Source organism: Ambystoma mexicanum, chromosome 6p (assembly GCF_040938575.1).
Source record: "Ambystoma mexicanum isolate Mex_15411 chromosome 6p, UKY_AmexF1_1, whole genome shotgun sequence".
Lineage (NCBI taxonomy): Eukaryota > Metazoa > Chordata > Amphibia > Caudata > Ambystomatidae > Ambystoma > Ambystoma mexicanum.
Window position 1 is genome coordinate 1,187,621,877 of NC_090935.1, and position 144,179 is coordinate 1,187,766,055.

The window sequence follows — 144,179 nt, forward strand, 5'->3', positions numbered from 1 at the left end:
CAATCGAGCCCTGTGCGGTTGACGCAGAGAAGTGCATGGCACTTGACCATGGCACCCCCCGGATCCAAAAATTGCCAAGAAATAACTGGACAGGCAATGACATTTTGAAAATGTACATTGGTGAAGGGACCACTGTTTGTTGGACATATGGGGACGTTTAGGTTCTTTGGGGTGGGAGAGGGAGTTTACTGGGGTATTTCTGGGGTTTGTGGGGTGGGTGAGGGAGTTTACTGGGGGTTGTGAGGGGATTATGTTCACCATATCACGTCTGCCGAAAATACACCATTGTGTGCAAGCAAATCATTGGCTGGACGTTGTTCTTTTTGTACATGTACATTTATTGTGTGATGGTGTACAGTGAGGCAATTCGAACAAAAAAAGTGTGCATGTCCAGATTCAGTGTGTCGCAGACACATTACTTACATTATCCATGCGTTTCAAAAGTATTCGTCAATTAGTGCTTGGCATAGAGCATAGCCATCCCGTGCATCACATACTGGCAGGGGGGCTCCTTTGCCTCCGTCTCCATCCCCTTCATCCTCACCCAGCCCATGCATGTCAATGTCAGGTGACAGTGGTACATTCCTTCGGACGCACATGTTGTGCAGCATGACACAGGCCATGGTGATCTTTGCCACCTTCTCAGGCCTATATCGGAGTGCCCCACCAGACCTGCTTAGGCAGCGGAACCGCGCCTTCAGCAGGCCAAAGGCTTGCTCAATCACAACACGGGTACGAGTGTGCACACGATTGTACTCCTCTTCATGGCTGTTCTGCGGGTTCCGCACAGGGGTAAGTAGCCACGGCCTCAAGGGATATCCTCCATCACCTGCAAGCAGATACAAATAGGTGTGGGTCACACAGAACTGCCAACTTCAGGGAGCACAGTCATGGCAGCAGCTACTTGGTGTGGGCATGCACATGTCCCTGTACATGTACAAAATAGTCACCTAGATGCAATGTATACTGTAATGAGGTGTGGTACACTGGATGGGGTTCAATAGATGATGCTGGGTGTAATCATGCATGCACTGGCAGATGTGCTTTGGTAGTGCGCAAATGTTTGGGCTCCAAATTATGCTGTATATTCTTTAATATCCATGGTCACACTCGCCTCTTTGCCATAGTTGCTATCCTATTCATTCATGCATTGCTTGCCATCACGATGGTGCCCTGGTTGTGCTTCTTACTTGTTGTCATCCATCTGCAATATTTGTGATAAGTGGCCCAGTGATGTGTTGTGTTCTGTTTTGCTGGTTTAGGGGAGGAGTGTTTAGCTCTGCATTCATTCTCCACTCACTGGCTAGTGCAACCCAGGTGCACTATCCCCCCCCTTTCCCACCCAGGTGCAGTAGCCCCCACCCTTCTGCATCCGCACACATCAGTACCCCACAGCATGGCCATGGGCTTGTTGTGCAACTCACAGAGCAGCCAGGCACGTGGTCCAGCATGTCGCTCCATATGACGGGGTAGCGTTGAGTTGCGCAGTACCATGGCTTCATGTGTGGATCCAGGAAATCGGGCGCAGCAATGGGTGATGATCTTGCTGGAGTCACATACCATTTGCACATTGATGGAGTGGTATTGCTTGCGATTGCGGTACACCGCCTCTATGGCGTGGGGGACTACCAATTCCATATGGGTGCAGTCGATGGCATCCACCACAATTGGGCATGCCTGCCAGTGCATGGAAGCCTACTTTGGTTTCGGCTATCTCCTGGGCAGTCTATGGTAGGGATATATGGGTGCTTGCGTGCTTCAGGAGGGCATCCAGCACTTGGTTCAGCATGCGTGAGAATAGTGGTTGTGAAATGCCATGCAGCTGGCCCACTGTGTGTTGGTAGGTGCCTGTGGCCAGGAAGTGTAGCACAGACACCACCTTTAGTAGTGGGGGGATGGCAGTGCGTATTTCTATGTGGCTGGCAATGTCATTCTGTATCATGTCCACTATGGTGGTGATGGTGTCACGGTCCAACCGGTACAGGGTGTGGATCTGCTCAGGGGTTATGTTGAATGGGCTGGGTCTGGTGCGAGGGATTGGTGGCTGCCTACGAGGCACTGGTGGCTGCGCTGGTGGTAATTGCTGGGCCTGTCTCACCCTCCTTCTCCTCCTGCGTCTCCTATGTGCTGCCTGTTCTTGATGCTGTAGTTGTTGTTGTTGCTGTTGTTGCTGTAGTTATAGCAGTATAGGCATGTCCTCCAACGCCATGATTGCAACTGCTAGTGGTAGCATTTTGGTGTAGGAAGGGGTGTGGTGTGTAGGTGTGCTCCTTTTGTACTGGGACACTCTAAATTGCATACACCTTCGGGGGGGTTGTGGTGTGTGGGTGTGCTCAGTTTATTCTGGCACAGCCTCCATTGGCTCCACCTGTGGGGATTGTGTGCACCTGCGGCAACTGCCTTGTATCCTGCTTGCTGTTTGCGGGTGGCCCGCGATGCCTGTATGGCCGGCATTGTGCAGCCCGTGATTACCGGCTTCGCGATGCCGGTATTTGAATGTATGCATGGGTTGGAATTACCCCCTATTACCGGCATGCCGGTATTTGCTCCCTGAAGGGGCGCGTGTATGCACCTATGCCGCTATTAGCGGCACCGTTGTTTAGTGTGCTGCTAGTACCGGGTTTACGGGTCGGAATGCAACGGGACGATAAACAATGCCGGTATTACCATACCGGCATCGTTTTTGCCTTACCGGCATACATCGTAATGAGGCCCTATATGTTGTTTCAGTGGTGGCTGCGGTTTCTGGATCGCTGCCCAGAAGACTGTGAAGGGCAAAATGAATACACAGAAAAAGAGTTTGATCCAGACGTACTGCGCGCTCACACATGCAGAAAAAAAAGAGAAATCTGAGTCTTTTGTTCTTGTGTTGCTGATGCCGTCAAAGTCGAAAATAATGATTCTGCCTCCTTGTTACTTTCAGTATAGTTTTTAAGCATGGTTGGCTCGCTCTTAGTGGTTCTTTAAGAGTGTTTTTTCTTTGATATTGTCGAGTATGCAGCGTGAGACAGTATGATAAAATATTACAAAATGGTTTTCATACAGTCTTATGTACTGTTGCACGCGCTTCTCCAAAATTAGACTATATGTTGTTTCAGTGGTGGCTGCGGTTTCTAGATCGCTGCCCAGAAGACTGTGAAGGGCAAAATGAATACACAGAAAAAGAGTTTGATCCAGAAGTACTGCGCGCTCACACATGCAGGAAAAAAAGAGAAATCTGAGCAAATTCGGTTTTGTCCAAGTTTTATATTTTGAGATCACAATCGGGTTGACTTTATTGAATTAATTTCATTCAATTATTGTTTGTGATCAAATGGTATGCAAATTCTTTTGTACAGCGGCTAGCCTGATCTCGACACATGTTTCCCCGTTAGTTCAATTTAATGGTTCTTCAGGGGTGTGACGGCTAGATTTTTCAACATGAAAATTAATTGAAAATAATCTTTTGTGTCGTAGCTACTTTCTTTAGAGTTTCTCAAATTCCCAGCTTATTTCACCTATACATTAAGAGAATAATATTTGTTTGGTTAAAACCTTCGGGTCTCTTGAGCAAACACAGCGGATTAATGATGTTGTAAAGAAGTGTACTTACAGCATCTAGATTTTCTACGTTGTTCGTTTCCTAAATCCTGATGTATATAGCGTTTGTATGGAACAAATTTCATATGCTGTAATGATATGAGGACAGTGTGTGAGGCATCGAACGTATTTTAGTCGTTCGAAATTAATCAAAACAATGTGGATAAATTTGGATTTCTATCTACTTAACATAATCCATAATTCTTACCTCGTTATTTCTTGACAAAGAAGAAAGTGGTGCGATTGCCGTTCTCGGTGTTGTGCAGCTCGATTCTCACGTAAGTTTGTGTTTTTAAATAAAGTTAATTGAAATGCTTGATGCTACACGTGATCTAATCATGTGGCTTCTGTGTGTCGTCCGTCTGCTGGAACGTTTGAATATGTTCCCAAATTGTGCGAGTGGCCTACTAAATGCGCCATCTTGGATTTGATAATTAAAATGAAACACGCTGTGTTTAGCCTACGAAAGCCAACGTTTAGTATTATATTGTTACATACATTTTTTTGGTGTTATCAGTTGTTACTTATAAATATAGTCTATTTGAATGGAGGCAGAGATCGAAATCGTAATGTTTTCACTTGGGGTTACTTCAATAGATAGGTTCCCTTGGATACACTGTACAGTATACTACGCCAATTTTGGGCAGTTTCAAATAATACAGCAAATGATGAGTCATATGTAGGTATACTTTCGACATAATGCATTGAAATAAATGATGTCAGAACATACGTTTCATGTTACCACATTAATTACATTAATTCAATTCCCTTTGCACAGCCCCTAGGCTATTGTTCTGTGATAGAATTTATAGGAAATGGTGTAGTTCTTGGTCCATGTTTAAACCAGTATATATTGCGTCCATATTACAGATCCAGAATGCTTCTTTCTTACGCAGCATGCCTTCTAAGTTGCCTCCTCTTTTGGGGAGTGTTAGTTTTTCAATGCCATGGCATCTGATTTGTGATACATCTGCTCCTGGATGTTCTCCATGAAAATGCAGGGCCAGCGGTGATTTTGGGTCTTTATTTTTGATTGATCTTAGATGTTTTCCAATTCTGGTTTTCAATTTCCTGATCGTGCTGCCGATATATATCTTCTTGCATATGCAAATTATCACATAGATCACATTTTTGCTGTTGCAGTTTATTAGTTGGTTAATTATAGGCTTGTTTCCATCTGGTTTAACACAATCTTTTTTCGCATTGCACATGTATGGACATATTGTACAGTTGTTACATTGAAAGTTCCCTTTTGTTGATTTTTTTAACCATGTTTCACTATTGCATGTTATCAGACTAGTATGTTTTTCATACTTTTGGCTATCAAAATGTGAGGGACTGATAATTTTTTTTAAATTGTTCCTGAAAACCATGTTCGGTCTTTTGTCCAGGATGTGACTCATTACTGTATCCGTTAGCAGGATATTCCAATTTTTCTGTAGGATTTGTTTTTATCATCTTATTTGTACTGTACGTAGTAATGAATCTGACTTTGTTGTGTTCTGGTATTTGGTGAGGTTTTTCTTTTAGTAACTCATCTCTTGTTCTTAGTTTGGTTTTCTTCACAGCTTGTTGCAGGTGTTTATGGCTGTATCCACGATTCTTAAATATTTTGACTGTTGCGTCTTGGTGTTTGATGCATTCCGATTCTAAAGAACAGTTTCTTTTGATTCGAAGTAATTCCCCATAGGGTATATTCTGTATTATATTTCTTGGATGATTGCTGGTTGCATCTAATACACTGTTGCATGCAGTGCTTTTGCTATATAATGTTGCTTTGATCATGTGATCCTGAATATATAGATGGAGATCTAGGAAGTCAATGGCTTGTTGAATAGATGTAATGGTAAATTTGAGATTGTAGTTGTTGTTATTCAGAAATGTATAGTATTCATTGAACCGTTGTTCTGTGCCATTCCAGATCATAAAAATGTCATCAATATATCTTCCCCAGAAAATAATTCTGTTGTTGCCAGTGAAATCCAGATGTTGCCATGCAAATTGTATTTCAAAATGCCCCATATATAGGTTCGCGTATGTGGTGCAAATTTAGTCCCCATTGCTGTTCCTTGGGTTTGTTTGAAAAGTTTGTCTCCAAAACGGAATATATTGTTGGTTCGGGTAAACTGAATCATTTCCAATATCATATGGTTCTGTTCTTGTAGTGAGATAGACCGGGTTTTGAGAAAGTAATTTGCTGTGGAAATGCCTTTCTCATGAATAATGCTGGTGTACAGTGACGTCACATCCAAGGTTACCAACCAAAAGTTCTCTTCCCAAAATATATTTTCCAGTTGTTTGATGGCATGAGTTGTATCTTTGATGTATGAACTGAGACTTGCAGCAAGCGGTTGTAAAAAGTGATCTATATATTCCGAGATTTTTTCTGTGAGGGACCCAATGCTGTTAATGATGGGTCTGCATTGCGGGAGATCTGTAAACGGTTTATGGATTTTCGGCAAGAAATATATTGTTGGAAGGATTGGATGAGTTGTTTTCATATATATGTATTCTTCATTTGTAATCAGATCTTGTTCTTTCCAATAGTTACTCATGATTTCCCAATCTTTTTGTAGGGTCTTAATTGGATTAGTTGTTAGTCTTTGGTAGCATTCCGTGTTATTTAAATGGTTTATCGCAATCTGAATGTAATCTTTAGTTTTCAAGAGTACTATATTGCCGCCTTTGTCAGCTGATTTCACTGTGATATCAAGATCTTCTTTGAGTTTTTTAATTGATAATAGTTGTTGATGACTGAGATTGTTTATTGCTTTGTGTTTTGATCCTTTGAGATACAGTTGTCTTAGTTCGCCCTGTACTGCTTTTTGAAAAAGATCTATTGCATTGTCTGTTGGTAGAATTGGAATAAATTTAGAGCGTGGTTTTAATTTCGAGTATTTAGATAGACCCAAGGTGATATTTTGGTCTTCTGCAAAGCTTGATAATGTATAGACGTTTTCTTCTTCCGCTAGGATTAGTAGATCGATAGTATTTTCTACATGGGTTGTTGATAGATCAGAGCAGATCTCTTCTGTATGTTTTAGTTTAGTTTCGGTTAGATTTGAGAAGAATATTTTTGGTTTTAATTTTCTGCAGAAACGGTAAAGGTCTGTGATAGTTTCAAAATAGCCATAGGTATTTGTTGGACAGAAAGATAGGCCTTTATTTAATGCCTGGATGAGATCTTTAGGTATTTCTTGGTGGGTTAAATTGATTACTAGGTTGTTCTCTTCCGTTGTTGATTCATTGATCTTGTTTTGACTCCATCGTTTTTGTCTCCTTCTTCTTTGTTGATGTCCTTTGCCTCGGTTTCCCCTCTTTGTTTTTGTATGAATTGTGTTGTAGTATTTCCCCATTTTTGATTTTGTCTTAAATTGGATCTGTTTTTTTTTAAATATCTGTATTCTTCTAAAAAAGATGAGGAAGTGGATGGTGTGAGGATTTCATTTTCCTGACACTCATCTTGTGTTGGTTCTATTGTTATCTGTTCTGTTTCACTTTGTGATTCTGGTTCAGAGGAAGATAGAGTTGCACTCTGAGGACGATTGTATTTGGCCTCATTGGAAGTTTGTGAGTATTGTTGTCGTTTTACAGGTTTATTAAAGGTGTAGACTATTTTCAACTTGTAATCCAATTTGTCTTGTAGGAATTGTCTTTGTTTCTAGCCGCTGTACACAGTAATTTGCATACCATTTGATCACAAACAATAATTGAATGAAATTAATTCAATTAAGTCAACCCGATTGTGATCTCAAAATATAAAACTTGAAACCGAATTTGCTCAGATTTCTCTTTTTTTCCTGCATGTGTGAGCGCGCAGTACGTCTGGATCAAACTCTTTTTCTGTGTACTATATTTGTAGACTTATCCTTCAAGTATTTTCTTACAATAATTCCCTTATGGTCCAGTCATATCATATGAAACATATACATAGGGGAAGACACACCCTTGAAAGACAGCAATCCTTTTTGTGCATTAAAATTATCAGTAGAGTTATCAGCACTTTCTGATAGTTTTGATGTTTTTTTATTACTGTACTTTCCCTGTATATGCTCATATTTTTATATGTTGTACTCAAACTATTTTCCTTAGGGTCCAGACACATCATGTGATATATATAGATAGGGTAAGTAACAGCTTTGAAACAGAGCAATCATTTCTCTGCATAAAGGTAATCACTTAGGTTATGAACACTTTCTGCTACTATTGCTGTTTTTTTTTTCTTACTTCGATTCCCTTGTATATATTCCCCCCCCCACCCCCCGTATATATAAGGGGTGGGGGGTAACAGGAGAGAGACACGGGGCATAAGCAGGGTGTGGGGGGCAACAGCAGGGAGACGTGCGGGGCATGAGCGGAGGTTGGGGGGCAACAGCAGGGAGACACGGGGCATGAACGAGGGGTGGGGGGAATACGAGGGAGACACGGGGCATGAGAGGGGGGTGGGGGTAACAGGAAAGAGACACGGGGCATGAGCAGTGGGGCAACAGGAGAAAGACACGGGACATGAGCGGGGGTTGGGGGTAACAGGAGAGACATGAGGCATAAACGGGGTGGGGGAACAGGAGAGAGACACGGGGCATGAGCGGGGGGTGAGGGGCAACAGCAGGGAGACACGGGGCATGACCGGGGGGCGGTTAGTAACAGGAGAGAGACACGGGGCATGAGCGGGGGGTGGGGGCTACAGCAGAGAGACACGGGGCATGAGCAGGGGGTGGGGGGCAACAGCAGGGAGACATGGGACATGACCGGGGGTGGGGGGCAACAGGAGAGAGACATGGGGCATGAGCGGGGGGTGGGGGGCAACAGCAGGGAGACAAAGGGCATGAGCGGGGAGTAACAGGAGAGAGACACGGGCATGAGCGGGGAGTGGGGGGCAACAGCAGGGAGACACAGTGAATGAGCGGGGGGTGGGGGGCAACAGCAGGGAGACACGGGGCCTGAGCGGGGAGGGGGGTAACAGGAGAGAGACATGGGGCATGAGTGGAGGGTGGGGGGCAACAGGAGGGAGACAAGGCATGAGCGGGGGGTGGGGGGAACAGGATGGAGACACAGGGCATGAGTGGGGGGTGGGGGTAACAGGAGAGAGACCAGGGCATGAACGGTGGGTGGGGAGCAACAGCAGGGAGACACGGGGCATGAGCCTGGGGTGGGGGAACATGAGAGAGACACGGGACATGAGAGGGGGGTGGGGCGTAACAGGAGAGAGACACGGGGCATGAGCGGGGGATGGGGGGCAACAGCAGGGAGACACGGGGCATGACCAGGGAGTGGGGGGCAACAGAAGGGAGATACGGGGCATGAGAGGGGGGTGGGAGGAACGGGATATCCGCACCTCGGTCCATTGCAGGCCACCGTGTACCAATGGCGTGTCTCCTGCAAGTCTGCAGCAGCCTGGGATTTTCAGCAAGTGTAATCAACATGAGCCTCACACAGCCCCATTGGAGGCCCTGCTGTCCTCTGATCTTATCGCATCAGAATTTTCGCTTGTTACATTGTGATAATCACTTGTGAAGTCTGAAGTCACCGCAGAGCTTTCCACAGATGCCAATAAACGGATAATAAACTAAGATGTTGGGCGTCTCTGAAAATAAGACACACTGCATGCTTCACTACAGCCAATGGGAGAGCACGTCAGCGGAGCGAACAGGGAAGTGTGTCCGCAAAGCGGACACAGATATCACTAATTTTTTTCACTTACATTTTTGTCTTTTTTTAAAAAACTACTGGACGGATTTACACCAAATAAAAAAAGCACGCTTTTGGGACCAAGCCGCCGCTCCTGCTGGAAATTTGGTGTAAATCCATCCAGCCGTTTGGGCTGTAGGCGTGAGCAAAGTTTTTTCCCATTATGTCTATGGGAAAAAAAAAGTTTTGGGACCCCCTATAACTTTGCCCCCCCTGGACTAAACCTCACCAAACTTTGCAAACTGGAAGGCCTCACGTGACGCACGGATCTCCTCACGGGTTGCCTGGAGCTTGTGCGTGTTAGCAGCTCCAGCTGCTGTTCTGACCGTGTACTCCGGGACACCTCAAGTGCACCCAGAGTAGCTCTGAGGGAGGTGTTATCTTGCATCTGGGCATCCCTGTGGGCCCGTGCCTCTGCAGATATTGCTGTGCACAGGGCCCCTAGTTCAGCCCGTCGGTCCCTGTTGGCGGCAAACATGTCCTGCCTGTGTGAGCGGCACGTGGACCGCATTGCCTGCCGCTGGAGCTCCACCTGCCTTTCGGGGGGAGAATGGAAGTGGCCACCCTATCCACGGCCTAAGCCATCATCTCACATGATGCCCCCTGTTGTTGTGCAAGTGCACACATGGAGTTCTCCCACACAACACCTGTCGGCCCCAAGGTGATGTGCACCTTGCTGTGCTGGCGCTGCCTGAGGCTGCAGGACTGCATTCTTCTTTTGATCTGCTACCCCAGGAACAGGAGCAAATATTGCAGAGTGTGAGCCAGCATTCGTAATCGCCACAGGCAGACATCCCAACACTGAATGGACCATTGAGGGGTCTACCCCCAGTGCAGGTGCGTTGGACAGAACAGCATCCCTGCTAGCAAAACTCACCTACGATGGGACATTTGTGTCAATGTCTGATTCAGCACCTGGGCCATAAAGATCCTCGGAGTTGTACCCAGAGACACCCGTGGATAGGATGGTCTGTACGACCAATGGATTTTCATGCGGCACCATCCCACGTCCTCCACTGGTGCTTGGTTGGGGCGCTGAGTAGTCCTGCCCCTGTGCCATCTCCTCCTCGTCCATAGCATCTAGTGCCTCATCAACTGCACACAATGAAAAGAGAAGTCATGAAGACACGCATGAACAGCATAGTCAACACACATAGGCATCACAATGTACACATCCAATACATTAATAAGACATGTCACACATGACACAAACTCAGCCATGCATGCTGTGGCAATGAATTGGAAGGGCACCCTGAAAGCAGACACTGATGACTCCAAAATGGAAAAGCAACACATGTGGTGCATGGTACATAGCACCCGCATCACACATAAGCCTGTGAGTGGCATGGACCATCCACAAACATGACACATGCCAGCACACAGATGGCACGTAGCATAGCCATGGCAGAACTGGCAAGGACACCCAGATGGGAGTTAATCACTACTGTCCCCCATCCATGTAAAATGCATATCATCAAACAGAACATGCAAAAGAGTGGGACAAAACACACATGTGTCACACGCTGCAACAACGCCAGTGTGTTCAAATACCATGATGGGAGGCACATAGATACATCGATGGTAGGTCACTTGGACATGACACAAGTCAATTGTCATGTTGAAGGTTCAAACAGGGCTCAGAAGTGAGCGGGTGCAGTACGTGTGTAGGTGCTCAGCAGTCAATCAGCCTGATTGATGGAATCATTTGTGTGTCAAGCACACATTTGTGCACCTTTCTGGGCAAAAATCCCTGTCTGAAGTATGGTTATTTTTGGGCACAAAGGCACACAAATCTGCGTTTTTCATGCAAATGATTCCATCAATCAGGCAAAATAAAGAGAAAAAACTGTAGTAACAATGTTGTGGCATGATGGCAGTTTAAGGGCAAGTGCAGTCATCATGTGCAAAGTATTTGCAGTGGTCAGTAGGGACACAGTGAACCCCAAACCCAAGGGTGGGGGATGGCTTGGAGGCACTACATGGGTCACAAATGGCAATTATGACTACACAGCCTGACTTGGCCCTCAATCACAACACATCACCCAAGCAACATACACATGGTCTTGACACACACGCATGGGCACTCACTGGACATTGGGGGTCATTACGAGTCGGCGGTAGGGGATACAGGGCATTGGTAAGGAGACGGGTGCTGGTAATCCCCTACTGCCTGATTATGAGGTCCCCTAACGGGAACCACAAGGGACGTGTGGTCGGACCACATTTCCCTTACGGGTCCCGTTAGGGACCAGGCCGCTAATTATGGGCCTGCCATTCGCAGGCCCGTACACAGCGCCTTCCCCATTCCCATTGAGCCCTATGGGGGCTCAAATGGGAATGGGGAATGGTTGGTGCAATGGGGACTTACCGGTCCTGCCAGGGTCGGACTAGACCGGTAAGTCCCCATTGCACCACACCGGACTCGGTCCCGTTATTGGAGGCAGTCATGGCGCAAATAGCACCATGACTACCTCCAATGTCGTAATGACCCCCATTGTCTCAAGATCTGGTAGGTCGCCCACACCTTGGATCTGATCCTCTGCGATGAACCATCCAGCGATTGCCTCATGTTCTTTGAGTTCATCCTCCTCTGGTGGTGACCCACTGCCAGTCACCAGAGTAGAGGCGTAATTAGAAGCCAGCTTGTTTTTGCTTGGCCTTTTGAGGTTATTCCAACTCTTTGAGCAATCATCAGCTTCACAAATCCCAAGGAACTAATGTGGTCCGCGAGGCACTGCCCGTGGGCCCTATGCTGAGCAGGAGTAGTCTTGCACCCTGCTGTCACCAGCATGTCGCGGCCATGTTCCGACATGTAGCCCACAAGTGTGTCTAGTTCAGCATTATTGAAACTCCACTTCCTTGACGTGCCAGAGGGGCGAGCCATGTCTGGGGTCCCAGCCTGTTGGGGTGTGACACATGGATGCTGGTCCCACCTTCATATACATGCATGGTGTACGTGTGCGTGTGTCTGTTTGGCATGTGTGTGATTGTGAGACGCCATGGATGCATGTGACCCAGACATCTGGGTACTTGGCAGATGTGACATTGTTGCCGATGATTGCACTGTGACAGGTGGTGGAGATGTACAGATGCATGTCTGTCTGGTGGCGTGTGTGCATGTGATCGGCACTCTCCATGTTGCTTGTGATGTCATGCCAACCTTTGGATGTTCATGCAGTTACGTGTGTATGGATGCTGATGCCTGTTGCACGATCCCAGTTTATTTGTGCATGTGCGTGGGTTCAAATGACATGTGTGTTGGGGAGTGTGATGGCATCTGTGATGTCTGACACTGACACTCACATGCAACTGTTATGTGTGCAGCAGACCATTGTACGGTGCCCTGATGTCTGTGTTCTGTCTCACCCTGTCTGCAGCGTCTACTGATGAAGAGGGCGAGACGGTGCTGTGGAGCACAGTGGCAGGGATGCCACCGCCAGCCGGAGACGCAGGGCCCAGCTCCCCTCCCAGGTTATGATATCTTCTGGGAGTGACGAGTCTGGTGCTGCCTCCATGGTCGCAGCTGCTGAGGGGAGGTCCAAGAGGCCAAGGTTGGAGGTGGACTCGTCGGTAGCAGAATGGGCAGCTGACCCCCACAGGGGCGTACTGAGGAAGACGGCACAGAGTCATCCAGATTGGTGGGGGATGCGGTTGAGGAGGAGGCCATATCAGCTCCACGTATGGGGCCTGAAGGGGGTGGTTCCACTGGTGCGAGTGGTGCACTCCAGGGGCAAGGGCAGGAGGAAGCACAGGTCGCCACGGAGGTGCCTGTGTGTAATCCTGTCCCTGATCCTGTGACTGCATCATCCCGCACCAGCAGGGATGCCTCTGTCCAGGCCTGTTCGCAGGTAGGGGATGCGTCTACAACAAATGGATGTCCTCTCCCTGTGGACGTGGCAATCCGTGACCATGTGCAGCCTGTCCTAGTCGGTATGGCATTTCGCACGTGTGGTATTTGGGATGACGTGCATGGTTCTAGGCAGGACAGTGCACGTCATTTCGAATACCTGTGTGGCCACCTCGACTTGCTAGGACAGGTCACTGGTGCAGGGTTCCACCGTGTGCTTGTCGCTCTTGCGACCCCTATGTGCCAGTCGTCCTCTGTACTGTCTTCCCACCCATGTATCACCTGGGCCCCCTGTGGAGTTGCCCCTGAGCCCGCGGCCAGGCTGGTGGAGCACACATCCCTGCCACAGTCGGGAGTCAGAGGTCCAGCAGGGGTGGTCACACCACCAACTGGACCCCAGCAATTGGAGGATCATCATCGAGCAGGGCACGGCCACGATGGCGCCGGGTGATACCATCATCCCAGAGGCCGTTGTGGTGGCAGAGCAATTTGGCATTGAGGAAGCAGCAGGCTCGGCCTGGGAGGCATCATCACTCAGGTCCAACAACATCCCGGGGGCAGGCATCGGCCGACGGGCAGGAGGACCCAGGACTGGAAGTGTCTTCCGTGTGGCAGCGGTTGGGCCAGCAAATTGATGAAGAGTGGTGGCGGGCAGAGAGGGCACGGCTCACGATGATCAGGGCGGAGAACTCCATGCACCGGGCATTCAGGTAGGCTGAGAGCCTCGTGGCAACTCGCAGGGACTTGGAGGAGTCCATGGCAACATCCCTGCGAGCCCTCGAGGCCAGGGAACAGGCCTGCCTCCGGGACATCGACGTGGAGTTCGATGATCACCTGGCCCGGAGCATCAAGAAGTGAGCCGTTGTACTAGCCCGCCGCCTTTGTACATAGTTATTTAGGCATATATTTCCTTTCTTTTTATTTATGATTTGGAGTCCACAGACTTTGCTCCTCCTTTTTGTATATAGTTCTGTTTTTGATAGAATTTTAGATGTGTTTCCCTTATTTTTGGGATCATAGACCCTTGTGACTTACTTTGTGAATAGTAAGTCATAAAGTACATACTTTATTTTTATTTTTATCCCATGGAGTAATGGTTTTTTATGGTTTTCAATTGCAGATTTATTTTTATGGATTTTGGCGATGGATGACTTTACAGTTTTCATTTCTTGGATTTTTCTTTTTCCTTGGATTCTCTTTTCTTTTTGGTATTACTTTGATCATTTGTTCATTTGCATGTCTGCTTTTCTGACATGGGACTCTAATCTGACAGCACGTTGGGTGGGGGGACATGAGTCGGGGCCTGCTGGCAGGTTGCGGTAAATGGGGGTGTGGTGGGGGGAGTCGGGGCCTGCTGGCAGGTTGCCATCAATGGGGGTGAGGTGGGGGACATGAATCAGGGCCTGCAGGCAGGTGCCCGTCACTGGTGGGGGGGACATGAGTTGGGGCTCACAAGTGCATGGTGCCATGTGGGCTGCCTGCGGGGCATGGTCAGGGGTGTAGGGTGGTCCCCTGTGGTGTGGGCCGCCTGTGGGGCATGGTCAGGGGGGCACACCCGGGAGGGCCCACACTGCCAAATTGTGTGTAATGCTCACTTGCGTACCCCAAAATACACATCCCCAGCTCGCGCCTGCAAAATAGCGTGTAAATCTCACTTGCATACCCCGGAATACATGTAACCCGCTCGTGCCAGCAAAATCACGTAGACAGCTGACTCGCGTACACTGGAATATATGTACCCCACTCCCACCAGGGAAATCGCATGAAAAGCTCACTCGCGTACCCCGGAATACATGTACCGCGCTCCGGCCAGTGAAATCGCATGAAAAGCTCTCTCGCATACCCTGGAATACACGTACCCCACACCATGCCAGCTAGATTGCGTGGACAGCTCACTCGCGTGCCCCGGAATACATGTACCCCACTCCCGCAAGCGAAATCGCATGAAAAGGTCACTCGTGTACCCCAGAATACACATATCCCGCCAGAAAAATCGTGTGAAAAGCTCACTCGCGTACCCCGGAATACACGTACCCTGCTCCCGCCAGTGAAATCGGGTGGACAGCTCACTTGCGTACCCCGGAATACACGTGCCCTGCTCCCGCCAGTGAAATAGCATGAAAAGCTCACTTGCGTACCCCGGAATACACGTACTCCGCTCCTGCAAGCAAAACCGCATGGACAGCTCACTCACGTACCCCCAGATTCGCGCACCAGTGTGGTGAGGAGCCACATGCACCCCCTGCAGGCAGCCCGCACCACAGGCCCCCCTACACCCCTGACCATGCCCCGCAGGCAGCCCACACTAGAGGGGACCACCCTACACCCCTGGGCATGCCCCGCAGGCAGCCCATCACCCCTGACCATGGCCCGCAGGCAGCCCACACCACAGGGGAGACTTTTTCCACGCAATTCGCCTGGCGCAGGTGGAGTACACCTATTCAAGGGTGTGCGCAAGTTGATTTTCACACGTTTTGGCTCCCGCAAGTGGAGTATGCATATTGAAGGGGGTGCGCGGGTAGATTTTCACATGTTTTGGCTGCCGCGAGCGGGGTACGCGTACTCAAGGGGGTGCACAAGTACATTTTAATGTGTTTTGGCTGCCTCGAGAGGGGTACACGTAATTTTTCACACACGATTACAGTGTAGGGGGCCTGTAAACTGGTCCAGGGTTAGCGCGGCCCTTTGCGCCGTATTGGGGATTTCTATGGCTTTTTCTTGCGCAAGGGGCATTCTTTGGGGCATAACTGGAGCTGCTGGATATTTGCAGCGCCACGGCTGCAAATGGCTTGGGAATCCATGAATACGCAGTGCACCACAATGCTGTTTGGCGCACATGGCTGGCGCACATGGCTGGCGCACGCATGCGCTACTTCTGTGCTGAATTCTATGAATTACCCCCTGTGTCATTCCCTCAAGCTGGGGTATTGTGTCTACCCCATTGAATGATCTGCGTGGAAAATAGGGTACTTGCGCGTGCAACTGCGCACAAATCTGCCTTTGTTGATTCATGGAATCGAATGTGCATTAAGTTTCCTGGACTTGCATGAAGTTTGCACTGGCTCAGCATATCTGTGCGAGCCGTCGAGGGCCTTGCGCAAGACTCCAAACTGAGCGTGGGCGTGGCTTGCACAAAGGGCTGGGAAGGTGGCGCAACCCCAAAAAAGGGGAAGAACTTGCAAAAAAGTGGGATTCCGAGGGACAGCCTGCAAGCAGTCCTGCACACTCCCAGTATTGCGAGCAGGAGACATATTCATGGATTCAATCACACAACGTCTCGGCTGGGAAATGACCATGCAAGTCCTTAATACGATCCCCCACACAAAGGCAGGCGTTAGTACACTTGTGCTCAGGATTTTCAGCATTCAGGTGTGGTTGCAAGTTGGATATCGGGATGCATGTACTCAATTGGGGTTCCGATGTAACTTAGGGGTGCGCGTAAGCAGTCTATCAGGGTGCATGAACATTTTACTGGGGTTTGCACACAGATTTCCTGAGTTATTGGCGAGTTACGATTTTTCATATGCATGTTGTCAGGGTGCCGGATACAGTTACGGTGGACCCCACACACTGTTTGAAGGGTGCGTGTATTCACACCCGGGGGAGCGCTCAAGGATAGCTGTTCTGACTGTTCATGCTTTGCATGTTGGTATGGGTGGTGGGTGTTCCGGGCGCGATATGCGTATATGGTTACTTTGCACTGTGAATTCCATGAATATGTGGTGCACGCATTTTTCTTTCTGCACAAAGGCGTGTGCAGTGTCCTTCTCGGCAGGCGGCCCTTGCGAAATTTCTGTGCGAGTTTCCATGGATCGGGCACTAAGTCATCTGGATCATCCTCTGCCCTTCTGCTGTGCCATATGCCGTAACTTCCTTGACTTTTCTGGATAGTGATGGACCTTTAGTGCAAAGAAGATCTTCAGCTGTCATCAATGAAGCGGTCACACTGACATTTGTTAAGGATTCCAATCGGGCGTCACACAATGGACCTGGACACTTGGTCTTAGCCTGGGATGTGGTGCTCAATAGGAATGCTTTTTCTTTAATTTCAATGAATTCAAATTGAGCTGGTACCCGACTCGTCTCACACCCCCTTTTTCAAATACCCATGGTCACCATGGACCATGAACTAGGCCGGTTGGCGAAAATACAATATTTATTTATTTTTAAAATTCACAAAAATCACACAAATTTTAATATTGGGCAGCAATCATCAGAGGGGTGATAATGACAATGGAAATTGAAGCAATGCACTTGGTTAACCTCCTAGTAGAACATATCCAAAGCACAAGTGAATTGGAGCACTTTTTGAGTTAGGATAGATAGCACCCAAGTTAAGGTTTCCAGCTGCAATGTTCCCTCAAACCCACCAATAATCGAATTCTGAGTGGATAGAAAGAAGCAGGAGGTAGTGAGGGATAAGAGGCAGCTAACTGACTCAAAATCCTCACAAAATAAGAGGCAAAAACAGATTTTAAACCCTTTGCAAAGGCCTAAATTGACACTCTGACTTTGTAAAATAATTAATTATATGTGTGTTTAAATACTGATATCAATATGTTTTATCACAGTATTAGGGATGTTATCTCACTATCAACCATCAGGCAAGGTATCACAAAAGCATACAGTTTACAAACAAATTGAAAACCCAGTGCAGGCTAATTCACACATGGAAAAGTTGCATTTTTTCTAGTTTGCAGTTTTAAATGTAAAAAGTTTTTTTTTTTTAAACGGGTGAACAACACTGAATCGGAATGTGATTTTGTGGGCAGGGTAAAAGATGCACAGCACAGGGACAATATAGAAGTGAAAGGACGACTCTAGGTGAAGAATTGAGGGGGATTTGAAAGGTTGAATGAGGTTCTTTTTTAGGAAAATAGAGCAGTTCAAAATAGAAAATCGGTTTTAAAAATGAAAGGCAAAGTTTACTTAAACGGAATTATTTAGATACTATTGTTTAAGAAAGCCATAGTCCATTCAAAGATTGGTTCACAATGCCAACCGTTTCCCGCAGTGTTCGGATCTATGTGGGAATTAATTTAAATTACTACAAATATTACTAATGAGTTACAAAATGAGATGAAGGAAAGAATTGCGCTAACGCTATGAAAAAAGAACAGAGTGCACAGAGAATCAGAACAGTCTATACAGGATATCAAGATATGGATAGGGTTGCTTAGAGAGTGGAACAAAGACAAAGTCAAGATGAGGTAGACTATGTGTTATGAGATGTGGGATACTCAGAGTCCGCTCTTAAATTTGGGATAAGGAACAGTCAACCGGGTTCTGGACTCCAGGGCTCGGGTCACCAGGTAACGGCGGACTCTCTTAGCAGAACAACAGCTGGGCCTGTCCGGTCACCGGATAATCAGGACAGCTGGATGGCAGGGTGGCAGCGGGCATGCAGTTAGTGGGCAAAAAGCCAGGCTGGTCTCAGGATGCTTACCAAAAGAATACCACAGCTTTTCCCTTTGGTTATTGGGATTTTTTAGGGGGATTTCTGGATTGAGGCCTACCTGGGATGGTCAGCAATGCTTTGACCTTGCAGTAGAATCTGGAATCAGCTATGCTTTGGCTTTGCAGTGGGATCTGGAATCAGCTATGCTTTGGCTTTGCAGTGGGATCTGGAATCTGGCAAGATGAATGTAGAAGATGAGGAACTCAGGCGCAGAAATTCAGGAAAGCGTCTGTCTCGAGTTTTGTCACCACCCTTTTTATAGAGCATGGTGACATCATAGAATTATATGGAAGGGCAGGCTTAGCTAAGCACACCTCTAAACAACTGGATTGGTCAGGGTTGATGGCTACCGCCTTCATCTCAGCAGGATGGTTTCAAGGGCATGATGTCAGATTTATGATGTGAGTTTTACTATGTCCAGAACCTCCCACAGTTACTTTAGCTAAAATCCAGTTTTGCCATAAATTGCACATGTGTTCAGTTGGGGCCTTCTAACAAATTAGATAAGCAGGTTACATATTTTATGCAGAACATGCCAGTCCAACTCTACAATTTGTAAGACACTGTTTTCCCCTTCTAATAATTTGTTGGCATTTTTAGTGTGAAATATTCGGCCTAAAATTCTATAACTTTACACGTGTGTATGTTTTATCATCAGGCATATCAGTATTGATTTTTACATTGGCATCATGTACACTTTCCATGGAATACCCAATTCTCTGCCATTACTGTCCCCTGCATGGCAGTGAAGGCTACAACGTCTTAAATTAAAACCCACAACATTACATTAAAACTGTGAACTTTTTACATTCCTGCGAATTTCTGTTGCAAAAATAACCATCATCAAATGTTCTTAATAAAATAGTCTTTTGAAACAAATGGGCATCCTTTGTCCTTGACTGGGACCATTTCTACAACAGTGAAGACAGATACAAGTGATCACGGTTCAAGGGTGTTAAGTGAACTTCAATGGGTTGGTTCAACACCTATCTAACCCTAAATCTAAGGATGGGAGCAAGCTACAACCATCAAATAATAATAAAGCAGTCATAGTGGAGTCTCTGTCAAAATAAAAGGACCTATACTAATAAACCTATTGCCAATCCTTACTTCTAAATACAAATGGTGTGGGACAAAATGTTGCAAAAAGAAAAGTGCTCAAGAAATGATATATCAGGATAGCTGAACAGTTGGCTTCCCTTCCCCATGTTTTCAGCACGGGACAAGGCGGCACGCTCGAGCTTCGCACACACTCTTGCTCCTCTGCCATGAGGATACAGTTCAATGCAGATGTATCCGGTCCTTCTGCCAAAATCCCTCTACCAATAACAGTCTCGTATTGCAGAGGGCCTGACGTAACTAACAAGTACCGAAGTTCGTTTCTTAACAGGGTTTTCACATTCACAAGTTCGCAATTGGTCTCCCTCATTCGGGGCCGGTCCCCTTTAGCACATATTCACAATTGGTCTCCCTCATTCGGGCTCTGACCCCTTTAGCACAAGGTTAACAATTTTTCTCCCTCATTCGGTCTCGGACCTCTTAAGAACACTGTTCAAAATTGGTCTCCCTCGTTTGGGCCCGGACCATGTATTCTCAATTTCCAAGCTTTCCTCTTTGTATCAAAAATCGAAGACTTTCTATTGTGCAATGGATGGTGCTTAAACTGTCGCAGGACCTCGCCGATTCACTTCTTTTCTCATTCTTATCTTTTACTTTTGCTTCTGCCATTTCTTGGCTGGATACCTCACAGAGACCTTCAATTGAGCACACTTCTGGTACTGGACCACTCTTTGACTGGTGTTGTATCTTTCGCCGTTAAAGTTCAAACATCCATCAGCAATTAAGCTTTCCTTGTGTCTTTTATCACACGGATAACCAATCTTTATACAATTTTGTCGCGTGCAACCTTGACTTCAACACAGACCGGTCTTTCATCAGTTTCCCCAACTCACCTGCTGCATTGAGCTCTCTGGCACTGCTTTGATCCTGGAGCCAAGGACGGTACCACAGTGGCTGCTACTCCTCCCAGACTTGGCAAGCCATGCAGGAGGGCCCCAGGTATCTCTGACACACAATGCATGATTTGTCAGTCTGGTTCCCTGGCCTTACACTTTTTTATCTAGTATTCTGGAAAGTAATGTTTTCTTGCCAAAAAGGTCAAGGGCATCTCCCTCTTTGCGCACGCTTCTTGGTTTGCCATCATTCTTGCCATCATGCTCTGCCTGTTATGCATGTGGGCAAGCTTAATGGAAGTCAGGTGTGAGTGGTTACCAGTAATTGCTTGAACTTCCCTGACCTTTCCTGACCATAGTATTGGGACATGTCTGGTACAATGCTCAGGTGTGAGTTTTTTTTCTCCCAGAACGGGCCGTCCTTGTGAATGCGTTCATGAAGGGAAAGGTGGGGTAAAGTTTCTATATATCCTGCCCGGTAGGAAGGGGTAACAGTGTTACAGGGAGAGGGATACAGTGTCCTGCCATCAGGTGTCCCACTCCCCAAATACCGTTCACCCAGGTAATCCTCCCGCACTGGTCCATCCCCAGGGTCTGGATCCAAAGGCGATGGCCATGCCCTGGCCACCTGAAAGAGAGAGCCCGGGGACTAGTGGGTGAGACACCTTCTGGTTTCTCACATACCCTTCCCCTATGCGATGTAGCCGAATCTGTTTCACATAGAAACCAGGAAAGGAAACCGACGTTCCACTGGTCTTTACCTTTTCGGTGTTCCACAGTGAAACAGTAGGGTTGCAGGTCTAAGAACCATCGCATGACTCGAGGGTTAGAGTCCTTTCATTGACTTATCCACACTAAAAGTGCGTGGTCAGTGACAAGTGTGAACGTCCTTCCTTGAAGATAGAATCTTAGATGGGTGATTGCCCACTTGATGGCAATGGCCTCTAATTCCAACACAGAGTAGTTGTTCTCATGTGGGCAGAGTTTTTGACTGGTGAATAGGATAGGGTGTTCTAATCCATCCAAACTGCTCCTAACCATGAGTGAGAGGCATTGTAACACAAATTCTTTCGAAAAGTCTACTACTTTTAGGATTGGGTTCTGACACAAGGTTTGTTTTAACCTGTTGTAACATACATCATCCTCCTCAGTCCAAGAAATCTTCTTGGGGTCAGTGTTCTTTGATTTGTCTGTCAACCTAGTGGTTCTATCTGAGAAATGTGGGATAACCCTACAGTAATAACCAATCAATCTTAGGAATGCCATAAGGTCTCTCAATGGGTTATATAGGGCAGCTTTCACTTTTTCTCCTTGGGGTTGGACACTGCCATTCCCTACAAAGAAGCTGAGGTATTTCATGGCCAATTGAGCCAGCTCACATTTGGATGGTTTGGCAGCTAAGCCGGCTTCTCTGAGGGTTCTCATAATAGTAGAAACATGAAAAAGCTGGTCTTCCCAAGTCTTACTATAAATGACTATATTGTCAATACAGGCCCCACAGAAATTGAAGTAGGGCTGCAATATCCTGTCCATAAGCCATTGGAAAGTGCCTGGGGCCCCATGCAGGCCAAAAGGGAGGACTCTGGACTGGAATAGTCCCAGGAGAATCGATAAAGCTTTCTTTTCCTTATCACATCTTGTACTGGGATCTGCAAATATCCCTTTGTTAAGTCTAGGGTGGCACTCCAGAGTTCATCTATTAACTCATCAATACATGGCATAGGATAGGCATCAAAGGTGAAGATGGCGTTGATCTGTCTGAGGTCTATGAAAAACCTCCAGGAATTATCAGGTTTAGTTACCAAAACAATAGGGGAGGACCTTGGGCTTGAAGAGGGCTCCATAATGTTTGCCTTCTGCATTTCTTTCACTTCCTCAACCACTATTTGTTTTTGGGCTTCTGGAACTCTATAGGGTTTTAAATTGACCACTTATCCCTTTGAAGTTCTGATATAATGATAAGTGCCATGTACTCTCCCTGGTTTCTTGCTGATTACATCAGGGAATGGGTAGTCAGTCAAAATCTCGAAACCAAAATATCGAATACAAAAAGACCGAAAAAAAAAATATCGAAAAAAAAAATATCGAATTTTTTATTTATTTATTTATATATGTTTTTGGGGTCAGGTAAGTAAAAAAAAGGGGTAAAATAAAAAGAAAATGAAAAAAAGGGGGGTTGGGGGGGGAACCCCCCCATTTAAAAAAAAAACACATTGAAAAAAAAATTCGATATTTTATTTTTCGGCCTTTTGTTTTCGAGATTTTGGTTTTCGATATTATCACTATAAACCCAGGGAATGCCATAACCAGGTTGTTTAAATCTTCTTGCTTTTGTCTAGATAGTTCTTGGGAATAAGTTCAGAATTGTCTATCTCCTCCCGTACCAAACAAGACATTTTTGAGGTGCAGGCAGCGGAAGGACTTACTTTCCACTCCTTCAAGAGATTTACGTGGTAAAGGTGGGTCTTTTGCTTCCTGTCAGGTTGGGATATTTTATAGTTACAGGTCCCCGTTTGCTCTAGTACCTCATATGGTCCATGACACTTTGAGACAAGTTTATTTTCAGAGGTAGTTAAGAGGACTAATACCTTTTTCCTACTGAAAAGGATCGTAAATGTACCTTCTTGTCATAGATGGACTTCTGTTGGGCTTGAGCTTTTTTGTTGGGCTTGAGCTTTTTTCATGTGAATGTAGACTAGATTTCAAATGAGCTTCATATGCTCTCGCAATTGGGTAGCTGTTTGTAAGAGGGGGAATAGATGCCTCTTCCCTCTCTTCCCAAGACTTCCGGAACATGTCTAAGACATCTCTTGATTCTCTACCGTAAAGTAGTTCAGAAGGAGATAAGCCAGTGGATGCCTAAGGGGTCTTTCTTACTGCAAATGGGGCCCAGTGGATTATGCTATCCCGGTCCATTGCATCCTTATCTAGCAATTTTGTCAAAATCATCTTAAGGGTTTTGTTAAATCTCTGCACCAATCCGTCCATTTGGGGGTGGTAAACTGAGGTTCTTAAGGTGGAAATATGTAGTAATTCCTTGACTTCACCCATACGTTTGCTCATCAAATTGGATCCCTGATCCGTTAGAATTTCCTTGGGGAAACCAACCCTAGAAAAGAATGGTGGTAGGTGTTTTAAAATGTTCTGTGTTGTATTGTTCCACATGGGGAATGTCTCTGGGTATTGGGTAGTGTAATCAACAATTAAGAGAACATTTTTATTACCAAGTCTAGCAGTGTCCAATGGTCCAATGAAATCCATCCCAATTTGGAAGAAAGGGACTTCTATGATTGGTAAAGGGTTTAGAGGGGCAGGTAATGGAATATGTGCGCTGGTTTTCTGACATATTTCACATGTCTGGATGAAGTTCTTTATTTCAGCATGGATACCTCATCAGTAGAATTTCCCACTAATGTCAGCTTGGGTTTTAAACTGTCCTAAATGCCCCCCTGTCAAATGAGAATGTGCAATCTCTAGCACGATCTTACAATGGGTTTAGGGGATTACTAATTAAGTTTTACTTAGGCCTTCTCTGGAGGTTTCCTTCCTATATGGCAATCCCTGTTTCAGGAAGAAAAAGGGGCCCCCCTTTTCTAGTCCTTCTCCCTCAGGAATCACTTGTGAGAAAGCCTCTGTGAGTGCTGGCTTATTTTGATGGGCGAAGGCTAGATCGGGAAGGATGGTAGGTTCTTCTTCCCTCTTTGCCTCAGTGATGGATGGTTCATCAGCCTCTCCAAAGCCTAAGCTACCTCTTACAGTTTCTTCTGGTTCGCTTTCTTCCTTAAAACAGGGAAATAGAGCCTTCTCAAGAATTACCTGTGCAATATTTTCCCCACAATGTATTTCAAATGGAGTTTCGCCATGGTCCTCTAGGAGAACCTTTACGTCTCCCCCATAGTTGGGATCTATGATGGCTGCGAGAACATCCCGACCCTACTACCACACTAGGCCAGATTTTGGGACCACATCAGTGGGTACGCACCCAGTTAGGGGGAAGATTTCAAACTTTGTGTAGTTCACACTGAAACCAGAGAACTCACCAAGGCAGGTAATATCCTCCATTATGGGGTCCAGATTTACCTGAGGGTGTCTAATATATACAAGGACATCATCTAGATATAGCCAGATGATCTCTGGGGGGTCTGTTATTAGGATTTCACGCCACCTATGCTGATCCCTGATCAGGTCCGTGATTGACTCTATTGCAAGAGCAAATAATAGGCGTCATAAGGGGCAGCCTTGGCGCATCCCTCTACTCCGTTCAAACAGCTCGGACGTCACCATGTTTACTCGCACCCTGGCCATCGGGCGTGTATATAATAATTTAATGTATTTTACAATTTGTTTTCCTAGTCTGTATTTATGCAAAACAGGAAATAGGTATTCCCTAGACACCATATGAAAGGCCTTATGCCCACTCCAGCATCACAGCCACTGCAGCCGCCTCTGGTGAGATGCGGGTCAACATGTTAAACAGCTGTCTGAGATTTAGAGATGTGGATCTGCCATGTATGAAGCCCGCTTGTTCCTGGTGGTATTGAGCACACTAAATTCCGTGGACATGCCCATACCTCTAATGAAAAAGTTGGAGGTTTACCATAGTATCCCATGTAACATTGTACCATTGCAATTTATTCCAGAAAAAGGTACGAATATCATCTTTTATGCCTGCTTCAAATACCAGGTCTTGTAGTGCCTCTGACTTGAACCTCTAAGATGATAGCTATAGTACTAAATGTGACTGTCAGAGTATGTGGAGAGAGTATGTCACTGTTAACTGTTTTTCCCGTGAGGCATTCTGAAATCAAAAACCAATCTATCCTAGAAGACATGTTGTGTACCATGGAGTAGTATGTGAACTGTGAACTCCCCGCCATCGTTATTGGCACTTTAGCATGGCATGCACCCTCGGAATGGGCTGAGTGCAGCTCATCCTTCCTCCTGCTACAAGGGGCTCCGGTCTGCTATTGCCACCCTTCAGAGCCACCAACCTGGTGTTTCCTCTGGTTGAGGCGCTAAGGGTTTTCTGCACCAAATATCTACTCCGATAAGACACTCAGGGGTTTTAATCTTACCCTGCACTCACTCGGTCACTCAAATCGAGGTTGTTATTGTACAAGCATAATTATGGGGCAACAATCAGATTTTCAAGTTGCAGATCCAGATTCCCAGGAGAAGCTGAATGGTTGACACAGTGTTGTGTGGGTCATGTATTTGCCAGATGCCTACATCCAGACCAGGTGTAGCTTGAGATGGGAGAATAATTGGAGGGTGGATGAAGACGAGCAGAGAGGGTTGACCATGGAGGGTTTGACACAGCCATGTGTGTGGACGCTGAGAAGGAAAAGGCATGGCGTACACCAGAAGGGTTGCCACTGACACAGGATGAGCTGGAACATGGGGAGGGAGAGGAGGTAGGGCTGGTGCTGGTAGTCCTTATGACAGAGGCGTTGTTTATGACTGAGCATGACTGTGAGACTTAACGTGGAGGAAGGGTATTGCAGTTGGCAGCACTGACTCAATCCTTTGAGTTTTCATTTATATGTATTCTCATAACACCTTCCTGCATCTGGAGTAAGATCATGGGAATGACACTGCAGCATGTCACACCTGTACAGAACAAACAGTAGGGGTAATTTTCTAAATCCTGCACATTGATAAAAGTGGCAGTACAATGTGTCCATACTTTTACCACCATTTTTACCAATCGGCAGGATTTTCTTTGATTTGGGTGGCAGAGTTGGTGAGCAGAGCAGAAATAACATTTTAGTTGGCTTTTTCAGACGCACCTGTCAGATCCGCTTTAAGTGCACCCACCGTGTATTTTCCCGCTAGTTGAAAAACAATGGATTCTTAAGGAGAAATGCAGGTGGACTCCAAATGAATACATTAATTGTTAATTGCAGGAGGAATGTACACATGTCTTCCTAACTAGTGGAAATTTGAAGAATAAAGGCAAGTTCGCGTGTTTTACACTTCACATTTCCAATACATGGTGGAAAAGAGGACAATTGCATGGAATTGACATGCTTGCACAAAGTACAAATGGAGCAAGTGCCCTACAAGCAGTTAACACTTCCCCAATCACGACACCAATTCAAACGAATGCCTGAGAACCATTTTAAACGCAGCCCTGTCAAGGCGCGATGGATCATTTTTGGACCTAAAATCAATGCCTCTCCAGTTCCTCAAGTCTGAAACCTGCTGGTGAAACCTTTGATCTTTCCTGGAAATCCAGATAAAGTATATGCTAAACAGATGCTTCTTTCACTTTATCACTTGAAATTGTTGCCATTGGGCCAATATATTGTTGTTTTGTGAATGTGTTTTTGTCAACACGGTTAGACTACTGCAACTCTGCATGGGGTTCTACAAACAAAAAAGTCAAGGACTTGGTTTATAGCTCCGCTTAAATTACTGGTTCATCCAATTAGGCTCTAAACAATATAGCCTCTTCTGTTGTCAACCCTTGGTAACAGTAATCTCTTTTTTGTTTGTATCTTTGCATCTGCCCAGCTCTGCTACCTGTCCACAGGGCCACCAAACCTCTCTTATTTTACTCTGCATAGGGTTGCCTGAAATCCCAAATCACATGCAGGCAACCCATCCAAAATGCTGCCGCTCACTAGAGCTTTTAGTTGATCACATCGCTGCCTTTCTCCAACAACTGCTCTCGCTGCCCGTGGAATGTTGTATACAGTTTAGGGTACGTGTTGCTGCCCATCATGCATTAATTGCGTGGAATTGTTCCTTCCTTTCTCCATGATAAATGTTTTGGGTAATCCCCTTTTCATCACACTCTTAGATCTACCACCAATAGTCTTTTACAATGTCTGCAATTCTATTGCATTCATTTAGGAGGCTGCATTATCTCCCACCTAGTGACAGCAGTATGGAATGCAACTCCTTTGGCTCTTGGAACTTGCAATGGCCACCTATTATTCTGCAATCATTTTAAAAAGATGTCTTTTTCATCTATATACCACGCTGGAAAATGCACCTTGCATCTACCTTCACTGTAAAATTGATTCCAGAGCCAATATGCCTATAGGGAAACAATGGTGCTTTTCAAATACTTAAACATAAACACAAATATAAACCTAACTTGGACTTGGAGTGAAAATGGTGGTGATACAGGTAGGAAGTGTAGGAGAGGCATTGCGGTGCTTCCAGATGAGGAGAGGGTGCAGGTGGTGGTGCAGGAGGTGGTGCAGGAGGAGACAGAATAACAAGAGCTCGAGAGAAATAAGTTCCTATAAGCAGGAGTCTTGAGGTGTGGAAGGCATTGAAGCCTTGCCCTAGAAGAGGGAGCAAGACGGGCACAGTTAACCTATCTCAAGTTTCAAGTGGGGGACAACGGCCATTGCTGCCCAGAGCATGAACAGTGTCTACCTCATCATGGGCCTAGGTGTGGGAAATCTACCTTGCCACCGTAAGGAATGTGACTGTGTAGGAGGGCACTCTGATATGTAACATAAGTAAGACACCATTGAAGCGAACCACAACAAGTAAGGGTTGCTCCATGCGGATCATAGTGATGCATGCACACGCACATCGAATGGACGCATGGTCTCACTACTCTGAATAAGTGCAAGCCATCGACCAGTGACCACACCTCCTTGTCACCCTCCAGTGGTGGGGACAGATATGAGTGAGTTTCCTACACCTACTTGTTGTTGCTCCTGGACACACTTGAACAGCAGCCCACAGATCCCCCATCCTCTCCACCTGTACAAGAACCACTTCCATTACTGCGTACTGTTGCTCAGTGGCAAAGCCATCTACTAGCAGGGCCGGTGCTGGACGTGTGCAACATGTGCAGCTGCACTTGGCCCCACGCCTGCAACACTCATGGGGGCCCTGCACAGAGGGCGCCAATGACTGTCTCTCTCTCTCTCCCTCCTGTTCCAGGCTTCCTGTAGCATGGGCCGTGGTGAGTGTTCAGGCACACACACGGGCAGCCCATGCTACCGGCTGTGGCAGACAGGTTAACAAAAACAAATGACTTGCAAATTGCAAGTCATTTTATTTTTGCAGTGCAAGTAGTAACATACCGTGGGTGGAGGGTGGGAGCAGGCCATGGCCATTGGCACACGGGGGATAGGAGAGCGGGCACTGGGCAGTTGGCGCCGGTGTCACTGTACAAAGTAACAATCTGCCAGCGCCCCGCCCTTTCACGCGACGTCGTCTGAATTTAGCCAGCAGATAAAGAACTCTCGAGGGGCCTGTATTTTTCACCTTGCCAGCCAGCAGATGAGTAGGCTGTGCAAAGGGAGACGATTGAAGATGTGGCTTCAGTGCCTGGACAGCTGCTGGACAGACAGCTGGACTCTGGAGCGGAGGCCATCTTGACTTGAGCACGTCAGCAGCAGGTAAGGTACCCCTACCAAGCCCCCTGACCACTCACCCAAATTTGGTGATAAATGTTGGAATAAACTCTACAGGCAGTAGAACCGCATTTCCACTCCTAGAAAAAAGCAAAGCTTCCTAAGGTAAACAAGAAATGTGATCATGGGGTACTGAATAGCTTTATAAGCGTAGAGGGCAGGGCATGACGATCCTGGCGTACTTGAATTTGAAAAGTTGTTACTTCTTCTGCATGTATTACTAGCATCTCACCCCAAACGTGTCAAGTGTTCCTTAAGTGAAGGTCTTGTTACTCTACATGTACACTAAATTAAGTCCCACGTGTCCTTCTATAGAACCGTGCAGCTAAAAAAGGGTTGCGCTGCAGCATACCGTACTTTGAATTGGCTGGACTCATGATGTTGCTAAAATAATAAAGAGGCAATATTTTGCATCAGGGCTGAGACTTTCTTTTTTGCCTAACTATTTTTTATTACCTGAACTGAAAGGAGAATGTCTGAATTCTCATGGAAGCCATCGAACTGCAATTCTAAGAGGAATAAAAGCACAAACTAAGAAGACAATTTGTAAATTCCACTGAATTCGGCTCATTTGCAGATTCTCTATGGGCGTGTATTTACATTTTATTTTTAAATAGCTTGCAAATAGCTGTTGCAGACAACTGCTCTATAAATGACATTTTTTCAAAATATGTTTTTTTGGGAAGAGGTTTTTATCTTTTATCTTTTATCAACTATATCACCCTGCTCAACCATCTCTGTGATAGCCTGGGTATCACTGATCAGCTCTGGCCTGGCTGACCTCTTTCCTCTCTGACTGACCCTCCCAGGTCCAACTCGGGTCCTTCCTATGATCTATCTCCCTCTCCAACTGTGCTGTTTGCCTGCGGTCTAACCTCTTGAACTGGCTTTTCAACCAATATCTGGCAACTCTCGCCCACTGCATTGCCATTTTCTGCTCTAACTTCCAGTGCTATGCTGATGACACTCAACTCATTTTTAGGCTTCCCTCAGCCACCTCCTCGCCTTCCCTCATCTCTAACTGACTAACTGCCATTCAATATTGGTGTGCCGCCAATGATCTTTGTCTAAACGCCAACAAGACTGAGATCCTCCTCATCGGTACACCTTGACCATCCTTTCCACTAATTCTCTGGCTGGCCTCCCTTGGCCCTCATCCTACCCCTACCTGTGAGGATAAGAACCTCACGGTCATCTTTCACTCCACACTTTCCTTCTCCGCCCACATCTCAAATGTGTCTAGAAATTCAAACTTCCTACTGCACCTCCTACAAGGTACTCTACCTTTCCTCTCCTTCCCCCAGAAGCTCATGGTCTCCCAAGCTCTGGTTCTTTCGAGGTTGGACTATTGTAACAGCCTCTTTCTAAATCTACCTGCCTCTACTCTCCACCCGCTACAACTAATCCAGAACAAGACTGCAAGACTTGTCCTTGGCCTCAAGCCCTGGGATCGTATCTTTCCAGCTCTGAAATCCCTTCATTGACTCCCAGTGGATGCAAGGATTAAATTCAAAACCCTCTGCATTGTCCACAAGGATTTCTGGTGCCTGGGTCTAAAATACCTTCAAATATCCCTCCACAATACCTCCCCTCTCTCCAGTTCCTCGCTCCTCTACTTCGAACTCCCTCAAGGTCAGTCGCTTTTCAATAAAACGAGCTGGGGGTAGATCTCTTGCTTCGGCGGGGGCCTCCCTGCCACCCTGAAACGTGAGGAAAACCATCTCTGGTTCCAGAAGCACCTCAAGACTCTCCCCTTGCTTCTGCCTACACGCCCTCACCCCCTCTCCCCTGCTGATCTGGCTCTCTCTTGGTACCATGCACCTGGCCACCCTCGGTCCCCTGGGTCCAGATACCTGCTCACCATGCCACCCTCCTGCACTGCCTCTGGGCCACCCCTTGCACTGGGGACTGTATCTGTACCCATACAGTCCCCCAGCCCCTTCCTTTTTCTTTCTGCACTTATCAGACAGACCTAGACTGCTGCCTTAAAAACAGCACTTGCCACTTGCTGGCTGCACTACCACTGTTTAATGCCTTTTCTATCTATTTATTTTTATTTATTATTATTCATCTGCCCTCCTCTGCACTTTCCACTTCTCCCCCTTCCATGCACTTTTCCCCTTTCCCGTGCACTTGCGCGTTCTCAATGTCACTGTGTCAAGTAAGATCGTTGTTTTGTCTCCCTTGTTCCCCTCCCTTGCCTTGTTGCGCTTTGAAACACTTGTGTACAAGCGCGATATAAATAAATTATCATATTATATCGTATCATATCTGCAAGACCTGTAGATCTTATTTTCATCTTTATACATCAAGGTAGATAACACTTTTGTTATGTGATCACTGAGCGTGTTTTTTAAATAAACTCCCTCAATTTGCCTGTTGCTGAGAGGCAAGTTGTACAAATATTTGGTGCAGCCTAAAAAGACACTCATTAAAATAATTAAACTTTGCTGGAAAGGTTTTCAGCTCCCTCGTGCTGCTGGGGACACTGTCCTGTGTCTGTGTCACCCCAAGCTGTGTGTCTAACCCCTCCCTTTTGCTGTGACTGTCCTTGGCACCCCACCCATGATATCCGTATCGAAACACTTCAATAAAGAGCCTGGACTGCACGAGCAGGAGGGGTCCAAAAACATAGATCACTGGTCAGGTCACGCCACAAGCACTGCCAGTTCCTGTGGTTCACAATCAAACAGAAGTCTGCTGTCCAAAATGCAGGCCATTGGACAGATGGGGGTCACGTTACACAAATAGACCGTTCTGGACGGGAACGATCTGGAAATATTTATTAAGGTCAAACTGCCAGGCAAGGGAATCCAATGGTGTCTCAAAAAGCCTGCTTGGAACGTCGTCAGAAAATGCCAAAAGTCGAAAACTTGGTAGCAAAAAGAAAGCACTGCAAGGCGTATGGTCGAAAATGATGGCCGTTAAATTAGTGACATCTACTGAGTTGCGCGAAATATATACAACATTTATTAACGTTCTGTCTCCATAAAGAACTTGGGCACACAAGGGCACCTGTTGCTCAGAATACTATTTTGCGTCACTTAGGCTAGCTTTCATGCAGGACTATTGCTTTGTCAAATCAATGTAGTCAAAATGTGCAACTAGGTGCCGAAAATCACACAGTATGTGCAGTGATAGAGAGTGGCACGGCATTGTGCTCTCAATTTATAGGCAAAACCTTTTTTGTACTGGTTTATTTTACATTTCTGCAATTTTCCAGTCTAGGGCAATCTTCAAAATATGAAGAACCATGTTTGCATGCAAGTAACCCTCACCTCCTGTGTTGTCACTTCCTGTGATGTCATCCCATGCAAATTAAGGGGCCCCGCACTTATCTTGTCGCACTTGACCCCGCAAATCCAAGGACCGGTCTGTCTACTGCAGGGTCTTTTTTCCCCACCATCAGTGTACCCGCCACGAACACTGGCATCACCATGACCACTACTGCGTATTTATGTTGGTGATATTAGCCCTGTGGGTGTGCAGCTATTCGGGCAGACCAAGAAGGACCGTATGATGTGACATGCTGGCATGCACAGTCTGTATTACCAGATGACCATCAGTCAGGATGGGTAGCTGAAACACATGTTAATATGTGATGCCACAGAGGGGCACATGCTCTGGCTTCACCCTAAGCTCATGTAGCTGACGGTCTGCCAAAATACTTAGGTTAATGGCTTGCAAGTGTGTAGGAGGGTCACAATGTGTTGGAAAAGCTTCTTGGTTGCACCACTGTCTGCAGAGCGCATGGAAGGTTAACATGAATACCACCATTGTGCATTGTGAGAGCTTGTTTATCTTTTTCTGAAAACCAAAGCACAATAAACACCCACCTCCATGGAGAAGGCATATTGGGCTCTACAGAGCGGCTCAAGCCATGGACAGTCCCAGGATGAAAAAGTGATGACAAATGAGTGAGTTAAAGCCCCAGGCTGCTGACCTGTGCTTCTGAGAACACTACAAGTATACACAGCTGGGGGTTTGGTCGTTTCAAAGCAAGCTGGCCAATCATGGAGCCCACTTATGACAACCCTGCAGCTGAAGTCATTCACTCCATTACTTTCTTAGTGGGATGACCCACTAAGATGTAGATAGGCCAAGTGATGAGGAACTGTATGGGATTTGGTAGCTAGAGGGAAGAGGGAGGTGGGATTTGCAGAGAGGGGAGAAGTAGGGAAGAGGAGAAGCACAGAGAATATGTGAGGAGAGAAAAGGCGAAGAGGTGTCAAATGGGAAGAGGAGGCGAGAGGTGGTGGTCAGACCATCAGAGAGTGAAAGAGAAGGGGAGGTGTCAGAGGAGCAGAGAAGTGGAGTAGAGGGGATTAGGGAATTTGCATAGAGAAGAGGAGAGAAAGGATGAGTAGCGGCACAGAGGAGTAGAGAGGAGGTGATGAGGAAATAAAAGAAAGATGAAGCAGAGAGGAGACAGCTAATGTGCAGAAGATCGTTATGGAGGCGGTGGAAAGTACATGTAAATGGGAGAGGAAGATAAGAAAAATGAGTTTGAGGAGCTGTCAAGAGCAGAAGAGTCAGTCACGAGTGTGCCCAAGGAGGAAAGGAGGAGTGAGAGACTCAGAGGATGACAACCGGTATGGAAGATGGGGGAGGGAGGAGTAGACGGTATACAGAAGACAGATCTTTCCTGAAGCCAAATTTCTGATGAGACTTTAGGCTTGGAGGAGGAGACTAATCCTAGAAAGTGTTCAGAAGACCAACCCCTTGTGCCAACATGATCCTACAAATAATTTAGACAACTGGCCTTCTATTAGTGGGCGATGCCAAAGGTATCGCTGATTAAAAGTAGGTAGGTGACATTTTGACAAGAAAGATATCTCAGCTATGGAAGCAGCATTCAGCATTTAATATCACAGAGACTGTGAGTGACATTTTGCAGAATACCGGGAAGGTAGGGATTAGGAGAGATTGGGACTAAGGACCAGGGCCTTGGAAGACATTTTGACTTGTTTTGCACCCAATTTAATCCCTCCTTTTTCTATTGTATTTACTGAAAATCAGGTTCTAAGTTGTCTGTTGACCCCTCTGCCTTTGACATAGGCCGGTTAGACTGGTTGAACATTAAGGCTCTGAGAGTGTGCTATCGTGCTGTTATTGATGCTGGCCTGTGACATTTGAAAAGCACAAGAAAAGACATTGCACAGTAATGTATTGCAGGTAAATATCAGGTCACACGTTTCCAGCTGATGTGCTCTTGAGAATAAAAGTGAGAACAGCAGCCAAAGGTTCTCATTTTTGCAGTTCTCATTTCACAGGGAGTAATGAATACATTCAGTACCACTGTGTGCCTTGTTTGAAAGGGGCTCTATGTACATTATTGTGGTTGTAAAAAATCAGGAGCAGAAATCCAGAACCGAGCGATATTATCACAAATGCTAATGGCATCTATGATAAGTCAGTGAGCACCACTGTGATCAGTGTTTAGAGCTATGACAAAACAGAAGAAATGTGCTCTGGGGTGACAGCAGGAACTGGGGCTTGCATTGAGAATGGTTCAAAAGTGTGAGGGCTGCTGTATTGGTGTTCTGAGGTCATCCCATTGCTGTAAATGGTGTGACATCATGTGGCACCAACACGATGTGGTACCCAACCTCGTCCCAGACATTTCCTTGCAGGCAGCTTAATTTCATAGAGTGCAGGTGATGACATGTGATGTGTCTTGTGGTATGAAGACCTTCCACACTTTTGAGTATCTTTATGGAGTGCCCCGCGGCACTCTCCTGGAGGCAAAGGTGCTTGCAGCAAAGTTGGATGTGGAGCTGGTCCTGTTGCTGCTGCTGTAGCTGCCACTAGCTGACATTGATACTGGATAGGCTGTCACTGAAAGGCTGAGTACAAAGGTGCAAATGCAGCTTTCTCCTTCCATCCTATCTCTGTAACAGTTCTATTATATTCTTCCTTCTCTTTTCTTTCAATGGTTCCAGAATCCATGTTATCTTGGTCACCATGTTCATCATTATCCTCAGACAACTTATAATGGATGCATGTAGGGCTGGAGGAGACCAGGACCCTCCCACATCCTACAGCACCACATGTGTTTCTTTTCTTCTAGATCATCAGTATATACAATGTGTAACACCTCTCCCTTGTGCTCCAGAAGGGTTGCCAGTCAAAGGATCGAATATAAAGGGTCGACAGGTCAAAGGATCGACACCAAAGGGTCGACAGGTCCTTTTTTTTTTCACATCATTTTTTTTTGGGGGGGGGGGTCTCCACAACCCCCTTTTTTTGCTAAAAACTACTTTTTTCCCTAAACGAAAACCTAAAAAACATATATAATTTTTTTTAAAATTCGATCCTTTGACCTGTCGACCCTTTGGTGTCGATCCTTTGACCTGTCGACCCTTTAGATTCGATCCTTTGACTAGACACCCTCCAGAAGCACTCATCTGAATCTTCTCCACATGCCTCCTTGCTCCCAGACACTGTTAGGTAGGTGCTCTGGACATGTTGGGAAACAAAATGGCAGTTCACCATGGAGACAAGAATATGGCACTTTTTGGACTTTGTGAGCTATTTCGGCAGATGGTGAAAAACCTGCTCATTTCCGTGCTATGTGGAAGATGTGTTTGCAAAGGTTTGTGTCTCATTGTGAAAAATGCCTTACCAAAAGAATCAGAGAAATATGTCCCTTATGCAAGCCAATGCACATTTCTGCACAAAAGATGAATAAATAAGTAGGCATTTAATGGTGCAGCTGACGTGATGCACGTTTCTAGTGCATCTGTCAGATGCACACATTGTATGCGCAAATGGCATCATGAGCAACATCTTGCACCAAAAACGTGGACAGCCCATCAGATTTACCAACAATGAATGCAACTATCCTAAAAACACATGCAAGATATTTCATCCAATTGGTTTATGGCACATTCTCTTTTAGTGTGATTAATAAGTCTGAGATTCAGTAAAACAAAAGTTTTTGACCTGTAGCAGCCTCTTTCTAATAGTGATATACTAAGATGTTTTATTCACCCCTTGCAGCCGCGACAAGTATTTAGTCTGGCCCCTAGATACGGCAGAGTCGCTGCCATTGAATATAATCGCATCCTGCCTAGCTAAGAATTATAAGACATTGGGCCTCATTACGAGGTGGGCGGTAAGGGATTACAGGCGCTGGTAAGGACACCGGTGCCGGTAATCCCTTACCACCCTATTCCGAGGTCCCTTAGCGGGTCCCTTCCTCAACGCCTGGTTTTGCCAGGCGTAATGGAAGGGACCCGTTAAGGGACTTCAGAGCTAATAACAGGCCCGCTAACAGCGGCCCGTTATTAGCTCGATCCCCATTGAGCCCTATGGGGGCTCGAATGGGAATGAGGAATGGTTCCCGGAATGGGGATTTACCGGGTCCTCCAAGGTCGGAATGACCCAGTAAGTCCCTATTCCGGGAACACGGACTCGGAATGCGGTATGGGGGTAGCCATGGCGCTATTAGCGCCATGGCTACCTCCTACCTCGTAATGAGGCCCACTTTTTTGGAAACTAGTGTTGGCTTACGTCCACAAAAAGCCAAATCCTGAATTGGAAACACTGAAAGCACTCTTTTGTCTTAAAAGCGTACAACGTTGTTTCATTGACAGTCATTTTTACGACTCTTTTTTTTACAAATACACTTTGTCGAAAAAATCATCAACGTTTTGGGGAGGCGGAGGGCAGATAAGGGGTTGTGTGGTCAGGAACAGTTAATAATAGGTGGGGGGGTTCAAAATAAAAATAAAAACATTTCAATTACATTCTTCGGCAAAATGTATTGCTAAAAACAACAGTCATAAAAATGACTGTCGATGATATGACATAGAGCCCTTAAAAGACTGTTAAACATTGTTATTCATAATTTAGCAGCTTCAGCAGCTTGTGGTCTGGCAACTAAACGATGGCACACTGATGCAGAGCCACTCAATGTGATCTTACCCCATGCCTTCCTCCAAACAATGATGTGGTGGTCTTCTACTAACTCTGTAAATGTCACAGGCATTTGCATCATAAAAGTCAGAGAAAAGAAGGTCGGTCGTATTTCAATTTCCTACCTTTCATTCAACAAACCATGTTTCATTTTCTTACCTGCTACTCAACTGGCTCCAATTTAATTTGATTTTCTACCTTCTCCTAAACTAAAGCTTATTTGTTATATCCTCACTCAATCCTAGTGATGTCCTCTCTCGCAACTAAAGCTGCTTATTAAGACTGATCCTGAACTTGAACCATGAATGACCTATGTATGCTTTTTTAATGTCAAGTACATAAACAGGTTTTCCCAAATCACTGATAATTTTCGGATCTGCTAAATTTGCCCAAAACTTTCAAATTTTGAGATTGTATCCACATAGATTTCCCAATGATTAGTTAACAAGACCACTTGATGCATGTGTTCTTTTAAATATTGTCCCTTCTATCTCTTTAATAAATTATGTTGGGTCAGTAAACATGTTTCAACATGGTGAGAATGTCATAATGTAATCACCCTCCAACGTTTTCCATAGCCAAACTACTTGTTTCAAATTATACTGGAGTGCTACTAAAAAGTGTACCCCTCTCCTATTATACAAAGACAGAAAATCACATAAGGGGTCATTATGAGTTTCCCGGTATCCCTCTGGTAATTTCGGTGGGATACCGGGAAACTTCCATTTTCCGGCAACAGCAGTAAATCCCCACTCCATGGAGGGGACAGCTAGTATTTGCAAAATGTCAGTTCACTATATAAAAAGTACATGTCATAATGAAATAGCTTCATTCATTTGAATATAGTGTATCAACACTAGTACCAGTGTCGCTGTTTAGTCTACATGGGTAGCGTACCATGCAGTATGATTTATTTTATTTTTATTTCTTTGTTTATGCCGTGCCGGAGCCCGCAGGCATCTAGGCGCACACAGGCACATAGGACAACGAGAGTGTATGGGACATGAGCAGGAAGGGAAGATCAGGTAGGTCTAGGCAAAGAGAAAGGTTTTCAGTGCTTTCTTAAAAGTGTTCATGTTAGAATCTGATCTCAAGGATGCAGGGAGGTCATTCCAAGCTCTGGAGGTGCAATTGGCAAACAATCTGCCTAATCCTTTAGATTTCTTGAAGGAGGGATGAGCAACAAGATTGGTGTTGGTAGATCTTAATGAAGGTAAGGATTTATACCATGAAGCAGTTGACTTCAGTTAACTGAGATTTCAAAAAAGATATTTGTGAAGTAAAGTCGCTGCTTTGAATTGACATCTGGCCGTGACTGGTAGCCAGTGCAGTTCCTGTCGATGGATTGAGATGTGGCATCTTCATGAGACTTTTTTAATGATCAGATCCGCATCGTTCTGAATAGTCTGTAGGCGCTGGATATGTTTTTTGTTGGCCCCTACTAGCAGCGCGTTACAATAGTCTATTCTTGACAAAATAGTTGCCCGAGCGATGGTGGCTGAGTTTTCCTTGTTAAGATATGGACAAATGTTCCTGAGTAGCTTCAGGTGTTACGAGCAGTTTTTGGCGACTATTTTCACATGAGACTTTGCACTCAGCATGCAGTAGTTTTGTACACAGAGTGTTTTGATATCCTTCTTAACAGGGATGCAGCATCCTTGGATGGAGAAAGTCTGGTAGGAGTTACAGAGTTTGTCCCTAGCTTGTGAGGAGCCAAAAATGAGGATCTCAGCCTTGTCCTTATTAAGGCAAATCCATTTTTTTCCGCCATCCAAGAATTTACTTGATTATAGATATTATGGCAGAGTAGGCTGTCGGCAGCATAGTCCCCTGAGATCTCCAGGACCAATTGCGTATCATCTGCGTAATTGGTCCAGAATACTCCAGATTCTTCTAGGAGGCTGCATAGAGATAGGATGTATAGATTGAACAGTATAGGGGACATACCTGTTCCTTGTGGCACCCCACAGGTGGAAAGAGAGGGATCCGTGGTAGCCTCCCTCCAGTGGACTTTAGATTGTCTTCCGGTCAGGAAGGAAAATATCCATTTGCAGGCTAAAACAGAGCAATGGCAAGTGTCCCTTAAGATGTGTAGGAGTCACTCGTGATCTAGTAAATTGAAAGCGGTCAATAGATCTAATAGCACCAAGAGGTCAGACTTGCCCCGGTCCATGATGCTCAGCATATACGGCTATAAAGATTCATGAGGGCTATCTCTGTGCTATATGAGGGATGAAAACCCAACTGCCTCAGAAGTAGAATGTTCATGGCTTCAATGTAGGTCTGAATCTGCTGGGATCTTCAGGAAGAAGTTACAATTCGTGATAGGTCTTAGGCTGGCTGCATACTGGGTTCTAGTCCTGGTTTTTTCAAAGGGCAGTGACTGTGATATTTTTGATACCGTCAGGCACTACGTGAGTGTGAAAGGAGGCATTAATGAATTGAGCCAGGAAGGCAGTGAAGATGTCTTTATTATCCAGGATCATTTGTGTGGGGATTACATTGTCAGGTCTGGCTGCCGGGCGCATTGTACCTTAGGTGGACAACAAATCCAAACTAGTCACTTGTTAAAAGCTAAAGGCGGTGGAGTCATCAGGAGGTACCGGGCATTGGGGTGTAGGGGCGAGTGGTCCATGGGGGGAAGTGCTTGATAAGTTTAATCGATCATTGATGTAGTCATTTCCTAATATTCACTGTTGGGTATATCCAAACCCAACTATTTCAGTAGCCTAAAAAACGATACCAGTGCCGGTAGTGGCGGAAAAACCTAGGCATCTGTCTTGAGAAAGTGGTTAGATGCTGCGTCACTGGTACTTATGAAGGCGGTTTGCCTTGGCTGGTAGAAAGTTCAGGATAATGTATAGAGTTTAGAACTGCTAGCAAGCAGATCACAACTTTAAGAATGATTGTGTCCCCGTGTCAGCAATTTTATTGTTAGATTTAAAAGAACACATGCATAAAAAGTGCATGAAAGTAAAACCTATCAGAATTTTGGATTAGTATTTATTTATTTATTTTTTGCATGTGGATTTCTTAGACTGAGACATGCTTCATCTACTCCCTCGTTTTTTCGGATGTGTACGGGTTAAATGACGAGTAACATAATTTACAGGCGGAGATGACCTCAACCGCCAAGTACAATTAGTGCCATTGTCATTGTAATTCATGGACAGGGTGTGTGCCCGTAGCGTAAATTGCACTCCGCCTCCCAAACCTGATTCATGGATAAAATACACAACATCTCCTCCTGCATTGACGTTTCATGTATGTAGGGAAAATACTGTCGATTCTGGTTATTTTTACACTCTTTGTAATGTCTGCCACCACGCACGTCCATGGATGCCAGCATTATTTAATGTTTTATACAGCCAGAATCCAAAATGCAACACTCCGGACTAAAACAATCAAAATGACACAGGGAAGGCTACGGACACATACGTGCTAGCGGTCATGGTCCTCTCCCAGTGTTTTACATCTCATTCAAAATGATCAGTCTCCTAGACGCTCAGGACGTAGTGGTTGCTTTATACGAACCTGCATCTGCACTCCATGCTAGTTTTCGGTAAGTGGTTTTCAACCCGTCCAGAATGCGGAAACTACAAATGAAATAAGCAGTGCATATCAATTTTTGATTATTCTTCAACCACATCTTAACATGTGTTGCCCCCAGCTTCTCAGCTTTCCCATGCTACCATTTCTGCTCAGGAAGAATGCTCATTTCCAGGCAACCCCTGTTTACTTGCAGTGGTGTGTCATTGCTTTCCTGTTGCCACATTTCAGTTGATTCTGTAACCTGTAGTCCTACCAGTTCACCACCAACATTTTTAGTAATCATAGGATCATCAAAGACACAGATGCAATTACCATTTGCAACAAATATAGTCTAGACGAAGACACAGAGGAAACTATATACAATATTATGTCATTTGAACAGATCACTGGGCACAGGCGGCCTCTCAAATGTGGAATTAAGGGGTGGGCCAAATCTCTTTGTAAGTACTGGGGTAAGATTGTAAAATTCAATATAGTCCCTAATTCCTAAAAGGAGCCTGACTTCGTACCAGTCCACTAAAATGCTGACTACAGGTTATTGGCACTAATGACTGTGCCAAGAAAAATCTCCTGTATATTACTTTTTATTTACCTGTGTAATTGGACAGAACGAAATTCTCTTTTAAGAACTTTTCAAACTGGTTTTAGGTAAAAGGGATGCAAAACCTCTTACAGAATATTCTGTCAAACAGAGCTCTACATAGTAAGGATTCATCATTTTACGTGGCCTGCATAAACTATAGTGCTATGTTCAGCAGTGTGAATACAAAGTTTCTGTGGGCAAACCTGGGGAGATGGGGCATGGCAAGGGTATTGCTTGGTATGCTAAAGCAGCTCTACAATGGGACACGCCCAAGAAAGGTCTGGGAGCCCCTCTACCGACAACGAGCACAGCCAAATAACCTATTCTATTGGAAGGTGCCCACTCGGGAAGGGTCTACAACCACGTTTTAGCTCACTGCACCTTTCACAGGGGAGAAATATCCATTTGCATATCAGTCTTTGTCCCACTCACAAGGTCAGTCTTGCACCAAAATGCTAGGCAATACTCTTCTGAACTAGAGTGCCACCAGCAACCCCAGACATGTGTTTTAACCTAGTCAGGCCTCATCAGTGAGGTGAAGCTGTGCCTCTCTAAGCACAGTAAACGAGGGGTCCACGTGTGTATTACCCTGGGCAAATGTGACAAATCAACTTTCTGGGCACCAGTGGTCCGGGGATATCGGTTTCTAAACCATCAACCAGCCCCACACCTTCAGTACACCAGAAGGGATCCAAACAGATTGGAAACACAAGTACATTTCAACCTCCTTGTCCAGTTTTGGTAACATGGACGGAATGGCAGGCTTATCACCGCAAGGTCGTGGATTGTTGGTTAGTTGCAACACAGCGAAAATACAACGATTACCCATTAATAAAAGGGACTGTCCAGTCAAGGTTGTATAAACATATCTACTTTATTATTATTACAACAGATAATTCACCCACCCTCTAAAGGAGCACAGATGACAGACAGTTTCACAAAGGAAAGGGATGCACTCTGGATACTGACCGGAGGGTAGTCAGTAAAGCAATCAGTCTTAACTGTTCAAGGTTATTTGGTTTCAGCACCAAGGGAGCAAGGGGTCATACATTTCCCTAGTGGCATGCGTAGAAGGACAAGGGGGACAGAACCACAATGTACCTGATGCTTGAGATAATCTTGATGCTCGACAGTGTCAAGTCAGTTCCAGGATGCTTTGCAGTACCTGCAACAACAGAGTTCAAGACAGGACACTGTTGCGGGCAGGCGGCAGGCCGTTCGGCAAGTGAGGCTGGACGGACGGCTGCACGCTGGCCTACACGGCAGCTCAGGGTAAAGAATTGTTGTCTCTGCGCTGGTTGGCAGATCTGGAACGCTGGTTGAGGCGTCTCAGATGGCTTTATTGACTGCAGCATGAAAACAGTCAGTGGTGCAGCCAGTCACGATTCAATGGCTTGACTGCCTCGAAGATTTCCTTAAAAGATGGATGCTGGTTGATGCTTGTCATGGCACTCCTCCTAGCTTCTTCGTAGAGCTTGTGTTGTCATTTAAGGTGGATGGCCCAAAGCTGAGGAGAGTGTTGGCAGGCAACAGTCTTGTCCTTTGGTCAGAGAGTCTCTGGCACTTCCCACCTAGGAACCTTGCTGGCAAAACCTAGCAGGACATGCTGTGTGCTAGCTGGTTACCAGTTCTGGACCTGCTGGATGGGTCCTCTGAGTTCAGTATCTCCCTCTGTTCCCTGGGAAATGTTTAGGGGAGGGATCTTGCTTCCCTATTGGAAAACCTGCCCTTTCTTCACTGGCAGAAGCTGCAAAGGCAGACTGTACCTTCAGCCAGGGTCGAAATGAGTCATTCTTCTTACTCCTTTCAAAGTTGGCAGATGATCTTCCCAAAAGAGTGGCTCAACCCTCTTTTAAAGCCAAATGGGCCCCATTGATTGGTGCAGGCTACGCCTACCTTAATGTACCAATCCTGAGTCCCGACCAACAATCTTCTATTATACGTGACGTCATAATCAGTGCTTTGCAAAAGGAAAGGTAAGGGGTGATAAAAATGTACTACTAATTCCCACCCGCCTTTCTGTCTGTTGTGGATCAAAGTGCCTCTCTGGTTAATTGAGCTCTCTGTGGCTCCTAACCAAAGCTCCAGACTCCCTTGAAGTTTGAGGTGAGAAAAGACTTTCTGTCTCCATCAAATCACATACTTCCTCCCTCTGAAAGGGGTCCCCTTGCAGGGGTTGCCTACTCTTAGGCAGATCCTGTGCAGTTCACTCAGGGACCACTACCCAGGAATAGGACTACAGCTGAGAGCAATAAATCCCCTTTGATATCAGTCCGTACCACAAAGATTTAGTTGGTAGCTGTGGCTAAGCAGTCAGACTTATCTCAAGAGGGAGATAAGCAGTATTCAGGGTTTACACAATAGGTATCACAGTACTATGGAACAAGGAAACACTGACCAAAGCTTTGTATCAAAAAGAGAATATATATTTATTTTTAACACATCCAGTTCAACACATGAATCACAGTTGATAACGTAAGTTAAGTTCAGTCAAGGAAAAGTATATACAACTCCCTATTCAATGGTAGACAAGTTTGCGGTAGAGTGAAAACTGAGCAAAACGGCACAGTGAAAACCAACTAAAAATGGCACTCTATCAATTTAACGAAAGGGAGGTAAAGCACAAGTTAAACCGAAATATCTTCAGACACCACCTAGTAACACTTCCCTGAAGTTTTGTGAACAAGTAATGCACAGTGACACTTTAGCAGAAAGATAAGTGAATGAAAACTGAGCAAAATGGCACTCCACAAGTTAAAACAGTAGGAAAGAAGAGGGTTTTAGAAGATTCAGGTGCATCAACACATTTCTTATTGAAAATCAATCTAGTGAGAGCAGATCTAACAAATCAGCCAGAGTCAATAGGCCCAAGCCAGAGTCAGTGGTACAGGACCAATAGCGGAGCAAAAATGTTCTTGTAGCTGCAGTCAAGTCTTTGGTAAACGAATATTGAAAAGGTAGATGTGAGGCGAAAGACAATGTTAAGAGAGAGGGCGGCCAACCCAACAAGTAGATAAAGGATTTAAAACACCTTTAGGGTTACCACGGGGAAAGGGAGGCCTGGCAGAAAAATGTACCTTAAACGTGAAGAAGTGGCTCCTGCGGTGGCGGTTGTTCCTGGTAGTTCCTGCAGTTCGAGGGGTCCAGCAGAGGAAAAGAGGCTCTAATTTTGGAGGAAGGTTCGAGACACTGCACTACCCAGGGATGAAACCAGCTGTGGTGCTGCCAAACGAAGTTTAAAAGGTACGCTCCTTTTAATCGCGGTCCGGGTCGATAGCTGCCTGGCTATCCAGTCGCGAAGTGCTGGGCGCTGTCGATTCGACCAAGGCAGGTCCGGGGGAGCGATGGGTGAAATGATTGTTCCCACCAGCTCAAGGGAAGAAGGCTCTTTCGATGAAGATCTCCTCTCGTCGTGTGGAAGAAAAGTGGTGAGACAATCTGGCAGGGCTTCACCGGTGGTGTAGACGCTGACAATGTCTGTGGCATCCCTCCCCTTCGGTTCCGTAGTTCCAGTGGCGACATCTTGCTCTTCCAGTCCTCAGGACCCAGCTTTTATGCAGAAAGAGACCCATTCATACAGCCTAGCTGTCACTCACACAGTGGAGTGGTCTTCTTGGCGGGAGACCCTCCAGCCTATCAGGTTAGAGTGTGACCTGAGTTGCTGTGGCAACTCTGTCCAGGGGTTCTACTCCCCCTCCCAAACAACAGACCCACCCCAGACTCAGAGGCGCCGAAAGGCAGGCTTCTTGGCAGAAGCCCCCCAAAAGAGCGAACAAAGAATCCACGACCTGGGTTAGGAGTTTAGAGTAAGACACGAGAAAGAAGTTATATTAAAGTTCTGGCAAATTAAATCTACCGGAGTAAAGTTAATAATAAAATAAACCGGCGGTATGTTAGAGGCTGTCAGTAAAAGTGTTAGCCTGGAACAATGGGAAAATCCCATAGGAAAATGTTTGCGGTTGAATATTTATGGTAGTAACCACTGCCACCAGCCAGAAACTTTAGAGAGCGGGACTTTCAGGTACCCCCTCGAAAATGAACCCAAGGGGAAAACTATTAACCCTTTCCAGTACCTCCATAGTAAGATGGGTTGGACTGGTTAAGTTCATAAAATTTGACTAGTAAAGTCAATGGGGACTTTACATGCCCTGGAAGACAGTAGTCAGTCCCAGGGTATGGAGTCTATGTTTGGGGGTCGCTACAACACCCCTGTGTCACTGCATTGAGGGTGCTGTGTAACACATGTGAATAAAGATGGTTCCTATGGGTGAGAGAAAATCCCATAGGCATTAAACACACAAATAGCCTAGAACACACTTAGCAAAAATGCCTAAGAGAGGGAAAAAGAGTCTCACTCTTAGCAGGCAAAAAGAAACAAACCCTTCAAATCCAGAATCCAGAAAAGCTGCTGGGGGACTCTATAGGTAAGGGAAATTAGCCATAAAATGAGAATTCTCCCTAACACTCGCCCCCCCCCCTCCAGACTAAGGGACAGGAGGATATAATCCACTCCTGGATGAGTCTCTAGTCGGTTATAAACATTCTAGAGAGACCATCAGCATTTTGGTGGTGATGACATCCTGACCTGTGCTCAATGGTAAAATCAAACCCTAGGAGGCAGATTAACCATTTTAGCAGTTTTGGGTTTTCCCATTTCATTTGCATCAACCATCTCAAGGGTTGGTGGTCTGTTTGAATGATGAAAGTAGATCCATACAAGTATGGTCTAAACTTCTTCAAGGCCCACACAATGGCAAAACATTCTCTGAAAATAGTTGCCCACCTTGTCTCAGGTTCCTTCAGTTTCCTACTGATGAAGCAAATGGGGTGCTCCCTACCTTTCTCATCCAGTTGACTGAGTACTGCACCTATACCTATATTGGAAGCATCTGTTTGTACAATGAAGGGTTGGTGGTAGTCAGGAGCTCTGAGAACTGGAGCTTGACAAAGCGCTTTCTTCAGGCTTTCAAAGGCCTGATTGCACTCCTCATTCCATTTGATCTTTTTAATGAACTTAGGAGAGGAGATTACATTCAGTGGAGAAGCTATGGACCCATAGTTCTCAATGAAATTCCTCTAATACCCAGTGAGGCCTAGGAAGGCTCTCACTTGGGTTTGAGTAGAAGGGGTTGTCCAATTTTGCACAGCTTCAATCTTGCTGAGCAAAGGCCTTATTTCACCACCTCCTACCTCCTGCCCAAGGTAGACCACTTTACTCTGACCAATTTGACATTTGCTTGCCTTAATGGTCAGATGGGCCTGTTCAAGGGCCTGCAATACATATCCTAGGTGGTCAACATGTTGTTTCCAAGTAGGGCTGAACACTGCAATGTCATCCAAGTATGCCATGCAGAAGTCCTCCATCCCATTCAGAACCTTATTAACCATCCTTTGGAATGAAGCAGGTGCATTCTTTAGTCCGAAATGCATCACCTTAAATAGGTATAAGCCAACTGAGGTGGAGAATACAGTTTTCTCCTTGGCATGGTCAGTCAGGGCTATTTGCCAATAACCTGACGTGAGACCAAATGTGCTGAGGAACTTGGCTGAACCAAGTCTATCCACCAGCTCATCTGTCTTTGGCAAAGGATGGGCATCAGTCTTAGTGACTGCATTTAGAGCTCTATAGTCCACAAAGAATCTCAACTCTTTGGATCTTGCCTTTGGTACTAGCACAACTGGGCTAGACCATGGACAAGTAGAGGGCTCTATTACTCCGAGATCAAGCATCTTGTTGACCTCTCCTTTGATGTGGGTTCTTACATTGTCTGACATCCTGTAGCCCCTTCTTTTGACAGGTAAACTGTCACCAGTTTGGATATCATGTTGGCCCCAATGGGTCAAACCTGGTGTCAGAGAGAACAGAGGGGCACATTGATTTAACAAAACTTTGCACTCCTCCTGTTGCTCAGATTAGAAGAGAGATTGACTCCTTCTATTTTCTCATCTAAAGGTTGGCCTCTGAGGAGGTCAGGTAGAGGTTCGCTCTCCTCCTCCTCTTGTGCTGAAGCTAGAAGCAAAGCTCCCAGTTCTGGTCTCGAGACATAAGCTTTTAGACGGTTGATGTGAAAGACTCTAGGAGCCTCCTTAGGATTGCCTAAATCCACCAGATAGTTCACCTCTCCAAGTTTTCCCACAACCTTGAAGGGTCCCATCCATTTGTCCTGCAAGGCCCTCTGCCTTGTGGGGACCATAACAAGAACTAGCTGGTCTTGAGCAAACTCAACCATGTTGGCCTTCTGGTCATGCCGATGCTTGACCAGAGCCTGACCAGCTTTCAAGTTATCACTTGCCTCAGCCATCATGTGTGACATTCTCCTTCGGAGTCCTATCACATAGTCAGTGACTCTGACTGGTGTGGGGGAAGGAGCACTCTCCAACCTCTCCTTGATCAGGGCCAATGGACCTCTAACGGGATGGCCATAGAGAAGTTCAAAGGAACTGTAACCCACTCCCTCCTGAGGGTCTTCTCTATATGCAAACAGAAGGCATGGCAGTAGAAGATCCCACTTTTTCTTAAGGGGGTCTTCTAAGGCACCTATCATTATTTATTATATTTTTATTTTATTTATTTATATTGCGCCGGTAGCTAGCAAGCTTCAGGGCGCAGAGACAGGAACACGAGAGACAAGTGACGGATAACCTACACGAAGCACAAGACAGATATAGAAGATATAGAACTGGGCCAGAAGTAGTTATATGTTTTACTTAAAGATGTAAGTTTTCAATTGTTTACGGAAGCGTTGGTAGTTGGCTTCCATCCTTATCTGGCCCGGAAGGTTGTTCCAGAGGCCTGCTACGGTGACAGGGAAGGATTTGCCCGCTCCGTTTTTGAGTCTGAAATCAGTCCTTGTTCGGCTGATCTTAGCTCTCTGGAGGGCTTATATGGGATGATTTTACTTCTCATGTAAGCTGGAGCTTTGCCATATATACATCTGTGTGTGAGCGTGAGTGACTTAAATTGGACTCTTTCTTCAATTTTTAACCAATGTAGTTCTTTCCTGGCTTCGCTAATGTGCTGGTTCCTAGGTAATTGTTTGATGATTCTCACTGCATTATTTTGCAGGTCTTGGTAGCTGTGGTAGCAGTTTTTGTTAGGACCCAGTATTAACGCGTTGCCGTAATCGAGGCGAGATAGAATTGTGGCTCTTGCGATCGTGGCGCTGTTTTCCTCCGATAGGTAGGGTCTGATGGCTTTCAATAAGCGGAGGTGGTAGGAGCATGTTTTTTTCACATAGAGGGTTTGAGCCTCGGATCCCAGGGATGCTTCTAACATCATCCCCAAGGTTTTAACCTTGTTAAGGACTTTTATTGGAGTGTTTTTGATGGTAAAGGTGTTATATGCGGGGTGGAGCTTGGATCTGACCAAATTGGAACCAAAGACCATGAGCTCTGTTTTATTGCCATCTAGACACTTCCAATTTCGGTCCATCCATTTCTCCACTGCTTTATACACTGTGTCGAGTTTTTTGTTGTCCTTTTGATGGTCTCCACTTAGTTCTATTACTTAGTTCTATTACCAACTGAGTGTCATCAGCATAGTTGGTAAAGAACATGTTGATGTTATCAAGGACTATACATAGAAATCTGAGGTATATGTTGAACAGGAGTGGGGACATGCTAGCGCCCTGGGGGACTCTTTTACTATCATGCTCTTCATGGTTCCGTTGAACCTTTCTACCAGTCTGTTTGTCTGAGGGTGGTATGCGGTTGAGAACTTGTAGGTAACTCCACAGTTTTTCCTCATGGCCTTCATGTAGTGGGACATAAAATTTGACCCCCTGTCGGATATTACCTCCTTAGGAAACCCAACCCTGCTAAAAATACCAAGGAGGGCCTTAGCCACAGCCGGAGCTGTAACAGTCCTCATAGGAATTGCTTCAGGGAACCTAGCAGCATGGTCTACTACAACAAGTATAAACCTGTTGCTTGAAGAAGTTGAAGGATCAAGGGGACCAACAATGTCGATTCCTACCCTCTCAAATGATACTCCCACCATAGGGAGAGGCACTAAGGGTGCCACGTTCTTGGAGCCACTTTTACCAGAGGTTTGGCAAGTGTGGCAACTCTTGCAATACTTGTCTACCTCAGCCCCCATTTTCGGCCAATAAAAGTAGAGAGAGACTTCTTGAAGCTCAAGTGACCAGCCAAAGGTATCTCATGGGCTAGTTGCAAGAATTGGAGTCTGTTCGCTTGGGGCACTACAAGTCTCTTGTAGTCTCCAGGGGTTGACTCTGTCGGTTCACTATAGAAGAGGCCATCTTCCCAGTGTAACCTATAACTCCCAGTCTCTTGCCCTTCAAGCTGAGAAGCTGCCTGGTGGCAAGGACCTTCCAGAGTTGGACATTCTCTTTGTCCCTTACTGAAGTCTGCCCTTTGGGGTCCACCTTCTGCCAGTAAAGACTGCAGCTCAGGATGGTCCATAGGGTCAAGATCTCCAATGAGTTCCTGGCCTCCTACTAGATCTGAGTCCTTAGGCTCTAGTTCAACCACACAGGGTTGTACCTCACTCTTAGCCTCAGCTGGAGGAGGAATCACATGTGTGATTTTTGCTAACCTAGGAGATTTCCTGGTTGGCAGCACTGGAGTGCTTTCTGTTGTCTTCTTCCTTGAAGTCTTGGGTTTCCCCTTTGCTTCTGGTTGCTTGGAAATAGCAGTTAGTAACTCCAATGGAGTAGGAGTGATCTCTTTCTCTATCATCTTCTCGGGAGCGCCTCTCAAGGTCCTCTCCCTTGCAGGTCTGGTAAGCTCCTGTAATCTTTTACTAGCAGGTCTGGAAGACCTTGACACTACTCCCAGGTCTTTCAGATCATTGCCCAACAGCACCCTTCCTGGTACTTCAGATTGTACACTTACATGTATTCTGACAGTCATTCCATTGCACTGGATGAGAGCTGGTAATTGGATAAGCATCTGCAAAGGCCCTCCAGCTAACTTGGTGGGGCATTTAGGTGCCTTAGCAACATCTTCCACCTTGAAAACATATTTGTCCACCACAGTTATGCTGGTCCCAGTGACTCTAATGGCAGGGGTCTCCTGACCATTGACTAGGACACTGTCTTTATAATACTCTTTAGTATTAGGAGGGATAGAATTATACACATCTAAATTCTGTTGTTCCCACAACCCAAGAGATACTAAAGATACACTAGCTGAGACTCCAATGGGATCTTCAGCCAGTAGTTGAAAGTTGCCACTGACCATATGTACTTCCTCCTCTGGAGCGAAGGTTAAGGAGACAGTGTGGACCCCTGAAGGTTTACCCTTACATTTGGGATCCCCTTTCACATGATCAGTACAGCCACAAGCATAACATTTCCCAAATGTCTTTATGAATGGTGGATTGTTCAGACCTAGATTGTACACTAGCCTGATTTGGTTTCCTTGGTGGCTTACCCTTAAAGTGTTGTTTGGGGCCCTCTTTGGAATTGTAATTATTTGAATTCTCTTTGGTGTTCTTCTCAAGCTGCTCTCCCTCATCCTTTTTTCTGAGTTACCCCTGAATCCTTGTGAGTAGCCCTGTTGGCAACCCAAAAGTCAACAGCCTTGGCTAGCTTCTTAGAATCTAATTCTTTTGAATTGTTTGAGCTCAGGAGAGCAGGCATCATAGATGGACTCCATCATAACAAGATTTCTCATTCCTTCATAAGTGTTAACTCAGTAACCCTTAATCCATCCCTCTAAGTTCTTCAAACATTCATTCACCCAAGTAGCCCAAGCGGAACTATCATGCTTTTTGAGGGTCCTAAACCTCTTAAGGTACTGAGAAGGAGTCTTCCCAAATCTAGCTATCAAAGCTAGTTTTACACATTCATAATCCATCCTATCCACCTCCCCCAACTCCATTACCACATCAGATGTAACAGGGGGGAGCCTAGAGAATAACCAGGGGATCAACTGATTCCCTGTGATATCCTGGAGCCCATGATTATATTCAAACATAGCAAGCCAATCTAATACATCCAATTTAGGTTCATACATACCCACAATCTCTTTAGGTATCCGGGGTCTTTTTGGACTTTAAGATCTAGAGGATTCAGGAGAGAAGCATTTTCCAAAGACAATTTCTTCATCTCAAGCCCGTGGTTGAGCTCCATTTCTTTGAGCCTTAGTTCTTGATGTCTCTGTTCAGTTTGGGCACTAATTCGTTTGAATTCAAGTTCAAGTCTCATTTTCTCTAGAGATATAAATTCAGGACTTAATGTGGGACTTGGTAAGGGTCCAGTAGCTACAGGTTGAGGCCCATGAGCAGACAGAGGACCAGAGGGGGTGACTCCTCTTCCTCATCTGACTCAACAATAACATTTTCAACATTATCCTCATTACTGTTTGCCACATTTGCTGGAGTAGTAGGGCCTACAGCACCACTATCCAGACTTTGTTTCTTTACCAGTCTATCAATCATTTCTGTTTTCTTTGACAGGAAAACCTTTCTGTCTGCACAAATCTTTAAGATAATCAGCAGTTTTTGTAAGGCGGGTCTCCTGACTATAAGTTTCCATCTTTGACTGTGTTAAAATAACTGTTTGTGATTGTTAACCTTGTGGTTAATTGAACCAAGGTACTAGTAACACACTAAAATGTAAATCCAATACTTTTATCCCACCTCTGCCACCAGTGTTAGGCAGAATCCTGTGCAGTTCCCTCAGAGACCACTACCCAGGATTAGGACTACAGGTGAAAGCAATAAATCCCCTTTGGTATCAGTCTGTACCACAAAGATTTAGTTGGTAGCTGTGGCTAAACAGTCAGACTTATCTCAAGAGGGAGATGAGCAGTATTCAGGGTTTACACAATAGGTATCACAGTACTATGGAACAAGGAAACACTGACCAAATTTTGTATCAAAAAGAGAATATATATTTATTTTATACACATCTAGTTCAACACATGAATCGCAGTTGATAAAGTAAGTTAAGTTCAGTCAAGGAAAAGTATATACAACTCCCTATTCAATGGTAGACAAGTTTGCGGTAGAGTGAAAACTGAGCAAAACGGCACAGTGAAAACCAACTACAAATGGCACTCTATCAATTTAACGAAAGGGAGGGAAAGCACAAGTTAAACCAAAATATCTTCAGACACCCCCTAGCAACACTTTCCTGAAGTTTTGTGAACAAGTAATGAACAGTGACACTTTCGCAGAAAGATAAGTGAATGAAAACTGAGAAAAATGGCACTCCACAAGTTAAAACGGTAGGAAGGAAGAGGGGTTTAGAAGATTCAGGTGCATCAACACATTTCTTATTGAAAATCAATCTAGTGAGAGCAGATCTAACAAATCAGCCAGAGTCAGTAGGCCTGAGCCAGAGTCAGTGGTACAGGACCAAGAGCTTAGGAGCAAAAATGTTCGTGTAGCTGCAGTCAAGTCTTTGGTAAACGAATATTGAAAAGGTAGATGCAAGGTGAAAGACAATGTTAAAAGAGAGGGCGGCCAACCCAACAAGTAGATAAAGGATTTAAAACACCTTTAGGGCTACCACGGGGAAAGGGAGGCCTGGCGGAACAATGTACCTTAAACGTGAAGAAATGGCTCCTGCGGTTGCAGTTGTTCCTGGTAGTTCCTGCAGTTCGAGGGGTCCAGCAGAGGAATAGAGGCTTTTGTCGTGGAGGAAGGTTCGAGTCACTGCACTACCCAGGGATGTAACCAGCCGCGATGCTGCCAAACGAAGTTTAAAAGGTATGCTCCTTTTAATTGCGGTCCGGGTCGATAGCTGCATGGCTATCCGGGCTCCAAGTGCTGGGCACTGTCGATTCGACCAAGGCAGGTCTGGGGGAGCGATGGGTGAACTGGTTGTTCCCACCAGGTCAAGGGAAGAAGGCTCTTTCGATGAAGATCTCCTCTCGTCGTGTGGAGGAAAAGTGATAAGACGATCCGGCAGGGCTTCACCGGTGGTGTAGATGCTGACGATGTCTGTGGCTTCTCTCCCCTTCGGTTCCGTAGTTCCAGTGGTGACGTCTTGCTCTTCCAGTCCTCAGGACCCTGCTTTTATGCAGAAAGAGACCCATTCATACAGCCTAGCTGTCACTCACACAGTGGAGTGGTCTTCTTGGTGGGAGACCCACCAGCCTATCAGGTTAGAGTGCGACCTTAGTTGCTGTGGCAACTTTGCCCAGGGGTTCTACTCCCCCTCCCAAACAACAGACCCACCCCAGACTCAGAGGTGCCGAAAGGAGGGCTTCTTGGCAGAAGCCCGCCAAAAGAGCGAACAAAGGATCCCCGACCTGGGTTAGGAGTTTAGAGTAAAACATGAGAAAGAAGTTATATTAAAGTTCTGGCAAATATAACCTGCCAGAGTAAAGTTAATAATAATATAAACCGGCGGTATGTTAGAGGCTATCAGTAAAAGTGTTAGCCTGGAAAAATGGGAAAATCCCACAGGAAAATATTTGCGGTTGAATATTTATGGTAGTAACCACTGCCACCAGCCAGAAACTTTAGAGAGCGGGACTTTAAGGTACCCCCTCGAAAATGTACCCAAGGGAAAAACTATTAACCCTTTCCAGTACCTCCATAGTAAGATGGGTTGGACTGGTTAAGTACATGAGATTTGACTAGTAAAGTCAATGGGGACTTTACATGCCCTGAGAGACAGTAGTCAGTTCCAGGGTATGGAGTCTATGTTTGGGGGTCGCTACGACACCCCTGTGTCACCGCACTGAGGGTGCTATGTAGCACATGTGAATAAAGATGGTTCCTATGGGTGAGAGAAAATCCCATAGGCATTAAACACAAAAATAGCCTAGAAAACACATAGCAAAAATGCCTAAGAGTGGGAAAAAGAGTCTCACTCTTAGCAGGTAAAAAGAAACAAACCCTTCAAATCCAGAAAAGCTGTTGGGGGACTCTATAGGTAAGGGAAATTAGCCGTAAAATGAGAATTCTCCCTAACACCTACTGGAAACATTTTTCCCAGACATGACATTCACTGCCCTTCATTAAGAGGGGTGAGAGCTAGCTTCAAGCTGACACATTGCATATCAAAGTGGTGTTGGGGTTTCCTGCCCTCTGTTAGTTCTGTGACCAGGCCTCTTTGCAGGCCTGCTTCAATTAACTCTCATCAGTATGCGCTTCCACCACACAAAACTACAATGGGAAGGGCTGATCCATGGAGCCTTTGATATTTAATTAGGCTGGCCACAACAGGAGGAAGGTGTTGCATTCCCCCTTCCTGGGATGCTTTCATGTACTCCTGGCTTTGACATTCCAGCTAAATGTAACAGGGAATCATTTGTAGGTTGTGTCCCCCAGAGTACACTTGACTATGTGTTTGTTGTGCAGTGAGCATAGAACAATGTGTGCGGATTAGCCTCACACATTTTCTGAGGTTGATCTCCAATCATTCCATTTCTTACAAAATTTCCAAAAAGCCCAGGTGAGCACACACTCCCTGTGCAGATGGTCAAATTCCTCACATGCCCCCCAGCCTCAACATTTGAACACCCACACTACTGAGGGTCTGGTTCGTCATCAAGGTAAAAGTACCGGCTGAGGCCATCTGCATTTTCATGCTGGGAGCTTGGCTTGTGCTGCATGTCCATATCTAATCCCTGTAGGAATATGACTCAACACAGAGGCTAAGGGTTCTCCCCTTGTATGGCCACTAACCATTGCAGAGGCTGGTGGTCTGTCTGGATCGTAAAGTGAGACCCAAAGATGTAGGGTTTCAGCTTCTTTACGGCCCACTCGACCATGTATGCCTCTTTTTTTCTATGACAGCCCATTTTCTTTCCCTTTTTGTGAACCGCCTGCTAATTTAGGCGATAGGTTGCTCTTCCCCTTCAGAGTTCAGCTGCGCTAACACTGCTCAGATCCCAAAATCACAGGTGTCTGTCTGGATAATGAACTCCTAACCATAGTCTGGAACTTTCAGAACTGGGCCCCTACACAATCCTTTAAATCCTGAATGGAGGTTTAACAGGTGGGGGGTCCAAGGTATCTTCTTTGGCAACTTCCTGGAAGTTACATCATTCAGGGGCATGGCTATTGTCCGATACCCTCTGATGAATGACTGGTAGTACTTGGTGAGACCCAGAAAGGCTCTCACCTGTATCTCTGTGGTGGGCATGTCCTATTCCTTCACAGTCTGTACCTTTGCTTCGAGAGGTTGTTTCTTGCCTCCACCGACCAGGTGGCCTAGGTAATTCACTGTGCCCTGCACTATCTGGCTCTATGTGGCCTTGATAGTCAGACCTGCATTCTGAAGCAACTGAAGCACTTGTTTCCGGTTGGATAAGTGATCCTCTCAGGTGTGGCTGAAGACAGAAATGTTGTCTAAATAGGCGACAGTGGAGTTTTCCAGACCCAACAAAACCTGGTTAACCATTCGCTGAAAAGTAGTAGGGGCATTCTTCAATCCGAAGGGCATCACAGTGACCTGATAATGTCCTTCCTGGGTTGAGAATGCTGAACTCTCTCTCGCTCCATCTGTCAAGCCAACCTGACAATACCCTGCTGTGAGTTGAAAAGTACTCATGTACTTGGAAGCACCGAGCTTGTCAATGAGCTCATCTGCCCAATGAATGGGGTGAGCATCTGTCTTCATGACAGAATTGAACCCCTTGTAGTTTACACAAATCAACCTTCAGTCTTCCCACCACTGGTCCATTTACGGACCAGTACCACTAGGCTAGCCCAGGGTCTTTGGGATTGCTCTATAACTCCTAGGGACACGATCTTGGAAACGTCCTCCTTGATGATATCTCTGACCTTATTGGACATCCAGTGAATCCTACTCTTCACTGGCTTACTGTCTCCAGTGTCCATATCATGAGTACACTAATCTGCGTGACTTGGAGTCAGAGAAAACAGACTGGCAAACTGTCCCAGTAAATGGTGACAGTCTGTCAGTTGCTGTTCTTACAGGTCTTTGCAAGGTTGACACCTTCAACTGACCCACCTATGGCTTCAGTGTGCAGGAGGTCTGGGAGGGGATCGGGCTCCTCCTCAGTCTCTCCATCAGTCAGTAATGCTATGACCAAGTCATCCCAGCTATAATGGGCTTTTAGACGGTTGACGTGAAAGACCCTGCACATCTGTGTAGGTCCTTTCACGTCAATTAGGTAATTCACCTCACTGAGTTCCTCCAGCACACAGTAAGGCCCGGTTCACTTGTCCTGAAGGGCAGTGGGTTTAACAGGCTCCTTAATCCACACCAACTGGCCTGAGGAATAGACTGTCACGGTGCCCTTCTGGCCATTCTGGTCATGCCTGTGTTTCATCAGCTCCTGACTGGCCTTTATGTTCTTTGTCGACTGTTCCATGTACTTTGCCATTCTAGACCAAAGGCTGAGTAGATAGTCCACCACATCTCGTGTAGGGGTTGAGAGTTTGCTTTCCCATCCCTCATTCTCCAGACTGAAGGGACCTCATACAGTGTGTCCAAACAGAAGCCCAAAGGGGATAACCACTACTCCGTTCTGTGGCACCTCCCTGTAGGCAAACAGAAAGCATGGCAGGAGAATATCCACTTTTCTCCTCAGGTGCTCTTGCAAGCCATCTATCATGCCTTTCAGGGTCTTGTTGAACCGCTCAACAAGCCCATTTGTTTGTTGATGGAAGGATGTGGAGAACCTATGGGTGACTCTACACTCTTCTTACATGGCCTTCATATAAGCTGATATGAAGTTTGATCTCCTGTTAGAAACAACTTCCTTGCAGAATCCAACATGGGATAATATCCCAATCAGAGCCTTCACAACCACAGGGGCTGTAATGCTCCTTAGAGGGCTAGCCTCAGGGTATCTTGTGGTGTGGTCTACCACCACCAAGATGTATCTGTTTCCTGAGCTGGTTTGAGGATCCAAAGGACCCATGATATCCATGCCTATTCTCTCGAAAGGCTGCCCAACCACGGGTAGTGGAATTAGGGGGGCCTTTGTGGCACCACCTGACTTGCCAGAAGCTTGACAAGTAGGGCAGGACCAAACAAATTCCTTAACCTTTACACTGAATTGCAGCCTCTAAAAATGTGCAAACAACCGGTCTGATGTCTTAGTCACTCCCAAGTGACCCGCTAAAGGAATGTGGTGAGCCAAATACAAAAGGAACTTCCTGTGGCATTGGGGAATCACCAACCTACTGGTGTCCTCACCCCCAGAGTCTTTTAGCTCACTGTACAGGTGTCCATACTCCCAGTACACTTTGGCCAAGCCAGGGACCTTGCCCCTAGCCTGCTCCTCTGCCTGCTTCCGCACACACGCCAGAGTAGGACACTTTTTCTGGGCTGTGAATAAGTCAGTCTGACCTGTGCCCCCAGCTGATGCGAACTCATCCAGCTCGGGCAGGCCCTTCAGATCTGCACATACCTGGTCCTCCACCTCAGGTTCCGAAGCTGTGTCAAGCAACTCTGAAGTCACTGAGTCCCCTGATACCAAAGCAGGGTCCTCAGTGGCTACTAGCTCCTCCCCTGCAGGAGTAGGAGACTCAGTAGTCTGTGTAACTGGACTAGAGGCTACTGACCACTCTGGTCCTTTCAACAAGCCCTCTGCAAGCACTCCAGGCCCTAAGGCTCTGAGAGTGTTCAATCTGGTGATCTCTTTGGCCCTCAATCGGGTATACGCTCTTGGAATCAGGAAGACCGTTACCCAGCAAACATGGGACAGGGATGGAGTCTTTCTTTGCTACCCAGTGCTGGGTCATTTCACCTTGCCAGCTGAACTCTTCTATCACCAAGGGGACACTTGCTCTTTGCATCAAATCCACTGACACTTCAATCAGGCCCATCAATATTCCCACCTGGCTCTACCCACTGCCAGGTGACAGCAGTGATGCTAGCCGCGGTGTCTCGGACCACAGGAGTTTTGTGTCCATTGATATACACATGTTCTAGATAGAGTCGAGTATTATTTAGAGCTGGGATCTCTTCTGGAGGCCCGGTACCGTTCCCACTCAGTGTAACCAATCCACATTTGGCCACCCCCTTGCCTGGTGGGAAGTCCTCCTCTAAGAGGCCAACAATAATGATGGTCTCTTCCACGAGTCCAACATTCACTATGGCTTGCATGGGTAAATCCTTGCAAGCAAGATCCCCTTTCCTATGGCCCAGCGCCTTACAAACAAAACAATCTTTGGGTGGTGATAACACAGGTATCCCAGTGCTAGGGGTACCTGCACTCTTCTTTTTGCTGTGTACGGCTGAACTAGAGTTTTGTGATTTCCCTTCATTCTTTCAGGGACCTGACTTCGAATAGGATCGGGTTAGACCTTTGTACTTCCCATCCTGGTTTACTTTTTTGTCTCCCGATTTCTCTTCTGGTTTGGGTGTGCTCGCCTGAGCCTTTTCTTGGACTTGAGTACTCTCAAACCTGTCAGCAGCCTTTGCAACCTCCCTTGGGTCAGTGATAGTCTTGTCCACAAGATGCTGATGTAGATCAACTTCACACATTGTTCGATGTATGTTCACACTCAATCAAATTGTGCATCCCTTTAAATGTGTTAACTTGGTTACCAGTCACCCACCCGCTCAGATATTTCAACAACAAATGTGTGTGATCATTTCAAATATCTGGCCACTTTTTTTCCAAGCACTCTATAGCTCTTGAGAAACTGCTCTGGGGTTTTACAGAACTACTCGAGGAGGGCTGCCTTCATGCTCTCATAAACAGGGCTTTCCTCAGGAGTTAACTAAAGCATTGCATCAGTCCCTGGTGGCGGTAAGCGGCTCATCAGTGCTTTACCCCACAGAACCTCATCCACCTCCTGTAGCTGGAAAGCCTGCTTGAGCACTTCAAACCAGTCAAAAATATCCTTCCCCATTTCATAACCATGCACTAAGTCTTTGGGGATGTGCTGTCGGGGCTCATCCGGGCACTCTGGTTTGAGCCACTACTGCTGCTTTCGCTAGTGGTGGATCTGTTGGCCTCCTTCTTCTCTTCAAGCACCAGTTTGTGCAGCTCTATGGTGACCTTGTCCTGCTGTTTAAGGTTATTTGGGCTGCTTCACCTCACTGATGAGGACAGATTAGGCCAAAACATGTGTCTGGGGTTGCTGTTGGTACTCTTGTTCAGAGGAGAATTGCCTAGCGTTTCGGTGCTGGACTGCCCAAATGGGCGGGACAAAGAATGAAATGCAAATGTATATTTCTCCTCTGTGAAAGGTACAGTGAGCTAAAACGTGATTGCATACCCTACCGAGCAGGCACCTTCCAAAACAACAAGCTATCTGGCTGTGTTTGTTCTTGGTACAGGGGCTTCCAGACATCTTTTTCTACAGTGAAACACATTTCACAGTCTGAGTGGATGACTTTGGTAAGCAGTCTAGTTGTATTCCAACTAATTATGTATTAAAACAGCTGTGTTTTCTTACACCCCCTTCCCTTTAATCTATGCATCGAAGACATGTCTAAGATAATATATGGCACAAATATATATCCACCTAAAATTGGTGACACCCCAGTCCTTTGGCGGGGGTATGCAAATGAGATGGTTTTGCTTTACAGAACGCCAATAGGACTAAATTGCTCATTATGTACGATTAATAATTACTCTAAACAACACTTCCTCAAAATAACAAAAAGAATAAGATTATGAAACGAGGAAATAGAGTATGTATTTTAGTAGAAATTTTTTTTAAGAAAGAATACAACCACTGAGCGGGTATCGTGGGAAAGAAGAGAGAACAAAGCAACACAGAAATTGCCCATGATACACAATTTAAAAAAAAATCTTATGATGGTCATGGTTTGACTGGCATGCTAAAAGTTTACAAAAATAGTTTGCTGCCATCAATTATATATGGACTTGAAGCATGTCTTAGACCTAAGTTTGAACAGCTGAACAAAATAGAGGGCACAATCTAGCGGTGTATATGAGGACTGTCCAATGAAGACACAGTACAAGCAATCACAATGGATGTTTGATTAATTCTATACTAGTGCAAATATTCTACAAAGTATATTATATTTGAAGAGTCTCTATTTCTCTGAAAATGGAATTCATACTTTATTAGCGAAAACACTAAGGGCCTAATTCACAGAAGCGTTTTATAATGGCAAAACACATTGGAAAACGCTCTGTGAATTAGGCCCTAAATGTAGGCAATTGTGATGCATCAAATACTTACAAGAAAGATATTGAAGATTTTCTAAGAGGAAATAGAGTTTACAATTTATTTGGAGATTCACTTCTTCAACTTAGAAACGTGGCTGATAAGGAAAGCTAAAATGTGATAGTTATACATAACTTTAAAGGATAGTTCCGGGACTTTTTTTTTATTGTTCCTATGGTTCGGCCATGTGTTTTTAAGCATAAATCGGTAGATCGTAGAAAACTTTCCTATGGACCTTACCCGACTTTTCGTCCATTAACGCACTCGAAAACATCTGCCATTTTATGATAATCCTATCATTTCCCCCCATCGCCCTGGCTCACCTGCTTTTGCGGCACTAAATCAAATCCCCCGCCCCTGAAACAGACTTGATCAAAACATTCATATTCCCCGCCTCTATCCGTGACGTGACTGAGCTGCGTAGGCAAACGCGCCCAGGTGTCTTCTACGCGACTCCACACAGAACCAGGAAATCAACACAGATGAGCTCACACAACACAGCGCGCCACAATTGGGAATATGAAACTGTACTTTTAAATTAAACCGCAAGATTGTAAATTTTGGTAAAGTACATTTATTTGACATCAAATGTTTTGAGAATATTCAGCGATTTGCATTTTTATTTGCTCACGTTCCAAAAAGTTCGTTTCGAGGCACACGATGTTCCTTTGCTGTACACAGGGTCTTAGATCATCTCACAATACAGCGCCACAATTCGGAATATGAAACTGTGGTTTAAAAGCAAACGGCAAGATTGTACATTTGGCAAAGTACATTTATTTGACATCAAATGTTTTGAGAATATTCAGCGATTTGCATTTTTATTTGCTCACGTTCCGAAAAGTTCGTTTCGAGGCACACGATGTTCCTTTGCTGTACACAGGGTCTTAGATCAATGAATTTTTATTTGCTCTCGATCCAAAATATTTCGTCTTGAGGCAAGCGATGTTCGTGTGCAGTAGACAGGGTGTTGGTTTACGATAAAATAAGCTCTTCGGTCGCACTGATAATCGCATGGCTGTTCCAACAACGAGGCACTAGGCCACCACAACGGTCTGTATGTTGCATCTAGCCGTTAGTACCGCGTAAGGGCATACTTGTACTTGGCGATCGTCCCACAAAATGGTCAGGGTGCTAACGTTGTTCACGCGGAGAAGCAATTGGCAATTATAGAAGCCATCCGCCGGTGTCTGGTACTCGTGACACAGACAATAATGGACGATGTATCTATTTGAAAAACATAAAAAAAAGGAAATTAGTCTCACCATCAGATCTTTATTAAAATTATTCATTTTATATATTAGGTCTGGAAATTATTTCATAGCTAGGACAGTGCAACTGGGTTTTATACGTCAAGGGGGGGCTGTAGGATACTGAGACAGTCCCCCAGTGCAGGGGTTGACAGGGAGGCAGTGCAGGTGGAGAGTGGAAGGGCCCAGGACCGAGGTCGCAGACAGTGGACCAGTTGTAGCAGGGGAGAGGGAGAGAGAAAGCAGAAGCAAAGAGGAAGGTTTTGAGGTGCTTCCGTAAAAGGAGACGGTTCTCCCCAAGATAGTGCGCGGTACAAAACAATATGCCACATAGAATGAACAAGTACAACTTAACCCGTCTTTAAAGCTACTGTATAGTAATTAAATTGCGGTATAAACTCATCCAAAGAGTTACTTACATTATATTTGCATTTTCCATTGTGTCTGTGCGTAGGGCAGCCCCGAAATACCACTCCTTCTATGCCGACGTTTTATTTCTTCTAATGAACGAACATGAAATGGCTTTCGTTTCTGAAATTATATTCATTATCGTTTCTTACGTGGTCCCGGCCTGTCAAGGTCAAATAACAATAGAACCTTATACTGAGTCGTGGGCCATTCTGGCACCCGAGAAAAAATCAAAGCAGCTGACCTTCACTTTGAACGAACACACATTCCTAGTTAGCTACATTCAGTGTAAGGCCGTCTTACAGGACTTGAAATTTACACTCCATCTTTGCATTTTGTCTGCGTGCTTTGCAGCCCCACAGAACCATAAATACGGAGACATTCTATATTTTTTGAAAAATCATTTATATTACTGTTTGGTTTAATTTAATGCGCAAATGAACAAGGTTGGATAGATAAACATATTCAATGGGCCTGCGACATGAGGAGACTCGAGAGAACAGACAATCAAATTACAATCATTTAAACCGTGATGTGTATTTCTCAATGAGCTCTTCTTTAGGTGGACATGGAACAGAGGCAATGTTGGGTGGCAATGCAGTTGTCACCTGCACAGGTTCGTTCACAACTCCATTTATGTGCCTATCTAGGACATCAACAATAAGTCTCTCAATAAACTCATATTGCATATCCAAAAACACTGGTTTGATCACCCATTGTTTACTTCTTTTAGTTAAGGCCTTATTGTAGCGAAGCGTCCCTAAAGTTCCGGTCGTCCTACTTTGTTGACGGCCGACATTATGGTTATGTGCCAAGACCGCTAAAAGAGTCCGATTTATCATGCCCTCCATGCCAAAATGCAATCGTTTTGGCCTGTACTTTAGGCACATATTGTGGAACACCTCCAAATCTCCTGTGTGGCAGAATTCCGTGAGTCCCCTCAAAGCTTTTGTTATAGTTTTATCAAATACAATCTTTTCAATGGCTTTGTGAGTGGGTGATGAAGGAATCAACCACTTCTTCTTCCGTGCCTCCTCTGTGGACAAATGGCCATGTTCACAATTGTGGAAATGTTGGTTCGTGTTCCAGCTGTGCACGTTTGTACAGTGTAGCATTACTGACCGCCATTTTTCCAGTAGAATTTCCAACGACCCTCCACATGTTTTTGAGCTCCACCAAAGATGGTTGCTGATTGACTTGGACCACTGTGAAATACCTTGCATATCTTTTTTTTTACCTGCAGCCGACAATTTTTTATTGATTGTTTTTGCAAGATGCCAAACGTCAAATTGGTGATTTATATTTTTGTACTCTTCTCTCATTATCTTGGCAATTGAAACGTGTCTGTCCGTGGCTATCAGGTCGATCACCATTCCCCGCGATTGTAGTTCTTGCAATGATGCTACAAAGCCAACTTTCTCCATGGCCACTGAGGATGTACTTTGTGACACCTGCACGACCACCGAACTCACAATTTTCTTACTTTCCATGTCCTGAAAGTGGTAGGTGCAGTACTTGGCTGAAAATCCTGGGCTGTCGCACTGTCCATCACCGGCTAGCCTGAACCGTTTGCCCGCGAATGTACTATCAATAGACATTTTTTCCATTCTCCAAGCTTCGCTAATGGCTGGAAATAGATAATCGGTTTGGTATTTGTAGAACTGAGTTTTCGCAATGAAATGGATTCCCACAAACTGAAAGAAAGACTCTAATTTTTTAAAACTTGAACCACTAAAAAGTGCAGCCGCTGCACAAAGTAGATTCCCCACCTACCGAATGCCCACATTTCAACCGAATAATAATATCAATCAAACAACTATCGAATACAATGAATTTGGCCTCTTTCCTTATACTGTCACTCTGCTTCCCAGCTGGTTCTGCCTGTAACGTTGAGGACATGTCACTCACATGAAAGGTAGAATCTCTGATATCGTCTTCCGCTATGTTCAGTGACATTGAAGGTGTTTCATTGTAGTCCACTTCATTCTCTTCCATTGCAACATCTGTTCCTTCTCCGGCAATGGGTGAATAGGACAATTTCTTCAACTTTCTCGCGGTCATAGTTTTTGCGGGTGTGGATTCTGTGAATTTATCTCCAACTACATCCGAACTACCAGGAGGACATTCACTATCAATGGCTGCATGTGGTATAGCTCCGTTGTCAATCACTTCATATTCTTCCCATTGGCACGATGCATCTCCAGTCTCAAGTCCCTGCCAAAAGGTTTGACAAGCAACATCTCTCGTTCGCTTCACTGTTTGTGTAGATCTAGTTCGTACACCCACTCGCAACTAGAGGACAGATTGGAAAAGGGATGTTCAGTTTAAACACAACTTACAGTATTGAACTATTAACAGTGAAAAACAACATAATATAGTGACCAGGACACTAACCTTCTTTTGCTTTCTTTTCTTTGAAACTTTCTTGCCTCGAACTTCAACATCAGGACGCTGTTGCTCCGACTCGTGTGTGCATGTCTCCACTTCCTCTTGCGCTGCAACGACTACATTTTCATGATAAGCACATCCATCACGCACTGACGCTCCATCGACTCCCTGAAACATAGAACTTTCATTAGTATGTATAATAATATCGAAAACACAAAATGTACTTGGGGACCAATACCCACGTACATCTCAATAGCAAAACACGAATGAACGCTTTGTGTACAACATTCAAACGACAATTATTCACGCATTGTTGATCTAGTTAGATGGAACTGTCAAGATCCATACCTCGGGCTCCTCATAGACTTCCATTGATGATATTATTGAAGATGATGCTTCAGTGACTCCCTGAAACACAGTAATTGCATTAGTATGGTTTTCTATTTTGATAAAAAGAACAGGAACTTTGTGCAGGCCTGAACGGCTCATCTAAATAGACCTGCACAAATGATCAGTTGTCTAAAATAAAAAATGGATATGTAAATATGATTCGATTTGCTTGATCGTTGGAAGTGTCACTACCCAGAGATCTGCATCAACTACTAGGGGTGATGTTCTTGTAGAAGAAGCTCCGTCATCTCCCTGAAACATAGTACTTGCGTTAATAAAGAAGGAAGTATAGCGGATGTAATCACGTCATATGATTTCGCTTGATCGAACTGTCATTATCCATACCTCGAAATGCATAAGAACATCAAGGGACGATGTAACTGCGGTGCACACTTCTGCAAGCTGTTGCGCCGACCCGTAACTGCATGCTCCCCCTTCTTCTTGGACTAATGCTCCATCGACTCCCTGAAACATAGGACTTTCATTAGTAATGAACACAAAATTGAAAAAAGAAGACACATAGGAGGGCGACGGAACTGTCCTGAAACGTACCTCGAGCATCTGAGTGACATCAACGGTAGTCGTCAATACGTTGGACTCCTCAGCATCTCCCTGAAAGACAGTACTTGCATTATTTTGGATAACAATAATTATAACTGAAAACAAAGACTAGAGGACGAGTACAAGGGTGTACCATTAGGTAACATAATTACACGATAAATTAAAACTATTGATTTACATGCCTAAAACAAGTCAGTGGCAGAATAGCCAAGTAAGATTACCCGATAGGCGCTTGAAGTGGCTGATGACTACAATAACGACACGGATGGAGAATCTTCCGCCTTCATATTGAGTGGATACATAAATGGGGAAATTATTGTTAGCTAATGCTACACACTACCGCAAGGCCGAGAGATAAATACGTAAACTTGACTCACCAGTGGAGGGAAGTGGACGAATAGAGTGGGAATAGCGGTTGAGAGCAATTTTCGCCTCGCTCGCGGTGTGTTCTTCTTTATTAGCAATGATGTGGAGTACATGTCAGAGGTAAAGTGCCTGCTGCAGATGCGGTATCGATCACCCCTCTTGTCCGCAAAGACCTCTAGGACTCTACTTTCAAGCTCAGACGGTGGATATCCGCAATATCGGACCCATTCTCTTATCTGATCTATTGTCTTAGGGAAAACATGCATTATAGTACCTTCAGATTTATTATGGGTCTTCGAAGGGCAACCGCCAATGAAACAGGCAGGCATTGTGGAAAGTTCTGAAAAGTAAAGATCAACAATTCTCTATGAATACCAATGTAAACTCAGAACATGTGACTAGTTCCTTGCATGTACTGTCTTGAACGAAAAGAAATTGGACGCAAAATGATTATGGTACATGGCCTTACCTTGACGAACAAACAGTTAGATGCAGGGATCAGAGTAGTTTCTTGTCGTAGAACAGGGAGCAGTTCACAGGTTGCAAACTGACGAGTTTCCTCGAAGTGGTCACGGAAGTTCACAGAGACGAAGAGCAGATAACCAGCACCTTCACGGGTTGACTAGCAAAGCGCAAAGAAGTGCTCATTAGAAATATGAAGTGGGTTATAAAGAATTCGAAGCAGGGGTGTGTTTGTGAATGAATGACGTGTATATGTCGTGGCATTATGTGGATTGCAGGGGGCCGTCCAGCGTGAGGGGGGATGCTTGGCAGGAGACACGGGGTCTGGAGGTTGACATGGGAACAAAAACCCATGCTCTATAGACCACTTTGAAGTGTACATGGTCTTTGGCACCTCTTGGCCTTTATCGCTCCCTGACTGCTCCAGTTGCCAGCACAAGTACCCCGGTGCGAACTGCCTTTGATAGGGCGGGGGGTGGATTGGGGCGGTGGTCGTGCAGACAAGACACAGGAAGACTCGTGAATGGAGACATACTTATGTGGATTGCAGGGGGCCATCCAGCGTGAGGGGGGATGCTTGGCAGGAGACACGGGGTCTGGAGGTAGACATGGGAACAACAACCCATGCTCTATAGACCACTTTGAAGTGTACATGGTCTTTGGCACCTCTTGGCCTTTATCGCTCCCTGACTGCTCCAGTTGCCAGCACAAGTACCCCGGTGCGAACTGCTTTTGATAGGGCAGGGGGTGGATTGGGGCGGTGGTCGTGCAGACAAGACTCGTTTGCCGCAGGGCCTCACCAAGGAGAGGCCATCTAACTGCATGTAAGAGGCTGGCTGCAGGATCTAGTACATGGAAGGCAGGGGGGTGAGTTTATAAATACCTCACCCTCCCAGGAGAATATATGGGTGCAGTTCACCCTGGAGACCCTGGATGCCTAGGCAGTTAGTCAGCAGCAGGCTGGCCTGTGGTGGCAAGGCGGCACGGGCCAGAGGTGGTCATCTCTGTACCCGGTGCCCAAAAGGATGATTTATTATGATCAACCATATTTACCTATAACCATGTTTTGTATCAATAAAATCCAACGGCCTTCCTTTTATTGCCAACGCTTGAACAAATCAAAACAACCGTTGTTAAAATATATATTGGGTTTTATTTTGGATCTTAATTTCAACTGAACATAAATAATAAACATTACACATTGTAAATTTGCGGTTGCAGCACATCCAGGGAAAATCTGCGGTATTGTCCACTGTCGCTGGGGAAATGTTGTCTAATGGCAAGTACCGCACAGGCAGGTATTACTCTCCGAACGCGGTGTCCGAGCCTCCCGTGAAGCCACCAAGTGAAGCAACGATAGGCCACCAGCCTGTACCACCTGTGAAAATGAAAGATGCAAACTGTATTAAAATGACAAAACTTTCTTATCACTGTCGATTCAGGTAAAAAATGTCATTCTGCTTTGAAAAAAATTCTATCTAGAAAATGCACAATATGGAACCAATTTACATGCATTCGAATGATATGTAGATGTAATTTTATATGTGGGAGACGACCATGACATAGTAGTAGCATCACTGACATCACAACCAGAGTATACTTACTCGTTACTCGGATTACGCGGACGAACAGTGCCGCGAAGTTCGTGCATAAGCACCATCATCATCCTCAACACGGTCCGTGAGAGGCAGGCTTCCCTGAACTCTGGCAGCTCAGTGATGCATTGCGGACTTGGCTCGCCTTCCGAAATGTAGGCCAGGCATCCCGAGTTTTCTCGGCAGCAGCAGTTCTCCTCCTCAGTTGGCATTAGCTCGCACCGATTGCACGTGCACCAGGTGGAGACGCCGTCCATGCGACATGGTCCAGGCTCTTCATCCGTTGACTGGTCCTCCCAACTGCCGTCCGAATCCCCATCGTTTTCGCGTGCTTGCCTTTCCAGTAGTTCTTCCTCGGTGTACTCGGGCTCGTACATATACGGCATTATTGTAGCCATTGTGTGGTAAAGAAAGTAAAATAATTTATAGCGGTGGTACTGGTATCTGTTCACACGGGCTACAATCAACGAAGGTAGCTGACCAGAGCACAGAAACGAGTCACAGAATACTCAAAGTAACACAGAGAGAGGAATGGATTCGAAAATCTGCTGCTGTGTGTTGTGAAACGGTCTGTTTATACTTATTGAGGAAAGAGGCGTCCTGCCATTTCCATGGCGACACTTCATTAGCTGAGGCGCAGCGATTGTTGACACGAAACGGGAAATGGGCGGTACGCGTCTGCTGATGTCAGGCTCAGGGGCGGGGGATTTGATTTAGTGCCGCAAAAGCAGGTGAGCCAGGGCGATGGGGGGAAATGATAGGATTATCATAAAATGGCGGATGTTTTCGAGTGCGTTAATGGACGAAAAGTCGGGTAAGGTCCATAGGAAAGTTTTCTACGATCTACCGATTTATGCTTAAAAACACATGGCCGAACCATAGGAACAATAAAAAAAAAGTCCCGGAACTATCCTTTAACATAATTTTGAGGAAAGTAAGTACACAAGAGGCACAGTTTGGACATATATGCCTATGTCTACTCAGCCCAAATTGATTAAGTTTCCATCAAAGCATTACAGCAGATATTTTGTATTACTAAGATTACGTAAAATACCATGTTTGATGGTAATAGGTTACAGATTGAAGATACCTAGAGGAGAGTGTAATTGTAGATTATATACACTCATTTAAACAGAAACGTGTAGGTATTTACTGACCCAATGTGCAGCGTTATCGAAGGTGAAATGGGAGATATTGCACAATTATGGGAATGTAGGAGGACAGTGGCCCTCATTACGACCCTGGCGGAAAGGGGAAAACGATGGCGGAAATGCAATACCGCCATCGAAAAGCGCTCGGTGCGACTATGACCCGTCACCGCAAAGTACGAAGCCATTAGCGACACCGTAGTGAACGCCAACGCTAACTGCACTAAGCACGCGCGCGCGCACCATGCCAAACCGCAAACACCACCATGGTGCAACGGTACGGCAATTCCGACCCTAGCGGACATGTACCTAACGCCATCAGGCATGGCGGAATGGACCATTCCGCCATGGCGAGAAATACGGCATCGTGAACCAACCGTAAATGGCCCACTGAGTGCCTGTACTCCACTCCCTGGCCACATTGCACAACTCCTGGCAGGCGCAATGTACTCACACCATGCAACCAGTGAAATCTACAATTCACCCATGCATGCCAACGTAGAAATGCATGCAGGTGTTCGAAGCGCCCCGTGAGTGGGCATCCATGTACGGCATTTCACCATAGCCGTACTGATGCAGCACAGGCATGTGAAGGTACAAGACATCAAAATGGAAATCAAGAACACATGACACAAAACAACAGTAGTCCCCCATCGCTTGCCACCAGCGCAAGGCAACATCCAAAACAGCATCCTGAGGGGGATTGCACCAGACCTGTACTCTTGCCAGTAAACAAACCAACCATCAGCAGAAGCATGTACCACACAAGTTGGCAGAGTGACTGAGCAGCCAGGCACATCCCAAGAGGGGCCGATGGGAGCTGCAGGGCACAGATGGCATGAATACAGAAGCTATTCCAATGGACATGACCCCAGTCCCCCTCCAACAAACGCACGCAAACACAGGCACCTGTGACCAGCCACATTCTGAACATCCCATCATACCATCAATCGACCTGGCTGACAGGCACCAGTCGGCCAAAAGCCAATCCCCCGCCCCTGAACAGCACATCATGTAAACAGTCACAATGGCAGCCCCTATCCGTGACCACACTGTGCTACGTAGGCAAAAGCGGCCAGTACTGTACCACACAACTCAACTCAGAAGGCGGAACACAATGCAGATCATCTCGCAATACATACCGCCACAAATCGAAAATCGCCACATCACCTGCAAAGAATAACGCAACACGCCAAATATCGGAATACAATTTAAATGCACATCCAAATGACAAAGGCCTCACAGCAATTTGTAAAATAACACCAAAACATCCATCATCACCGAGGGCTGCATCTGCAATAATTGACCAGCTTCCACTTGTGTGACGCCCTGTACCATCATGGCACACAGGGCCAACATCAACGTTCCAAAAGGCAACATGGAAGCGGCAAGAACCGCAGGTCCGTCCCATGAGGCAGGCACTAGTCCAGCTGAAAGGCCGAAATGTTGCACCTAGCCACCAGAACAGCGTAAGGGCATGTGGCCCATTGGCGATCGTCCCATAAGATCGTAATGCTGCTCCACTGATTCACCCGAAGCTGCAGGTGTCGAGAGGAAAAACCATCTGGAGGAGTGGCGTACAGATGGCATCTGCAATAGGGCAGGAGATACCTGTCACCAAAATGAAACACAAATTAACCGATTGCACTACATGACACATGATGCATCACTATCTTCATTCAACACACCAAATCCAGACCCATATGCATGCTAGCCCACTCCAAAGGAATATACACACCCCTAAATCAGTATCGATACATAACGAAACCAATCGAGGTTAATACACCATTGGCAACGTCGGTTACTGTGCATGCGTCCGTCAAGATAGAACCCATGACATGGGATTAGTAACGTGCCTAGACACAAGTGTATGAAGGCGCGTCGAGACAGGGAGGATCCGACAAGGGCAGATAGACGTAAGTCCCACTATGGCAGCCTTGCATCACATAGCGCAGGGGAAGGGGATTGAATCAAAAAACACATGTACATGGCAGACCCTAAATGGAATCATCTGTCCATGCATCCATTCATCATTCCCTCATCCCGCAATGAAAACGCATGAACATTCACTCACATAATATGTGAAACTTCCATCGCGTCTGTGCGTAATGCAGTCTGCAAAAACCACTGTGCTCCTGGCCGGATCTGTAGTGTCGTGAAGCTAGATGGACTTGGGAACGTCCTGCCTTATCGTCCACTACGCTATTGCGCATCCCATTCAATTCATGTCATTCATTGCTTGCTCGTTATGGGCCCTGTCCCAAGGACATTCAACAATAGAACGTTACATTTCCAGGCAGACCTGTGGGCGTCTCCTCACCGCTACTTCGCAACCAAAAATCCTGGCCTTCGAATTCCTCACTTGCAACATTACGTCGAAAAGGCTTCTGTGAACGCTTGCATTCACAATTACATCAATGTAGTGCGGCTGTGTGTCATAATGCTAACTGGCTGCAATCACAAATGGGACGCCACGCCCGTCGGTGAAGTACGATACTGTGCTGCATGAGGGTCGGCCATCGATCGAGCCCTACATACCACTGACTCTTCACAGGTATGTAAGCGGCTGCAATCATAGCATGTGTAACAATGGGAGCATAGCATGAAAATCAGTCAAAGTACATCACACTGCCATCGGGATTTGATACATGATTCCAATCCCAAGATGCCATGCGGCCAAATGCAGCCTTACGTGCGGGACGTGCTCGGCCAGAAGGGATTGCATCTGCCACAGATTCATTCAATCAGCACAGGTGGAGGCCATACAGGCCGACAGCACATATATAGCAGACCCAAACCCCTCCCACAACCACTCCCACTCCAAAATGCTACCGGCAGGACTAGCGATGTTGGGCCTGGGGCACCAGATAGCACTGCAAGTGCTACAACTACAAGAAGACGACGAACAACAACAGGTACAACAACCGGGCGCACAGGGGAGACGGAGGAGAAGGAGGAGGAGGAGGGCAAGGCAGGGTCAGCAAGGCCCACAAGCACTGCCACTACCACCACGCAGGCGGCCCGCAATCCCACGCCTCCGAGCTGATCCGTTCAACCTCACTGCTGAGCAGATCCACACCCTCTACCGTTTGGACCGGGACACCATAATCGCCATTGTGGACATGACACATGCTGACCTCGTGAGCATGATAGATAGCCCAACCGCCATCCCACCCCTACTGAAGGTGGTGTCTGTACTCCACTTCCTGGCCACAGGCACCTACCAGCACACAGTGGGACAGTTGCATGGCATTTCACAGCCACTGTTCTCACGGACACTCTCCCAAGTGCACGATGCCCTCCTGAAGCACGCCGACGACCACATCACACTACCACGCACGTACCAGGAGATTACCAACGCAAAGGTGGGATTCCATGCACTTGGCGGCATCCCGGGTTGCATTGGTGCCATCGACTGCACCCATGTTGAATTGGTTGTCCCACATGCCATGGAGGTCCAGTACCGCAACCGGAAACAATTTCATTCAATCAATGTGCAAATGGTGTGTGACTCCAACAAGATCTTTACGCATTGTTGTGCCAGATTTCCAGGATCTACCCATGATTCTATGGTCCTGAGGAACACAAGAATACCACGCTACATGGAGCGACACGCAGGGCACAGATCCTGGCTACTCGGTGAGTCTCATTCCATGCATGACATCGTGGCCCATTTGATGCGTCAATGACCTTGCAGGAGGGGGGGGGGGCTACTTAGCACTATCATTCCACTGACACCCTTTATTCGTCCCATACAGGTGATGCCGGGTATCCACTGAAGAGATGGCTCCTTACACCAATCCGGAACCCACAGAACCAGCATGAGGAGGACTACAACCATGCCCACTCACGTAGCCGTGTGGTCATTGAACAGGCATTCGGCCTACTGAAGGCTCGTTTCCGCAGCCTCAGCAGGTCTGGCGGGGCACTCATGTACAGCCATGAGAGGGTTTCTAAGATGGTCATGGCATGTGTCATGCTGCACAACATGTGCATACGTAGGAATGTGCCCATGCCCCCTGACGCTGTACTGCATGCACCTGAAGATGATGATGATGAGGGTGGGGATGTGGAGGGACGCCAGGGAGTCCATGAGGCACAGGATGCACGTGCAATCCGACAGAGCATCATAGATGCATGCTTCTAGCAACCACGCATGGTGCCTATTACACGGAAAGGGGACCTGTGGCACTGTGTGTGTGTAGTACAGGCACATAGTGGACTGTACGCCTATGAAGGCCTCGTACGCAAATATCAATGTCCACACATGTCATTGGATGATAATGAAGTGCTGTATTGTTAATGTGATTTGATTCATACACCCTATGGACCCGCCACCCAGTGAAGCCCAACACACCCCCTCCACCCTACTTCCTCCCCCCCCAACACCAGTGTCCAGATATGCATGCTGCCCGTGGGTAGACGCTATTGCAAGCCCCCTCTACGGGTATCAGGGGCACCCCTGCCCGTGGAGCGCAGGTTCCTGCCAGATCTGCGTTGGGGGCTGCCCTGGACGGAACTTGCCACGGATGACGTCTCTGCCTGCTCGCGTCCATGCATGTCTCTGAGGGTTTGTGAGAGCTCCGAGAGCACACGGCGCACAGCAGCAAGTTCAGCACAAACGTCTTTGGACGTCGCATGCAGTTCCCCCCTCAGGCTCTCGGTGCTTCTCTCCATTTGTGCTCTCAGGCTCTCGGTGCTTCTCTCCATTTCTCCCCTGAGGCTCTCACTACTTTTCTCTATTTGTGCCCTGAGTGTCTCGGTGGATGTTTCCATGGCTGCCCTGGAACCCCCGCATTCATTTGCATGGTCCTTGAGTAGCGTGGACGCTTCCTGCTGTTGCTCGATCAGCAGGTCGAGGGACTGTTGCCTCTGCTGGGCCATGGACATTTGCGGTGGTGTGACAGGGGGGCTGCTCAACACATGTTGCCTTGGCACAGGACTTGTGGGGGTTGGCCAGTCGTCGTCTTCAGGGTGCCCCTGCGTGGTTTCGTCATGGTGTAGGGGATGGAACATGCAGGGGGATTGGGAAAGGTCATGGATGGTACCTACGTCGCCAGCACTGTTTTCCGTGTCGGAGCATGCTGGCATGACAGCTGTGTCACCTATGGTGCTGCTACCACCAGAGGCAGTGCCATCAGATACGTTCTTTGGGGGGACCTGTGGTGCTGGGGTTGTGGACTTGCTGGCTGCTGGGGTGCCTGTTGCAGTCCCCTCCAGTGTGCTGGCACTTGATTCCTGCTGCTGCCGTGTCTTGATCCTTGCACCTGAGGTGGAGGCTCTTGGGACGTTGGTCCTGGCCCTCTTTGCAGGCGTGCTGGTAGGGGTGTCCTGCAGCTCGTCGTTGGTATCGGACCCTGTGGTGGAGTAAAGAGGGGCGAGCGTTAGTTATGGGTCTGTCGGATTTGGAATGGCAACGTGTCAAATGCATTGGGGTGGTACATGAGGCTGATATGGGACTGGGCCTTGGAGGTGGTCTCATTTTCGTGTGGATTGAGGATGCATTCATTTGGCTGCCTGCAGTTAGGGGGTGCATGCTGCACATGTAGGGGTTGTTTATGGCATCTTGATTAATTTGTTTATTCATTCTGACTTTTAGAGGGCGCTGTCAGGGCAAAGTATGTATTGCACTATGGGGTCACATGGTACTGCACATGTTCGTGGTTTGTGGATTTCGCATTGTTTCTCTTGGCAAACCTACCTGATTCTCCGGATGTCGGCACTCCTTTCTCCATCCCTCCGACTCCCTCTATGCTCTCCATTCCTATGGTGGAGGCGCAGATCTCCTCCCAGGGGGTCAACTTGATGGGCGACTCTGATCCCCCCCCGGTAGCTGTGGCGATGTTCCTGTTCGCAGAAAGTATGCTGCGTACGCGGATCCGCAGGTCGTCCCACCGCTTGCGACATTGCTGTGGCGTGCGGGGTGTTGTCCCCACCGCACTTACGCGCTGTGCCACAAGGGCCCATATGGCCTTCTTGTTGGCAAGGGCCGTCCTGGTCATTTGACTGGAGAAGACGACGGCGGCATTTTCCTGCAGGGTCTCGGTCAGCACGGTCAGTTCCTCTCGGGAGAAGTGGACCTGCCGCTTGCGATCACACGCTTTCTTGGCTACCTTTCCCATATTTATTTTTTGAACTGGGGTTGCTAACGGGTTGGGATGTGTGTCAGGGTCGGATTTTTAATGGTTGTGTTGGGATTCGGATTTTATAGTTGTGCGGCGTGCTGTTTCCCGTTCCGGCCACATGCTTTTACTTCCGTTTCCGTATATTTACGGTGCCCGTAATTTGCGGTGCCCGCTCATTACGGTGCCCGCTCATTACGGTGACCGCTAAGATGGGTGGCGGTATTGCACCTGGTGCAGCGTACGGCGGCGGTAAGGGCCGTTTTGGGGTCATTTCCGCCATCGCAGCCTTTCGGATTCCGCCATGGCGTAATGCTCGTGCCCGATGGGTCGTAATTAGCCGCACTTTGCTCCTTCGTGCAATGGCGGAAACGCTATTTACGCTGTTGCGGTCCGGTCAGTCAATTTCCGCAAGGGTCGTAATGAGGGCCAGTGAGTTCCACCCAATTTGGAATAAGATGTTTAACTGGGAGACAACAATGCTACTTCGAAAGTTTAGTAAATGTTTCATAGTAAATTGTTTGTAATAACAAAGGGAAGTGTTTGTTTTTAGTTTGACTTATACGAATGTCTTGTATGAGATTTGTTAAGTGATGTGTTTTTAACAGATTTGTAATTAGATCGTTAGATATGTGTAAAGTTTGTATAAACTATATCACACTGAATAAAAAAAGAAATAATAAAAAAATCATATTATTATATTCGTGTAGATTTACTATTGTGTGGCATCACTTGAAAATAGCTCACATGTTGCTGCAACTATTTGGTTGTATATAGAACAATTTCAAGGGTCGCATGTGTGCAAACACAATGTACTGCAGTTTCTACAAATGTCTAATTTGTTTCTTTGCATTCATTAAGGCCGACAGTTACTGAATCAAATGAATGCATCCAATGTTGTTCGTTCAGCTGTAAGTGATGGTCTAGGCCTGCCATCTGGATAGTCAGTGGTTTCCCCTACTCTACGTGTGTAGCTATTTTCCCAATTCCTTTTATGTATCACTGGCTGAGCAGGTTTTAGTTGATGAAGTGCAAACTGTAATCATTGATCTGTGGTAATGTATTCCAATTCCAAATGTTTTACTGTTCAATACAAAGTATATCAGTTTACAAAGTCATTTCAATACATAAATGCCAGTTCGCAAATTCAAATTGGAGTGGAAGGAATTAGCATTATCACTACAAGCTTTTTCATTCAATTAACTTTGAATGTGTTGTCTGTCTGCACAGGAAGAATTTCAGCGAATATTTAAAGGCTCCCATAAACAGGACATCATGTGTGTTTCACTAAAGATAGTCGCTGCAATGGATTGTTCCACAAACAGCCCGATGTGAGTATCACACGTTAGCAAGTCACTGGTATTTTCTTCTACATCAGCAAAAGTCACATGCTCATTTCACTTAGTTTAATTCTCTAAATTTAGTTTCCAGCCTGCTCTCTAGCCAGAAAAAGCATGCATTATGTATGTCACAAATACCCAAGTGACAGAGTTGTTCTGCTTCCAAGAAAGGATCACGTGTGAATCACACTGCAGCCAGTCTCAGTGATCGTCTGATTTCTAAAGGTTGTGTTTGTGTGAATTAAGTTGCTAAAATATTCTACTCCATGTCACAGCTGGAAGATCAATACATGCCCGGAAGCCAGTGTGCTGTATAATGCCCTTTTATTGTGTAGGATAGAAAAAGCAGATTGAGTGGACTGAGTTCACAGAGTGGACTTCTGCATGATGTACATAGTGCGTTGGCTTTCTTAGGACAGTGGTCCTTACCCTCTCCTTCTCTCACCTGAAGAAGGTAAGGTACCAGGGGATAGAAAAACGCCAGTCACAGACTTATGGGGGTTTTCAGATGCCCTTACTATGTGTTCCTGACACCTTGTAAAGTCTCTTGTTTTGGCTCGAGCTTGTCATGATGTTAAATCCATTCACTTGGTCCCAGTGAACACCTGGCATCACCACCCCTGGTGCATTGGGTCATCGTGAATAGGGTAAGGCCTCAGACTCGCTTGTAGATGTTAGAACCCTGGATTAAACATAACTTCGGCTTTCTTGCCCATCTGATTACTCCTCTAGGCCATCACTGCCACCTGAACACCCTCCACTACTGTATGAGACCACATCTGGAGACCCTCTCTCTTTTAACCGATCGCTCCTTCCTCCCTATTTTCCTTTCTTCTACCATTTCCTAATCTTCTCTCTTTCCAGCATCCTCGTTGGTCTGCCATTTATCTTTTCCCTTCACTTTACCCCCCATTCCCTCTTTACTCATCAGACAGGCACACCAAGGTGGGTTCTTGAGGGGTTCTGATGTGTGCTTCCCTAGTTGTGCCATGGGTCTCTGAAGTGGTGGCTCATGAACCAAAGCTCCTGGAATTCTGTTTCTTCCTTGCAGCCCATTGCATGACTTACTTCCAGATATGTATTTTATTTGTATTTGCAACATATTGCTCGATGGAGGTTGTTAGTAGACCACAGGAGCTAGCACATCAGGTTGCGGGTGGACAATGGTGCCTGGGAGATCCACCATAGACTTCCCATGGAGCCCACATCACAGAGTCCGAGGGTCACCCCAGTTTCATCCTCCAGTGTCAACATTAGGACTTTGTCTAGTCCAACAGATTAATTGTGTGTACGTGAGTCTATCCAACCAAGTCAGTCACTGAGATTGTATGCTCTCTTAAAACATAATTTACATGCGTGCATCCCATCCAAGCCAGTCCATACAACGCTGAATTACACGAAAAAAATGGGTAATTCAAACAACACTGTGTGCCCTTATGATTAATGTGTGAGTCTGTCTGCATTCTCTGTTATCCCTTGGTGGCAACACATTTTGTAGAATCAAATCGGTTATTGTTGCATATGCTCCAAACACTGAATACCAAATATAAGTTGTAGTCAATAATAACACCTCTTACATTATTGCACATCCCCTAATAGTATCAATGCAACATGTTTACTTTTGTTTTATAAAGCCTCTATTAGTCTGATCTTGCATTATTGCACAACCTCTAAAGTCTTAAATGTTTCACTCCAAATAGAAGCTTTCTCAGGGCCTAAAACATATCTAATATACATGAAATTCAAACAAAACATCTATTTAACAAAATTAACCTTCTAATCTGTATTTTGTTATAACTTCCTTGAGTCTGTGAAAATTAAGGATCTTGTGTAGCTTCATATTAGGTTTTACATCCATGATAATGCTTCAACTAAAGAGGTTTCCTGATATCCACAACATCTCTGCTGATTTGATCATAATTATTTGCCCTCCATGTCAACCGTCCCACACAACATTGGCATGAACTTGTGCGTTCATTCTGCCTGAATATGCAGCAATTCCGGATAGGTCGCAAGGTATCCCTGTGCAATTCTGGTGGCTTAAAGGTATTGCATATGCGTCATTGTGCAATGGTGTTTTTCAGAGTAGCATTGGAAATGGGTGTCAGGGCACCATTTCCTCAGAGATCTTTTTTCTTCTTGTGTTTCTTTTTCTCTTTCTGTGAGTAGGTGTGTCATCACAAAGCACCAGGACCCTGCTTCACTACTTCGCTTGAGCGGACACATAACATTGTGGTGGTGGTGGAAGTGCAGCAGTGAATGGGTGAACGCCAGCGGAGCAAGACATGGTGCCTTTACTGGAAGCGAGTTATGAACGTGGCAAGAAAAATATTTAGGAAATTCAAGTATATGCTTCGGCATGCTGTGTTTAGCAGACTGTTCACCCGTTAGCATGATATACAGCAGGAAGGAAGGAAGGAAGGAAGGAAGGAAGGAAGGAAGGAAGGAAGGAAGGAAGGAAGGAAGGAAGGAAGGAAGGAAGGAAGGAAGGAAGGAAGGAAGGAAGGAAGGAAGGAAGGAAGGAAGGAAGGAAGGAAGGAAGGAAGGAAGGAAGGAAGGAAGGAAGGAAGGAAGGAAGGAAGGAAGGAAGGAAGGAAGGAAGGAAGGAAGGAAGGAAGGAAGGAAGGAAGGAAGGAAGGAAGGAAGGAAGGAAGGAAGGAAGGAAGGAAGGAAGGAAGGAAGGAAGGAAGGAAGGAAGGAAGGAAGGAAGGAAGGAAGGAAGGAAGGAAGGAAGGAAGGAATTTCCTACGTTTGGTTTTCTTTTTGCACATATCTCCTAGGCAGATGTTAGCTTTGGATGGTGGTTTACCCAGCAATGAATATACACACTTAGAATTAAGAGAACAGACTTTGGCTGTGAACTGCAGTGTGTAGTGACATTCCATGACCACTTTCCATCATTTCACTCGGAGCTGTATTTGTGAGTTATGTATTCTACATCTATAAGGAGTCCAGCATCCCTTTTCATCGTGTACTCAGCACGTGCCTTCACAAGAGGTGGTGACACGCTGTAGGCACCCGGTGATGTTAACAAGCCTGGCACTGATAAGAAAAGCAGGGCGGGAATTATTTATGATGTGATAGAACATGTTCAATCTTTCTATAGAGGTTCTGGCAACAGGACAGGCCAGGGTGGAAGCACGAGATTAATGTGACATGCATTTCCCCAGTTATCTCGATATATTGTGTGACACACTGCGGTACCAGGTGCAGTAGACACTGTGTTTACCTAAGGGGACCATTAGGAAAGGGGTTTCTATTTTGAGATGATACCGATAAACAGAAAGGCAGTCTATGTATCTAGAAAAGGACGAGAGCATCAACCAAGCAGTTTTTTTTTCTTCCATGTACGGGTCGAGATAGTACAATTAATGTCGCTATTTTTACAACAAAAACAACGATGTAAATTAGTTGAAGAACAGTAAGTTTTTGGAAAGAGGACATTGTTTCACCAAATATTCGTTTGCGGTTAACACGATAAATACATTAATAATAAGATGCCAAATGGACAAATATGTGTGTTTTTATCTTTTTTTATTTTTTTTTAAAGACAAACAGGGTGATTTTCAAGAGCTGTACATTCCCACGACATAGACCTGGAACGCATGTGTGTCCGTTGTGACGGTATTTTCTGCCATGGGCTGGATAATGCCTTGGCAATCTGCGGTCACCGGGTTTACTTGATATTAATCCACCCAGTTGGGAAATGCATAAAGGTGGCAGTTATATGCAGTGATCCATGTGCATTGTCTCTGTACTCTAAGGGCAGCGCTTCATCTTCCCCATGCTTTTAAAATTCATATCCACTGAAATGGATCAAAATCAAACGCTCTGACGAAGCACCATCATTGATAACATTATAATGTGGAGAAGAGAGGAATGTCTGTCTTCACAGAGGGCACGGACCCGGATATCAGAGCCGCAGGAATAGTAATGGAAGAAAGAGTCATGACGCAGCTCATTAGTACTTTGACGATGTAGCAACGTGAGGCTTAGAGAGCCAAGCAAAGCAGACAGGTGGGGAGAACAGTGCTGAGCAGATAGGTCAGCGGAAAGAGTACCCACTAGGCTGAAAGACTCACAAGCTACCTTCATGGAAGGCAATTACAGACTGAAGATTTAGAAGAGACTGCCAAGATCATGGTTGTTTACAAGCGGGCAGGACCTTGATAACAGAATGGCAGACAATGGAGATCCATCCAGCCAAAGGCAACATGGGGAGACGTCACTCCCAAAATGCCTCAGACAATAAGGAGTAGATTGACACTAGCAGTAGCGTAACACAAAATGTGGGGGCCCCCCTGCGAGCCATGCTGAGGGCCCCCTCCCCTCCAACTAGGCAACAATTCACCAGTCGTGCCTCACTCTGGGCCGGCATAGATTATCATGCTTGCGCAATATGCGCAAACGTGCTGCTGAAGGGATATGCTTCACACTGCACTAGGAGAAAGATATAAATATGTGTTTTAATGTGATATACAGCACACTTTCTGAGAAAAATTGGCTAAAAAGCCAGAGTGTTTGCAATTGTTTTGTAGGGTAACACCAATCCAATAGATGCAAGTCACCAACGGTGCACAGGAACATTAATGCTTTGCTATTAAAAAATGCCATGCCACAATGAAAACATGCCCAACTGGCTGCACAATGTAGACCAGTGTAGACACGTAATAACGTTACAGTAGAACATGCGAGGCCATATTTAGACATATCTAGACTGGTTGCACCAAAATGCCAATCGAAGCAATTACACTCATCAAGAAGAGAACACACATTCAAGCCCATGGCCTCTAACAACACTGCCAAACTCTTAAAAACCGGCAAGGAACTGGTCAATCCTGTTGCAGTCTTTACCTCTCCTGTTCCCTCCCAGGCCCTCTGTATGGCTCTGTCATCTCACTTCTCAGTTTAAACTCAGGACATCCTGTCCTCCATCTCCTCTTCATCTCCCTCTCCCTCTTCCTCTGTCGGACCCCCTTAGGCCATCACTACCGCTCTTCCTCCTTTCTCCTCTTTCTCTCTGACAACACCTGATGAGGTTTCTAGACAAGTCTGATCTATGAAAGTGTCATCCAAACAGGTGCTCCCCTGCTCCTCCAGAACCATCAAGGACCATATTGACACCTAAGCTCCAGCCTTGGCTGATTTCTGTAATCACTCCTTCGCTTGAAACGTTCCTCTCTCCCCTTAAGCACTCCCTTATGCACCCACTCCTCAAGAAGCCGTCTGCTGATCTTGCCTGCCTGGCAAACTATCGCCCAATCTCCATCACCCCTTTCCTGGGCACTGTTGGAAAAGCTGGCCATCTCCCAGCTTACTCTCCACACAGAATCTGTTGGTTGTCTCCATAACCTTCAGTTTGGCTTCAGAGCTGCCAGAGTCACGGAAACTGCTCTCCTGAACACCTGTGAAGATCTTCTCTCTAAGAACAGAACTGTGTGTTGCTACCCAGTAGGCCCAAATGCACTCCTAATGGGACCGGGAGTCCCAATGTTAATTCATTGATGCTTGGAAGAACATTAGCCTTTAAGGGCTTATACTTTATGCATATACATTCATAGATCCTCTTATTAAAATATGAATGTTATTTTGTGTGCTTTATCGCAAATCATTCAATGAATAATGTATCAGCCAACACATCATGTCCCGGGAGGATAGCTCAGCGGCAGCGTGCGCGTCTTGGAAGCAAGACGACACAAAGCAACAACAGGTTCGATCCCCGGGTCCGCGCTTAAACCTCTGGGTGTTTAAGCGCATTATAAATACGTAACTAAGACAAAAACACAATTACGCAACTAAGAAAAAAAAAACTATTCCTGTAACAGTGCCTCGATGCCTGCGGGCTGTGTGAGCGCTTTATAAATGTATATAAATGTAAATTAAAAAAATCAGTATACCTGACACCTCTGAATAATGGCCCGTGCACGACCCTCTAGAAGGACTGTCCAGGAGAAGCTATACGATTGGTGCGACGTGGAGGCACCCTGCGGATTCACATGAACCGCGGTTGTGCCCCCATGCGCATCAATCATTTTCCATTTTTATTTTCTACTTTCTTTATTTTTACAACTGATATACATCCGGAGATCCCGGTTCACCACGAGGATCTTCTAGCTTTGAGTTTGGCTGAGAGCATAAGCGCGAACGATAACATCAATTAATTGCGTGCTAACATGTAGACACTATCCCCATGACAACCGATGCTTCGGCCGGAAAATAGTGCCCACACCAAGATGGCCTCCATCCGGCAACCGAGCGCGCATGCGCGGGGTTGCCGGGACAATGTTAAACGCTATCCGTGGTCGCGCTGCTCACAGTATAGCAGTCGGCTCAGAGGGAGAAGCTCTGGAACCTGGTGAGTGAAGATAACAACCCGAATTGAAAGTAGGATTGATTATGTCATGGACATGTTGAATTTTCTGTGCGCACCACACTTTGAGCTCAATTTGGTGGAGACATTACCCGCTCGACTCCCTACTGACGATCGGGCACAGATTGGACTACTGTCCGCTGCCCGATCGTGACTGTATATTATTGAACTGAGATGAAGCTTATTTTACCCTCATGAGGGTGCCTCTAGACCTAAATTACTTATCCATTTTAGGGGTTCTGCTGCACTGTGCTTGGCCACCTCCCAGTCTCCAGTGACTGCAACCAGAAGACTGGGTGAGTTCAGGGGTGTTATTGGTGTTATTGATGATCACATTACGCTACTTTCATTTGAGTGGTATATGTACGAGTTTAAATATACTTACCTTGTTTACTCTTTCTCTTTTATCCATGATAGGTCAATTTCTGGACCTCACCAGCCCTCTGAGATAGGTTAGTAACATTAGCCTCCCCCTATCTTACCATTAGCCTCACTCTATCATAAGCTATTATTGAAATTAATGTCCTTTTGAATTCCCCACAGATTCAGAATTAAGGAATCTACTACTTCATGTAGTCTACCATGTATAGAAACATAGAAGCCCCTATCCGCTTTCCGTCATACTCCCCTCAGACTCCTCTCCTTTCTTGCTAATTTCTGACTGTCTATCCGTGATTTGGGATTGTTGTGCCTCCAATGATCTCTGCCTTAATGTCAGTAAAATGGAGATCCTTCTCATTTGGACTCCTGCACCTGCTTTCCCTCTCTCACTCTGGTCGCCCGCCTTGGGCCCTTTTCCTTCGCCTTCCTGTGAGGCAAACAACATTGGTGTCATCTTTGACTCCACTCTCTCTTTCTCTAATCACATCTCGGACGTCGCCAAGAAGTCCCACTATCAGCTGCTCCTCCTTAAAGGGACTCTTCCCTTTATCACTTTCCCCCAGAAGCTCACTGTCGCCAGAGCCCTGGTTCTCTCTAGGCTGGACTACAGCAACGTCCACTTTCTCAATATTCCTTCCTCTAATGTCCACCCTCTGAAACAGATCCAGAACAGGACTGCAAGACTTATCTTGGGCCTCAAGCCCAGGGATTGTATCTCTCCAGCCCTGAAATCTCTCCACTGGCTCCCACTTGCTGCAAGGATAAAGTTCAAGACCCTTTGCATTGTCCACAAGGCATTCCGGGGCTGGGGCCCGCACTACATCCAATGCTCTTTTCCAAAATATCTTCCTACCCGATCCCTTCGCTCAGCTACCTACAACTCTCTAAGGTTTAGATGCTTCTCCAGGCAGAGAGGGGGGGGGGGGTAGATCTCTCTCTTCTGCAGGTGCCTCCCTCTGGAATAGCCTCCCCGCCCCTCTCAAACTTGAGCTGGACCACCTGAAGGTCCGGAAGCAACTCAAAACTTTCCTCTTCTCCTCTGCTTTCTCTCTCTCCCACCCCTGATGGCCTACCTGACCTACCTGTCTACTGTACCAACTGGTTGCTTGGCTACCCTCAGAGTCTCACTGAGTCCAGACTCTTTCTTGATCAGTCACCCTTGCACTGCCTCTGGGCCTACCACACTGTAACCCTACAGTCCCTTGTTCTCCTTGCACTACCCAGAGCCCCGCTGCCCTGGCTGCACTTACTCAGAGCATTGCTGCCTAGTAAGATCGTTTGTCTTGTCCTCCCTCTATCTTCCCTCACTTATCTTGTCGCGCCTAGAAACACTTGTGTACAGGTGCGTTATAAATGACTTATATCACATAATTTGATCACAGATACCCAGAAAAATATACAATGCTGCAGTAAGAAATGTCTAGACTGGCAGCACAAATGGCAGTTTAGCCAGGTAGTTCACTTAGGGGGACTGCTTTATCAGAAATGTCCAGTTAAAAAAGTTATACCAAACTGAGGAATGACTAGACTGGCTGCACCAAAATGCCTCTCTAGCCACTAATACCAAATATCATGCCTGCTTAGCCTGGACATGGACAGCCATTATGATTTGTTGCACAACCCTGCCCCTAATACATCCCCTCTCCCTCCCAACCCTACCCCCAACCTCCAAAATCACCACCTGCGCCCAGAATTACCTTCACGTCCTCTTCCTTGTCCCAGAGCTTACTTATGAGTCTCTTTGCCTCATAGGTAAGAACTGGGATGAGGAAGAGTGGGACTAGGATTAATGAAGTTTACAGGTAGCTAAGTCAGGCCTTACCTCCATGTACCTCTACCTCATCCAATTACTTGTGTATGAGGCAGAGTGCCTTATACACAAGTACTGTCTCATGCACACTGGGACGAGGAAGAATAGGGCTAGGAGTAATGAGTCATCAAGGTATTAAACACAAGTATTGGTACAACACCATTGAGTTGACTGGGATTCAGCACCCCTCTAGTCCCCTGAAATTTTGGGCTATGTTGACTCGACCTGACTGACCTTCAGAGCAGTTGCCAGAAAGAACAGGACACAGATGTTAAATGGCACCTGGGGTTCGCTGTTAACAAGAGCCCAGCAATTACTAAGCATTTCACTGTTAGTACCTGCATTCAAATGCCACATTTTTTAGGCAATTGACATTGTGATGTGGGTTTAATACTTGCATGCCAGGGGAGTGATTGGAAGGGTAGAGGTGGAACAGGAGACCACTCATTCCCAGAGCAGTCCATAAGTGGGTGCTTTCAACCTTAAAGGAGAGAGTTAACTGCTTGTAACATTGAAGATGTACTAGAATAGTCTCATTAAAATGCATAAAGAAATTAGATGCCCCCAAACAAATAAGTTTGCCCCTCCCTCACCGCAAATGACGTTAGCGCCTCTCCCAACATTTGAAGGGTTAGCCCCCTAAATGTAGGTTTTGTTGTGCCCCTGAGCGCAAGCACACACACCATTCACCACATACACACACGCACACCCAGCCATCCTTACATTTAAGTGTGCATTCTTTCACCATACAGGCACACCCAGGCAGCCATCCATACATTTAAGTGTGCACCCTTTCACCATACAGGCACACCCAGGTAGCCACCCGTACATTTAAGTGTGCACCCTTTCACCATACAGGCACACACACCCAGGCACACACCCACACCTTTAAGTGTGCACCCTTTCACCAAACACTCACACATGCACATGTCATGGGGTTGAGGGGAGCCCTTATACTTCAAAAAGAAATTGGGCCTCATTACAATTATGCTGGCCTGGAAACAACGGTGCCGATAATTTTACTGGCACCGTTGTTTCTGGACTGCCATAATACAGCTCTGCGGGTGGTTGCCGTGCCGCCTGGCAGGTCAGACCTGTCGGGCAGAACAGCACCCACCCGCAGAGTTTTCACAGAAGCACTGGCACCGTTATTAACAGTGCTGGTGCTTCTGTGCTCCCATTCCCTTAGAGTCTGTTAGAAATGGGAACTTACCATTTGCCGGCGCCTGACTTCCCGGAACGCTGGGGTTGTAATTCCCCGGTGTTACCGGGAAGTCGGGCACCTGTAAATTATTACGGGTCTGGTAGCAATCTGCCGGCAGCACCGGCACGGTTACCGCCAAACCCGTAATGAGGCCCATTGTTTCTTTTTGAAGTCACTCTGACTTCATAAAGAAATTGTTTCCGTTAAGGAGCGAACCATAACGGAAATCATTTCTTTGTGAAGGCAGAGTGACTTCAAAAATTAACTATTTCTTTTTGTAGTCATAGGGCTCCCCTCACCCCATGACTTGGAGGTCTACAGCCTAGGGTCTTCCATGCCATGGGGAGGGCTGCGCCCCCAGACTTCAAAAAGAACGTTTCTTTTTGTAGTCTCTCTGCCTTCATAAAGAAATTATTTCTGTTACAGAAATCATTTCTTTATGAATGCAGAGTAAATAAAATGTAAAAAAAAATGTAAAAAAAAATTGTCTTTTTTTTTCTCCAGTGGGGCCCCCTACCTGGACATGTGCTGGCGGGGCCCCCGCGCCGCGTGGGCTGCAGGGGCCCCTGTTACGCCACTGGACACCAGAGCACTGAGAGAGGAAAGCATACACCGTTGAACCAATCGGAACAGAAAATGGAGCCAGCAGGTGGAAAAGGACTGAGAAGGTGAGGTTGACCACAGTGTAGAGTAAGGGTAGAACACTGAAATAATGAAGAACTAATGCATTTTGGGAGTAATAGTTCTAACACTCAAAAAGCGGGGTACAGGTAATGCTGCAGAAGGGATGGGAACCAGAAGAAGTAATGCATGTTGGAGGTCAAACACAGAAAATGCCGAGCGCTGTAGGGCTGATAAGCAAAATAGCAAAAAGGCTCATTGCATATTGGGAGTTGTACTTCTTGCATTCCAAAACCGACTGAATATGCCACTGTAAAAATTAAGAAGGCCAAAATAGCTATTGCATGTTGGGAGATGTAGGGTTAGCATAAACAAGATGTGAGCAGTTTTGCTGAAAAGCAGAAGAGAACCACAGGCATATTGCATTTTGGGAGTTTTGTTTCAAACACTGTAAAAGTCAAGTACAATGACGCTTTGCAGCAAAAGAGAACCAAAGAAACATTGCTTGATGGGAGTTTGGGATTGTACACTCACTAACAGAGGTCAGGTGTGCCTAACAAGTGAATGACAAGCAAGGAACAATGTACTGTTAAGGATTTCAATCAGGGGACGCACACTTTAGTCTCGGCCCAGTATGCAGCGCTCGATTGAAATGCTCATGTTTATATTAGATTCAATATTGAGATGGTACACCACTCATATCACTCACCCTTTTCAAATACCCCGGATCACAACGGACCATGAACCAGCCTAGTTGGACTTCTAAGGGGATGATGTCAGGTTTATGAGGTGAGGTTTACAATGTCCAAACACTCCCACATTTACTTAAAATAAAATCCGATTTTGCCAAAAACATACATTTCTTCACTTGTAATCCCTTGGAAAATTATACACACAGGTTACATATTATGTACATCCAAGATCAGTCCAATCCTCAGGTCTGTGCGACCTTGTTTCGCGTTTCGGATACATTTTGGTAGTTTTACACATTAAAGACTTGGCCTAAAATTCCACAATTTTATACACAAATGTGAATTGTCCCCAGGGATGTATCTACAAAATGTTATATTTGCCACATTAATACTTTCCTTGGGATCTGTCATATTTCGTACCTTCTGTTCCCCATTGTTAGGGAGAATTCTCAAAATGTGCTAATTTCCCTTACCTTTTGAGACAACCAGCAACTTTGCTGAATTTCTAGAATTTGATTTCTTTACCTGGAAAGAGTGTGAGCATTTTTTTCCCACTCTTTAATGTATTTTGATGTGTGTTTTACTTTTGTGTTCTTTGGTTATGGTGTTTTAAAACAACTCCATAGGCATCATCTTTTTCTGTGTGTCACATAGCACCTTCAGTGCAGTGGCACAGGGTTGTCTTTCAGACTTCCCAAGGTTTAAACACCTTCTCTGGGACTGACTACCGTCTCCCAGAGCATGTAAAGTTAAATTGACTTTACCAGTCTCTTTAAATTTACTGACCCAGCACACACTATCTTCCTATAGAGTGCTGGAGGAGTTGCCTAGCTTCCCGTGAGTCAAAACACTCATGTAACAGTAAAATGTTACCCTTTCCTACTTTAAATGGCTACCGTGATTGTTCCCGACCGCCAACAAGGGTAGCTAAAATTCGGGTTGCCATGTTTTTCAATATGGCGCCCCAGACCTATCTGTAAAAACAGACTCCGGTCATCTTTTTTCACCATTTGTTTTAGGAAAGGTCCTTCTTGTGTTTGTCTCTGCGCGCCAAACCAGGTTTGGTCCCTTTGTTCGTTTGGCCTTTGGTGGGCTTCAGTGCTGAAGCCCTCCTCTGGCGCCACGGTGTCTGGGGTGGACAGGATGTGAGGGAGGTGCCCGAAACTCCCTGTGCTTAGTCTCCTAGGAAACCTGAATGCACTATTGTCTGATTGGCTGGCTGGCTGTCCGGCAAGGACAGCCTCCCTGCTGTGTGAGTGACAGCCAGGCTGGAATTAATGGGGGGAAACTGTTCATGGACATGGAAAGCAGAGTCGACCACTGGAACGAAAGAACCGAAGAGGAGGGGAAGGAAGATGACTGCTGCAACTTCTGGACGACCAGTGAAGCTCTGCTGCAGGTCCGAATTGCCTGAAACTCCAACGACAGAGAAGCCCTTCAAGGTTAACTTCTTCCCTTGAGTTTGGTGGGAACAACCAACTCGCAAGCCACCTGAACACCGTCCCCATCTGGTCGAATGTTCATATCAGAGTGCTGTTGAAAACCAGATAGCCAGAATGAAGGAAACCAGCTTGTGGACTTTAAGGCACTCACACCTTAAACCGATATCTTGCTGCAGCTTTTGGCTTCTTCCCTGGGCAGTGCAGGAACCTCCCAATGCCCTCCTTCTTGTCCCCATGACTGAAGCTCAGGAACAGCAAGATCTGCTTGAACTGGCAGGAACAACTGCCTCGGCTACAGCTTTCTTCATTAACAAGGTACTGTGCAAACACGCTCCGGAAATATTTTCGACCATCAAGAAAGTGCGTGAAACTTTCCTCAACTACGAAGGCTTGTCCTTCCCTAACCATTTGTCAAACTTTTCGCCTAGCCAAATTCTTCTAATCTCTGTGGCAAAGACTTAACCACTATATGCCAGAACTGTGCTATCGTATACAAAAGACTCTGAACCATTGACGTTGGACCAGGCCTGTTGAGATGAATTGCTGGTTGTATGTAACTGAAATCCTTTGCCCTGCCTATGAACGTATTTGAGCTGTCTATTCCTATAACCATGTCTTTTACCCCCTTTATTAAGTATCTGAAGTGCCATTTTGCTCCCACTTCATTTTGGAGCTAAACTTGTTCATTTACTTTTCTGTTGGACTTTTGTTGTTTATTAGTGTGTGATATTGAGCTGCTTATGCTAGCATAATGTTTTCTAACTGACTGAGTAAATAAATGTATATTCTTTTTCGAAGAAACCTTGAGTAAGTGTGTATTTGAATCACTGTATTATTCGGTCCCTTTGTGAAACTTGTTCTACTGCTCACTCAACTCTTGAGATAAGTCTGGCTGCTCAGCCACTGCTACCACATAACTGTGTATTACAGCCTTGTACCAAAGGTGAAATTGTACTGAAACTTGTTTTCTTAATTGCCTGTAGTGTTCCCCAAGGGTACTGTAAGTGATTCTGCCTAACACCCATGCTGCAATGAGTTCTAACAAGTTTTAAAAGATAGCCCACAAAATTAGATTTAAAACTGCAAACGATTAAAATTTTTGCTAATTCTTGCTACAGAAATAAAAGTCTTTAAAGTTTCTTTATAACATAGTATTTGGAAACAAAAGGCAGTCCCTTTGTTACTAGATCCTGTTTTTTTTCCTTCCTCCAACTGCAAGCAGTTGTCATTTCCTTTCAGGCAAGGTTGTTTCCAGTCTTAATTGAAGGTTTTATTGCCCCTTCATTTGGCTCAAAATAGTGAAAGACAAACAGGAATGCTGTGAGTTGTGATTTTATAATCAAAATGGTGAGTGCTGGACCAAATTAGGTGCAAATGACAACCAAAATAGTATTACATTATTGGAGTTGTGAATCGAACTCTCCAACCGTAGAGCGCAAGTTGCATTAATATGTGAAATAGATCAAAGGAAAAAGGTTGGAAGTTGTGTCTGTAAACTCAAAAAGTAGAGCTCAGGTTGCTCTTCAAAACAAAAGAGACCCAAGGAACATTGCGTGCTGGGAATGTTGGTTCCAACGTTATAAATGCAGAACTCAGGCGATGCTAAGACATGAAAGAGAACCAAGAAGCATTATATGTTATCCAAGTTGGTTTTAGCACTTCAACAGCAGAGCACCAGTGGCGCTAACAGGGACACGAAGCCAAGAACTATGACATGTTGAGAATTGTGGTGCTAACACTCCAAATGTTGAGTATAGGTGGTGCTGATGAATGAAAGAGCACCAAGAAGCATTGCAGATTGGGAATGGCAGTTCTATGACTTCAAAGAGCAGAGTGCAGCTGTTTCTGAGAAGCAAAAGAGAGGTGTGAACTAGCACACCGTGGGAGTTGTGCTTCCACCACTCTGACTGTAGAGTTTAGCAAACAAACGAGAAACAGTAATTATTACATGTTAGGGGTATGGTGGCCCCTAGCACTCTCTGGGGCCGATTCATGGAATTAATTGCGTGGGAAATCTGGGATGTGCATGCAATTCTGCACACAAATCCCTTTCCATCAATTCATGGAATTGACGGTGCAGAACTTTCCCAGGACTTGCGTGGTTATCGCTCCAGCCCAGCATGTCTCTGCGAGTGGCCGAGTGTCTTGCGTGAGACACCATGCAGAGTGTGGGCGTGACTTATGCAAAGGGCTGGGAAGGGGGCAGAACTCTGAAAATGAGGAAGAACACAGGAAAATGTGGGCATTATAAGGAATTGTCCACGGCCAAGCAATCGCACACCCATTCCCATGCAAACATATCCATGGATTACAACGTGCAACCTCACATCGGGAAAAGGTACACGCAAACCCTATCATCAAGCTGCCACTTGATAGCAGGCGTAAAGTCCAAAGTCCCCTAGGAAACAATGAGCATGCAAACCGCTGACCATACGGGTGATGGAATGTACAATCGCAGGGGCGCACCTAAGTTACGAGTATCATCAGAACTTACAAGTTATGAGGTGCTCGTAACTTTTTGGGTGCTCACAAGTTACAGAGTGATCACACACAGTTTCTCTGGGGGGATGGATGGTCGGGCAGAGGTAGGCGCTAGGGTTATGTGGTTTGTGTGGGGCCGTGTCATGGGCGTTCCAGACGCTCCTTGCACATAGGATTGTTTTGTGCAGGAAATTCTGTGAATACACAGAGTGCGCACATTTTGTTATTTGTGCAGGAACGCGCGAAGTCATTTAAGGCGTGTGGAATTTGCAGGGTAAATGCGCCTTTTCCCATGAATCAGGCACTAAAAGTACAACGCAGATATTGTTGATCCCTAAAAAAATAACTAAGAAGTATTGCATGTTGGGACCTTGGACCCTTATGTACCAGGTACAATGTACAGTAATGCCTTCCATACAATAAGACACATGAAAAGCTGGACTTTGAAAGTGGTGCCTCCGGCCACTCCTGGGCTGTCTTTGGCAAGTGAAGGAATATCAAGAAAACTGGATCGCCAAAAAATCCAGAGAACTGAAAGCTAGAAATCCTGTTCTACAACTCTGCAAAGTATGCCCAAGTAACGCTGACTATTTTGAAGATGCCAAGCGAATTGTAAACTGGGAAGTTTCGTGTAATTCTGACCCTTGGTGACATTGGGGTGGCCCAAAACAGATTTTGTCCAAGACTGAGAAAAAATGGGGCATGAGAATCCCAACTTGTCAGGCGAAGACCAAAGGCATCCGAACAGAAACATCTTTGTTTGAATAAAACATTTTATATTTCAGTCAGAGTCCATTGTCATAATTATTCAAAAACATACAACGTGCAACATGTTTGCATAGGAAATGCTAACATGGCTACATCAATGAATGAATGAGAATACGTGTACTGAGTATCCTTGCATTCAATAATGTCTCTGAGAGCTTCCTCTCTGAGGAAGTGGTAATGCATTTCTTGAAGACTGTGGACCTCATTACACGGAAGGCGGTAAGGGTTAACGGTCACCAGTAATTGTACCGGTGACCGTTAACCCTTACCGCCTTACTACGATGTCCCTTAGCGGGTTGGTACTTTAACGCCTGGGACCTTTGTGCTAATTACGGCACCGCAAATTTGCGGTACCGTAATTAGCACCTTCCCCATTCCCATTATGCCCTATGGGGCAAAAATGGGAATGAGGAAGGGCAATGGTGGAAGGCGGAATTACCGCCCCGCCAACCTTGGAATACGGCGGTAATTCCCCTTTCCACCAAGGCGGTGCAGGTATCTTACCGGCATGGACCCAGGTGCTATGAGCACCTTGGTCCACCGCCTACCGTGTAATGAGGCCCTATGGCCCTGATTCACAGAAGACTTTTATAATTGCGCAATCCCATTGGAAAATGCTCTGTGAATAAGGCCTTGTGTTTTCGTACGTCCTTTCTGACGACATACAGGCTTGTTTTGGTGTGCATGTCCACAGGGAGTGTGGTTTTGGGATTCATCAGAGTGAAACCAGTGGAAGAGCGGTTTAATTAGACAAACGAATCATATTTCACTTACAAACATGGTGATGTTATGATTTTATTTTTCCAATAATGCCTCTGGCTGAAAAGCTTTTGGAAACTTATGTACATGGTTTCTATCAGCAAATTAAATTAAAAACTCCTAATACATATATATCCCCCTCAGGGTACTGCCAAAAAGTACTTTACATGTCTTTTTATTTTAACAGAAAAGTGGAACATTGTAGTCAAGAGTGCTCACATGGCTGACAATCTTCTGCAGCAAATGCTGAACTCCAGGTTGCTTTCTCAGCAGTGTCAGAACTACATCATGTAAATAACATTGCAGCCAAAAATGGTTTGAAAATACCAAAAGAGTCCATGTGAAGCATGCAGTGCAGCAGCTGCTTTAGCTAAGATAAACATTAAGGGCCTGTCTTTGGGTTTGGTGGCATGTCCTCTGGAAATACTGCAAATCGGTAATTTCATTACTGCCTTTGTTAACTTGAACAGTCTGCATGATTCATGCTGCAATTATTCCCCATTTTGGAATCCTGCAGGGCTCAATTGGGGATGCCATACTACCACAATAAGTACCCTTTGTACTGCACTAAATGGGCGGTACAAAGAATATTTTGCAGTGCAAAGTGACTTTGCTCTGCAAAAATATATTTTTCACTGCTCTGCGAATCAGGGGCGGTTCAATGTGTTTGTTGCCAATGCAAAGTCACTTTGCTGAGTTTTCATCTCACTTTGCCAGGAAGGAAACTCCAAATAAATGTTTAATGGACGTTTTGTCAGCAGATAAAGTGAAAACTCTTCACCAGACTAATTCAGACCTTGGAATTCTGCTTCCAGGAGCTCAGAGGCGAAGAGTATTTCTTGCAGTCTGTTGGCCTAAAAACGAGGCATGATGATGTCTGCGCTTTCCAAAATGGCAGTGTTTGCGTATAACACAGAATCGTATGCCGTGTTTTAAACGAGGACATTTTCCTCGTTTGCACATTAATCATTAATTTTCCACGGTGGTCATTTTGGTCAATCTTTTTTACATGCCTGGGTGTTGTGTGTTTGGAGGCAGAGGGTTGCGGGGGAGCAAACGACCACAGGGGAAAATGTACAAATAATGTGCAAAAGTGGAAAGTGACCTCGTTTAAAACACGTACGTGGTGTCATGGCTGAGGTCATTTTCATGTCATGTCTGGGGTCATCGATGATGTAATTGGTGATCCCAAACGTGATTGTTCGTATGATTTCAAGTGGATAGTTACATTAAAGTGTTCAGTGTATTCAGTATTTCATTTTAAACTGAATGCCTTTTTAACTATTTTTTACACTGACCTATCTTAACTTTTCATTGTTATCTGTACATCACTTCTATATATTTTATGTTTTTCCACATGCTTTTTGATAGGCAAAACGAGTGCAAGTGCAGTCCCTTTTTAAATAACATGTTTATTAAAATGAAATGATTTCTTTTACAACACTTTTCATTTATCTTGAACTGATCACAGTTATAAACATAAAACGTAAGTGACATGTTTCCATGTGTGTTATTTAGTCTTCTTTCTTCGAAGTAACAGATAACTCTAAGGGAATATGTCAGATTTCTTCTCTTTATCTGTTTTCCGTATACCCATTATATTGTCCCAAAACTCAATGATGGTCATAGTCATATTTTTATTTTCTCCTGTCAACAGTTGGGACCATCTATCTTTAGGGCAAAGAGGTGAGCCAGAATTCGCAATCATTGCTCTAAATAGATTTCTTTTTTCGGTTAGAGTGGGGCATTCCATTATTGCATGGTATAGTGTCTCAACTATATCTTGTTGTTCACAGAAACAGCAGTAGGATAGTGATTTTGGAATCTGTCTTCTTACTGTAAGAAGTTCTCGCGTGGGTAGCTGGTTTAGTTGAAATCTAAAGAACTGATCACTGATGTAGCGATCTGGAAATAGAGTCAAGTATGATAGGTGTTGATTGGTCTGCTGTCCATGTCGCAATGAATGTTCACATGGTATTTCATTTTTGTATTCATTGTAGTGATCCTATCATTCTGTTGCAGGCGCTTCTTTGCTAGTTGGGGACGGTTAATGAGCATTTCTAAGGTTATCTCATTTTCTTGCATTTTTTTCTCTGCCGCGAGTTTCCATATTTTAAGTGCTGTATCAGCAACCGAGTTTTGTCTGTTTCGGAGAATGTCGATAGCCGGGATGTCATCTTTGTTAAACATTTTCCTGAATAGATCCAATTGCTTCCATATAACTATGGATTTCAGTGATTGTGTTACTAGCTCATAGCGGATTCTTGCGTCAGGGAAAGACATGTGCAGCGCTAATATTTTCCACCTGAAGGTGCCTTCAAGTGAATCCCAGATCGTTTGACTTAAATTAATCATTGTTTCGCTCCGTAAGTGATGATTGCAATCACCTTCTGCCAGCAAAAGGTTATAATAGGTTTCATTGAATATATTCCAAATTTGTAGTGTAGCACTGCGCCTTGACGTGCTAGGGAGGATATTTTAAATTTGAACTGTTCCACCCATTCATTCTCTACCTCAGACTGGTTCAAAAGGATTCACAGATATTTTAACGTTTTTTGATGTTCCAACTTTTTTCCATCCATATAAAACATTGTCGATTTTGTTTTGTTTTTTTGGATGGACGTCAGAGGCATGAATTTTGTTTTGGTCGTGTTGATTTCTAGATCGTTTTGTTTCATATCTGTGTCAGTTGGTTTACAGTTCTTTGTAGGCCCACCAGGGTTTTGTCTAGAATCACAAAGTCATCGGCGTAGACTAGATGTGGGATCAATGTTCCGTTAAGTTTCGGTGGGTTTCCTGTTTGGAAGCGTTGCTCATCAGGAATGTCTGAGGTATACAGGTTTAAAAGCGTGGCTGCTAGAGGGCAGCCCTGTTTCAACCCGTTGGTGGAGGCAATGGGGGTGGATAGTACTCCATCTTGTGATAGCCTGATCGATGAAAGTAACATAGAAAGGGTATTTGTTGATCAGAGATTCATGTTTTAGCAGATTTAGAATTATCAAGTTAACATTTGGTCCTGTGTTTTTGGTAACGCCAGTCTGTCTAGTGTCAAATCTGTTATTGTTTTTTATCCAAGTGGTCAGGTTTTTTAATAATAGGGTTGCAAATATTTTGCTTATTGGATCCATTAGGGCGATTGGTCGGTAGTTAGTTGGTGCTTTCCAGTCTCCATTTTTATAGATTTGAATCACTGTGGCCATCCTCCATGAGTGTGGAATTTGTTTGCACTCTTCTATATCTGCAAATAGTTCAATGCAGAGGGTGACTCATTTAGCTGGATTCCGCTTTATAATGGCATTACACAGTCCATCGAGCCCGGGTGCTCTTGATGTGTTTAGTTTTCTTATTACCAGCAAGATAGTTTCTTGATCCCATGTAGATGGCCATGTTGGTTCCTCTTGTTGTAATATCTTTGACTCCTTGACGATCGATTTTCCTTCATATAATTTGGCGAAAAGAGCTGTGAACACGTCTTCTGGAATGCCTTGTATTAGCTTGTCTTGGCAGGCACTCTGGGGGTTTAAATGATTCCATAGTCCTCTTGTACTGTTCGACTTCATCATATTTAGCATAAGCTCTAAGTCTTTTTGAAGCATCTGTATTTTAGCATTTTTCGCCCAGCTTCTATATTTTTGCTTCGCCCTTTTCGTCAATAGGGTTCCATTTTGCTGATTTGATTTTTTTTTATCTGGGTCAGAGCTTTCCGTAGTTCTCTTTTTTTCTCCATCACGAGAGGGTTAAAGGTATGTCTGTGTATTTTCTTAGCCACTTGGTTCTTGTTAATGTTTTGCAAAAAAGTTCTTAGCATCCATTCGTAGTTTATTTTATTCAAACCTAGGTGAGTTCAGCCTAGGTACGATTCCACTAGTTGGTCAACTTGTTTTTCATTGATTCGTAGTCTGGTCACGGCATCGTTGGCTTCCATGTGTGTCGGGGATGTTTTCTGTCTACGTGGGCATGAAGCTGACCATTCCACACTGATGATGTGATGATCGCTATTCACCGATTGTACATTTCCAGTGTTTATTATTTTGTTTTTTAGTACTTGGGACATTTATATGTAGTTAAGTGTGGCAAATGACTTCCCGTGGGACCATGTGGAAGTCAGTCCTTGGCAGTGGTCGAAGTGTACGAAAAAGAAGTAGTGGTACTATGGCCCTACTGGCCTGCATCACTCTCCACAAACCCCTTTGACGCACCCCCTCCCATGCACAATACAGACCCCAAAACACATGTGCCTTATGTTTAAGGGAACATCCAGTGCAATGCACTGAAAGTGTAAGTTTCAACTTCTTCCTACACCTTAAACGAAACGATTTTGGAAGGGTTTCTTTGTAAAATAAAAGTATAGGAACGGTAAAACCTGATTAAAAGAAGTAGAGAAGCACCGCTCCTGACCGCTCCTGCCCACTTCGACCACTGGTCCTTGGTCCTGTGTAGTGGGAGACTTGTAATACAGTATCTTTCTGATCGTCAATTCTTTGTTCCAGCTTTGCGCTTGCAGTGATAGGTTATCTTTTGTTATCTGGTACAAAATCTGGTAACCTGTATTATCAAATAAGTGAATGTTTAGGTCACTGCAAATAATTAGGTGAATGTTTGGATAATTATTTGTTGCATCATCAATTGTTGAAAAAATTGGATCAATACATTATTCGGTGTTTATTTCAGAAGGATTACAATCCAGATTTGGGGGGTAATTCATAGAATTTAACGCACAAGTGGCGCACACGGCTGGCGCACAGTGTGCACGTTCGACAGTCTGCGCCAGGCGCGTTTGCCAAAATCCATTTCTGCGCACAGCGTATTCATGGATTTTAACATCCATTACCAGCCGTGGCGCAGCGACCCTGCAGCAGCGCCAGTTACGCCCCCAAACCCCCCCATGCGCCATGCACAGCGCACAAATTCCGTACACGGCGCACAGGTCAGTGGACCAGCATACAGGCCCCCAACCAGGAAAATCCCTGTAAAACTCCCCGTGCACCCCTCCAAATACACGTACATCCCTGCGCTTGGAGTTTCATACGCGATTGTCCCTGTGCGAGCGGGGTACGTGTATTATGGTGGTGCCGGAAGTTTCACACGCGATTGTCCCTGTGCGAGCGGGGTACGTGTATTACTGGGGTGCGTGGGAAGTTTCACACGCGATTGGCCCTGTGCGAGCAGGATACGTGTATTACTGGGGTGCGTGGGAAGTTTCACACGCGATTGGCCCTGTGCGAGCGGGGTACGTGTATTACTGGGGTGCGTGGGAAGTTTCACACGTGATTAGCCCTGTGCGAGTGGGGTACGTGGATTTCAGGGGTGCGTGGGAAGTTTGACACGCGATTGGCCCTGTGCGAGCGGGGTACATGTATTACTGGGATGCGTGGGAAGTTTCACACGCGATTGGCCCTGTGCGAGTGGTGTACTTGTATTACCGGGGTGCGCGGGAAGTTTGCCACGCGATTGGCCTTGTGCGAGCGGGGTACGTGTATTACTGGGGTGCGCGGGAAGTTTCACACGCGATTGGCCCTGTGCAAGCGGGGTACGTGTATTCGGGGGTGCGTGGGAAGTTTCACACGCGATTGGCCCTGTGCGAGCATGGTACGTGTATTTCGGGGTGCGCGGGAAATTTCACACACGATTGGCCCTGTGCGAGCGGGGTACGTGGATTCCGGGGGTGCGCAGGAACATTCACACGCGATTGGTCCTGTGCGAGCGGGGTACGTGGAATCCGGGGGTGAGCGGGAAGTTTCACACGCAATTGGCCCTGTGCGAACGTGGTACATGGATTTCGGGGGTGCGTCGGAAGTTTTACACATGAATTGGCAGTGTGGGTCCTCCCAGGTGTGCCCTCTACCCCCTCCACGGCACCTGCAGGTAGCCCACACCACAGGGGACTACCCTGCACCCCTGGTCATGTACTGCAGGCAGCCCATCCACCATGGGCATGCCCCCCAGCCAGCCCACATATCACCTTGCACTAGTGATCACCAACTCATGTCCCACAGCACCCCCAACACCCATCAGTGAGGGTCACCTGCCAGGATGGCCCGACTCAGGTCCCCCCAGCACCCCCGCCCCCATCAGTGAGGGTCAGGGCTCGACTCATGTCCCCCAGCACCCCCACCCCCCATCAGTGAGAGTCACCTGCCAGCAGGGCTCGACTCATGTCCCCCAGCACCCCACCCCCATCAGTGAGGGTCAGGGCCCAACTCATGTCCCCCCAGCACCCCCAAACCCCATCAGTGAGGGTCACCTGCCAGCATGGCCTGCCTCATGTCCCCCCAGCACCCCCAACCCCCATCAGTGAGGGTCACCTGCCAGCAGGGCCCGACTCATGTCCCCCCAGTACCCCCACCCCCCATCAGTGAGGGTCACCTGCCAGCAGGGCCCGACTCATGTCCCCCCAGCACCCCCACCCCCATCAGTGAGGGTCACCTGCCAGCAGGGCTCGACTCATGTCCCCCAGCACCCCCACCCCCATCAGTGAGGGTCAGGGCCCGACTCATGTCCCCCCAGCACCCCCAACCCCCATCAGTGAGGGTCACCTGCCAGCAGGGCCTGACTCATGTCCCCCTAGCACCCCCACCCCTCATCAGTGAGGGTCACCTGCCAGCAGGGCCCGACTCATGTCCCCCCAGCACCCCCACCCCCCATCAGTGAGGGTCACCTGCCAGCAGGGCTCGACTCATGTCCCCCAGCACCCCCACCCCCCATCAGTGAGGGTCAGGGCCCGACTCATGTCCCCCCAGGACCCCCAACCCCCATCAGTGAGGGTCACCTGCCAGCAGGGCCTGACTCATGTCCCCCCAGCACCCCCACCCCCCATCAGTGATGGTCAGGGCCCGACTCATGTCACCCCAGGACCCCCAACCCCCATCAGTGAGGGTCACCTGCCAGCAGGGCCTGACTCATGTCCCCCCAGCACCCCCAACCCCCATCAGTGAGGGTCACCTGCCAGCAGGGCCCGACTCATGTCCCCTTGAAACACGAAAGGAAGATGCACAATCATGGCCCTCATGTGCACCAAAATACCACTGCACGCCACCCCAGTCTTGACATGCAATGATTTTACCAATCCACCCCACACCGACATGCCTATGTCAGGACACAAATCAAAGGTCAACCATGTACATCAACACATGTCCGTCACACACACACACTGTTTGCCATAGATTGTGTAAAACCACAATTTCACATGCATGAACCCAATGGGCGAATCCCACACATGGAATTAAAATATCACAATGTATTATTAACAAAATCAATGTAATGAAATGAAAGGCCAAAAAATCAAACAAACATGAAATTAAATGCATGTCCAAAAATATAAAAAATGAAATGTAGATGAAATCCAAAAAAAACCTGAAGAAAAATGGTCCAAAATCATTGTCCACAAAAAGAAATCCAAAGGAAACGTAAGTAAGTCCAACTATGTAAAATCAATTTTGAAAGGGTCCATGAGCCCAACGTAAAAAACTACCTAAGAAAAGAACTATATACAAAAGTGTGGGGCATGGTCCAATCACCCCAAAAGAAATGAAAACGAAAATGAAACCTAACACTAAAAACTATTTAGAATGGCAGCAGGCTAGTCCCACGGCTCACTTTCCGCTGTCCTGGGCCAGGGCATCATCGAACTCCTGGTCGATGTCCTGGCCCCGAGGGTTCGCAGGGACGATGCCATGTTGGACTCCAACTCCCTGCGAATTGCCTCGAAGCACTCGGCCCCCCTCAGTGCTCTCCGCATGGAGTTCTCCGCCCTGACCATCGTGAGCCATGCCTCTTCTGCCCGCCGCCGCTCCGCATCTATACGCCGGCTCAACCGCAGCCACACGGAAGACACACCCATTCCAGGGTTCTCCTGCCCTCTGGCCGATGCCTGCCCCTCTGATGTTGATGGCCCAGAGCCATCATTGCTCCCACCTAGAGCCTGCTGCTGCTGCTGTCCATGTGTCCTGTCTGATGATGCCTGCACATCCTCCATCAAATGGTCTCCAGTTGTTGCAGTGTCCACCCCTGCTGGACCGCCGACTCCCGACTGTGGCAGGGATGGGATCTTCACCAAGCTGGCTGTGATGGTCAGGCCAGGTCCACAGGGGGCCCTGGTGGAATCTGGGCTGGAAGACGGTAGGGAGAAAGACTGGCGCATAGTCTCCACAGAGGAGGAGAGGTCGGCCAAAGTGCGCAACACATGTAAGAACCCACCGACCAGGGCCCCTCCCAACAGTGCCAAGTCGCGACGCTGCTGTTCGTGATGGCGTGCGTGCTCCACCCAGGAAGCACGCACGTCATCAAGAATGTCAGGCGTGCGCAACGTGACACCTACCAGGACGGAGCCCATACGGTCGTGGAACCCCTCGTCTGCAGGTAGTGGAGAGGCAGATGACGTGGCACTCCCCCCTACCTGCGTACGGGCCTGAGACGGGGCATCCCTGCTGGTGCATGGTGGTGCAGTCACAGGGTCAAGGACAGCGACATGCACAGGCCTCTCCGCGGTGACCTGTGCTGCCTCCTGACCCTGGCCCTGGAATGCACCACTTGCACCAGTGGTACTAGCCCCACCAGGTCCCATGTGCGGCTCAGTAGCGGGCTCCTCCTCCTCTGTGGAGACCACCCACCTGGATGTCTCCACACCGTCTTCTGCCATTGCAAGCCCCTGTGGGGGCTCACCCGACCCTTCCGCTACAGCCGTAGTGGGAGACGCGGCACCAGGCTCCTCGCTCCCGGATGATGGCAATTCCTGGGAGGGTGATTGGACCTTGCGTCACTGACCCGGTGGAGGCATCCCCACCGCTTGGCTCCACAACACCGTCTCTACCCTCTTCTTCACTTGACGCTGCATAGAGGGAGACATAGAACATAAGCATCAGGGTACAGTACAATATTCCCCTAGACAGGAAGCAATAACACATAAGTGGCTCTGTCAAATGTCTCTTCCATCCTGTCCCTCCACAATACATGGGTGAATGCACGCAACACACATGCAGAAATAGGCACAGCGCCTGCAATCAACATCAGCATCCATGTACAAGGGCCTCTTTTAACCAAAATGTTGCCTTCAAACTCACATGCATCATGGCTCACACTGATCCCATGCACACACTTCACCGGAGGGTCATGCATCATGGCTTGTACACCACAGACACAGTGGATAGACACAGTGGATACAACGGTGAACGCACTGCATGAGTGAATCTACACATCATCACGGACATGTGTCATGCATCCATGGCATTTCAAAGTCACACACACACTTCTCAGACACACACACGTGCACCATACATGTACATGAGAGCAGCACCCATCCCTCACCCTCCCGCCATGTCCAAGAACAGAGACTGACATGCATTCATGTGTGCATTCCGCATACAGCTCCCCATGTTGCATTGGAACGCTTGCACCATCCATGTGGTTCACACATTATTGGTCTCACATGCATGACCATGATGTCCCTGCACACACATCCATACATGGTCTATGTCACACATACAGGCAAGTATCAGACTACCAGCACAATGCAACATGCCCTGTCTCACACAGCAATGCTTGGCCACTTACCGCTCAACTCCAGATGGGTCTGCCTCCGAAGGATCTGTGCGTGGAGCGCTGGGCCTACGCGTTCCAGGACCCTCATCTGGATGTTGCTCATGCTGACACGGCCCCTCTCCACGAGGCGCCGGGCCATGTAGAGGGTCCTTGACCTGAAGTCCTCCCAGCGCTTCCAGATGTGCTTGATGTCGCAGGTTGCCATCCCCTCTGCGTTGATGGCAACCACTGCATCCTCCCAGATCCTCTCCCGTCCTTCCTTGTTGGCGCGTGATGTTCTGAAGAGGGCATCATAATGCCCCAGGACATGCTCCACCAGGACACCAACTTCCTTCTCACTGAAGCTGGTGGCCCTCTGCCTCTCTGGCTGGGGGTCGCCAGTGGTCTCCGATGGTGTTTGCCCAGACATGGCGACCCCCGAGGCAGGCGTGGGTGGGCAACTGGGTCCTGGGGCTGGGCTGTGGAGCAATGGTATCCCAGTCGGGAGTCTTCTGTTCCAGCAGGTGTGAACACAGCAACTGGACCCCTGCAGATAGCTGACGTGCAGGCACCAAATAGCAGGGCACGTGGGCAGCAGGCAGGCAGCAGCAGATGGCTGGTGGGAGCGGCTCGGGGCTCTTGGGGGCAGGAAAATGGCCTTTTGGGCAGGAGCATGGTTTTCCGTGTGTTTTCGCGTGGCCAGCTAGATACAGAGTTATTTGGCAAGTGAAAAAAGTGCACATCTGCGTGAAATCTGAGGAAAGGCCCTTAGCGCATAAGCGCGTAAGTGACGTTACGCGCAGGGGTGTTCCCCACAACACGGGTGCATTGTGATTCAGCACGTGAGAAAACTGCACTCACCCGTGCTATTGGAGGAAAGGGCCTTAGCACGTAAGCGCGTAAGTGATGTTGCACATGTGGGCTGGCTTAAAAGATATGAGTATCACGCTATTTTCTTGTACGTGCATTTTGTGGAGAGCGAGGAGGTGTTTCTTGTACTTCTTGTCGGTTCACACGCGATTACTTCACAACGTTTCCAGTTCGTACTCCCTGTTTCCTCAGACTGCGTTCTTTTCTTCTTTTGGCGAGGGTGTTGCCAATGCGCACACGCGCGTCTTTTTCATGTTCTTTTTCAAGGCAGACGGTGAGTCGCGCACGTATTTTCCAACTGTGGTTGCCCCATGTGTTGCGTACCCCAGGCTCCGTTTAACACGCGTACGCTTATTTTTGTGTTTCTGGGTGCCACAGCGTAGTGCCGGTTCATTTTTCCACGCACATGGTCTACCAGGGGTTGCGTGCACATGTACTTTTGTTTTTGGGGTGCCTGTGTGTTGCGTGACCCGTCATCTTCCCCCAGGGGTCACATCCAGCCTTGCTAGAGCACTAGGGTACGAATTCCATATAGTACCCTACCCCTTTCACCCCAATTGCCCTGGACAATTGTTTACTGCAACTCCCATACGCACAACAACATCAGTGCCATGGTTGGGAGGCGACCAAGCAGTAAGGGAGGCAAAAGTGGCCGACCTCCAAACGGTGGGCGTGGTGGGCGTGGTGGGAACAGTGGGGGACGTGGCCAGGATTTGCAGGGTGCCCCTAGAGCCCCGTGTGTGGAGGACCAATCGGGGACACGTATGCCCCCCCCAATGGTTGTGGGAAACGTAGCTGACACCATCCCAGCTCAGCCCTTGTTGGACCGGCCCATTTTGTCACCTGAACCGGCACAGGATGACTCCCAGGCTGACTTCCAGGTCAGCAAGTCTAATCCACGTGTGCCAGTGAAAGTTGCTGTCACTAGGCCACGTGGATCTGGGGCAGCAATGTCATCTGCTGCACCAAGTAGGCAGGGTGGGGAGGCTGCAGGGGCAGCTGCAGCTCAATCCACCCCAGCTCTGAGTCTCCCAGCCGGGACAGTGTCGGTCCAGGTCCATCACACCGACATTGGCCTGCTGACATCACCCTGCAGCCAATGCCTGCACCAAGACCTATGGTCATTGTGCCTTTACAGGCTTCTAGTACCCAGTCCACCTATGCTTCTGCCCCTAATGACCAGAGTGGTGTAAGCCACTCAGGAGCCGCACCACCTTACAAGAGGAAGAAGAAGGGTGCTCTTGAACTACAGGCTGAGACCCCTGACACGGCTACACACTCCGGCACGTCAAGGAAGACTAGCTTCAATGACGCCAAACTTGATGCACTTGTGGCCTATGTGTCGGCACATAGCCTCGAAATGTTGGTGACTGCAGGCTGTAAGACTACACCTGGTCAACGTAGGGCCCACTGGCAGACCATCGCGGACCACATTAGTGTCCTTGGATTTGTGAGGCGCATAGCTGATGATTGCTATAAGCGGTGGAATTACCTGAAACGCAGAGCAAAGAACATGCTGGCTTAAAATCATGCCTCTACTCTGGTGACTGGCAATGGGTCTCCACCAGAGGACGACCAACTCACTGAACATGAGTCTGTTGCTGGAACCTTCGTCACAGAGGAACAGATCCAAGGCGTGAGAGACCTACCAGATTATGATGCATTGTTCGGTGAGTGCCCATGCAAGTGTATGTAATCCATGTGTATGTTTCTTGGGTGATGTGTAATGATTGAGAGCCAGGTGAGAGTGTGTACTCCTGAGTGGTATGGGTCAGCCATCTGCTTCCTCCAAACCATTCACCAGCCTTGGGTTTGGGTATGACAGTATCCCTTCTGACCACAGTAGCCAATTAGCGCCACATTACTGCAGTTGCCCTTGAACTGTCATCTTGCAACAACATTGTTCTGATTTTTCAGTGTTCATTCAGCCTGATTGTTTCAATCCTCCCATTTTTGCAACACATTTTTCTGCCCTAATGCCACATATGTGACATGCTTCTGTCATAGATTACAACCCACATTGGCCCACATTTATTACCTTGTTATGGGAATGATTTGACCATTCAGGCTGATTGAGTAAGGGCCTGCTCACATTAATTTTAGTCCCTGTTTGAATGTTGAACATGACTGTTGTGTTCTGTCACGTTGAAGTGACCAACCATTGATGTGTCCATCTGCCTGCCATCAATGTATTATTGCACACTGGGTGTGTTGCAGTGTGTGGCACATGCACATTTTGGCACACTATTTTGCATTTTTCTTCTCATCATGTCCATCTCACATGGATGGGTGACAGTACTCATTCACTGACATATGGCTGTACCTGTCTAATGTACCATGGCTATGCTATGTGCCATCTGTATGCTGGCATGTGCCATGTATGTGGATTGACCATGCCACTCACAGGCTAAAATGTGATGGCAGTGCTATCCAGCATGCAGCACATGTGTTCATTTTCCAGCTTGGAGTCCTCAGTGTCTGCTTTTTGCCTCCCCTTCCAAATCATTGACAGTGCATGCATGCCATGGTTATGGTCATGTGGGGCATGTGTTGTTCATGTACTGGATCTCTGGCTTGTCAGGCCTATGTGTGTGCTATCATGCTCATGCCTGTTTCCATTTGTTGTCCTTCATGTTTTTGCAGGTGATTATGCACTTGATGCTGTAGAGGTGGAGGAGATGGTGCAGACCCAGGAGGAATCTCAGGCACGACCGGGCACCGGTGGAGGACGTGGTGTGGTGCTGGGTGTAAACCCAATCCTCCTGCAGACCATACTGTCCAGGGGTGTCTCTGGGTGCACCTCCCCAGACCTCTATGGTTCAGGTGCTGAATCAGATGTGCTATCGCAGGTGAGTGTTTCTGGCAGGGATGCTGTTCTGTCCAACCCACCTGCACCAGGGGTAGACCCCTCCATGGGGATGTCAGTGTTGGTAACTCCGCCTTTGGTGGTTACGGATGCAGGGTCACACTCCACAACATCTTATCCTGTTCCTGGGCCAGCAGATCAGAGGGGGAATGCAGCCCTGCAGCCTCAGGCAGTGCCAGCACAGCAAGGTGCAGATCGCCTTGCCCCAAACAGGTGTGGTGCCCGCCGATGCAGTGGCCGTGCGCCACCAGGCAATACTGTATGGGAAAACTCCATGTACGGTATAGCAACACAACAGGGAGCATCGGTTGAAATGATGGCTCAGGCATTGGAGAGGGTGGCCACTTCCATTCTCCCCCCTGAAAGGCAGATGGAGCTCCAACAGCAGGCAACAGAGTCCATTTGCCAATCACACAAGGAGGACATGTTGGGATCCAACAGGGACCGACGGGCGGCACTGGAGACTCTGCGCGAAGCCATATCTGTAGAGTCCCAGGGCCACAGGGAAGCCCTGAGGTTAGAGCGCCATTTCCTCAGGGAGAATCTTGTAGAACTTGAGGCTTCCCGAATTTTAGGGCAGAACAGCAGCTGGAGCAGTTCACACGTTTGCTCTCAGCTGAGCTGCAGGCAACTCGTGAGGAGATCCGGGCATCACGCGGGGCCATGCGTGCAGAAATGCAGGCAACCCGTGAGGTGCTGCATGGGGATCTCCGTACTATCATCCTCCAGAACGAGACCTTCCACACCTGCATGCTTGCTGCCATGGAGGACCATACCAGGGCTTTGCGTGGGCTGCCTCCCATAGCACTGCCACCTCCTGATGTAGCAGCAGAGGGTGAAGAGAGCGACAGCAGTTCTCTCACATTGGCGTAGCCGTGCAGGCTATGAGCCCATGGAGGTATTTTTTTTTTTGCAACATCCACGCAGGTGGGTATTGGTGTGCACACTGTCGTCGAACCTCCTGGGTGCCCCCCCCCTCCCTGGCCCACACATGGCCATTTTTGATATTTTATTATTATTATTTTTTTTTACAGTGTGTTGCCTTGTGTGGCTCCTGTGGGCATCCACTGTGTATTCCAGCTGGGCACATGCAGCCTTCTCCTGTGTTTGGGTTAGATGCTTGGGTTCCTGACACACACACCCCTCCTGCTTCCCCTTTCAATGGGCTTGCAAAGGGTGTGACCAAATGACAGTGATTTACACAGTGACATTGGGCTCCCATGAGCTGTGTGGGCAGTCTGTGGTCAAAACTGTGTGGACATCCCTAGTGGGGATTGTTGTTGTATTGAACACTGCATCGTGTATTGATATGTGCTTGTGCATCCATGTCTTCCTCCTTATTCACAGGTACCTCCTTCATGTCTTCACAAGGCCGTCTCCTTTGCAGATGCAGTTCATGTTGTATGCAGTACGCTGACACATTTGCCTGACAGCAATCCTCTGCAGTTGGAAGGGGTCGATGTGCTGTCTTATTCAGGTTGTAAGACTTGCACTACTTTGATTTTGTACTGTCATATTTTGGACCTGTTTCATCCTGTCTTGCTGTATTGTGTTGCTGGTAAGTATTTGTTCATGTGTGCTGTTTGTTATTGATTACTGGGAGCATATTGTCTCCCATATGGCCTGTTCCCATTTGGGACAGTGCACTTTGTGACACTTGTGTCATGTGTTGTGCATTCATTTGTTTGCTTTCACATTGCATGACATGCCAGGGTGTGTTGGGTAGCTGAGATGGGGAGGGGTTGGGTGACATGGCACTATTTTCATGTTGTTTTTTGCAAGGGGGTAGTCATTCATGCAGCATAAATGTGTGCCTTTTTCTGATAAAGCATTGGTTGTCTTTCAGTAGGTAGGGATGCACACAATGTAACACTTCCAGGTGACCAATCTCAGGCTGGTATGGTTGTGACAGTTGACTGTCCCTTATGTCATCATCATTGATTGACAGCTGGTATGTGCCAGGGCTGTGTGCACCCCACAGGTGTGTGATTGTAGGTGAAGTAATTAGCCACCAGCTGCATGCGGGCTGCCTCGCCACGTGCCCTTTCCCCTCCCATGCGCAGTGGGCGTGCATGTGGTTGGGGATGTGGGGGCACCACCATAACCACCCGCAGGACCCGGTGTGTTGCAACGTTGTGCAGGACACATGCTGCCACTATGATCCTGCACACTACTTGGGACGCGTATAGCAGCTGCCAACCAGAGCGGTCAAGGGAGCGAAAGCGTGACTTGAGCACTCCGAATGTGTGCTCCACTTTGCCCCGGGTTGCAATATGGGCTGTGTTGCATCTCACCTTGGGTGGTGCGGTGGGGTTCCGAATTGGCGTCATCATGTGGGTGCTCAGAGGGTAGGCACTGTCCCCTGGGGAGGTGATGATGGGTATCATGAGTGGGGTTGTGACATTACTCAGTATCTGACATGCATGCATGTGCAGAGGCATTTATACTCACCAAGCAGCCATGTATCACCATGCCGCCCAGGTTCTCGGTCCCGGTTTAGGGGTGATATTCTGAAAATGAAACTGTCATGGGTGGACCCTGGATAGTTAGCATATACTGAGGTGATGATTCCCTTGGCATCAGATACTACCTGCACGTTGATGGAATGCCAGTGCTTGTGGTTTCTATAGATGTGCCCAGTTGCCCTGGGAGGACGTAGAGTCACATGGGTGCAATCAATGGCACCTAGCACTTTGGGGAAGTGTGCCACCCCGTAAAAGTTCTGGATGGCAGCCTGCCTTTCTGCAGGTGTTCTGGGCATGTGTATGTGCCTGCGGACTGAAGAGCGTGCAGTCATGATGGCCAACACCTGGTGTAGGCAGCGTGACTGCGTGGCCTGTGACACCCCCCCCCACTCTGGCACTTGTCCGCTGAAATGAACCAGTGGTCAAGAAGTGCAGTACATTTAGCACCTTTTCCAAGGGGCTCAGTGCTTGGGAGCACAGGGTGGGTGATGTGAGGTCGTCCTCCCACTCACTCACTCACTAGGTTGAGTATTATGTGTGGTGGGAACCTGTACCTCCCATACACCTAGTCATCAGGCATCCCAAAAAGGCTGGTCCTGGGTGTAAAAATTCTGGGTCTGGCTATCCTCCTCCTCCTGCGGTGTCCCACGACCACTGCTGCGATGAATGGTATGTTCATCGTAGCGTCTGAGCTTGTTTGTTGTTTTTGCGCACTTTTATGCTTCGTGGGGCCACATACGCCTGCTTCCTGCTGGCGTGCGTATTTCCGGATTAGCACGTCTTTTTTGGCGCACGCGTGTCCCTTGTTCGATTCCATGAATACGTGTTGTAGGTGTGCGTGTCGGCGTTCCGCGCATTTGCCTCCTGTACTTCCCCCGTAACGCCCACATTTTCACACGTTGTTCCCCATTCCGCATGTTACGCCCGTGTTCCGCCTACTTTTGTTGTGTGCGCCGCTCTATGTGCGCTTTCGCTGTGCGCATAGCGCACGCCGTTTGATGACGTGTGCACCAGCGTGCGCCACGCAGGATTTTAGCACACATCCCAGGATTTACACGCGCACGGACTTCCATGAATCGATGTGCAAGGCTTTCGCACGCTTGCGCTGAGATTTTCGCGCTGGCGCTACAATTTGCATGCTTTCGCACACGTGCGCGGCGCACAATAATTTCATGAATCGGCCTGTTAATATCCCCAATGTCTCTTTTTGTAGCGTAGCGATACACTCATCTCCTGGTGGTTGTAGGTCTGTTATATATTCACAAATCTTGAATTGTGCCGATGGATTAAGGTTTTTGGTTTCTACCATGTATGGGCTTCATTCTTTATGAGAGTTAAAAGACCTGAGGAGGGTCGTCCTTTATCTCGTTGTATCGCTGGATTCATTAACGTAGTCTAACCATCGCACCCTGGGAGTACTGACATTCATGTTTCCTGGAGGCATATGAAATGGTGTTTCCAGAGATCATCTATCTTATTATGAAATAGATGATTTGAGCCTCTGGTGTTCCAGGAGCAGAGTGACAATGGTTGGTCTTGTTGTGTTGTTAATGGTTATCTCTGTGAGTTCAATGTTGAGTTTGCTGAGGAATTCGCCCCTCCTACGTCTCTCCAAATAAAGTGTTTAGTATAGTTTGTCCTTAAGTAGAATCCATTTTGCTTCTTTGCAGTCACTTTTCACTGTGCAGGTCCTCGACAGCCTGCTTCCGCTACTCCGTTATCCTTGTTTATACAATGCTCTTAGGATGTTTGCGATTTTCAGTATGCTGACTGATATTTATAAAGAATATTATAGGGAGGTCAAAAGGTGTATATTTCTAATTTTTGCAGGTTATAATAGAACTTACTCAAATGCATCTTTACGAAAATCACAATTTGTTTGAATCCCCTGTCCCCAACCCTTGCTTGAAATGGGTATATGCAGAAATACTCAAATCCAAAAATACATAATGAGAAATGACTGAATTTATTTGGTCAAATTTGTTAGGTATTTTTGTACATTTTTAATAATATATAGATGTGGGGTGGGGTAAGGGTATCGGTGAAGGTAGGGAGAAGTGGGGGCAGGGGGGCAAAGGGGTCTCCCCTCACATTATATCAAAACCGTTGACCCAAAAGAATTTTGATCATTTCATGGTAATCCCTTGAAATGAGGTGTTTACCGGTCTGTACTACTTCAGGATGACCTCCTGAGGAAGTAATGGACACAGTGATCAATGCATCCTTGCAGACTCAGCAGTCTACCCAACAGGGGAAGAGGCTGTGGCTTGCAGACAGGATTTACTTAGTAACAGTCTTTGCTGGACACACTTGCAAAGCATTCTGTGTATCCACGTGTGTACGTACATTTGAACGTGTGCTTGACGTGTAACACAGAAAAAAAGTGCATGCTTTTCGCTCTTCCACATTACACTAAGGACATTTCTGAGGAAAGAAGACCATGAATTGCAAACCTTTCTTCAATGGGATTTTCCCATTGGAAGACGCCCTTCTGCTTCAGGCCCCATGAGAATGATGCAACCAGTGAAACATGCCCTTTTCTCTAGCACCTGGTTTGATAATGGCTTCCAAAGTGTTCAGTGGGTTCCAGCTCTAGGATTTATGCTCTTTTCACTTTTCTTGACTGAGAAAGTGGTTTGCACCGCAATTAAAAAAACAAAAAACGGTTGCTTCTTCTAAACATTGACGTTTGACCCTTTGCTTAACTCTATTGCTTCTTCACTCACGGTTCCAAAATGGTAAATATTTAAATCGGCAGTGACAATTATTTTGTTTTGCTTTTATTTGAGCAAATATATTGAGTTCAAACGGAACAGATTTTAAAAAAAATCTTATTGGATATTTGGATATTTGTAAGCTCCACAAAACAAAAAGAGGTGGGGAGTAAGGGAGAAAGATACAGTAACGGTTATTGTAAAGAGGACCCGTGAGCCTGCAGGTACGTGGACACGTATTTATTTATATTCACCCTCAATCAAGTATTAATGTTAGAGCAGCCCCAACCTGTTGCTACTTTTCTAAACAGTTTCCTTTCATCATATCCAAACCTTCTAAACCAATCTCGGTTCCAGAATGGAATGGATTGTGCTTTCCAATCCATATCCAATCTCACAACAGCATAGCAATGAAAAATGAATATTAACATTTGATATTCGGATCGTGCAAGTGCGGAACAAGAAGTGAGAGGTGGAAGGGCAGAAGTGCCTGTCTAAAAAAAGTTGTTCTTTCGAACACATAATACTCCATGAGGCAATTCAGGGGAATCAGGCAATTCAGTAGTTGGCTTGAAAAAGGAAAGACAATGAATGGACTATATTCTTGGAATCTCATACTAGATCCTAGATGGCCCATGCTTGATGTGACTTTACCCAACCTGGTTATAGGAAGAGGGATATATGCACTTCGGGTGCTTTGGGTGTCACCATTGTGTCACTCCTTCTGCGGTCCGGTTGTAGGTGGCACTGTGGAGGGTTTCTGGTATGTAAAATGGTACTAAGGTGACCTGTAAATGGGAAAGAGGGTACACACTCATGCAAGCACCCACGTTCTTACTATGATCAAGGTCTCGGCCTAAGGAAGCTAGCACTGCCTGCGCATGCCTGTTCGAGTTTAATGCCTCCACCAGGTGTGAATGATATGATTGGTTATTTATACCGCGCTTAATACCCAGAGATTTCTAAGCGCAGACCCGGTGAGCACGTTGCCCCTGAACTATCCTCCCGAGACCGAGAATGAGGGGAATACTCCGAATTTCCCCAACCTGCAATGAAAGATTAAATATCCCTCGAAATCAAATCATACAATTAAAGGCAGGAATTACTGTCTCAGAGGCATCACTGCTTGCAGCATTGAATACATTGTATGCCACTGAGGTAAACAAGCTGCTGTGGGTATGGGTGGGCAAATCTACAGCCAATGCCCCCAGAAGATCATCCATGCACCCTGAAGTGCGATAGGACTACTGAGCTGGCAGAGCCCAAAGGCTGCTAGGGTGGGCAGGTCAAGTTGAAAGGTGAGAAAGGCAAAATAGCCAGTGGGGCCCAGAGAAGACCACAAGATGTGCCAGTGAGCGCAGGAAACCTCTGCCAGTGTGCAGACAAAGTGCCAATGAGCAGAGAACATATTGGCAAATGAGCAAGGCGTGCCAGTGATCACAGAAGACGTTTGCCAGTAAGCAGAAAAAGTGGTAGGCCCGGCCATGAGAGCCAACCAGCTACCAGGGAAAGCAGGTCAACCAATAAGGAGAAAGGGAGCAAAGAGAAAGAATGCACCCCAAACATGTAATTCTAAAGGGGTGAAGAAGTTTATTTCAATGCCAGTGAGCAGGAAGGGTGTAGCGAGGACAAACAGTGAGTACAAAAGGAGCCAGCGAATCCCTAAGTGATAAGGAAAGGACATACTTCTGTGCAAAGGGACTGCAGGAGTGTGGTGCCTGTGAGCACAATGGACTGCTAATGAGCAAGAGAAATACAGGGCTATGAACGCAAGAATCTACCAATGACCAGGAGGAATGTGTACAAAAGCAATACACTGGCTACCAATCCTGCCCTGATGGACCACTAGGCACAGAGAGTGCTGCACCGCGGGGCGTGGATAGGTCAACATTGGACAGAGTAACATCACTGGTGCATTAAGTAAAGCACCACTAAGCAGATGAGCAGTGAGTAAAGCGCTGCTAAGGGAAAGCTAGGCCCTTGCTAAATCTACAATCACACAGTCAACAAAGTGACTCACGAGGCTATTAAGACTCCCAAGGTTCAATGGGGGGGATGGGAATATTCATGAATATAGATATCATCAGCTGTGCTGCCGACACTTGTGATCTGATGTTGAGTGATATGCAACACAAGAAGAGTCACATCTTAACGTACCAATAGGCAGAGAAGTTTTATGGGAGGGCAAAAGAAGCACTTGCCCCCGGCACCACCTTGGAAGGGAGCCCCACAAGGCTGCCTGATTTAAAGAAGTAAGATTCCATTGTTCGCCAGACTTCAATAGCGCATGTCAGGATATTTTGTGGCATGGTGCTGATGAGGCTCTAAACCTACGCCTGTCTGTTTTGACAAGAACATTCTACCTTGATCAGTTCATCATGTAATGCTGTTTGTGTTCACTCTGGTGTACATAGTGCATGTGTTTGTTATGGCACAATGCCTGTATCATTTTTTCCTTCCTGTGGGAATTATGTTGATCATGTGCAATATCCAAAGTTCAAATGATATTGATAAATTGAGTGTTGCAATGGTTCACAAGTTAGCTCATTGTGTTAAGCACTCATTGCAAAGATATGTGTTCATATGCAAGATTAGTATAGCACGTTCCAGCAAGCCTGGCTGAGCCTTTGCCGTGTTTTAAGTTTATAAACCTGACTGCATATGTACTTGGTTTTGCAGTACAACAGGTGCTATTATCAGCAAAATACATGCACCAGATAGGGGTTGCTACAAAAACTAACATATCATCCGTATGGTGAAGGTCTAAAAATTGGTTTGTTCAGATGGGCTGTTTTTAAACCTAGGCAATAACCTCCAACGATGAGCATAAACTGTTAGTCCAGGAGGTCAATAAGTATCCAAACTTGGAACTAAAGCATTCATGCTTGTATCGGGAGGATATCTCAGCGGCAATGTGCTCGCCTTGGAAGCAAAACGACACGGAGCAACACAGGTTTTATCCCCAGGTCCGGGCTTAGAAACCTCTGGGTATTATGCGCATTACAAATAACCTATCATATCATATCATATCCTGGCTTTGCTAACAGACAATACAGTGATCCTGGTCAAATCATCTAGTATCTCTTACATTACTGTGTTGTCTTCTGTGAGGTTCGCCTTCTCACATGCTGGTGGCATCGTTTAGCCCATTACTTGATCTTTCTTCTTATGTAGGCCATTTGAGTGGAAGGGGTGGTAGACAGAAGAAGAGTGGACCAGATGTTGCAGGATTCGGACAACCATATTTTAAGGTCTGCTCCTTTGACACAAAAATAAGCTTTGCTTTTTTGTAAAAGGTTTGTCCGCACGTTTATAAATTACAATTTCACAAGCCAGTGTTTGCAATTATTTAAAGCTTCAAAATACAAAAAACAAACCCAGATTAAATCTGTTAAATCGCATCGATTGGTATGCTAGTACTTATATACTTCCCTTGATGATGCAGAGAATGAAGCTAGAATCATTCCCATCTTGCGTAACACCCTTCTATAATATTTGTTTTTTAAACGTGTCATGTTTGGTGATGTGACTGGTGTACTTTCCAAGTCAGTTTTATAAAATGAGATTATTTTCGTTCATGGTACGAACTGGAAAAAAAAGTGTTCAAATGCAGAAATTCCACAGTTGGCACAAATTCCAGCTTCACAATTTAACCAATGTGTGATCCTAGGCATCTCATTTAATATTGTACTACCTAACCTCTCAAAATTGCTAGTCCCTAAACCTATTCAAAATTCTCAGCCCTTCAGAGTGATTTCCTTCTCAGGGTAGGGTCTTCAAAAACACCTCACACATGGTTTCACTGGCTATGTTGTTGCTTCCACTGTTATAGTGAACATTGTTATATTGTACACCACATGCACGTGTTCCTTTGATCATTAATGGCAACAGTATTTGAAAACCATGTCCCACTTCTAATCTCAGTCTGTCTGGATACAGACACCTTCCTGTTAGCTTCTAATCTGCATCCACTAAACAAGCAATGGTATGTGTACCGTTCTCCTTCCTCCCAATTGGTCTCCTCTATCCATGCTTGAGCACTTTTGCATTCTGTGAGACAGCTTATGCGAGAAGAGAAGGTAGATCTTTGTAGACTGCTAATGTTGGCCTTTAAATGCTACCGGCTCATCATTCTTATTCGAGCAGGAATGAAGAGGGCAAGTGGGCTTAAAGGGAGTAAACATACTTTTTTGAATGGTGCCTGGGAGCATATCATCCTATGAGTTGTGATCGCGATGAAATGGGGCGGGGGTGTATCGTGACCAGATATTATTGATCACTTAATTCCTTTGGTTTGGTGGAGGGGGGGCCCCAAAGATGTCCGTGCCCAGGACCCCAAAAGTGCTTAAGATGGCCCTCCTAATAGGATCGTGCAAATCCATTGAGGTTTAAAAGATACAGATGTAAGATGATGCAAGCATTCCCATCTGTTGCAGTGGAGTTGTGTGAGTACAGTGACCAAAGAACATCTGGAAGCTCTCCATTGATCACCGCAGAGTGTGCCAAAGCTAGAGCAATTTCAATGGACACAGCCCAGCAACCACCCCAGCATGAGGTTAGAGAGGAGGACCTTCTCGAGTGAAAGAGTGGTAGCATCTTATCATGCCGTGGAGAAAGGGACCATTGGCAGCAGCAGCAACGTGATGACGTGCTTCTCTAATAGGGTTGGACTGTCACTGGGATATGATAATATGATACATCGGCCCATAATATCTGATGAACAGGAAGATGGATCGCTATCAGAAAATGATGCCAGATAGGTGTTGAGCCTCTCAAGATGAAATGAACATGCAATAACTTAAAATATGCTAACAGGTCCAGAGTAAAGGGTGTCCAGGGATCATTGGTGATTTATACTGAGTATGGAGAAAAATAAGATAATTGCAAAAAATTGGATTAATTTGAAAATGTATATTACCAGAGTCTAATTACTTTATTGAGGTATTAGTGTGTCAGATGGATTGATGGAGGCCTGGGAGAAAAACATGCTGAAGTAAGTGATATCAACATGTGTAGGGGTTTTTGTGAGATTAGGTGCAGCATTCCACAGGATTTCAGGATTTCTGTAGAGCACACTCATTTATGAATATCAATGAACCAATAACATGGTGCACAGGGTTGCACTGAACTACATACATACAAATAGGATATGCAAGGTAGTGTCTACATACGGTTAGATGCACTGTGATTGTGAACACAGAGAGGCATCCCAGGGTTAAGTGCCAGGTGCACGGTAAGGAATGGTGACACAGGCTGCACACGGAAGCACAGAGATGCAGCCCTCGTTTGAGTGCCATGTGCACGGTACGGGACGGTGGCACACACTGTTCACCCATGCACGATAATGCACTGTAACTGTGAAAGGGAGGGGGGTGGTCCAGTTAGCAGATGGGAAGTTGTAAGAATCTCCAGGCTTCAAAATGCACTGAGCATAAAACAAGATCTGAATGAAGTCTACCAGCGTATACTTATATTTTCGTGACCAGTTGCAAGGAGCGGCAGTATCTGGTCAGGGAAGTTTGCCTTTATGTGCGTAACTGCAGAACTCACACTGAGGCATATCTCTGCCTGTCTAGTCCCCTGCCTGCCCCTATCCTTTTGCGCTATCTTGGGCAGGCAAGTAGGATTGTTATCAACATCTAGAATTACATTTCCAGTTCTTGTCATGTTGTTATAAAATTGAAGGGCAGCTTGGGATGCTTGTAGCATTGTGTTACTCTGTTTCCTTTGGATGGTATAAGAGGAAAGGAAGTGTTGTGCCTTACACTTCCCTGCTCGAGTAAGCAGACTGATGAAATCATGGAACTTTGAGGTGGTGACTGAATGTGTGCTCCATGGGAGCAGTTTCGAGAGAGACCTGACAAGGGAAGAGATGGATGAAAGGTGGCTACTCTTATATAGTACATATGCTTAGATGAACAATGATGTTTGCTGTAACCAATAAGCAGCCTTGAAGATACTGTCTAAGAGTCATCACTGCATGCAGCATGGACTAAAACACGTTTGACCACTTCAAGGTCTGGTATGCATGGACAGGGACCCCGGTCATGTGTAGAGGTGCAAGGAAGGCTACTACGGATTTGGAGGCTGAAAGAGCTGGGACCCTGTCATTTTTTATTATCATTCTCATCCTCTAAATTCTATTAAGGGAAGAGAAGATGCGCACCTCACATTAATATAAGTTGTAAGAAAGGATGAATGGGCTTCTCCTCATTTTGCTGAAACCACTGAGAGAGCATCGAACAATAGGCTTAAAGATTTCTTGCTTAGAATTGAGAAAGCAATTAAAAAGACCAAGCTGAACAGAGATATCATATTGCTAAATGGATACCCTCAGCTCTGTGTTGGGAAGCGCTAAGGATGGCTGGTGATGGCAGTGTTGTCTTGTTTCTTTATTTGTTACTGTGTTTTTTAAATGGGTAAAGGCCGGTGTCAAGAAATAAACCCTCTCCCGTAACAAAATTTCCCCCTGTGAAATATATTCTCCCCCATGACAAGAAATGAATTTCCTCTTATTTTGAAGCCTTCACCAGTGGCATTTAAAAAAATGGAGTCTCTATTCTTCTAGGGAGGGTTTTGCAAATGTCCAGTCAAGCAAGAGAAGTCTCTGTTCTGAATTATCATTGAGTCTTCACCTTGATGTGGAGAGATTCAGTAGAAGAATACACTTTTCCCCTTGAAAAGGGAGACTCTGTAACAGAATCATCTCTCCCCCTTGATTATTATTATTATTATTATTTCTATTATTATTATGGTTTGATTGAGTGCAGACCTAGCTTCGAGAAGCAACTGAGCACTTTACAGAGGTATACACCAATACAGATACATAACAGATTACTTTACAGAGGTGTACAATATTACAGATGCATAACGGAGTGCTTTTCAGTGGTAACAACAGAACAGATATAGAGCAGCGTTTGGATACAGAGAGCCACAGAGCAAGGGTATATTTGCACTGCGTGGTGTGGAAGAGAGGGGCGGGCTGCGTCTAGCGGGTCAGGGGGCGCGAGGGGCAACATGATGGCCTAGGTGTTGAGGAGGAGAGACTCCTTGAAGAGGTGGGTCTTGAGTTCTTTTCTGAATTGTAAGACCATGAGGGCGAGTCTGATGCTGATGAGGAGGAGGTCCCATAGTCTTGGGGCATAGGCAGAGAAGGCTTATTTTCTGGTCCTTTCCTTTTTGCAGTGGTGGATTTCATGCCTGCATTTGTCCTGGCTTCTGGTGGTACGCTGTCCGCCAGAGATGCTGAGTTTCTTCGTGAGGTAGCTGGGTGATTGGAGGGCGACTTCTATATAGATGATTTAGCAAGACTTGAAGGTGATTTGTGCATGCAGTGGGAGCCAATGAAGGTCGATGAGAGTAGGGGTGATGTTGTCGTATCTGCATAGACTCTTGATGAGGCATGCAGCCGCATGTCGGAAACTTCTCAGGGGCACATGGGAGGATGACCAGAGGATTTCGAGGTGTGCATTGCCCCCATCCAGGTGGGATAGGACCAGTGCTTGAATGGTGCATCTAAAGCTGTCTACTTGATGGGGGGGACTCTTTATCAGAATAAACGTTCCCCCTTCCAGGGAAAACTTTATAACTGATTGAAATCTTACACTTGAAGAGGGATAGACTGTATCAGAATAAACTCTCCCCCTTGAAAGGTAAATTCTGTTCCAGAATAAAATCTCTCCCTTGAAGGGGAGACACTGTATCAGAATAATCTCTCCCCCTGGATGAGGAGACACTGTATCAGAATAAACCCTTCCCCTTGAAGGGTAGCCTCTGTATCAGAATACACTTCCCCCCTTGAAGGCGAAGCTCTGTAGAAGAATGAACTCTTTCCCTTGAAGGGGAGACTCTGTAGCAGAATACACTCTCCCCCTTGATGAGGTACATTCTGTAGCAGAATAATCTCTACGCCTTGAAAGCAGAGACTATGTATCACAATACACTCTCCCCCTTGAAGGCGAAGCTCTGTTGCTGAATAAAGTCTTCCCTTCAAATGGAAACTCCATAGCAGAATAAACTCTCCCATTTGAATGGGAGACTCCACAGCAGAATATTGTTCCCCCTTGAAGGGGAGATTCTGTAGCAGAATAAACTCTCCCAATTATTGAAACACATGTTGCCAGGCTTTGTCTTGATACCGAGATGAGCACATTGCCATTGAGCTATCTTCTATGATATTCTCACTACTTCAGCAGTGTTGTAGTGGTTTTCAGTTTACCATTTGGCACAATGTTATTTGAGACATGCTGTTAAGGATTCTAATCGGGCGTCACACACCAGACCAGGACTCTTGCCACTAGCCTAGGATGCAGCGCACAATTAAAACACTTTTACTTAATTTCCTAGAATTCAGATTGAGCTGGCACCCAACCCATCTCACAACCCCTTTTGAAAATACCCGGGTCACAATGGACCATGGACCTGGATGGTGGGTGGTAATACAATATTATTTATTTTAAATTCAAAGAAAATCACACAAATGTAATATTGGGCAGCAATCACCAATGCAGTGATAATTGCAAGGTAAATTGATGAAATACACTTAGTTTGACTTTCTACTATAACATATCCAAAGCACAAATGAATGGGAGCAATTTTACTGTTCAGGTATATAGCATCCAAGTTAAGATTTTCCCCTGCAATGCTCCCTCAAACCCCTATTAATTGACTTTAAATAGCACTCAGAATTACTAAATATTTAATTTAAATATGCGGTTCAATGAGGTAAATATGAGTTATATCATTATCAAGGATGTAAGAACACTAGCAACTACAAGGCAAGGTACCAACAATGAGCATACAGTTCAAAAATCAACTTTGAAGTGACAACACAGTGCAGCCAATCACACACATAGAAATTGCATTAGCTAATTTACACAGGTTTAAATGTCAAAACGGTTTGAAAAATGGGTAAAATAGACAAAATCAGAATGTGGTTTTTAGGCTGAGTGACAGATGTACATCACAGGGAAAATATGAAAATGAAAAGGGAACTCTAACTGAATGGCTGGATGAGATTCTTAACAGGAAAGGAAGTTTGGTTTTAAAAATAAAAGCAGTTGACAGAGAAAATCGGTTTAAAAAGGAAAGGACATGTTTTACAGAAACTATATTTTAGTGGCTAGAAAATACAGACACCGCCCGCGACACAGGTTACTTTGCAAGTGTAACCCCTTTGCGCTGTGTGGCTCTTTATGTGGGAATTAATTAGTTTAATCAAAATGGTACTAAGTACTTACACAAGACAGAAATGAGTGGAAGAATGGCGCTAACACTTGGAAATCAAGGACAGGATGCACAGAGAACTCTGACAGTTTTCAGAATTTCAGCAAAGGCAGTTATGGGATTTCTATGGGGAGGAACCTAATACAAGGTACAGAGCAAGGGAAGCAGTCTGTGGTTGATGGGGAAAGTATATACTCACAACACACACTTGAATGAGTTATTTTGGATAGCGCACCAGGTATCTGGACAGCAAGGCAATACCTGGTCACTGGTCACAACAGCGATCCCTCCCAGAAGAAAACAGCTGGGCAAAGGTCTGGTCATGACACAGCGGTACCTCCGCTGGATAGAGCGGATAGCAGGGCAAACAGGCAGCACTGGATAATCCTACTGAGGATTCAGCCACCTTTCCCCTTTCTCCCTGAATCTCTTGGGATTTTTAGTAGGGTTTTTCTGGATCAGTGATCCTGCCTGGATAGGGTCAGCTATGCTCTGACCTGGCAGTGGAGCCTGGAATCTTGCAGAGTGAAGATGGAATATCTGGATGCGCAGGAGCTGTAAAATTCAGAAGATAGTCCTTTTTTCTCTATGAGTCTCCCCCTTGTATAAGGCGGGTGACATCACAGGATTTACCATGGGGCAAGCCTTTGGCTTGACATGCCTCTAACAACTGGATTGGTCAGGGTTTAATGTTACTGCCTTCCTTTCAACCGGTTGGGCTTCAAGGACATGATATCAGTTTTATGGTGTGAGCTTAAATTGCCCTTGCCCTCCCACAGTCATTTTTGGCAAAAATAAGTTATGACATAAATTACACATTTTTACAGTTGTGTCATTTTTGAAAATCACATAGGCAAATGACACATTTCATACAGAGCATGGCATTCTGACTCCCAAGTCTGTACTTTGTCATTTTCACCATCCTAATAATCTTTCGCTCTTTTCAGTGGGAATTTTTTTAACCTAAAATTCTGCAATTTTGGATATGTGAACCTATTATCACAGAGTATGTTTGCACTAAATTTTAAAGTTGCACCATTTACACTTTCCCCATGATTTCCATTTTTCTGCCGTTTGTGCCCCATACATGCTAGGGAAAGCCACAATATCTTGTTTTAATGCCACAAAAAGTACATTTAAACTGTTCATTTTTTGCATTCCCATGCTCTACGGTTGCAGAAATAAAGTCTTAAAATGTAGTATTTAGAACAGTCTTTGCCCCAAATGAGCCAACATTGTCTTCCAAATAAGGGCATTTTTTTCAACTCACAGCCAACTGTCAGGCATTAGCCCTGTGTGCCTTGGATTTGTCTTTGAAGCTCCCCAGTTTAAGTTGAGGGGAGGTGCTGCTTAACAAGTCACACCTACGTGTCCCAGAAATCCATTGTATCTGGCTGGAGCACTGCCACAGTCTCTGATGAGGGCGTGAGATGTTTCACCCCTGCCCATACATATACCACAGATGCTGGTACACTTGGGGGGAGGTAGATCCTGTAGGCAGTCCTTTGAAGCCAGGGCCTAAAAACCTGGCCTGCTGGTTTCACAGTACCTTTTTTTTTCTTTCCTGAACCAGAAATCAACACTGTTGGTATGAAACATCCCATATATGTTTTAAAACAAACCACCATCACATTTATATGTAAGGACAGGGCCTTGATTTAACATGTCACTTTAAACAGATATGTATTTTCTTGTTTGTAAAAAGACCAATTTACACGTGGTTCATTTTCCTTGGCTGTCACTTTCAAATGCGGCTTTTCCTGGTATCTTTATTCTGAGAATTTCCATGGCCATAGTCAATTTCTACTACAAAGGAATCTGTTCAAAGCAAGGGTCCAATGAAACTGACATGAGCAAAGAGAGATAAAGATTCTTATGGAGGGTTTATCTGTCTCATTTTGTTGCCAACAGGAAAGCATTTTGCGTATGCAAACAGGAAAGCAGTTTACGTATGGCTTGACGTGAAGTTTCTTTGTTATTCCACAGATCTTGCCTGACACAGCCTGTCATTCAATGAGAACTGCCCTTTTTTGCTGCAGCACAACCTGTAAATTTGGTGACCTAGCTGGGCCTCACTGGATCAGAACTGTGTACCGTTGAAGAGATGAAAAAGAGCATCAGGGCACAGTCATTTTAAAAGGCAGAACATTTTATTTCTCAGTGAAAACTTTTTGAGCTGGCAGCAGAGCAGTGCCGCCGCCTTTGCGTCTTTGGTGCAATTGAAGAAATGCTGGCAGCAATTTACGCAGTGTTTTGTGTTTCATCTTGCCCCATGTGAGGCTGGTAAGACGGCACAGCCTTCGTTCTGGAGACTGCAAAGCGCAGTTTAATGCAAAGCGATAGTGCTCAACAGAGCCAGCGCAGCAATTTTGTTGGTGACTACTGAGATACAGTTTGGTGAGGTTGGGGAGTTCTGCTGGGCTGATCAATGTACACCACAGATCCCCCCTTCTTTCCCAAGACATCTTGTTGAGGGAAAGTAGGGCAAAGTGGGGTTCATCGGGCAGAGTTCTTTATTTCCCATCAGGGAGTGGTACGCCACGATCCACCCTTTGTCTTTTGTCAGAGTGTGGACAAAACCCCTTTTTCTGGTCCCTTTGTCTTTTGTTGGAGTGTGGAGCGACACCCCCTATCCGGGTCCACGGGGAAGACCTCCTTTGTCTATGAAGGATGGAATTGGTACTAACTAGTAGATAGATAAAGACAGATTACAACACTTTCCCACTGACTGTCTTACCCGAAGATTGACATCAGTGGGACAACCAGACATTACATTCATCAAAGTACTTAAGCACATCCACAAATAATTCCTTAACAAGACAAAGATAACTATTCACATTTACACCATGTTTGTGATCCCTTTTTGCAATGGTAGTGAAGAAAAGTACTCCCTGTTAGATAGATATACCTATAGAGCTACCTGTTCCCTCCTGGTTCTTTTTTTTCTTGTTTCTTATTCTCCAGGGGTCTTCTCCATTTGACCTTCCTTAGGCTCCTCAATCAGCTGGAAAGGGTGACTGGGGTGACAACTTTTTAACTGATAAATGTGGACCCATTTCCCTTCTGTCTGCTCTCCTTTGGGGATGCAGATTCTGTAAGCGACAGGTGAAATTTTATCTACAATTTCTAAGAAACCACGCCAGGAGGGGAGACATTTTCTTTGCTTAGGCTGGTTCCTTTGAAAATTGTACAAGTAGACCCTGTCTACTACTTGGTATTCCTTTTGTTGTTTTGAAGTCATATTGAGTATTCATCCCCTCTGCTGATTTTTCCAGATTGTGCTGAGCATACGCAAAAGCATGCAGAAGGTGTTTTCTTAGATTCTCAACATATTCATGAGTTGTGGAGGGATTTATCAGTGTCTGCGCTTGTGTTCCATAGAGCAGATGCAGAGGTAGCACCATCCTTTCCCCAGTCTAGCTCAAAAGGAGACATTTTGGTCGCAGGAGATGGTGTAGATCTGATGGCCATCAGGACAAGCGGTAATAGGATGTCCCAACTTGGCCCAGAATCTGCCACAAACATTTTTAGAATGCTCACAATTGTTTTATTGGTCTTCTCAACTCCCCCACTAAAGGACTGTGGTATGCAATGTGAAGTTTCCTTTTTACCCCAAGTATCTCCCACATCTTTTGGTGAAGTGACTTTCTCGGTCTGGCTCAATCCTTTGGGGTAGGCTAAAACGCGTGATGTGGTTGATCATCAGGGCAGCTGCTGTTCCTGCCTTGCAATTTGGGGCTGGGAGACATTCCACCCATTTGGTGAACAAGCATGTGACTGTTAACATGTACTTATTCCCCCCAGAGGAGTGAATCACATGCCCGATGAAATCTACTTGTAAATCCGACCTAGGCAGTGTGATCCCCCTCTTCTGGAGGGGAGCTCAATGTGTGAGTGAACTTGGCTCAAATTGTGCACACTTGTCCTCGAGACAGTTTTCTCTGGCACCATCATGCAAGTCAGCCAGACCTTTGCACGAGGGGCCTCTTCTTGTTTGGTCCATATCTGACCTCCACAGTAAAACCTTGCATGGACAGAATCGAGGAAGTCTGGAGTCTCCACTATGATGTGTTCCCCCTGGATGAACGGGCAGTATTTTTTCACTGCCCACACCGTCGCCAGGAGTGGCTTCTCACAATTTTTGAATTTTTCCTCCACAGAGGATAAAGTCTTGCTTGCATAGGAGATGACTTAATTGACATTGTCATTGTTCATTATTTAAAATTGCATTGTTAAACCTAGGCCTTTCTCCCTCTATTCAGGACTCTCATTCTTAGGTGTGTTTTCTCATGTTTCAAAATTTGCATTGTATCAGTATTTAAAATTGCATTGTGAAACCCAGGCCTTTCTCCCTCAAACCTAAGTGTGTTTCTTATCCTGTTTTCAAAAACGTTGCATTGTGATAGTCCTTTAATTCTGAGTGTCGTCGTCCTGTCCAATTGCTCAACCTTCTTGCTGTCTCATCTCGTCTGGTTACACCCTTCCCTGCGTCCCCTCCCCAGTGTTCTCCCATTCCCTCTCCCTTCCCTCTCTCTCCTCTCCCCTTCTGCTCTATGGTGCTCTCTGACGCTCCTATTTTTTCCAACTGCTTCTCTATCGACTATCCTGCCCTCCTCACTAAAACTGGTAGGAAGACGTTTAAAAAGGAGGTCTCAAACCCAGGGCTCCCTTTCACTGACACCTATACCAGTGCCTCTTCCAGGCAAACTTTCACCGACATCCTCTTTGTCCTTCCCTCGCCCGACCATACGGTCTCTGTGCTCTCTCCTTTCTCTTCTTCTTCCATTAATGGTGGCACCCAGTGGGATGCCCTCCTGGCCTCCTTCCACTCCTCTAAGGTCATCATTAATGTTCATTTGAAAGGCACCGTTTTGGTCCAAGGCCCTCAGGCAAACCTTTACCTCTTCTATAGATGCTTCCCGCGAATCATCAATTTATTTTCTTGTTCTGCTGTCCCTTCTCCCCCCTCCATGGCTTCCTCATCTCCCCCTGCTTCCTCCTCCTTGGCTACCTTGCCCTTACCTTCCCTTTCTGCCCCCAATCGGGCTCCTTCTACACCTCCGCAGTGTGTACTTCTGATTTGTACCCCTCTCCGGAAGTCCATCAAGGATGGCAACCTTCTCCATATTGGCACTCTAAACTCTCGCTCAGCTGTCAAACACGCCTTGGACATCTGCCACCTTCTGGAGGAACTTGACCTCGATGGCCTCGGTCTCACCGAGACATGGTTGTTAGGAAAGATTTCATATGTGTATGTAATTTTCCCTCCATGTGTCAATCCCCCAAACTTTTTGCTGCTGTTTTGACACCACTTGCTGACTTTTCCAGAGAAGCACAGCCTTCAGCTGTAATCCTCTGGGCTTTCGCTCACTTTTTATGGGGAAACTGACATGCCCTTAAAATTGTTAGTACTGGGAGACTTTGTTTCCCTTAGTCCTTTTTCCTCATGTTGCAACATTTGTGCAACATGTAACAAGTGTGCACTGTATCTTACTATACAGCACACTTGGGTCTATAGTAATTTCCAAAGACCCTAGATACTCTCGCTGGACTTTTTATAAACTGTGCAGATGTCTCATGGACAGGACTGGTGGCAGCTATCGATTTGCATTATTTTTAACCCTTTCCTGCCATGTTAACTGTGTTAACTGCGTTTGGCATGGATAAGTGGCCTGGCTCCAAAATCACCATGCCACAAGGTTCTTTGTCCTGTCCTTTGGCCATCTTGCCCCTTCACCTTCCCCAGGTCGAGTCGCCCTGGGCCAGTCCTTATTTGGTCATGCATTTTCCCGCGAATCCCAATGCTTTCACAGGCTTCTGCATGCCTTGTGTGTGTGCCTCCAGGATGTGGGCTGGGATGTCTGGTCCCAATAAACATCCTGGGTGCCAGAGAGTCTGGAGTGTACGAAATGCCTGAGACCACCGTGGTCTATGATTGGTCCACGTATGGAGTGATACTTCCTCTGCCTTCAAGTGGAGGTCCTTCTTGAATAGTGGGAACTTATTCTTCATCGCCTTATCCACCTTCCCGAGCTGTTAGAGACCCCTAAAAAGACCCTGCTTTGTTCATTGGAGCAACCGCGTGCATTGGCACACATGTACTATTGAGCACAAGGCTCCGCTCTTCTTAGGGATTGGACTGCCTCTTAGTTAGGTGAATAACTGATGTTCAATTGGGACTAAAGATTAACTGCACTGCCTGTTTCCTTCCTCTCTAGGTTGCTAACATATTTCGTGTAGTCATCCCTTTAGACCCCCCTGGTCTTGTATATATATTGTATTGAGTGTGATGTATTGGTTTACATAGTGTTACTGTGATTCATTGTGATAGTCTGTGTTACAAAGACCTTGTAATAAATGTATCTATATTTTTAATATAACACCTGTCTGGAGTAATATGTAAGTGTCCTTGCTCTGTGTGCTCATTGAGGTCCTTCAGTCACCCTCACCCTTCCTGAGACTTAGTCTTGACAGCCTGCCATAGCTAACCTGATTGGTCTGGCTTGTCCAGAGGTTACCCTGTTCCAAGAAACTAGATTGGCCTTCTAAACCTCTGCCCCTCCTGGACAGAGTTCCGATATCCTTTTTAACAAATTGGTGGCTGCAGTGGGATAGGACGGAAGGTATCAAGTGTTGCATGCTAGTGAAGGCATTTCGAGTTATTCCTAACAGGACACATAGTGAATTGTTATAGTATAACTGAAAAAAGGACATAGTCATATCATACAGTATGGATACAAGTACCTTGTTAACTTAAATGCTTCTAAATCTGAACCATTGAGGAAGATGTATGCTGAGAGAGGTGTCTCTGCTCAAGGCATAAACATGGAGATGATCCAAAGAATCATGGACTGGCAAGAAGCTCAGCTTAATGCCATAGCTCCTATGGACAGTTCAGAAGAAGGTGGGGCTGCTCCCACTGACAGAACTGATAGTTCTGTTGCTGCACTTGTTCATGGGACCCAGGAGGATTTGGAGGATGTAATGTCTGATGTTTCCTCTGCCAGTACTGGAAGTGAGGCCATGCTTGAATTCAAGAAGCAAGAAGTGCTGTTTAGGAAGAAGGAGCTTGGATTTAACATGACCAAACTGAAAATAGACCAGGCAGAAAAACAGAAAGACAGGGATCACTAGTTGGAACTGGCCAAGCTTCAGGTTGCGAATGGATCCAAGGATCCTGGACATGGATCTGGGGCCTCCTCTCATCCCAGGTTTCCTAAGGATCTGCTCAGTGTGTATGAGGAAAAGAATGACATTATGGACTGGCTGAATGCATTTGAGTATGCCTGTGAAGTTCAACAAGTTGACAATGCTGATACAATTGCCTGGTTACTTAGCAGACTGCCCCATTCTGGCTGCAGTGACATTATGGAAAAGTCAAAATCTGAAATGTTGCCATGTTTAAGCAAACTCTCATCTTAAAGTTTGGAAAGACCCCTTCCAAATATTTAAAAATATTCAGAGAGCAAAAAAAGAAATAAGGTGGTACTTATGTAACTGAATCCTTAAATATCTTGTCTGGCTGGGTTGAAGGTTATACGGTCTCTACTTTTGAAGGTATGATATGTCTTGTCATGCTGGAACTCATTTTTGCATCTTCTTCCCCTGAACTTAAGCAGCACTTGGCAGATTCAAAGGAGATAGATCCTAAGAAACTGGCCTAGCAGCAGATTTGTGGGTGTCACATAGAGTGTCCCATAAGGACAAGACTCATCCTGGTAAGCAGGAGGAGGGGAAAACGTCCAAAGATAAGGAGGGTGGAGAAACTGATAAAACTTCCTCCCATAAGGGCCACAAAAGAAGAAATAAGGATAAGACACAAGAGAACTCACAGGGTAGTGGAGGTCAGCCTGCAAAACAGACCTCTGGTTATAGTAACCCTCCCTATGTAAACAGACCCAGTGGATCTTGTTTTGCTTGTGGAGCCACTGACCATGTGAAGGGTGATCCCAGATGTAAGGTGGAAACCTTGGGGGTCCACTCTGCTAATCTGGCCTTCTCCTCCTATGAGGAAGAAGTGATTACAGGGGCATCCTTCTCCTCATACTCCTTCCACATTGGGATAGAAGCTGATGTAGATTTGTTTCCCTAGGTTCCTGGGAGCCTAACATCTCAGAGGCTTATGCTGGGATTCCAGATAATACCAAGCACTACTTTAAAGACAATGGGCCTCATTCCGAGGCTGGCGGTAAGGGTTAACGGTCACCGTTAATGGCAACGGTGACCGTTAACACTTACCACCATATTCCGAGTTCCCTTTTGCGGGTTGGCATTTAACGCCTGCTTTTAGCAGGCGTTAAAAATCCAACCCGCAAAGGGACCTTGGAGTAAATTACAGCACCGTAATTTACGGTGCCGTAATTTACTCCTTCCCCATTCCCATTGAGCCCTATGGGGGCAGGAATGGGGATGGGGAACCGGTATGGTGAATGGGGAATTACCGGTCCCTCCAACCTTGGAATGGACCGGTAATTACTCCATTCACCATGCCGGATTTCCATGGAGTAAATAGCTCCATGGTTGCTTACCATGGTGCTATTTAAACCATGGATAGTGCCAGCCTCGTAATGAGGCCCAATGTGCTGATCAATGGAGTAGATACCCCAGCTCTTAGGAATAGTGGGTGCAGTCGAACTGTAGAGGATGCTACCTTGGTAGACCTAGAGGAAGTTGCCAGAGCTCCTCTGACCCCCACTAAGTTGGCTGGTGGCCGCCTCTCATGTTCCCAGTAATACCTGTTACTCTTACTATCAATCGTACAGCAGTCAGAATTCCAGTGAGCATACAGAGGAATGTCCCAGGAAAGGTATTGCTGGGAAATAATCTCAGAACTTTAGGGCTTGTGGGAGATAAAGCTGAAATACCTTGCACAAGGTATCAAACAAGGGCAGCCCTGGCCAAGACCAATGTCATGCCCCAGTCAAAGGGGAAACCCAAGGCTAAAAGAGTCAGAAAATCCAAAAGAGGGAAAGAGAACATTCCCCTAACTCACCTACCACTGAGGTGGAGGGAGTTGGTCAATCACCAGGACCTGACGAGGAGGTGGTGATAACTGAACTAATTGACCCACATGACCACCCTGCACTAATTTGTTAGTAAAAGATGGTCCGGATAGGGAAGAATTTAGTAAGGGCCAATGTGAGTGCCCATCTCTGGAAGGCCTACTGAGACAGGCCTGCTCCCAGCTTGAGGGTGAACCACTTGAGAAGCACAGGATTTATTGGGAAGGTGGGCTCCTGTATAGTGGGCCTACAGAGTCTACAGAAGGAGACCATAGGAGGTTGGTGGTTCTCCTTGCTGTAAGACCCTTCCTCCTGCAGTTGGCGCATGAAGTGGCCCTTGCTGGTCACCTTGGAATCAAGAGAATCAATCAAATGTTATCCATGCACTTCTACTGGCCCAAGATGGGGGTGCAAGTAGAAAGTCACTGCAGGAGTTGTGTCTCCTGTCAGTTATCTGGTAAGAGTGGCTCAACAATCCAAGCTCCATTGGTACCACTAACAGTTGTGAGGGTACCATTTGAGAGGGTAGGGACCGCCATTGTTGGTCCCCTTGACCCCCAAACATCCTCAGGCAATAAGTTGCATCTTTACTAGGGTTGGCTTCCCTAAAGAAGTTGTGTCTGACAGAGGCAGCAACTTTATATCCAGGCCATGTGGAAGGAATGTGGGGTTACGTATAAGTTTTCCTTAGCCTATCATCCACAGACCAGTGGCCTGGTGGAAAGGTTTAACAGAACCTTGAAGTACATGATTGGGGCTCTGGAAGAACCCCAAAGAAGAAAATGGGATCTTCTGTTACCATGCTTACTGTTTGCCTACAGAGACGTACCACAAGAAGGTGTTGGCTTCAGCCCCTTTGAATTTCTGTTTGGTCACTCTTTGAGGCGTCACTTGGCCATAGTCAAGGAGGGATGGGAGATGCCCACTCCCCCCTTAACTACCAATGTAGTGGACTATGTGCTAGGGCTCAGAAAAAGGATGGTACTCCTGATGGGTCTGGCTAGTGAGAAGTTGAAGGCAGGGGAAGCTCTGGTGAAACATATGTATGACCATAAGGCTTCCCTTGTCAATTTCACACCTGGTCAGCAAGTCCTGATCATGAATATTATCAGGCCTAGAGCTTTACAGGACAAATGGTCAGGCCCTTACACAGTGGTGCAGTCACTGGGTGAGGTCAACTATTTAGTGGACTTTGGAAGGGCTTGTCAATCTCCAAAAGTGTGCCATGTAAATAGACTGAAGGCTTTCATCCCAAAAATTGGAATTGCAGCCCTGCTGTTGGCTTCAGATGTTGAAGAGGAGGAGTCTGAACCCCTTCCTGACCTGTTCCAAAGCAGTTCTTCAGACAGCTCCATTGAGGGTGTCCAAGTGGCCCCTCACCTGACGTCTGATCAACAGGCTGAGGTGAAAACTTTGCTTAGGCAGTTTTCCCCTTTGTTCTCACAGTCCCCTGGTTTGACACCTTGTTGCAAATATAACATTGACACAGGAGACAGTGTACCTACCAAAAGTAGAGGATACAGAATGTCAGACAAAGTAAGGTCTTACATTAAGACAGAGGTCAACAAGAATTTGGATGTTTGGGTGATTCCAGTAGTCCTTGATCCAGTCCAGTAGTCCTTGATCCAGTCCAGTGGTGTTGGTTCCAAAAGAAGGTACTTCTGAACTGAGGTTCTGTGTGGATTACAGGGCTCTGAATGCTGTCACCAAGACAGATGCACACCCCTTGCCTAGAACAGATGAGCTGGTGGATACTTTGGGTGCCTCCAAGTACCTCAGCACGTTTGATCTCACTGCAGGCTATTGGCAAATAGCCCTTGCAGAACATGCAATGGAGAAGACAGCTTTCTCAACACAAAAGGGTCTTTACCAGTTTAGGGTAATGCCTTTACGGTTGAATAATGCCCCTGCCACTTTCCAGAGGCTTGTGAATCATGTGTTTAATGGGTTGGATGAATTCTGTCTTGCATATCTGGATGATATAGCAGTTTTCTGTGCCACCTGGGAAGACCATGTTAAACACCTTAGGATTGTGTTAAAGACTCTTCAGAAGGCCCACTTGACCCTAAAGGCAAGGACAAGGATCAGTGGTCTACCTTGGACATGAAGTAGGTGGAGGGGGGATACAGCCTATACCCAGTAAAGTACAAGCAGTACAAGACTGGCCTACACCCACTACACAGACCCAAGTGAGAGCCTTTATGGGATTCACTGGGTACTACAGAAATTTCATGGCAGACTATGGTACCATAGCTGCCCCTCTGACTGCTCTCACTACTCCAAAGAAACCCAAGAAGGTAACTTGGACTGAAGAGTTTGAGAAGGCCTTCATTGGCTTAAAATAGTCCTTGTGTCAGGCCTCTGTTCTCAGGGCCCCTGATTACCAAAGACCTTTTATTGTGCAGACAGATGCCTCTGACACTGGGATAGGAGCTGTACTATAACAAGTATATGAGAAGGGTAAGGAACACCCTATTGGCTTCATTAGTCACCAGCTTAAGAACAGAGAGCTCAGATGGTCCGCAGTAGAGAAAGAATTTGTATCTGTTGTGTGAGCTCTAAGGAAGCTGAGGCCCTACATCTATGGGACCCACTTCACTGTGCAAACTGACCATAAGCCCTTAAAGTGGCTAATGAACATGAAGGGAGAGAATCCAAAAAGTTGCTTAGGAGGACCATAAGTCTGCAAGGCTTTGACTTCACTATTGAGCATAGGCCAGGTGTCCAACATAGCAATGCTGATGGGTTGTCTGTTTAACTGACCTAAACAAGATACTCATCCAGGGTGGATTAGTTCCCCCTGTCCTTAGTCTGTGAGGGGCGAGTGTTAGGAAATATTTCATATGTGTATGTAACCCCCCACACTTTTTGCTGCTGTTTAGACACCACTGACTGACTTTGCCAGAGAAGCACAGCCTTCAGATGTACTCCTCTGGGCTTTCGCACACTTTTTATGGGGAAACTGACATGCCCTTAAGACAGTCAGTACTGGAGACTTTGTTTCCCTTAGTCCTTTTTCATCATGTTGCAACTTTTGTGCAACATGTAGCAAGTGTGCACTGTATTTTACTATACAGCACACTTGGGTCTATAGTCATTTCCAAAGACCCTAGATACTCTCGCTGGACTTTTTATGAACTGTGCAGATGTGTCATGGACAGGACTGATGGCAGCTATCGATTCACATTTTTTTAACCCTTTCCTGGCATGTTAACCGTGTTAACCGCATTGGACACGACTAGGTGTCCTGGCTCCAAAATGGCCATGCCACGAGGTTCTTTGTCCTGTCCTTTGGCCATCTTGCCGCTTTACCTTCCCCATGTCAAGTCGACCCAGGCCAGTCCTTATTTGGTCATGCATTTTTCTGCAAATCCCAATGCTTTCGCAGGCTTCTGCATGCCTTGTGTGTGTGCCTCCAGGATGTGGGCTGGGATGTCTGGTCCCAATACACATCCTGGGTGCCAGAGAGTCTGGAGTGTCCAGAATGCCTGAGACTACCGTGGTCTATAATTGGTCCATGTATGGAGTGAGTGTTTATGAGCAGCTCTCCCATTGGGTCCTCTCCGTTTTGGCGCAATGGCAACTTTGGATAAGAGGAGGCTGGAACACCACTGCCAGGTTGATCTCCTGAGTTCTCACTGAACAAAGGATAGGATCCAAGTATCCTGCAACTACGAAGCTGAGTCGAGGAACCGCTGGTGACCCGCTGGAAGGTTTGGCACCCTGCACCCGCTGTCGTACCGTGGGATCCCTCTGCATCTGGTCATCCTAAAAGGTCTGCAAAGACGCTTCGACCCATGGAATAGTGGGACCAACTATTCTCGGTACCTTCACCAAAACCTGCAAGTAAGCTTTCTCGGAAGTGTCCCTGGGCTGACCAGGGGGCTGACCAGTTTACGCCGGACCTTTGCTCTGTCTCCACCATCCTTATGAGGAGGCCCTCGAAACTTGGTATGCTGCTAGCTCTGTGTCCATGGCACCCTCTCACTGAACTTCGTATACTTGGCATTCCCAGGTTAGAAGTGGGACAAGTGCTTCCGGACCAGAGTAAATGTGGTTACCCTGTTGCCCAGCTGTGGCGACATCCTTTGCAAGTCTGCTGCATTTGTGACCCTCTTGCCCCTGAAGCCTGCTGCAGTGAAACTGGGGTGATTCACCCCCCTGGAGTGGAGAAATCGCCAATGTCCCGTTTGGGGATCCTCGCTGGATTTCAGGAACTAAAAGGTGCTGAGACGGGCTTTTTGACGCTGTAGAACCTGCAGCCGAATTGGACTAACCTGCCGAAGTTTGGTTCTCCTTTCCTCAGGGACTGGTGAGTAATCATTACCCCAACCGCTGACCCCTAGCGCCAGAGACCAACTTTACGCAAGAGTGGCCCCTGGGAGTCCCTCTACTGTCCACTGCTATTGTGAAATAGCGACTCCATCCGAACTCTGGAACTGCCTCTGCCTTCAAGTGAAGGTCCTTCTTGAATAGTGGGAACTTATTCTTCATCGCCTTATCCACCTTCCCGAGCTGTTAGAGACCCCTAAAAAGACCCTGCTTTGTCCATTGGAGAAACCGCGTGCATTGGCACACATGTACTACTGAGCACAAGGCTCCACTCTTCTTAGGGTTCGGACTGCCTCTTAGTTAGATGAATAACCGATGTTGAATTGGGACTAAAGATTAACTGCACTTCCTGTTTCCTTCCCCTCTAGCTTGCTAACATATTTCATGTAGTGATCCCTTTAGACCCCCCTGGTTTTGTATATATATTGTATTGAGTGTGATGTATTGGTTTACTTAGTGGTACTGTTATTCTTTGCTATAGTCTGTGTTACAAAGGCCTTGTACTAAATGTGTCTATATTATTAATATAACACCTGGCTGGAGTAATTTGTAAATGTCCCTGCTCTGTGTGCTCATTGAGGTCCTTCAGTCACCCTCACCCCCCCTGAGACTTAGTCTTGACCACCTGTCATAGCTACCCTGATTGGTCTGGCTTGTCCAGAGGTTACCCTGTTCCAAGAAACTAGGTTGGCCTTCTGAAGCTCTGCCCCTCCTGGACAGAGTTCAGAAATCCTTCTTAACCAAGGTTCACGGCCAGCTCTGTCATGAGCTTTGACACGCTCCTCCCTAATGGCTACAATATCCTCTGCGTTCCCAGGTCCAACCACTCCGGAGGGGGTGTAGCCCTAATCTTCCCTGAATGGATTCCTGCCTCTTTCATTCCTATGCAGGCCTACTCCACTTTTGAATGCCTCACCTGCAGACTCTCTCTTTCTCTCCTAGCCACTCCCTTATTGTGGCTACTATCTATCGGCCACCTGTTCAGATCTCCTCCTTCCTCTCTCGATGGGCAGACCTCTCCTCTTCCCTCCACGTCTCAACCACTCAACTCCATCTCCTTGCAGACTTAAACATCCACCTGGATGCTTCCTGTCCCTCCTCTGGACTCTTTTGTGACATATGCGACCCTCACCCACTCTCTATTCTCCCCTCAGGCCCAACTCACTCTGCAGGGCATACTCTGGCTGTACTGATCTCCTCAGACCTTCCCTTTTCTATCCCTCTCACCACTCCTCTCTCCTGGAGTGATCACTTTCTCCTTTCCTCCCAACTAACCCGCTCTACCTCTCACACCAAGCCAGGTCCAGTACTGCCACTCACTTTCTCGGTTATCCGACCCATGAAGCGCATGTCAGTTGAGGCTTTCACTGCCTCTTTCTTTCCCTCCCCTCCACCTTCAGCTGACTCACACCCTGACACAGCCCTTTCCATGCTCCACTCTGCTATATCTAATACTGTCAATGCTCTGGCCCCTGTCATGAGGATCCGCCTGAAGCCCAAAGCTAAATGCAACTCCTTGTATGACTCTGACCTCGTAACCCTCAAACGAAACTGCTGTGTAGCTGAAAGGGAATGGCACACTTCATGCACATCCTCTTACAAACTCGCCTGCTGCCTGCTCCAAAGGCAATACCGGCTCTCAGTCCTCACCAAGAAGAGAGCTCACATCCAGGCCCGCATTTCTGCTGCATCTAACAACTCTGCTGAACTTTTTAAAATCTGCAAGGAACTGGCCAATCCTGCCACAGTCTCTACCTCTCCTGTCCCTTTGCAGGCCCACTGCTCGGCACTGGCTTCTCATTTCATCTCTAAAGCTCAGGACATCCTGGCCTCCCTATCCTCCACTCCCCTTCCTCCCTCTACTCCCTGCTCTTCCCAAGGTGCCTCTTCGGCCTCCTCCCCTCCTTCCTTCTCTACCTTTCCTCTTTTCTCCCCAGACAAGGTTTCTAGACAAGTCTGATCTATGAAAGACTCATCAAAACAGGTTCACATCTGTTCCTCCAAAAACATCAAGGAGCAACCTTGGTTCCAATACCCCCTGTGTCCTCATCTTACTTGATCTGTCTTCTACCTTTGACATGGTTAACCATACCATCCTGCTCAACCATCTCCATGATAACCTAGGGATCACAGGTCAGTCCCTGTTGTGGCTGACTTCTTTCCTCTGTGATCGACCCTCCCAGGTTCACGATGGGTCCTTCCTCTTCTCCATCTCTATATCTACCTGTGGTGTTCTCCAGGGGTCCAACTTCTGTGGCTGTTCAACCTCTACCTGGCACTTCTTGGCCACTGCATTGTAGCGCTCTGCCCCAGCGACCAGTGCGATGCACATGACACTCAGCTCATTTTCAGGCTGCCCTAAACCATCTCTCCTCCCTCCCTCATCTCTGACTGTCTGACCGCCATCCAGGAGTGGGGTGCTGCCAATGATCTCTGCCTTAATGCCAGTAAGACCAAGATTCGCCTAATCGGCACACCCAAACCCTAATTTCCTGTCACTCTCTGCCTGGCCTCTCTTGGCCCTCCTCCTGCTCCCACCTGTGAGGCAAAAAACCTCGGGATCATCTTCAACTCCTCACTCTCCTTCTCTCCCCACATCTCTGATGTCTCTAAGAAGCCACACTACCAGCTGCACCTTCTCAAAGGTATTCTTCCTTTCCTCTCCTTCCCCCAGAAGCTCACTCTCTCCAGATCTCTGGTTCTCTCTCGGCTTGACTATTGCAACAGCCTCCTTCTAAATCTGCCTGCTTCTACCCTCTGCCCTCTGCAACTCATCCAAAACAGGACTGCGAGACTTGTCCTTGGCCTCAAGACCAGGGATCGTATCTCTCCAGGACTGAAATCTCTGCACTGGCTCCCAGTGGCATTGAGGATTAAGTTCAAAACCCTCTGCATTGTCGATAAGGCTTTCTGGGGCCTGGGGCCTCTATACCTTCAACTCTCTCTTCCTAAATATCTTCCTTTTTGAGCTCTTTGCTCAACCGCCTCCAACTCCCTCAGGGTCAGCCTCTCCTCAAAGCAACAAGTTGGTGGTAGATCTCTTTCTTCGGCTGGGGCCTCCCTCTGGAACAGCCTCCCTGCCTCCCTGAAACTTGAGGAGAATAATTTCCGGTTCTGGAAGCACCTCCAAACCTTTCTCTTTGCTTCTGCTTTCTCTCCTCCTCTCCCATGCTGACTTCCTGGCTGACAACGAAACTGCACTGGTTACCTGGCCACCCTCTGATCTCAGGCCCAGCCCCCCCCCGCCAGTTGCTTAGCTGCATTGCCTTCCTGGCTACCCTCACACTTGGGGACTGTTTCTGCACCCCTATAGTCCACCTACCAGCCCTTGCCACCCAATGGCTGCACTTACCCTTGCACTTGCCACCTGTTGGCTGTACTTTACCTACTGTTTATCTATTATCCCATGTACCTCACTCACCCCCCACTGCACTTTCCCCCTCACCCTTCCCATGCACTTGCACGGTCTGAATGACACCTGGCCTAGTAGGATCGTTTTCTGTTTTCCCTCTGTTCCCCCTCCCTTGCCTCGTCGCACCTTGAAACACTTGTGTATAGGCGCTTTACAAATGCCATATCATATCATATCATATCATGCTTTTAAAATAATAATGCTGTCAAGCATGTATTCAAGAACCCTGTCCCCAAGAAGAACTCCTTGTTTTTGACAGGTTAAGGTAGACAAGGCGCATGTGAAAGGTTTCTTTTGAGTGGCTTTACTGCCTCGGCTTGTTCTGGACCCCACTCCCACTTGACCCCCCCTTCAACAGATAGATCAGGGGTATTATGACCTCTACGTAATCCTCAATGAACTTCTTACTGTAATTAGTCAGTCCAAGGAGGTTTCTTAGCTCACGCAGATTGGTGGGGTCTTTCAGTTTGAGTAGTGCTTCCACTTTCTTCTCCTGGGGACAGAGACCCTCAGGAATTACTTCATGTCCCAAGAAGTTGACACGGGTCTTGCACCACTGTGCCTTTTAGAAGGACAGTTTTGCTCCGGCAACCCTCAATTGGGTCAGAACATAACAGATTTCCGCTATGTGTTCCTCCACAGTTGAGCTTTTTATCAAGACATCATCCACATAGGCCAAGTTACACCTTTCACAAAGTCTGGTATAGCCTTATGTAAGAAGATGTTGAATTCGTTGCCGGAGTTTATGTTTCTGCAGGGAGTCGGGCCCATGTGTACTGCTGGCCCCCAAAGGTGAAGGCTAGCTTGTATTGGTCCTCCCTACTGACGGGCACGGTCCAGTATCCATTTGTCAGGTCAATAGCCGTGTATACTTTGGACCCCTCGATCTGGGCCAGCCCTTGGTCAAAGTAGGGAAGAGGCCATCGGGACACGTGGATGCGTTTATTTATCTCCCTAAGGTCTGTGCAAAGTCTCCATTGGCCATCTGGTTTTAAAATTCCCAGCACCGGATTATTAAAGGTGCTGTGGACTGGACGTATTATCTCACGGGACTAAGGGTTTTTGATTATTTCCGTCAGGGACTCCATAGATGCGGGAGGCAAGCAATATTGCTTCACAAATACTGGAGTCATTCCAGGATCCGTGGGAATTGTGGTAGTGTGTATCCCAGTGTGACCACAGTCGTACGAGTTTAACAGCAAAGATATCTTGGAAATCTAAGAACACCTGTTTCAACTTTTGCTTTTGCTCCTCAGTCTCACAGGAATCAGCGAGGTTGACCCGCTCTTCAAACATTTGCCTGAAGACTGGAAAGACTTTGGGTGTTGCTAATCTCAGCAGCCTCCTCCAGCTAGGTGGAGAGGTCTCTAGTTAGAGTATTGACATGGACAGAGGGTTTCAGGTAGGAGAGGCAGTCATTGTGGACCTGGAATATCACCTCATCCTTCCTGAGGTCACAGGTCACCTCTTCCTCTCTATAAGGGCAGGAAGAGTACACCAGGAAGTTCACCCCTTGCCGGGTGAAGATCCTGTCTGGTGATATGTCATTGTCACTGTCATTGTCATTGCAGTCATTGGGGATTGGTCCTATCAGTTCATTTCCTAGAGGCATGGAAAAATGTCAGACATCAACCGCCATTCCAATAATGGTGCCTGCGCCCAGAGTGATACTCCTAGGGTTGCCTTTATCGATCAATATTGGAGTTCCCAGGCCCATTTTCCACTTATCAATCAATTTAAATATGGGAATGGTTGGATCCTTTGGGAGCTTTCTGAACATGGCTTCGCTGATGAAGCTCTTTCCATTGCTCACACACACTCAGGTGAGAACAGACTCCTTCCCCTCATTTAACTGAATAGGGAGGAACAGCTGTTCTCTAATCTTCTGAATGTCAACTAAACTTTGAGCTAGTTTTTCATCACTTTTGACTAAAGAATTGGAATTTTCAGATTGTGAATTGGTATAATATTTCCTTCCAGTGTGGAATGCCACTTGAAACTGGAAGGAAGGTTGATTTTCATGAATAGAGATGAGTTCCCATCACCAGTTTGTTGTCCTACAGCAATTACTGTAACGTCAGGTGTTTGATTATTTTTGAAATAAAATTCAATATGATCAGACTTTTGTTCAACCATGTGACATGTGCCATTTAAACTAACACGTTTTAATTTTATTGGCCAGTTAGTCTGAGTCCAGAAGACCTTGTTCACACAGTCTTTTAGGGGAGACAACCTGCGAAGGATGTCCTTCCCTAATAGACAAGGGGTTCCCCCTGGAGTCATGACTATGACCGGGTGTTTCACCTTATGTCACCTAATTTTTATTTCCAGATCTGCAGTCCCCTCGACAGGAATTTAATTCCTGTTGAAGTTCTGGAGTTGTCCAGGAAGAGGGGTGAGAGGGATGTGGTGTCTCTCCCCCCTTCTTGAATTTAGTTGCTCAAAGGCCCTTTTAGACAGAAGAGTGGCTTGGGATCCAGTCTCCACCAGTGATGAAAATGTGTATTGCCCTTGCACTTGAACGGGTGCATAGAATCTCCCCTCTTTCTCCTCAAGCAGGCAAAGGTAATGGGCATTTTGGGCAAGCTGGGTGGTCAATTTCTTTATTTTGGACTCCGACACAGTGGAGTTTTGGACAGTTTTCTGTGCTGGAGTCTGGGTATCTGTAATAGAAATTTGGCATCCTGAAATATATGGGATTTTGGAAACTCCTTTTTCCCTTAGCCCTGTGCTGCCCCCTCTTACCTGGTTGCAGTCACTAGCACCAATTTGTGGGGAGGATCCCATCATCAATATTTTTTTCTCATGATGACAATTCTGGGGTTCAGGGATTTGTGACTCTGAAACAGTGCCCACACCTACCCAGTCTTCATTCAGATCTCTTGGGACCCACTTTACTTTGGGAGGAATTTGGGAGGAATTCCCCCGTCCAAGAAGGAGAAGATTCTCTACCCAGAATCCTCTAAGGATTCTTCCTCTTCTAAATGGAGGACCGTTTGCCGTTAATGCAAAGGGAAACGGAATGAAATTATACATTGCCGTGTATAATGTTTGGACGATTATTGAGAAATCATTGGGCATAACCATATAACGAACTGTCAACTCATGGATGGTCACCTCCTTTTATCATGGGAAAGTTTCTATTAGGATAAAACTCTCTATAACTTTCCCATCAGCAATAGGTATTTGGACTTGTAGTCTTCAATATGTAAAGGCATTAATATTCATCTACTGGTGGATTATGAACACATCTGTATATTCTTTTAATTTTGAACTCTGAATGTAACTCATTTCACTCTTTACTCTTAATTGTTTTATTTTCTTTTTTTCTTTTTTCTCTTTCTTGTTTATTTTTTCTAAATTTGCTTTTTATGTTACTATTTTTCTTTTTTCTCTTTATTTATTTAATATGTCAGTATTTACTTTTATGACCATTGTCTTATTTTTGTTGAATGTAATTTCTTATGTTATGTGAAAAGCTTATAATAAGCTGTAACACATTAATAATAAATTAAATTAAATTAAATGGAGGACACTAACTTCCTCCACAAAATGTTTTTTTTCATGACTCAATTTCTCCTACCCACCCTCTGTTCCCTGGGCTGCAGATTTTCAGGGGCAGGAGATTTTAGTTTTGTTTCCAGGATGTCCAGGGGCTTTTCACGGGTGAGGAAGGAAGCTTCCTCTAGGGCTTTACACCCCCTTCCTCCCGTGCCTCCTCCTCTGTAACTGGTGATTTGTCAGGGTTCTCTCCTTCTCATTGTTCTGGGGTGCCAGACCCTTGGTTAGAGGGGTTCTGAGCCGCCATGTTCATCTGAGGGTTCTGCTGAGCCCTCGACATGCGACTCAGATCCTGCGTGAGGTTCTGGACCTGGCGCTCCAGTTGCAACACCCGTTCTGGCTGGTATGGGGGTTTCTGTTCATACCTAGGTGGTTCATTCAAGGGAAACTATCCCTTCTCCCCGAGTACTCTGGGTATTGGGGATTTTGGTAACCCTCCACCTCTGGCCTCTCCTCTCCCGGATTGGGTGGCCTGGACTCCTGAAACTGGGGAAAGAAAGGAGGGTTGTCCTACAGATTGGGGGGAAAAAAACTTAACCCATGATTTGGGGGATTACTGCCCTCCTGAGCGAAGTTTCCGTGGGCAGTACTTACCTGGTTGGATGCCCCCCTTGGGCTGGGGGGAGTCCATATATACCCCAAGATAGGTTGGTTGCACTTGTATCTGGGACCTATGTAATCAGGAGATTTAGGGGTCCCATTGGTGGGGTTACCTCCCCGACTGCCACCTGTTGCTGATTGATCAGATGGCCTTCTTTGCCTCTGATTTGGCTGATTTTGGGATGGTTGGTTTTTGGGACCCCCATTTCCAGGTCTAAAATGGGGCATCCTTCACCTCCACTACCTCAGGGTGGCTAGCAGGGCTGTTGGTTGGTTTGGGGTTTTTATCTGGTTTTTATTTTCTGCAGGTTTTTGGACCTCATAGATCCGGGAAGCCTGCTTTATTACCAAGTCCAGGGATCTTTTGTCATGAAAATCCCTCACCAGCTTGGTCATTATGTATTTTGGGAGCGCATGAAAATAAGTGGTCATGAATTCTCTGGAATTAGTGTGCACCCTCCTTGTAGTTTGTGCAAAGGCGCGATTTAGCTCCTGCACAAATTCTCTTGGGGCCTGATCTTCTCAGCATTGCAAATTGTAGGCCACTTTGCGAACCTCCTGTGGGTTTCTGTGAGCAGAAAAGTGCTTCAAGATGGCTGCCTTGTAGGTGGACCACCTTGAATGGTTTTGATCTTCCAGTCCAGCAAAGAAGCTGGAGTACTCCAGAGAGAATGTCCATTTAGCATAATCTGTGCAGTTCTGGCTATCTCTGATGTGAAAAGTGACCATCATTTGCTCATAGAGTTCCAGATGCTCCCAGAGAGAATAATTTGCTTTTTTGTGGTACAGTGTTATGAAATTCCTAATGGCCTTGATCTGCCTAATGGGGTCTTTCACCAGAACTCTCCTCTATTTATTTGCCTTCATTTGCCGTGCCACCTAAGTCCACTCGCCCTCAGACTTCAAGCTGCTACTGTTTGAGGTCCCCTCATGATCTTCTAAGCGCTCCCTGATTCTGTGAGCTTGTGAGGGGCTCCCAGAATGGTGGGGCCTAGTTTCTTCTCCCCTGTGGCGCTCAGGAGAGTAGTTTTCTGACTCCTCCCTGCTTGCAGGGTTGGCGGATGATCCCCCCCACTGCCCTGATTGGGTGGAGGTCTTCAGAATGCTCTTTTGGTGCCTCATTTCATGCTGTTTTTTCTACAAATCGAACCAATTGGTCCCTTTGGAGATAGTGCTTCTGCAGATCTAATTCCCTGACTTTCTCCTCATAGGAGGCTTCCTGGTCAGAGACATCAGCCATAATATTTTAATATTTATACAGGGACGCCCGTCCATCCATTTCGGAGGGGCGCTGACCTGTTTCTTGAAACATGCAAGACCTATTTAAGTCTGACTCTCCCATGACACTCAGTTCTTGTGAACCGGCGGACATAAAGTCAGCAGTGCCTTGGGCATACAAATTGGTAAGTGGGTTCGAGGCCCTTAGTACAGAGGGCATCACACTGCGATCAGTGGTAGCCATGTCCGTCTCTACTTGTTTGGGGTCCCTCAAGTTTGGATTTACCTTGGCTTACTCTTTCTCCAACCTCCCTAGTTTTTCCTTCTCAGCCCCTACCTCTAGATAGTAGGCAAAGGTCTGAGATTTTGGCTCCGCTATCAGGGCTTGACTGGCCTCTAGGACCTGCTCTTGAGCTGCCACCTGCTTGTGGAGTCCATTGTTCTCCTCACAGAGGGCTTCATTGTCTCTTTGCGCTACCTGTATGGTCTGGGAACACTGAGACAATGTCTGTTGCAGGAGGTGCACCTCCTTCTTCTGCACATTTAGAGCCTCTATGTCCTCAAGTTCCATTTGTCTCCTATGTCCCATTAATTTTTCACATACTTCTTTTGTTCCAGTCAGTCCATGAAGGTCTGACTCCCTTCTCTCCAGATTGGTTTTTAATTTACACATTTCCTGGTATTGTGCCTCTTTCTCCTGATACAGAGCGCCCCTTTGTTCAGCCAGGTCATCCCATTGTTGTGTTATGACACCTAATTTCTGCCGTTCCTCATCAAATTCTGATTGAAAGTGGAGTTCTTTCATAATTAATGTATTACTTTCCTCTTCCAATTTTGTTTATCTGATTCTTTAAAATGGTTATTTTTTCTAGGAGGTTCTATTATATTTTAGTTGTTGATTCAGTTTCTGTTGACTCTCAACCTTTTCCTGACACTACACTTTTAATGCATCAAATTGGGACTCTTGCTCTGCATTATTTTGCTGTTGTAGAACCAAGTCCTCTTTTAGCTGTTTGATGTAGTTTTCAACTTTGACCTCAGAATCTTGGCTCTTTTGCCATTTTCCTTCCACTAGTTACAGCTCAGTCTGGATTTGAGTTAAGAGTTCAGATTGGTTTTCCGCAATAGTTCTGTTTTCTTCAGATTCTTTCTGCATAGTCCCAATGTGGAGATATAGGTAGGCTGTGATTCTGACCATTTTAACATGTTCTTTAATTTTTGGGGTCATGTACAACTCATTCAAGGCTTGATGTAATAGGCCACCATCTTGCCACATATCCATATCCATGGCGGTGCATTGTTGCATTGTTTGTTTGTTTTATTATTTATAATGTGCACCATACCCAAGGGTATCGGTGCGCAGAAGGCAACACAAAGGTTTTCAGCTTTGGATACATTGCTGTGTGTATATATACAAAAATACAAAATACAATAATACAAAATGTGCAAAATATATGCAACAAAATGTTTTTTGGGCTTGGTTTGCTGTAGCTGTCTTTCCCTGGCTTACTACGTGTGAGAGAAAATAAAATAGCCGACACAACCCCTTGTCGGGGAAAGAGGCACTGAGACCCGGCTGCAAGAGTTCAAAGGATGGTTTATTTCTCCAGCTAGGAAATAACCCAAAAAACCCTCTCTCCACATTTACTTCAGTGCTTGTATATATATTAATAAAAATAACTCTAACAAAAAATGCTAAATGGACCCAATTGGCCAGGCGGTGTGGTGCTGTAGGTGTGGGTGGCATCTCTTACTTCTGGTTGGCTGAGTGGCTGACGAGATGACGGACGTCAAATATCTTGTGCTCCACGCAGGTCAGGGTCCGG